Raw genomic sequence first — 127,591 nt, 5'->3', positions numbered from 1 at the left:
CTGGGATCAAGCAATCCGCCTGCCTGGACCTCCCAAAATGCTGGAATTACAGACATGAGCCACCCTGCCTGGCTTCTTTTCATGCCTGGAATGCCAATTCCGTGTCCTTGCACTGTGAAGTCCTTTCCAAGCTCTGCAATTCTAGTTCAGTATTAAAGAACAAGGGCTCTGGAGGAAGTACACTTGAGTTGGAATTCCAGCTCTGCCACTTACTATCTGTGTGACTGTGGGCAAATTACTTAACCTCTCTGAGCTTAGTTACTTTGTTGGTAAAACAGGGATAATAATATCAAATTCACTGGATAATTGGGGGAAATTACCAGAGATGATGACAATAAGAAGCTTGGTATATACAGGATGTTAGTGGGACAGTTGATGAAATCAGAATTAGACTTGTAGGTTAGATTAGTACCATGCATCAATGTTAATTTCCTTTTTGGGGGCAGTGGGGGGACAGAGTCTCACTCTGTCACCCAGGCTGGAGTGCAGTGGCACAATCTCGGCTCACTGCAACCTCCGCCTCCCAGGTTCAAGTGATTCTCCCACCTCAGCCTCCCGAGTAGCTGGGATTACAGGCACCCACCACTAGGCCTGACTAATTTTTGTATTTTTAGTAGAGCTGAGGTTTCACCATGTTAGCCAGGCTGGTCTGGAGCTCTTGACCTCAAGTGATTTGCCCACCTCGGCCCCCAAAGTGCTGGGATTACAGGCATGAGCCACTGTGCCTGGCCGCATCAATGTTAACTTTCTGATTTTGATAATGGTACATGGTCTAAATATTAAATAATAGTTTTGTATTAGTGTATTGATTTGGGTAACGGTAATGGTAATTTTGATAATGGTTATATAAAAGAACATCCTTGTTTTTTAGGAAACAAAAGGGCATCATCTTTGCAACTGATTCTCAAACAGTTCACAGAAAAATGGAGAGAGAGAGAGAGAAATGGTATTCCAGGCATGAAAAGAACGTGAGAAAGAAAAGCAAATGTGGTAAAATGTTAACATTTGGAAAATCAATGAAGGAATTCTTTTTACTCTTTTTTTCAACTTTTTGTTTCTAAGCCTGAAATTATTGCAGAATGAAGTTTAAAAACAAAACAAAACAAAAATCCTTAACACATGGCAGATTCAACTTCTTCTACCTTCTTTCCTACTCGGTACACTCAAGGTTATCATATGCAATAGGTGTTTTTAACTGAATTGAGGTAGAAAGGGTTTAGAGCAGGAGTTGGCAAACTAAGGGCAGAGGATCAAATCTGGCCTGCTGTCTGTTTTTCTTTTTCTTTTTTAAAATTCTTTTTACTAAGAATCGGCACAATTTGCTGCCAGTTTTTCTATGGCCTGCCACCTAAAAATGGTTTTTACATTTTTAAATGAATGAAAAAAAATCAAAAGAATAATATTTTATGACATTTGAAAATGTTGTAAGTTTTCTGTGTCAGTGTCCATAAATAAAGTTTTGTGGGGTTGGTTTTTGTTTTTGTTTTTTTGTTTTTTTAGACACAGTCTTGCTCTGTCACCCAGGCTGGAGTGCAGTGGTGCGATCATAGCTCACAGCAGCCTTGAACTCCTGGGCTGAAGCAGTCCTCCCATGTCGGCCTCCTGAGTAACTAAGTAGCTGGGACTACAGGCGAGTGCCACCATGCCTGAATAATTTTTTTTTCTAAAGACAAAATCTTGCCTTTTTGCCAGGGTTGGTCTTGAACTCCTGGCCTCAAGTAATCTGCCCACTTTGGCTCCCAAAGTGCCAAGATTACACATAAATAGTTTTCTTAGAACACAGCCACCTACAATCCTCTGCATATTGCATATGGCTGCCTTCACGCTACAATGGTGGAATGGAGTAGTTGCAACACAGATCTTAGGACCTACAAAACCGAATATATTTATGTTCTAGCCCTTTACAGTATAAGTTTGCCAAAGGAATATAGATTGTAGTTTGTTTCTGAGATTTTTAGTACTTGACTGTTTGTAGTTGAAATAGCAATAGTAGTAATAGCCATTGTTGTGCTGAATGCTTTACCAGTATGTGTCACTATTCCTCCCAATCCGAGCTGCATGCTATTATCCACATTTCACAGATGAGAAAGCTGAGACCCAGAGAAGTTAAATGACTTGCCAGTAGCCACAGAGCTGGGAAGCAGTAGAGTCTCTAAAGTTACACTGCCTGACGTTAGGGCCTGAGTTATTTTCACAAGGCTATGCTTCTGCTCATAGTGAACTGTTTGGTTCCCATTTAAATGCACAGACAGAGTGTGTTGCATGCAAAGCCCCCTGCATACTGGAGAATATGAAGGGACCATGAGAAGGCTGTCACCCTGCAGGCACTCATCTCTAAACATGGTACATGCTCTAATATAGACTAGTACTTCTCAACGTCTGATCCTCAGACCAGTGCTGTGCAATAAGTACAGAAATTTAGCCTAGGCACTTAGAAACTTGCAGCAATTTGAGAAAGTAAGTCTATCTGTTGAATCTAATAATGAACAAAATTATTATGCATCTATTTTTATTTCATTGTTCTAGTAATTTTTTATTTTTATTTTTTTAGACAGAGTTTCGCTTTTATTGCCCAGGCTGGAGTGCAATGGCACGATCTTGGCTCGTCGCAACCTCTGCCTCCTGGATTCAAGCGATTCTCCTGCCTCAGCCTCCTGAGTAGCTGGGATTACAGGCATGTGCCGCCATGCCCCTCTACTTTTATATTTTTAGTAGAGATGGGGTTTCTCCATGTTGGTCAGGCTGGTCTCAAACTCCCGACCTCAGGTGATCCGCCTGCCTCGGCTTCCCAAAGTGCTGGGATTACAGGCGTGAGCCCCCACGCCTGGCCTCTAGTAGTTTTTGTTTGTTTGTTTTTGAGACAGAGTTTCACTTTGTCGCCCAGACTGGAGCGCAGTGGCATGATCTTGGCTCACTGCAACCTCCACCTCCTGGGTTCTCGCAATTAAACCTCAGCCTCCTGAGTAGCTGGGACTACAGGCTCACACCACCATGCCAGGCTGATGTTTTCGTATTTTAGTAGAGATGGGGTTTCACCATGTTGCCCAGGCTGGTCTTGAGCTCCTGAGCTCAGGCAATCCAACCCCCTCAGCCTCCCAAAGTGCTAGGATAACAGGTGTGAGCCACCGCACCCGGCCTATTTTTCTAATAATTTATTTTTATTGAATTTTTATGAAAGGATCAATCCCTGAAAGGCAGGAAAGAACACTAATAATTTTTTAAAAAAAGAAAAAAAAGGCCGGGCGCGGTGGCTCACACCTGTAATCCCAGCACTTTGGGAGACCGAGGCGGGGCGATCATGAGGTCAGGAGATGGAGACCATCCTGGCTAACATGGTGAAACCCCATCTCTACTAAAAACACAAAAAATTAGCTGGGCGTGGTGGCGGGTGCCTGTAGTCCCAGCTACTCAGGAGGCTGAGGCAGGAGAATGGCGTGGAACCCGGGAGGCGGAGGTTGCACTGAGCCGAGATTGCGCCACTGCACTCCAGCCTGGGCGACAGAGCGAGACTCCGTCTCAAAAAAACAAAACAAAGCAAAACAAAACAAAACAAACAAACAAAAAAACAGAACTCATCCTTTACCAAAAATAGTTTGAGAAGCACAGAGGCCTCATCAGTAGCATAAGAACAATGAGAGGGAGAAAAACGTGTGGCCCCAAAACATAGGAAAGCTTTGTTTTTCTGTTCTAACAGGGCTCTACACACAAGTTAATAATCAAACTCAATTTCTTTGATCTATTTTCCCTTATGGAGTTTTCCTACTCAGCAAATTTTCATTGCCAGTGTCAATTCTGACCTGCATTTCAATAAAAAATTTTATGTAACCTACCTACCTACCTTCCTTCCTTCCCTCCTTCCCTCCTTCCCTCCTTCTTTCCTTCCTTTCTTTTCCTTTCTTTCTTTCTCTTTCTTTCTTTCTTTTCTTTCTTTCTTTTCTTTTTCTTTCTCTCTCTTCTCTCTCCCTTTCTTCTTTCTCTCTCTTTCTTTCTCTTTTCTCTCTCTCTCTGTTTCTCTCTTTTCTTTCTTCTCTCACTCTGTTGCCCAGGCTGGAGTGCAGTGGCATGATCATGGCTCACTGCAGCCTTGAACTCCAGGGCTCAGGTGATCCTCCCACCTCAGCCTCCTGAGTAGTTGAGACTACAGGCACAGGCCACCATGTCTGGCAAATTTTTCTCTTTTTTTTTTGTGGAGATGGGGTTGCCCCATGTCGTCCAGGCTGGTCTTGAACTCCTGGGCTTAAGCAATCCGCCCACTTCAGCCTCTCAAAGTGTTGAGATTACAGACGACAGCCACGGCACCTGGCCTAATTTTATATTTCTAATATTTTTTAAATGCCATTAAAGTGATTATAATTTGGAATAGGTTTTAAAAGAGTATTAAATTACACACATTAAAGGCAAGAAAAATAAACATGTTCTCCATTAGAAAGACATGGCAAATAAATGTGATACATTGTCCTAGATTGGACCTTAGACCGGGGGAAAAAAAATCGGTAAGAGCATTACTGGGAAAATTAACAAAAGTTGAATATAGACTATGGATGAGAAAATAATATTGTTTCAATATTAAATTTTCTATTTTCGATAAGTGATATTGTGGCCATGTTCTTTGGAAATACACCCAGAATTATGTAGGAGTAAAGGAGCATTATGTTGCCTGGTGTGGTGTTGCACGCCTGTACTCCCAGCTACTCGGGAGGCTGAGGCAGGAGGATTGCTTGAGTCCAGGAGTTCTGGGCTGTAGGGCGCTATGCCGATCGGGTGTCCACACTAAGTTTGGCATAAATATGGTGACCTCCCGGGAGCAGGGGACCACCAGTTTGCCTAAGGAGGGGTGAATTGGCCAAGGTTGGAAACCGAGAAGGTCAAAACTCCCATGCTGATCAGTAGTGGGACTGAGCCTGTGAATAGCTGCTGCACTTTAGCCTGGGCAACATAGCAAGACCCCATCTCAAAAAAAAAAGGAGCATAATGTCTACACCTTATTCTCATATAACTATAATAATATGTTTATACTTCCATACATATAATTATATATTACACATAATACACATGTACATTACATGAAAATGGTGGGAGACCAAGTGATAGAGCAAATAAAGCAAAATGTTAACAATTGATGAAGTAGGTAAACGGCATACAATAATTCTTAAGTCAAAATTAGAAGTTATTTAAAAAACTGAAAATAACAAGGTCTCTGGCCTACAAATGTGGGCAATTCTGCTGTGCAGCAATTCCTTAGCCTCCTCACATGTCTTTGAGCTTTCTGATGCAAAAAGTCCTGAAACCTAACTTGTCCTGGGGTTAAGTCGTGCAACCAATTTGATGGGTATGGTTATGAAACAATAAAAAAATAAAATTGTGAAATCATCAGCCAGCAGTTTCCCTACAGTTCCCAATAAAAGTTGATAGCTGTGATGAGGTACAGGACTATGCCTTATGGTAGTCACAGGTTTTGAGATGGCTTTGCCCCCATGCTTACCCTCTAGGAGTCTGAGATATCTGAAAACATAAAATGCCTCAAATGAGGCCTGCCTTAAGAAAAAAAAAGATGTTGCTTCAAACATTCTTCTCTCCTGTCTTCTTTCTGTCACCTTCCTATCTGTCATGGGCATCTGCTCCCCAGAGTATCTCAGATGCATCTTTGCAGGATTTTTTTTTTTCTTTTTCTTTTTCAAGATGGAGTCTCACTCTGTTGCCCAGGCTGGGGTACAGTGGTGTGATCTCAGCTCACTGCAACCTCTACCTCCCAGGTTCAAGCGATTCCCGTGCCTCAGCCTCCTGAGTAGCTGGGATTACAGGTGCACACCACCACGCCTGGCTAATTTTTGTATTTTTAGTAGAGACGGGGTTTTACCATGTTGGCCAGGCTGGTCTCGAACTCCTGACCTCAGGTGATCCACCCACCTCAGCCTCCCAAAGTGTTGGGATTACAGGCATGAGCCACTGCACCCAGCCTATTTCTTTATTCTGTTTCTTTTTTCCCCCTCTTGTCTAATCTACCACCAAAGCCTGTCATTTCTTCTTCACCTGGACCCCTGGAGCTAACCCACCCTCTTTGTTTTTGTAGCCACGCCTGCAGTTGTGGCTCCCTCCTTCTGTGAATGATCATAGTAGTTTTCTAGCTAGATTGAAGGTTAAAACTAGATGTGGCCAGAAAAGCTATTTGATTTGACACTGTCCATGTTGACCCACCAATGTGTTTGATTTTATTTAATTACAGTAGTTGTCAACATTTAATCGGGGGAATTTACATAATCTGGATTTCCAGTTTCTCTTCAAAGATCAGAAGGTCTGGCCACACCAGGCCCAAGATCCCATGAGGTAACGGTACTCCAGAGATACGAGTTGGGACATTCCTTAGGCAGAATATGTCTCTCCAGTTGGCGGCCCTCTCCATCTGATTCACTTCTTTTTTTTGGGGGGGGTGGGGACAGGGTCTCACTCTGTTGCCCGGGCTGAAGTGCAATCATAGCTCACTGCAGCCTTGAACTCCTGGGCACAAGAGATACTCCTGAGTAGCTAGGACTACAGATATGCACTTTTTAAATTTTTTTAATTTTTGTTTTATTTTTAGAGATAGGGTCTTGCTATGTTGCCCAGGCTGGTCTTGCGCTCCTGGCCTCAAGCAGTCCTCTCACCTTAGCCTCCCAAAACGCTGAGATTACAGGTGTGAGCCATCACACCTAGCTTTGGTTTGCCTTTTGTTTGACATGAACTGCAGTGGGCCCCAAGGTAGAATAAATTGATGTTTGCAACTTCTGGGTCAGAGAGTCTCAGTGGTAATTTGGTCGAACCTCCATGATTACTGTACACGACATACTCTATGATGCCTAGATTCTCTAGTCACCTTTCTCCTGAACTCTCAGCTGCCTCTCTACCATGGCTACTGCTGCAGCACATCTGCCACCCAAAGCCAACCATCTGGAGTCTCTGGCTCCTCCAGACACTTCTGGACTCACTGGAATGAGGCACCACGCTTCCTGAGTGGCTGCCAAAGACGCTAGCTAGGTGGTGGTACCCACAAGGACAGGTAAGTTAACTCCCACATGGAGAAGCCCAGTGCAATGGAAGACCAGAGATGAGACAATAAATAAATTTCCTCTTCTTTCCTCCCTCTGCTGAACTATTTCAAGGTGTGGTTTCTCTGACCAGAGACATTCCACATGGTATAGTGGGTGCACCTGCCAATAAACTGTCTCCATGTCTTTAAGGCTGGCACGAAGCACTAGCCTGCACAGTAACGCACTACCTGGCACCACTTCTCCTTTCCTGCCTCATTTCCCTTTCTTCTCATTGTCACTGTCGTGCACTATACCTCCCAAATACAGGATTAGCATTTAGTTCTTGCCACAGGCTCTGTTGTCTAGAGAGTTCAAGATGTGATAATCAGTTGCTCAACATGATGAACTATTTGAGCTTTCTCCAACCTATGCACTTCCTGAGCTTTCTCCAACCTAGGGTTTTGGGGAAGTCTGTTAAATTTTGTTTTAGGATTATGGGTTTACAGCTCATCCCCAATTCAAATCCCAGACCTAATGCCTTTTTTAAAATGAAGTAATCACTGATTGCACTAGCTAAAGGAGTTCTTTCCTTCCAGAAATTCTCATAGCGTTCTACATACATCTAACTTTTGACATTTATTTATTTATTTTATTTTTTTGAGATAGAATCTTACTCTGTCACCCTGGCTGCAGTGCAATGGAGTGATCTCAGCTCACTGCAACCTCAGCCTCCTGGGTTCAAGCAATTCTCCTGCCTCAGCCTTTCATACAGCTGGGATTTCAGGCGCCCACCACCACACCCGGCTAATTTTTGTATTTTCAGTAGAGACAGGGTTTCACCATGTTGGCCAGGCTGGTCTCGAACTCCTGACCTCAGGTGATCCACCTGCCTCGGCCTCCCAAAGTGCTGGGATTACAGGCATGAGCCACTGTGCTCGGCCTAACTTTTGACATTTATCTTTTTTCTCTATCTGTGTTATGGGTCTTTATATTCTGTGCTTCAATTCGGGCCCTCACATTTCTTGTGGGAATCACTTCAGGGGTCTCCCATACTGCTTTATGGCTCCCAGGCCCAACACTGTCTTCCCCATAAGCCTTTGCATATGTTGTGCCCTCTGCCAACAATCTTCTTCCTTTTCCATTTTTGTCTCCAGTCAACTTCTATTCTATCTTTTCATATCCTTTAAAGGAATTCAAGCATGGCCTCTTGGAGAAGCCATTCCAGACTCACCTTCAGACTAGGTTACCCAGCCCTCTTTGGGGCCCCCCCAAGTACTCTGTCCACATCTCTATTCCAACTCCATCAGTAGGGTGATTAAAGGTTTACTTATCTGTCATTTCCTAATTTTGAGTTCTCTGAGGCAAAAGTTGATATCATTTCTTTAATATAGCATCTGGAATACAATTCGCTATAGGTTTATGTAACAAATGAAACAATAAATAAATATTGCATCTCCTCTACTACACAGTCAAGGAAGTATGTCTGTTTCATCTTTGCATTTCAGCACCGAGTGCAGGACCTGGTAAAAGGTAGATGCTGAACAGTGTATTCAAAGAATGAATAAATTCACGATGTAAAAGAGAATTTGTCACTTAAGTCACCTGGGGGAACATTGCCTTCTTTGGTGAGGAGACACCCTTAGACAAAGCTCTAATGAGGCTAACCAACCACTCAAGCAGAAGGCAGCCACACTAGACATCTGGTTTCATTTCCTTTTACAAATTCTGTTGAATTGGCTAGGCATGGTGGCTCACACCTGTAATCCCAACACTTTGGGAAGCTGAGTTGGGTGGATCACCTGAAGTCAGGAGTTTGAGACCAGCCTGGCCAATATGGTGAAACCCCATTTTTACTAAAAATACAAAAATTAGCCAGGCATGGTGGTGTGCACCTGTAATCCCAGCTACTCAGGAGGCTGAGGCATGGGAATTGCTTGAACCTGGGAGGTGGAGGGTGCAGTGAGCTGAGATTGCACCACTGCACCCAGCCTGGCAACAGAGTGAGACTCCATTAAAAAAAATTCTATTGAATTATAATGGAAAGCAACTGTTCCCTCCACCTCCACCTGTCCACAGACAGCCTTGCTCCTCAAAGGCAATTCCACCTGACTTCTGCCGGCCCATACTCCCTTTCTTTATGCTTTATGCTCTCTCCACAGTGACCCTCTGTCAGTCTCGTAATCTTTATGTATCCTTCCACCCATCTTCTCTGGGAGCAATGCATTGGCTTGTGATATCTGGAGGTAGCCTGGGATCCAACAAGCTCCCTGAGATTCCCCAAACTCCATTGTCAAAGTTGAGTGGTCTGGATGTAGCATAGAGCTGATGGACCTGAGGGGCCTTGGCTAAAGGGGATGGGGAATGACTTATCAATGGTGACCAACCAGGACCCAACGATGTTTCAGCAGAGGCCAGAGTGCACATACGACAGTCTCTCCCCATCAAACTCACCAGGTTGACTCAAACTGACTTCAAGGACAAGAGAAGGAGCATCATAAGAAGAAAGAACAGTTATCCTTCTTGAACTTTTCGTCAGTGCATCTATTAGCTAGTGCTATGTAACAAACTACCCCCAAAACTTAGAGGCCAATAGCAATCTTTTTTTTTTTTTTTTTTTTTTTTTGAGACATGAGTTTTACTCGTTTCCCAGGCTGGAGTGCAATGGCGCGATCTCAGCTCACCACAACCTCCGCCTCCTGGGTTCAAGCGATTCTTCTGCCTCAGCCTCCCGAGTAGCTGGGATTACAGGCATGTGCCACCATGCCCAGCTAATTTTGTATTTTTAGTAGAGACAGGGTTTCTCCATGTTGGTCAGGCTGGTCTCGAACTCCCAACCTCAGGTGATCTGCCCGCCTCGGCCTCCCACAGTGATGGGATTACAGGCGGGAGACACTGCACCCAGCCAGCAATCGTTTATTTAGTTCATGATTCTGTAGGTCAGCTGAGCGATTCTTCTGGTTTTGGCTCTACTGGACTTCCCATGCCTCTGCAGACAGCTGGTGAATCTCCTGGTGTGGAATTATCCAGGATGGCCTCATGCATACAATTGAGAAGTGGCAGAAACAATGGAAAGACAATTGGGTCACATGTCTCTCATCCTTCAGCAGGCTAGCCTAGGTATAAGCACATGAAGGAAGGGCTCCAAGTACCATGAAAGAGGCGAGTCCCAGTGCACATTTGGAACCTTTTCTGCTGTCTCATTGACACATCCAATGTAAATCACACATCCAAACCCCATCCAAAGGGCGGAGAAACTGACTCTGCTTCTTGGTGGAGAAGCTCCTCTTGGTGGAGATTGCCAAGGGGCATGGATGTGGAGAAGGCAGGAATTTAAAACTTTTTTTTTTCGAGTCGGCATCTTACTCTGTCACCTAGGCTGGAGTGCAGTGGTGTGCACTCGGCTCACTGCAACCTCTACCTCCCAGGTTCAAGCGATTCTCTTGCCTCAGCCTCCCAAGTAGCTGGGACTACAGGCACATGGCACCATGCCCGGCTAACTTTTTGTATTTTTAATAGAGATGGGGTTTCACTGTGTTAGCCAGGATGGTCTTGATCTCCTGACCTTGTGATCTGCCTGCCTCGGCCTCCCAAAGTGATGGGATTAGAGGTGTGAGCCACCTCGCCCGGCCTCTTTTTTTTTTTTTTTTTTTTTGAGACAGAGTCTCACTCTGTCTCCCAGGCTGGAGTGCAGTGGCACAATCTCGGCTCACTGCAACCTCTGCCTCCTGGGTTCAAGCAATTCTCCTGCCTCAGCCTCCTAAGTAGCTGGGATTACAGGTGCCTGCCCGGCTAATTTTTTGTAGAGATGGGTTTTCACAGTGTTGGCCAGGCTGATCTCAAACTCCTGACCTCAGGTGATCCACCCACCTCGGCCTCCCAAATCTGAAATAACAGCCCTGGGCAAAGGCTCTTTGGCAGGAGTTGGTAAGGCAAGGGCAAGACAGAGGAAGAAGCTGTGGCCAGAGCTTAGTATCTTGTTCAATTGAGTGATTGTGTGAGATGATTCCAAATTGTATCTCTTTGCTATTGGGAATGATAGTCACTGGCGATTTCCAGGGTAAGATGTTCTAGGATCAGGTACACATTGTGCACCATCTCCCAGCACAGCTCTCTCCACAGGCGCCCTCCTCTTTCAGGTCTGTCCAAATGCCACCTCCTTAACCAATCTTCCCCCACCCCATCTCATTCAGCTTTTTAATTTTCTTCATATCACTACTGCAATCGTTTCTTTTTCCAAAAATTGTTTTTTAAAAAAAACAAAACCACGAAATATAAATATATAAAATAATATTTACAAAATATATGTATGGCATAAAAAGTAACGATGCAATAAACATTCTCACATTTACTCCCAATATGGCCCCAGAGGCCTCGGCCAGTTTATGTGCCCTCCTACACTGCAGCTTTTTTCCCAAGGAGCACGCACCACACCTCTATTAGGCTCTGGACTCAAAACAGTTTGGTAGGGAGTTGGTCCTAGTTCAGAAATAAAGACTAGACCAACCACAACTTTAAATCAGTTTATTGACACAGTAACACAACACACTTGCCTCCCTGACATCCCCGTCCCCCTCACCCAATCTAGATCTTTCCCCCTTCCTCTCCCCTTAGAAAAAGCTGTTTAGTGAAAACAGTTAAGGGCAGGCCATTTCTACACTCCCAGCGCTACCCTAGGCCCTGCAGAACAGGGTCTCAGACACTACTCAGAACCTGGTGGGGAAGTAGCCAGTACTATACTCAGCCAGCCAGAAGCATCCAGTCCCTAAGAACAGATTGCCCCACAATTCCCAGGCCCTGAGTTGCTATATATTCCTCTTCCTTACTGCTCTTTCTTTGTGACCCCAAGAAGGAGACCTTGGGGCCCGGGCCTGCAGCCAGGAGCAAGAACTCCTGGCAGTGATTTGAGAATTAGAGTTTGGCTAGTGTTTTTAAGGCCCAGGCATCCCCCAAAAAAGCCCTGGTGGTGGGAGTAAATTTCAATGCCCCTATTTAAAATGTACTGATGATAACATTAAACAGATTAAGCCAGCTTAACCAAATGCCAGAATAACACTAAGCTGTAAAGAGGGAGGGGTCGGACCTGCTTACTCCAGGCCAGACACAAATGCACACAGAGAAGCCCAGGTAAGAGTGTCAAAAAACAACTCCAGGACACTGCCCAGGGACTGAAAAGCCTATACTCAGGAGCCCCTGGGGTGACAGGAAGCAAAGAAAGAAAATACACAAGTCTTAATAACCAAAACAGAAAGCCAACAGCAGGGAAACCTGAGCCTGACAGTGCTGCCCACCAGCCCTCCAGGCCATGCCCCTGAACCCAGACAGTCCCTCCCCATCTAGGCAATGTCCTCCCCTAGGCTAGACAGAACACATCACACAGCGCAGTTTAGAAAGCTTCTAATGCCAGTTCATAAACATCTTCATTTACTATTGGTGATTACATGTGAATAATATGTTTATACTGTTCTTTATGGAAAAGAATTTCCCTCTGCCATTCCATGTTCTTCCTCCTACCTCACTGGAAACCACTATCCTAAGTTTCCATTTATCATTTCCCTCCCCTCCCCTCCCCTCCCCTCCCCTCTTTCTTTCTTTCCTTCCTTCTTTCTTTCTTCCCCTCTTTCTTTCTTTCCTTCCTTCTTTCTTTCTTTCTTTTTTTTTTGAGAGAGTCTTGCTGTGTCGCCCAGGCTGGAGTGCAGTGGCACAATCTCGACTCACTGCAACCTCTGTCTCCTGGGTTCAAGCTGTTCTCCTACCTCAGCCTTCCCAGTAGCTGGGATTACAGGCATGTGCCACCACACCCAGCTAATTTTTTGTATTTTTAGTAGAGACAGGGTTTCACCATGTTGGCTAGGCTGGTCTCCAACTCCTGACCTCAAGTGATCCACCCATCTTGGCCTCCCAAAGTGCTGGGATTACAGGTGTGAGCCACCACGCCCAGCCTATCATTCTCTTTTCAATATAGTTTTACCCTGTATAAGGTAGGACTATATTATTTGTACTCCTAAATAATACATTGTGTGCTTTTCCATATTTTAAAACTTTAGGGTCGGGCGCGGTGGCTCACACCTGTAATCCCAGTACTTTGGGAGGCCGAGGTGGATGGATCACAAGGTCAGGAGTTCAAGACCAGCCTAGCCAAGATGGTGAAACCCTGTCTCTACTAAAAACTACCAAAATTAGCCAGGTGCAGGCCGGGCGCAGTGGCTCACACATGTAATCCCAGCACTTTGGGAGGCTGAGATGGGTGGATCACTTGAGGTCAGGAGTTTGAGACCAGCCTGACCAACATGGTAAAACCCTGTTTCTACTAAAAATACAAAATATTAGCCAGGTGTGGTGGCGGGCGCCCATAATCCCAGCTACTCAGGAGGCTGAGGCAGGAGAATTGCTTGAAACTGGGAGGCAGAGGTTGCAGTGAGCCGAGATTGCGCCACTGTACTCCAGCCTGGGAGGCAGAGTGAGACTCAGTCTAAAAAAAAAAAAAAAATTAGCCGGGTGTGGTGGCAGGTGCCTGTAATCCCAGCTACTCGGGAAGCTGACGCAGGAGAATCGCTTGAACCTGGGCAGCAGAGGTTGCAGTGAACCAAGATGGCGCCACTGCACTCCAGCCTGGGTGGCAAAGCGAGACTCTGTCTAAAAAAAAAAAAAAAAAAAAAAAAAAAAAAAAACCTTTAGGCAAATGGAATCATTCTCTATGGTTCCCCCCCGCCCCCAGATTGAACTGTTATTTGTAGCTCTAATTCTTTCATTTTCCCTGCTGTAATATATTCTTCTATATGCATTTACTCTCATTTTTTTTTAAATCTACTCTTCTGTTTATGGACAGGTTATTCCTGCTTTCTGCCATTAAGAACAATGTTGCGTTACCTTATTGTAGACACTTGTTAATTACAAAAGAAAACAAATGAAGTAGGGAAAACAGACATCACCTTAATAAAGTGATCAAAATTAACACAGACAAGGGGTGGGCATTGTGTTATTTAGATTTTAAACCTGAGACAGATAGCACATTGCTTCTGTGGCATTCTAGCCAGAGCTTAATCTGAATTTAGTCATGAGCTTAATCTAAATTTAGTCATGAGCTTAATCTGAATTTAGTTATGAGGAAACATCAGGAAAACCTCAAATGAGGAAACTTTTATAAAGTTAACTGGCCTATGTTCTTTAAAAAAAAAAAAAAAAAAGGCCAGGCGCGGTGGCTCATGCCTGTAATCCCAGCACTTTAGGAGGCCGAGGCGGGCAGATCATGAGGTCAGGAGTTCGAGACCAGACTGACCAATACGGTGAAACCAGTCTCTACTAAAAATACAAAAATTAGCCTGGCATGGTGGCACGGGCCTGTAATCTCAGCTACTCAGGAGGCTGAGGCAGGAGAATCGCTTGAAGCCTGGAGGTGGAGATTGCAGTGAGCTGAGATCATGCCATTGCACTCCAGCCTCTGCGGCAGAGCGAGACTCCATCTCAAAACAAAACAAAAAACAAAAAAAAGACTTTATTTTTTAGAGTGGTTTTAGATTCATAGCGAAACTGAGCGGAAACTACAGAGTTCAAATATACTCCATGACCCTACAACATGCGCAAGCTCCCCCACTGTCAATGTCTTGCACTAGAATGGTACATTTGTTACAATCAATGAACCTACATCAACACATCGTTACCACCCAAAGTCCAGTTTACATTAGGGCTCACTCTTAGTGTTGTACATATTATGGATTTTAACAAATGTATAGCATATATCCACCATTATACTATCATATAGAATAGTTTCACTGCTCCAATAATCCTCTGTCCTCTACCCATTCATTCCTCCTTTTCCATAATTCTCAGCAACCACTGATCCTTTTACTGTCTCCATAGTTTTGCCTTTTCCAGAATGTCATTAGGCTGGAATCACACAGTATGTAGCCTTTTCAGATTGGCTTCTTTCAACCTAGTAATATGCATTTAAGACTTCTCCATGTCTTTTCATGGCTTGATAGCTCATTTCTTTTTGGCTTGGAATAAAATTCCATTGTGTGTACATACCACAGTTTATGTATCCACTTACCCACTGAAGGACATCTTGGTTGATTCCAAGTTATGGTAATTGTGAATAAAGTAGCTACAAACATCCATTCGCAGGTGTGTGCATAAGTTTTAACCCATTTGGGTAAATACCAAGAAGTGCAATTTCTGGATTGTATGAGTACAGTATGCCTAGTTTCGTAAGAAATGGCCAAACTGTCTTCTAAAGTGTATGTACCATTTTGCATTGCCACTATCAATGAATGAGAGTTCCTGTTGCTCCACATCCTTGTCAGCATGTGACGTTGTCAGTGTTTTGGATTTTGTACTGGTATCTCATTGCTGTTTTGGCCTATATTTTTCAAAAATGACAATGACATGACAAGAAAAGCCGAGGAACCAGTTTAGAGGATATGAAATAGACTAGATGTAACAGTGATCATGGATGGACTGCATCCTAAGAGAAAAAAGTGCCATGAAAGACATAATTGGAACAGCTGACAAAACTGGAAATGGAACATGATTAAAGTCTTCTATCAGTATTAAATTTCCTAAATTTGATTGTCTGGTAGTTTCATTCTTAGGACACACATACTGAAAGACTAAGGGGTTGGGCACGGTGGCTCACTCCTGTAATCCCAGCACTTTGGGAAGCAGAGGCGGGTAGATCACCTAAGGTCAGGAGTTCAAGAACAGCCTGGCCAACATCGCAAAACCTCATCTCTAGTAAAAATTGAAAAATTAGCTAGGTATGGTGGCGCGTGCCTGTGATCCCAGCTACTCGGGAGGCTGAGGCAGGGAGAATTGCTTGAACCCGGGAGGCGGACGTTGCAGTGAGCCGAGATCGCGCCACTGCACTCCAGCCTGCGTGACAGGGCGAGACTCCGTCTCAAAAAAAAAAAAAAAAAAAAAAGAAAGAAAGAAAACAAAGAAAAAAAAAGACTAAGGGACAGTGGGTCTGATATATGCAACCTATCTCAAATGAGTCAGAAAAAAATGTAAAGATAGAAATGTGGTATAACGTTAGCAACTTGTGAATCTTGATGAAGGGTATATAGGAGTTTTTGTACTGTTTTTGCAGCTTTCTTGTAAATTATTTCAAGATTTAAAAGCTTAAAGATTTTTTTAAAGTGCTGCCACTAACATTCCATCCGTATTTTTTGATGCACACGCGCAAGCTTCTCCAGCATATTCCACCGAATGGTGTTGCAGATTCATAAGGTGTGCACATCTTCAACCTGACTATACAGTTTACAAAGTGCTGACATCCTTATTAATTTTATTTTTGCACTGTCTTTTTCTCTCACTGAAATTTAAGGTTGGGCCTTAAATTTTAAACTATTAAAAGTGCCGCCCTTGGGCCCGCAGCATTAGCCTCATCGGGGTGCTGGTTAAACACACAAATCGTCAGACCTCCACCCCAGACTTTCTGAATCAGAAACTCTGGGGGCACAGGCCAGGAATCTTCGTTTTCACAAACCTCCAAGCGAATATAAAGATCGTAGATTATATAGACCGTAGTGCCGACGTATATAATCTATTAGGGCCGCGTCGGCCTTGCAGGCGGGTCTCCAAGTGAATGAGCGGCAGAACCCCATCACGCGCATCAGCCTGCGTGAACCAGTGCGCAGCGCGCCTTCCCCGGGCACCCTCTCGGCGCTGGCAGCTGGCGCCCAGATCCCCCGGCTGGGTGGGGAGGGGCGGCCGGACGGGGCGGGCCGGAGGCTGGCGTCCCCGCCCCGAAAGCATTGGGTCCGCCGCGTCGCACCGTCCTCTTTCCTTTCCTTCTCCCTCCCCTTTTCCCTTCCTTCGTCCCTTCCTTCCTTCCTTTCGCCGGGCGCGATGGAGCCGGGGCGCCGGGGGACCGCGGCGCTACTGGCGCTGCTGTGCGTGGCCTGTGCGCTGCGCGCCGGGCGCGCCCAGTACGAACGCTACAGCTTCCGCAGCTTCCCACGGGACGAGCTGATGCCGCTCGAGTCGGCCTACCGGCACGCGCTGGACAAGTACAGCGGCGAGCACTGGGCCGAGAGCGTGGGCTACCTGGAGATCAGCCTGCGGCTGCACCGCCTGCTGCGCGACAGCGAGGCCTTCTGCCACCGCAACTGCAGCGCCGCGCCGCAGCCCGAGCCCGCCGCCGGCCTCGCCAGCTATCCCGAGCTGCGCCTCTTCGGGGGCCTGCTGCGCCGCGCGCACTGCCTGAAGCGCTGCAAGCAGGGCCTGCCAGCCTTCCGCCAGTCCCAGCCCAGCCGCGAGGTGCTGGCGGACTTCCAGCGCCGCGAGCCCTACAAGTTCCTGCAGTTCGCCTACTTCAAGGCAAGTCCGCCTCGCCCAGTCCCAGGCCCCGGCCCCGCCCCTGACCCAGCCTCCAGGCCCTGGCCCCGCCCCTGCGCCCGGGGCCGCGATGCCCCTCCGGTTCTGGACCTGGCTCTCTCCCACCCAGCCCCGCCAAAGGTCTCCTCCAAATCCTGCCTCCTTCTTCATCTCAAGTAAAGATGAAAATGCCTTTCTTGAAGGGTAACTCTAAGGCAGAGAATACGTACACAGAACGCAGTACAGCGCCAGGCACCCAACAAAGTGCCTGATAAATGTTCTCTGTTATTTGAGGGCAGACGCCTCTTTTCTGTATATCCATTAAAGTCGCCTTTTTTCTCAAGTGAGCGGTGACTTGCGATAATAAAGCAGAAGACCTGAGGAGCCGACAAGTACCTTTTATTTTTATTTTTTGTTGAGACAGGGTCTCACAGTCGCCCAGGCTGGAGTGCAGAGGCGGTATCATGGCTCACTGCAGCCTTGACCTCCTCAGGCTCAGGTGATCCTCCACCTCAGCCTCCTGAGTAGCTGGGATTATAGGCGCGCGCCACCACACCTAGCTAATTTTTTGGTATTTTTTGTAGAGACAGAGTTTCGCCACGTTGCCCAGGCTGATCTCGAACTCCCGGACTCAAGTGATCCTGCCACCTCGCCTCCCAGAGTTCTGGGATTACAGTCGTGAGCCATTGCACCCAGCTGACTAGTTCCTTTTAAAGAAGATGAAATTGAGGCCAGGAAAGGGCAGGGACTCCTTGCAAGGACACATCCCTGCTTAAAGGGGAACTCGTGCACCGTGAGTCATCAGGACTGGCCCTCTCCGCTGTTTCTCTTTCATCTAGAATTTAACACAGTTCCCTGCCTCCTTTTAATGGCTGCTTAAGTTCTCTCTGTGATTACTGGCTAAAAATAGCCACAAATTGCAGTTCTCTATCCTATGGGTTCTTACTCCGAGGACCCACAAGTTTTAAGAATGGCTGAATTCCCTGTCACTAGATAAAGAGGCTCTAGCTTGGCTCTAGTCTTCACAGGGTTTGGCTAAAAGAGCCCTCTCAAAGCCCAGTTTCTATTTTCTCTGAGAAAGATTTTAAAAGGAATATATTGTGTTTTTAAAAATTACTACAAAAATAGATTCATGGCATATCCTAGACTCTTGAGGTAGAAGATTTTTGTTTTTAAACTTTGTTTTCAGTTTCTGGACTGCAAGATCTGTTTTTTCAGGTTTCCACCGAGACAGAGCCACGTGTATGTTGTATTTATATGAGCAATAAAATAACACAAAACCCCAAAGAGGAGAAAAGCTGGGTTACTTCTATACTTCTATGCTTAGTTACAGTTTTATTTAAAGTATCAATTTTGCGAATGTTTGTTCTGGCAATTAAAAAAAAAACAGTTTTAAAACAGAAGCAGGGAATGAGATTAATAAAATTCCAGAATGTTGAAAATGAGGGCTGGTTCATGCGAAGCATCATTTTTTAAGCTAAAAATGACTTATCTAAGTCTTTTTTTGTATAGCTTTTGGCAAATATGTTCTGAACCAAATTTAGGTCACATAATCAAGAGGAAATCATTTTATTTTTAAACCTAGAGAATACTAGAAGCTCTGATTTCTTTAATATACAGATGAATTTGAACAAGTGATACAGGGAAGAGGGGAAGAACATTTTACTCAATGTGACCATAAGGCATGGGTTTTCTCCTTCATCATGGTGGCCCCAAAAGGTTAGGATGGTCATAGCTTCTCTTCAAAACCCTTTACAGGGTTTGTAACAATCACTTAGTTGAAAGTCAGTAAAATACTATCTATCTATCTATCTGTTTTTTTTGAGACACAGTTTCACTTTGTCACCCAGACTGGAATGCAGTGGCTTGATCTCAGCTCACTGCAACCTCTGCCTCCGGGGTGCAAGCAATTCTTGTATCTCAGCCTCCTGAGTAGCTGGGATTACGGGCATGTGCCACCACACCCAGCTAATTTTTGTATTTTTAGTAGAGATGGGGTTTCACCATGTTGGCCAGGCTGGTCTCGAACTCTTAACCTCAAGTGATCCACCTACCTTGGCCTCCCAAAATGCTGAGACTACAGTCTGGGATTTGAACCACCGTGCCTGGCCACCATCTTAACATTTTGAGATCTCTTATAGGGCAGGAAAAAGCTAAGAATTTTATTAATAAACATGAATGTTACTTAATTGTTTCAATGGAAGATATAACTGAAAAAGTAATTTTTGGTGGAGATATTGTATGGTTTATTTTTTCCCAATGATGTTTATGGCCTGGCATGATGGCTCATGCCTATAATCCCAGCACTTTGGGAGGCCAAGGTGGGAGGATCTCTTGAGCCCAAGAGTTCAAGACCAGCCTGGGCAATATAATGAGATCTCATCTCTACAAAAACATTAAAAAAATTAGACGGGTGTGATGGCGTGCCCTTCTAGTTTCAGCTACTCAGGAGGCTGAGGCTGAAGGATCACTTGAGCCCAGAAAGTCAAGGCTGCAGTGAGCTGTGATCTTACCACTGCACTCCAGCCTGGGTGACAGAACAAGACTCTTGTGTCGGGAAAAAAAAAAAAAAAAAAGTGATGTTTACATCTTTAAATTCTGTTTATGGATAGAGAGGAAAAGATGGGTGGCAGGCACGTACATTCTACCTGGCACCTGAAGGCTGGAGGTCGATATGAAGGTAGATAGTGCGCTGTGGCAGGACATGGGTAAATGTTACTCTGCTGTTCTGAGTTGCAGTTCTCTGTTTCAGTGATTAAGGAGAAATGCCTCAATTGATCACTGGAATAGCAATGGTGGGTTCCGACTGCCAGAGGGAGGCGAGGAGGTTTGGATGTGTGCTCTTGTAGAAAAGGGCTGTGCTACTGGTGTGCAGCCTCAAGTGCATCATGGGTTTCTCGTCACCAGCCTACTCTAGGTCCATGTCATTAGCTTTCTTTGGGTTCTCTCCACAATTACCATCTTCCATGAAAAACTCATTTTTCTCATAGGCCAAGCAAAAAATAGGCCAGAGCACTTCATCAAATCCTTAATGACTGTTGAGCTCTGACCTGGACAGAGAACACTGACTCACAGGCACTCTTAACCCCAGGCCTTGCCTGGCTGTGGCCTCTATCTCCCCGGAACCACAGGGCCTGCCTCTGTGTCATGGCTGATTTAGGGTGGCTCATGCTGGTGGCTGTATCTCAGGAACCCAAGGCAAGGTGGTTCCCTCCATCCCTACCACCTTCTCCAAAATCTACCTGGGGTCTGTCAGAGGTTTAGTAGCCAAGATGTGTCTCCATGTTCCAGCTGCAGAGCCTGAGTTGAAGTAAATAAAATCACTCTTTTTCTCTTCAGGAAGAGATTCCGTTTTGTAAAACTCACATCCTAAGTTAGAAGCCTTAAAAATCCTACTCTGTGCCCCTCTTTCTTTTCTTTTCTTTTCTTTTCTTTCTTTCTTTCTTTTTTGAGACGGAATCTCGCTGTGTCACCCAGGCTGGAGTGCAGTGGTGCGATCCTAGCTCACTGCAACCTCCGCCCCCCGGGTTCAAGCGATTCTCCTGCCTCAGCCTCCCAAGTAGCTGGGATTACAAGCACCTGCCACTGTGCCTAGCTAATTTTTGTCTTTTTAGTAGAGATGGGGTTTCATCATCTTGGCCAGGCTGATCTTGAACTCCTGACCTCGTGATCCACCCACCTCGACCTCCTAAAGTGCTGGGATTACAGCATGAGCCACTGCTCCCGGCCTCTGTGCCCCTCTTTCTAAGTGCTCTTCTGAGAATTAGTGACTCTAATTTCATTGGCAAATGCTTTAAAAGGCAGCATTCATACCCTCTCCCTTCCTTCCAGCTGAAGACTAGCCTTTTTGTGGCCAGGAGTGTGAAGCTTTCTGTAGGGCTGTTTTAAAGGCAGCCCTGCCACAAGCCACTAATTGGCATTCCCAAAACATCAGCATTGACATCTGGGGGTCTGCCCTCATCACCACCCACCGCTTCTCTGATGTGGCCACTGCCATTGTCTCAAAATGACTTGGTTCCAATTCTTGGGCAATTTGGTACAGGTATATGCCATCCTATGACTCTTAGAAATCTAGGATATACCAAATATTCCTTTATTTTCTCTGTCTAAACCGAATTCCCTAATTCCTGCCTTGGAGTGTCCCTCTGGATTGGCTGAGTCTCTATGCACATGCACAGGTGCCTGCCCTTCTCCCTACCAGGTTGTGCCAAGAGTCCATCAGCGTGGGGGGCCCTCTGGTTGGTGGTCATGAGTCCCCACAGGGAGGCCTCTGCATCCTTATTTGCCTGCCCTCCTGAGGCCCCCCCATAACATACCTGTTCTTCCTGAGGACTTCTGCCCTCTTGGACACTGCTGATAAGTGCCAGCCCTGAAGCTCCAGGGCCCACAGGCCTGCTGCTCCCACAGATCCCAAGGGAAACTTTTTTCCTAGCCTGGGAGATTCCCTTTCTCCCTCTTCTTCTTCCAGGCCAGTCAGCTTCTTCCTGCAGCTCCTCTCCAATTTCTTTCTCCCCTCAAACCTGTCAGGCTCTTTTGTGAGCACAGGCTTTTTTCAAGTGAGTAATTCGCTGGTTCTGACCAGATATCTACCTCCCCTGAGGCAGTGAAACTCAGAATCATTGGCCCCTTCAGTGGAGAGAAGACAGAGGGGAAAAGAGAGGAAAATGTGAATTAATTTTATTATATTTTATGGTCATAATGTCATTATGTTCAAATCACAGATACTTATTGTGTCCTGCCTTGTCCTGAGGACTGTGTGAGGCACCAGGAATCCAGAAAATGAGTGACACACAGCTGGGTCCCCCGAGGATCATAGTCTGATGGGGGAGATAGACGTACCACTGAGATTGCAGGGTGGCGTAAAATGCGGGAAGACAGAACCCAGAACTAGCCCAACAGAGAGGCTCTTAATTGAGGCCACTAGGAGACAGGGAGAACTTAACAGAATATATGGTCCATGCAGGTGGGGATTTTTTTTTTTTTTTTCCCGTTTTGCTTATTGTTATAGACCCACAACCTAGAAATGGTGCTCTTGTAATATGACGTTTATTTGCTGCGTGAATGGATGAATAAGTGAGGAGGTGGTGGAGTCATTGAGAATGTTGGCAGAAGGTCTGTGGGGGATTTGGGAAAACAATATATTTGTCAAGGTTCCAGTGGAAAAGATTTGGTGCAGTCATATTGGGTAATTGGAGGAAAGTTTAAGAAGGTGGTTATTTACAAAGGTGTGTGCAGTGCATGGGGAATCCACAAGAGAGAGTGTTCTGCCGCAGGGGTGATAGCAGTGGGATATGACCAACCCTAGGGGCAGGGGAGAGAGCAATGATTGAAACCAGGAAGGAGGGAGACTCTATGGAGAGGGTCACCTTGAGAAGAGCTGTGACCTTCAATTAAGGGACATAGCAGCCCAAGATGACTGGTGCAGGGAGGGAACCAGGAAATGAAATAACACGACCTTACTCTCTTCCCTTCCTCAGTCACCTGCTGGGGCTCCTCATGGGTGAACCTCTTTGGAAGCCAGAGAGCGAGGGAGTCTGTTGTTACAGTCCACACAGGCCAGTCTCCTGGGGCACGTAGCCAGTGCAGAGTAGATTGGGAAAGGCAGACCGAGGCCATCCAGACAGTCGCTTTCAGGAAATCAGCACTCGTCTCACAGTGCCTGGACTTGGTCTTGAGGGGCCCCGGAAGTCACGGAACCTTTAGCTGGAAAAGTTATAGCAACACAACGTTTTTGAAGGACTAAGCAGATATTCTTGTTTTACAAAAATTACCACTCAGCATCCAAGGAGTAGCTTTTATGTTCTTTGTCCTTTTAGGCAAATAATCTCCCCAAAGCCATCGCAGCTGCTCACACCTTTCTACTGAAGCATCCTGATGACGAAATGATGAAGAGGAACATGGCGTATTATAAGAGCCTGCCTGGTGCTGAGGACTACATTAAAGACCTGGAAACCAAGTCATATGAGGTATATTTGGATTTTTATGTGGCAGTTAGTGGCAACCTGGACTGTTAAATAAATGTCTCTCCATAAGCAGCTGCTGATAGCTAAGGACCTCTAGTGATTTTTGGTGACATTTGCTGAATATTATGACAATAGAAATGATTGACTTGTAGCACAAAGTGATCCATTTAATAATGACATTTTGTATGCCGTGATGATTTTAAAAGCCATGTTTCCTTTAAATGCTACATTTTAGAAATATGGCCATTTAATCATTTAGTTTTAAGAGGGTAGATTAAAGACATATCTTGGAAATCATCTAAAAATGATCAGGAACACAAGAAATAGAAACACAAATCTCCAGTTTTGATGCAATGAGAAGGCATATATTTTTATACACACATGCACACAAACACACCCTAAATATGTTAAGGTAGAAAATAAAGACGAGTTAGGAAGGCTGATGTGACAGAGTAGAGGATACTTAAATCTGCGCATCTATGAAGAAGAGTTTTGATGAGAATTAGTCATAAGAACAACAATAAGAAAGAACGATCTCGCCCTTTTGAGCACTCACTATTGTCAAGGTCTTCTGGAACACAGGCACTGGGGGCCTGGGTAGCAAGCAAGGGCAGGGCATTGTTGAAAACGGGGCTTTGGCCGGCCGGGCACAGTGGCTCACGCCTGTAATCCCAGCACTTTGGGAGGCCGAGGCAGATGGATCACCTGAGGTCAGGAGTTTGAGACCAGCCTGGCCAATATGGTGAAACCCCGTCTCTACTAAAAATACAAAAATTAGCTGGGCGTGGTGATGCATGTCTGTAAACCCAGCTACTCAGGAGGCTGAGGCAGGAGAATCACTTCATCCCGGGAGATGGAGGTTGCAATGAGCTGAGATCGCGCCACTGCACTCCAGCCTGGGCGACAGAGCGAGACTCTGTCTCAAAAAAAAAAAAGAAGAAGAAAATGGGAATATGTGGAAAATACCCACTAGGAGCTGTAGTTCCCAAGGCCTGACCACAGGGTTTTCTGTGGAGTGATCAGACTGCAGGCTCACTTTTTGACTGCTAGGGAAAATGTATGTGTGGAAGTCTCTTTTTGGGGGTATCTATCAGTTTTCCAGGGAAGACTTCACCAGCCTTCTGCAGGGCTGGTGGGGTGCGCATACTCCTCTGCTGGTGTCTGAGAACCAGTGTGGGGAGAGGGACAGGGTCACCCAGGTGAGTAGGAAGACTTCACCTGCTTCCTGATTTTTAGCCTCATGCCTCCACTTGGCCTCTGCTATGTCTGGTCCCTGACTCCTCCGCGTTTACGGGTAAAGTCTCTAGAATAAACTGCCAGTCTCTGGTGAAGAGTGGCTTTGGGAGATGTGATCTCTTGGGTGGGTGGGTGGGTGCTGGGTGCGGACCCAGGGCCCCAACAGCCTGTTCAAACTTGCAGCCCTGCTTCTAGCTCCATGCCTTACTCCAGCCTCCTGTGGTCCCTCATGCCTGCGCAAGCCAATGGGACGTATAGCTTGCTTCCCCTCTGGCCCCTCCTTTGTGACTATTTTACTTCCTGCTTTTCCAAAAGTTGTTGAAATCTCATCTGCTGCTTGCTCCCTTCGCATTCTCCCATAAAAGCAATTTATGCCTTTCATAGTCTTCACTGTTGTTTTCATAGGGTTTGGGGAACGAAGCCGAGTGCGTGTGGTCAGTGCCCTGGGCTTATCTGGAATTCAGCTAGTCCTGTTGGCCCTCACTGGAGCCCTTTTGGGGTGGCTGTGCTGCCCTCCTGTGTGATCAGGGGCCTCCTCTTTCTGCTTGGTCCTTCTTGCTGCTGCTGCTGCCCCGCTGCTTCTGCAGAACCAGCTGTCTGGAGTTGGCTGCTTATTGACCCACTCTTCAGGAAAGGCTCCTTCAGTTCTCAGCCTGTCTTATTTCCAGGGCATGCTGCCTGCCCAGAAGGTTTAAGAAAATCCACCCTCGGCCAGGCGCGGTGGCTCATGCCTGTAATCCCAGCAGTTTGGGAGGCCAAGGTGGGTGGATCACGAGGTCAGGAGTTCAAGACCAGCTTGGGCAAGATGGTGAAACCCTGTCTCTACTAAAAATACAAAAAAATTAGCCAGGTATGGTGGCGGGCACCTGTAATCCTAGCTACTCGGGAGGCCGAGGCAGAGGGAATTGCCTGAACCCAGGAGGCGGAGGTTGCAGTGTGCTGAGATTGCACCACTGCATTCCAGCCTGGGTGACAGAGCAAGACTCTGTCTCAAAAAAAAAAAAAAAAAGAAGAAAATCCACTCTCTTTACCTGAGGCCTTAAGCTTGGTGAAAATTCTAGGTCTAAGGGGTGCCCTCAGATACCCCCATTCAGGAGCAGCTGAGAAGGAACTCCAAATGGAGGATCCCATGCTTATTCAGGGCCTGTCCTGGCCTCTGCAAGTTAGCAGATTTTGTGTGTATCCAGGATCTCTACTTATTTCTTGGAGACCAAGCCACTTCCTTGGTCCTAGTTTATTTCTCTCTCTCTTTTTTTTTTTTTTGAGACCAAGTCTCGCCCTGTTGCCCAGGCTGGAGTGCAATGGCACGATCTCGGCTTACTGCAGCCACCACCTCCTGGGTTCAAATGATGCTCCTGCCTCAGCCTCCCATTATTTCTCTTCTAATCCAGTCTAATCAACAATTAGCAGAAAGTCCTTGAAGCTTCCACTATCTGGCATGTGGTTGCCCTTCCTAGTAACTAGTGCTGATGCATGGTGGCACTTCTGTTTAACTGCATTGTTGGAGGAAGTGGGGTGACAGACACCTGCTGATATGGTTTGGGTCTGTGTCTCCACCTAAATCTCATGTCGAATTGTAATCCCCAGGGTTGGAGGTGGGGCCTGGTGGGAGGTGATTGGATCATGGGAGTGGATCCTTTATTAATGGTTTAGCACCATCCTCTCTGTGCCATTCTCATGATAGTGAGTGAGTGAGTTATCATGAGACCTGTTTGTTTAAAAGTGTGTAACACCTCCCCGCTCTCTTTCTTCCTTCTTCTCTGGCCGTGTGAAGTGCTGGCTCCCCGTTTGCCTTCTGCCATGATTGTAAGTTTCCTGAGGCCTCCCCAGAAGCAGAAGCTGCTATGCTTCCTGTATAGCCTGCAGAACCATGAACCAATTAAATCTCTTTTATTTATAAATTACCCAGTCTCGGTTTTTTGTTTTTTTTTGACAGAGTCTCACTCTGTCACCCAGGCTGGAGTACAGTGGCACGATCTCAGCTTTCTGCCACCTCCGCCTCCTAGGTCCAAGTGATTCTTGTGCCTCAGCCTCCTGAGTAGCTGGGACTACAGGCGTGTGACTACACCTGGTAATTTCTATATTTTTAGTAGAGATGGGGTTTCCCTATATTGGCCAGGCTAGAGGTATTTCTTTATAGCAATGTGAGAACAGACTAATATACCTGCTCTCAAACTTCTATTTTTCTTTTCGTTCCATTTTAAAAACCAGTTTTATTGAGGTACAATTTATATACAATATATTTATCAATTTAAAGTGTATAATGCAGTAAGTTTTGACAAATACATCCAGTCCTGTAACTGCCACTGTAGTCATGAGATAGAATATTTTCATCACCCCTGAACAATTTCCTCTTGTCCTTTTGTAGTCAAGTTTTTGATGTAACCCCTGACTTCCGGCAGCCGCTGATCTGATCTCTGTCATAGTTTTCCCATTTTCCTTGATTCAGATTATTATCAAGGGCCTGCTACTTTTTGAATTGAACTAAATAAGCAATGTACCCATCATAAGCAAAGCAGAAAAATCTAGATATAAAGTAACTCACTGATTGACTTCTTTAAGGGTCAGTGTGGCTTCTTCAGAGCTAATGAGAGCGAGCTTGGTGGTGGTCTTGGTTCCCTTTGAGATTTTGTGACTGTCTCCCTTCACGCCCAAGAGCGAGCTTCACTGGCTTCTCCATGCCTTTCAGAGCCTGTTCATCCGAGCAGTGCGGGCGTACAACGGTGAGAACTGGAGAACATCCATCACAGACATGGAGCTGGCCCTTCCTGACTTCTTCAAAGCCTTTTATGAGTGTCTCGCGGCCTGCGAGGGTTCCAGGGAGATCAAGGACTTCAAGGATTTCTACCTTTCCATAGCAGGTTGGTGGTAGGTCAATAGGCTCACTACTCCCATGGAATAGTCTTCCTTAGATGTCTGCTCTCTGCCTGCATGCCTTCTAGATGCCTGGAACAGCCTCTAAGGAATTTTTGAGCATACTTATTAATGGGTAACTGAGGGTAGTCACCACCTGCATAGATAAACCTTTGACTTGGCGCAGGGGCTTCTAGTGAAATCACTGAGAGAAGGTTCAAGCACAGGCCTGCCAAAGTAGAATTCTGTGTCTGCCCTACTTGCTTACAGATTTCCTACCGTCATTTTGAAAAATAAAAATGGGCCCAGGAGCACCTCAGTGACTCACATTACTGAGATAACTTTGATGATGGCAATTTTCCAACACATACAAAGGTAGAGTGAACCTTTAAGTGGCCATCACTAAGGTAGCTTTTTGAAATTTTCTTTTCTGATTGTAAAACAATGTGTGCTCATTATAGGAAGTTTGGAAAACACAGAAAGGAAAAATGAAGAAAGGAAGAAAACGTAAAACTCTACACATAGGTAGCCCAGATTTCTCTATAGTGCCTAGACATTTCCCAAGTGCCTTTACTGGGCAGCATCACTCCAGAAACTGGGAAATGGCTAAGGGAAGCTCTTTCCCAAAGTGGTTTGAGAACACTGATCCTAGAACTGTGTCTTTCTGAAAGCACTAGATAAGTAAAATCTGGACTGTACCGTGGATAAAGGTATCATGTCTATGTACTTGTTAAGTAAGTCTGGGAATGGGCTGAGTACTGCATCTCCCTCTTGAAGAATCATTGTGCACTTTAATGGTTAAAGGCCCTTAGAAATCCTGCAGTAGAGAAGCTCTTTTAAAGTTATTGAATCCAGGGTTTTTGGTTTTGTTTTTTTTTTCAGTCACTTTTTATTCATTAATCTCTTTCTACAAAGTAGGGTTTTTTTTTTTTGTTTTTTTTTTTTTTTTTGCCTTAAGAAAACTTTTTGTTATGGAAAATTTCAAACGTATACAAAAAACAGAGAGAAGAGTAAATAAACCACAATGTACACATGACCCAGCTTCACAACTGTCAACTCATGGCCACTTGAGCTTCATCTGATTCCCACCTGCTTTTCCTCTCATGTTATTTTGAAGCTAATTCCAGATGGCATATTATTTCATTTGTAATATTTCAGTATATACCTTTAGAAGGTAAGGACTCTTTGTTTTTTATACATAACACCAAACTATTACCCCTGTAAGAATTTTAGCAATCATTCTTTGATCTCATCATTAAATACCTAAAGTGTCCCAATCATTTCAGAAATGTCATAAATACGTGTGTGTGCCTTTAATTTACCGTTTGTTTGAATCAGGATCCAAATAAGGTCCATCCATTGCAATGGGTTATCTCTTGAAAATTTTTATTGTGGTAAAATATATGTAATATGAACTTTATTATTATTATTATTTTTTGTTGTTGTTTTTATTTATTTATTTATTTATTTATTTATTTATTTTTTTTCCAATTATATCATGTGTTTTTATTTTTATTTTTATGTTTTTCTTTTTTAAATCAGCTTTATTGAGATATAATTCATGTACCATAGAATTTACCTATTTGAATTTTACAATTCATTGGCTTTTGGTATATTCACAAAATTTTGCAGTCACCACTACAATTTTAGGACTTTTTTGTCACCTTAAAAAGAAATGTCATAGTCATTAACAGTTATTCCCCATTTTAGCCCAACTCCCAAATCCTAGGAAATGACTGCTTTCTGTCTCTATGGATCTGCCTAGTCTAAACATTTTATATAAATAGAATCATCCAATGCATGGTCTTTTGTGTTTGGCATCTTTCACTTAGCATAATGTTGTTTTTTTTTTTTTCCTTATAAAATATACTTTGTGCTTTATTGTCCTCTTTATCAGAACACATCAGCTTAATGTCACTGTTTCTTTTTTTTTTTTTTTTATACTTTAGGTTTTATGGTACATGTGTGCAATGTGCAGGTTAGTTACATATGTATACATGTGGCATGCTGGTGTGCTGCACCCACTAACTCGTCATCTAGCATTAGGTATATCTCCCAGTGCTATCCCTCCCCCCTCCCCCCACCCCACAACAGTCCCCGAAGTGTGATGTTCCCCTTCCTGTGTCCATGTGTTCTCATTGTTCAATTCCCACCTATGAGTGAGAATATGCGGTGTTTGGTTTTTTGTTCTTGCGATAGTTTACTGAGAATGATGATTTCCAATTTCATCCATGTCCCTACAAAGGACATGAACTCATCATTTTTTATGGCTGCATAGTATTCCATGGTGTATATGTGCCACATTTTCTTAATCCAGTCTATCATTGTTGGACATTTGAGTTGGTTCCAAGTCTTTGCTATTGTGAATAATGCCGTAATAAACATACGTGTGCATGTGTCTTTATAGCAGCATGATTTATAGTCCTTTGGGTATATACCCAGTAATGGGATGGCTGGGTCGAATGGAATTTCTAGTTCTAGATCCCTGAGGAATCGCCACACTGACTTCCACAATGGTTGAACTAGTTTACAGTCCCACCAACAGTGTAAAAGTGTTCCAAATAACAGACAAACAGAGAGCCAAATCATGAGTGAACTCCCATTCACAATTGCTTCAAAGAGAATAAAATACCTAGGAATCCAACTTACAAGTGATGTGAAGGACCTCTTCAAGGAGAACTACAAACCACTGCTCAATGAAATAAAAGAGGATACAAAGAAATGGAAGAACATGAACTTTATTATTTTAGCCATTGTTCAATATACACTCCAGTGGCATTGACTACATTCACATGATTGTGCAACCATCAGCACCATCCATCTCTAGAACTTTTTATGTTTCCCCAAATTGAAACTCTGTATGCAATAACTCCCCATATCCCCTTCCCACCAGCCACTGGCAATGACCTTTCTACTTTCTGTCTTTGTGAATTTGACTACTCTAGATACATCACATAAGTGGAGTCATACGGTATTTGCCTTTTTGTGACTGGCTCATTTCACTTGGCATAATGTCCTCAAGTTTCATCCATATTGTGGCAAGTTGGTTATCTTTTACGGCTCGTTTAATCCATAGGTTCTTCCGCCATATCTTTTCCCCTTTGCTATTGAAGAACCTGCACTTTTTGTCCCGTAGAGATTCCCACGGTCTGGGTTTTGCTGACTGTATCTGCATGTTCCTCTGTCTTCTGTATTTCTTGTAAATCGGTAATTGGATGTAGAGGCTTGAACAGGCTCGGTTTGATTTTGTTTTGGGGTTTTAAATTTTGGTGGGAGTCAACTGCTTCATAGTTGATGCTGAGTTCTTTCATCAGGAGGCACATAATGTCTGTGGTCTCTCTCCATCTGTCTTTGATATAGCTAAAGTATGTATGTATTATAAATCAAAGAGTATCTGAGACAAGTCTCAATCAATTTAGACAGTTTATTTTGCCAAGTTAAGGATGTACTTGTGACACAGCCTTAGGAGGTCCTAACAACATATGCCCAAGGTACTCAGGGCACAGTTTGGTTTTATACATTTTAGGGAGACATGAGACATCAATCAATATGTGTAAGGTGTACATTGCTTCAGTCCAGAAAGGCAGGACAACCCGAAGTGGGAGGGGGTTTCCAGGTCATAGGTAGGTGAGATACAAATGGTTGCATTCTTTTGAGTTTCTGATTAGCCTTTCACTGAATATGCAATTTACAGGAATAGTCACTTATGCTTTATTCTGGCTTAGTGAAACAACAGAGCAAAGGAAACAATCATGTATACATTTGTTCCATGTGAGCAGAGGGATGACTTTGAGTTCTGCCCGTCCTTTGTCCACAAAAACTTCCTTGTGGGCAAATTATAAGAGAGGTTTGTGGCTTTTTTTTTTTTTTTTAATTTTTGTAGCTATCTTATTTAGGAATAGGATGGGAAACAGGTTTGTCCTACGTGGTTCCCAGCTTGACTTTTCCCTTTGGCTTAGTGATTTTGGGGTCCTGAGATTTATTTTCCTCTCACAGTATAGATATATAGATATTGAGAGTTTCTTTAGTTATTATTTTTAAATAATTTCAAACTTGTAGAGAAGTCAGAAGAATCATACAAAGAACTCTCATGTACACCTTACCTAGATTCACCAATTTGTAACATTGATTGTGCCACATTTACTTTGTTGCTCTCTCCATATGTGCTGTGGGTATAATTATTATTGTTATTATTTTATTTATTTATTTATTTATTTATTTATTTATTGACATGGAGTTTCCCTCTTGTTGCCCAGGCTGGAGTGCAATGGCGCGATCTCGGCCCACTGCAACCTCTGCCCCGTAGGTTCAAGTGATTCTCCTGTCTCAGCCTCCCGAGTAGCTGGGATTACAGGCATGCACCAACACATCTGGCTAATTTTTATATTTTTAGTAGAGAAGGGGTTTCACCACGTTGCCCAGGCTGGTCTCGAACTCCTGACCTCAGGTGATCCACCCACCTCGGCCTCCCAAAGTGCTAGGAGTACAGGCGTGAGCCACCGCGCCTGGCCTATTATATTTTATTTTTGAGACTGAGTCTCGCTGTGTCGCCCAGGCTGGAGTGCAGTGGTGCGATCTTGGCTCACTGCAACCTCTGCCTGCTGGGTTGAAGAAATTCTCCTGCCTCAGCCTCCTGAGTAGCTGGGACTACTGGTAGGCGCTACCGCACCTGGCTAATTTTTTGTATTTTTAGTAGAGACAGGGTTTTGCTGTGTTGGCCAGACTGGTTTCAAACTCCTGACCCCAAGTGATCCGCCTGCCTTGCCCTCCCAAAGTGCTGGGATTATAGGCTTTAGCCACCGCACCCGGCACTGTATAATTATTTTTATTTCAGAACTATTTGGAAGTATGTTGCACATGCATTATTACTCTTTACCCCATAATACTTCAGTTTATTTCCTAAGAACAATAATATTATCTAAATATCCATAGTAATTAAATTCAGGAAACTTAATATACTAGATACAATGCTTGTATTCAATCTGTAGTTCATATTCTCTTTTCGTTAATTGTCACAATAATGTTCTTTCTAGCACCTTTTTTTTTCCTGGTACAGGTTCCAGTTCAGAATCATGCTTCCTATTTATTTGTCATCTTCTTTAGAATTCTTTAATCTGGAACAATCCTTTGGCCTTTCTTTGTCTTTTTATGCCAATGATATTTTTTAAGAATATAGGCTAATTACTTTGTAAACATTCCTTAATTTGGGTTTCTATGATGTGTCTTCACAGTTACATTCAGGTTGTGTATTTTTGGCTGGACCGCTATACAAATGTCCTCCTCAGGATATCACATCAAGATATGTATGATGTTTGTTTGCACCCTTATTGTTGATGTTAATTTTTTGTTGTTGGTCGTAGTAAGTATGTAAGGCTTTTTTGTTGGTGATGGTAGTAAGTATGGAGGCATGTTTTCAGAGTCAACCAAAGTGGAATTAATAGTTCAAAGAGTAAATGTTTCTGTAAATTAATTTTAGTGTTTTGAGGTATCATTTCGTACTTCCTACCAGTAATGTTTGAAAGTGCCTGTTCCTCCACAGTCTTACTTACAAAATGTGTGCAACCCTTCTGGAGTCTTTTGCTTCTAGCTGCATAAAGGGAGAAAAGGGAGGGAGCCAAGGATCATATGGGAGATTTTAGGGATTAGGCCTGGAAGTAGCATTCCATAATTGTTACTCTCAACATGTCATTGGCCACGACTAGTCATATGGCCCCAACCTAGCTGCATGGGAAATGTAGTCTTTGACTATATTTAGGTTCACCTTACTCTCTTTCAAAGGCTGTGTAGATTCTATTATTTTTATATACTGTAATTTATTAATCCTCATCCTATTGATTGGCATTTAGGTACTTACAAGTTTGTTTGTTTGTTGTTATAAACAGTGTTTATGTATGCCTATGTCTAAAGAAAATTTCCTAGAAGTAGACAGCTGGGTTGGAAAATATGTGTATTTTAACCTTTGATAAATTTTGCCAAATTGTTCTCCAAAAAGTTTGTTCCTGTTTTGCTTCCATCAACAGAATGTGAGAGTGTAAGTTTCACTGTTCTCTTCTTAATACTACATTATGAATTTGTAAAAATTTTGCAATTTAGTAGTTTAAATTATTTTGGGGGTAATTGTATTTCTTAATTACAAAAGAGGTATAACATCTCTCACAATGTTTTTTAGACATTTTAATAATTTCTGTTAATATCGTTTGGCCATTTATATAGTGGATGTTCATCTTTTTCATATTGATTTGAAACAACTTTGTATATTAAAGATTTTCAGCTCCTTGTAGGTGTCGCAAATATTTTTCCTTTTTTTTTTTTTTTTTTTGAGATGGACTCTTGCTCTGTCGCCCAGGCTGGAGTGCAGTGGCATGATCTCGGCTCACTGCAAGCTCTGCCTCCTGGGTTCACGCCATTCTCCTGCCTCAGCCTCCCGAGTAGCTGGGACTACAGGTGCTCACCACCACGCCCGGCTAATTTTTTGTATTTTTAGTGAGACAGGGTTTCACTGTGTTAGCCAGGATGGTCTCAATCTCCTGACCTCGTGATCCACCCGCCTTGGCCTCCCAAAGTGCTAGGATTACAGGTGTGAGCCACCGCGCCCAGCCTGTAAATATTTTTCTTTTAACTTTTTCATTTGGGCAGGAGGCAGTAGCATATTAAGAAAGTAATGGATGCACTGCTCTGAAAATTTGTGTGTTTTGTTTCAGATCATTATGTAGAAGTTCTGGAATGCAAAATACAGTGTGAAGAGAACCTCACCCCAGTTATAGGAGGCTATCCGGTTGAGAAATTTGTGGCTACCATGTATCATTACTTGCAGTTTGCCTATTATAAATGTAAGTAATCTTCTGTGACATCTTGGGTGAGGCACTTAGTCCTTCTAAGACTGTAAAATAGAGGTAATAACTCTTAGCTATGGTTGTTGAGAGTTCATCGAGGTCACACTGACAACCCTGGTGCTATGCTTAGCACAAAAAGGCAGCATGGCTTAGTGATTCAGGGCAGAGCCTGTAACCACACTGCCTGGGTTCGATTTCAGCCTTATCACTTACTAGCTTCTCTGTGCTTTAGTTTCCTCATTGTGAATAGAGATTGTAGTACTAACCTCATAGGATTGTCCTGAGGAGTAAATGAGTTAATAGATGTGAAATGTCTGGGGTATTCCCACACTGGCACATAGCAAACTGTGTGTTTGTTTTTGTTATCATTATTTCCCTTTCTCCTCATCACTAGCTTTACTTTTCAGACAGTTAGAGTTTATTTTCTTTTCTTTTTTTTTCTTTCTTTCTTTTTTTTTTTTTTTTTGAGACAGAGTCTTGCTCTGTTGCCCAGGCTGGAGTGCAGTGGTGTGATCTTGACTTACTGCAACCTCTGCCTCCCAGGTTCAAGTGATTCCCCTTCCTCAGCCTCCTGAGTAGCTGGGATTACAGGTGTGCACCACCACGCCCAGCTAATGTTTTGTATTTTTAGTAGAGATGTGGTTTCACTGTCTTGGCCAGGCTGGTCTTGAACTCCTGACCTCAAGTGATCCACCCACTTTAGCCTCCCAAAGTGCTGGGATTACAGGTGTGAGCCACTGCGCCCGTCCTGTTAGTTTCATTCTAGTTGGTCCTCCCTTGATCTGAAATGGGAGTTTCTCAATCAGAACGTTCTAGTGGACAATGGGAAGCAAACATGGGAGAGAAGGAAGTTCAGGGTTAGACTTCAGAGCCTGTGTGTTTCGGCTTTTCCTCCTCTCCCTGTACCTGACTTCCCTGTGCCACTTGTTCAAGCAGTGTGTCCCTTGGCAGTTCAGTTCCAAGCACAGAAGAATTATTAGGGACAGTGGCAGCAGGACTTCTTCGCCCTAATGAAATGCCAGGGTCTAGCGGTGGCAGGTTTCTGGCTAGGATAGATCCCCTGGGTCACCCCTTCACACTCGGGAATGGCTGGTCTCAGGGTGCCTTGGGAAGAGTGAGAGAGGTGATCTTGGCTTTAGCCCTCCTTTCCCACTGTGGTAATTGTGGTTTTTTTGGGGGGGTTTCCTCTTTATCTCACCTCCCATCCACTTCAGAACACAGTAAGCCTTGCACCCTGAAGGTCAGAAAAAGAAAAAGAGTATGTATTATATAAATATAAAAAGCCATAAGGTCTTCTAGCTCACTGAGCATGGCTTGGTTCTAAATGTATAAAGCTAGAACACTAGGAATTTAGAAGTGTTCTGGACACATCCGGGCTCTGGCAGCTCCCTGGGCCTCTGAAATCCTCACATGCCCTGAAAATCGCCCTGCATATCAGAAACTGGCAAAGACTTATCAACACTGGTGGACTGAGGCCTCTAGCTATGCTTGCTGCTTCCCAGGAAATCTTCTTTCGGGGATCAACAGTATGAATGAAGTGTACTTCCTGAAATGAGCTTCCTGAAAATCTTCCCCGTTTTGAATTTTTTCTAGACCACCTACCATACTACATTGCTTGAGGGCAGGTGGTGTTATTTATATTTGAAGAGTAAATGCCCCTAAGGGCTGGCTTTAAAGTAGTCATTACAGAAAACAGCCACTGGGTGGCACAATTTATTCATACCCAAGCTTTGGCTACTCCAGCCAACCACAGCTTTAGCAAAGGTACTGTTGTGTAAATTAGAGTGGAATGTGCCAGAATACATACCAGGGGCTTGTGTCTCATCACCTCTTCCTCATCCTGCACTTCCAAGACCAATCCTAAGCCCTGCAAAATCCCTATGCTGAAGGTACTGTCACAGGTGGGCAACACCAAGCTGAGAGGCTGGAGATGGGAGTTCCATCCTCAGGAGGTGGCAAAACTAGGCAACTTTCCAAATCCCCTCCAACCCAGAGGCTCCACCATCCTTTGGGTTTTCCAGGTCTGGTTTAGCTGTAGGGGAGCTAACCTAGATCTGGAGACTGTGGTCCCATCCAGATGGGATCCAGACACTCTAGGCCCCAGAGGAGAAACCTGTTTGCTGAGCACATCCTCCCTATCTCCCTCAGCCCCAGGACAATCCAGCTTTTTCTAGCTGCTTCCAGGGACCTGAGACCAGCTCAGGTCACCAGAGCTGGAGGTGGAACATAGGCATTTCTCCATAGGCATGTGCCTAACTAGAACTAAGTTTCAAGCCTGGCCTCCAGGCTGCCGTGGAGACCCCATCTGTGGCCTGCCCACCTAGGGCTGCCAGTCGGCCCCAGGCTCTCTGAAGAAGGACTGTGGAGAAGGGGCTTGTTCATATGACCTTTTTGTTTAGAAGCAGAGGAATTATAGGGCGTGGTTTGCTGATTTCTTCATTTGTCTTTTCTTCCCAACCCCAGTGAACGACCTGAAGAATGCAGCCCCCTGTGCAGTCAGCTACCTGCTCTTTGATCAGAATGACAAGGTCATGCAGCAGAACCTGGTGTATTACCAGTACCACAGGGACACTTGGGGCCTCTCAGATGAGCACTTCCAGCCCAGACCTGTAAGTCTGGTGCACCACACCTTCCCTTTTCTCTTCATTCTTGCCTTCCGGAGACTACCTCGTGCCTTAAGAGAAAGGGTTATTTTGGAAATAAAGGGGCCGGGCGCGGTGACTCATGCCTGTAATCCCAGTACTTTGGGAGGGCGAGGCATGCCGATCATGATGTCAGGAGTTTGAGACCAGCCTGGCCAACACGGTGAAACCCCATCTCTACTAAACATACAAAAATTAGCCAGGCGTGGTGGCACGTGGCTGTAGTCCAGCTACTTGGGAGGCTGAGGCAGAAGAATTGCTTGAACCCGGGAGGCAGAGGTTATGGTGAGCCGAGATTGCGCCAAAAAAAAAGGAAATAAAGGAAAAGTCATTTTTTTCTGTAGTTTTGTGCGTGTGTGTTTTAACATTTTACTGCTTCATTCTGATTTCTGAATCTGTAAAAACTCTACAAATTTCAAACATTACAGAAATATTTTACTTTGAAAACAAAATTCTCTCATAATCCTACACCTTCTTTCTCTCTCGGAAAACAAAATTCTCATAATCCTACACCTTCTCTCTCTCTCTGTCTTTTTTTTTTTTTTTTTTTTTGAGGCAGAGTCTTGCTCTGTCACCCAGGCTAGAGTTCAGTGGCGTGATCTTGGCTCAGTGCTTCCTCTGCCTCCTGGGTTCAAGCGATTCTCCTGCCTTAGCCTGCCGAGTAGCTGGGATTACAGGCATGCACCAACACATCAGGCTAATTTTTGTAGTTTTAGTAGAGACGGGGTTTCACTGGGCTAGTCTCGAACTCTTGGCCTCAGGTGATCTGCCCACCTCAGCCTTTCAAAGTGCTAGGATTACAGGCGTGAGCCACTGCGCCCAGCCTGTGCCATCTCTTTATCTCCTGCTTTAAAGGTATATATTTAGTCATACATATAGTAAATATTTGTGTATTTTTATAAAATCAAGGTCGTATTTACATAGTTTTACAACTTTTTGCAACTTTCTTTGTCTTTCTGACAATTTGTCGTGAATATTTCTCCATGTCACATCCATGTATCATCTTAATTATTATCCTTTAACAGCTCCCTGGTAGTCTCTTTTGTGGATGGACCATCATTTAATTCCCTTGATAGGCAAACTCACCGCTTAGCATGTGTTGTCAGTGAACCCCATTCATTATATATTACTTTCAAAAGATTTTTTCTAATTGATCTTTGCTCTTGTATTTTCATTGGGATTTCTATATGCCATCTTGATTTTCATAAATTTGTCTTCCACTGAGGGCTGGCCACTCTTTTAAAAATTGAGATATAATTTATATAGGATAGAATTCACCTTTTTAAAGTGTACAATTCAGTGGTTGTTAGTATATTCAGAGTTGTACAGCCATTGCCACTATCTAATTTTAAACATTTTCATCACCTTAGAAAAAACCCCATATCCTGTTCCTCCCTCCTCCCAGTTCTAAGATGAAAAGATTGGTCCTATAAACTGTTCTCTGTTGTGTCTGAACAGGAAGCAGTTCAGTTCTTTAATGTGACCACACTCCAGAAGGAGCTGTATGACTTTGCTAAGGAAAATATAATGGATGATGATGAGGTAAGTTTTCATGGTTAGCACATGTCTGGTGGCTAAGAGAAAATATTACTCACATCTTTGCTAAAATCACTGGAAGGCTGAGTCCTCCCTGAAGTAAGAAACAGAGGGGACCTTGAGAAAGACAGTTCCAGTGGGTGTTTCAATGACAGTCAGAATGCTGGCATGGGAAAGAGCGGCTTTCTAGGAAACCTAGGCAGGAGTGCCACATTTCCTGATAGTGAAACGGGTGTGGGGCAATGCTCCAGGAATTCACAGTGGTCATTCTTCATCTTTTCACTTTATATAAAAACGGTGAATTTTTAATTGCTCAGCACTCTGAAGAGACATGGATACTCCCACCCCAATTTTTCTGCTAGACTATTGCTATTATTATTTTTTCTAAATTGCATCTTTACTGTAAGCATTTTGTCATTCTCTAGAATTGCTTGAAATTCCTGATACCACCTTACACAGCTGACCCCTTTTCTGACCCTGACTCAACTGGTTATGGAGTGGTCATTTTGTGATGGGGCAGCCTGGTCACAGAAAAGCCATCATTAGCGGTAGTATTTAGAGTATTTGTTTGGAACAAACTGGAAAATGCTTACTGAGAAAGCTGGGGACTTGTCAGCTATTGGAGCTCGAAGAGAGCTGTGAGCTTGCTCTGGTCTGATCCTTCGCTTTATAGATGAGGAGCACGGGGCCAGCAAGTTTCGTGAGCCTCCAGGTCTGCTCTTCCTATACCCATTTTAGGTGAAGTACCTCTGAATAAGACATCTTCATGGAATTTGTTTTCTGTCTACAAATATGTATGGGATGAACTCATCATTGGCATTAAACGACTGAGTCTCAGTTCTTTATCTATAAAATGGGAATAATAATACTGCCCTCCCAGGGTTGTGAGAATAAAATACCGTGTTGCATGCGGAAATGCTTTCTAAACTGGAAAGTGATGCAATGCCTGTGTCTTGGATTGGGCATCCTTGAAGCAGAGCCTGAGACAGGATCCCAAGATGCCACAGGGGCCATTCCCCCATTCCCTAAAGGAAGGAACACCGGCCAGATACCAACAAGATTGGCCACTGTGGTTTGCAAAGTATAGCAGAGGCTGGGTGTAGTGGCTCACACCTGTGATCCCAGCATTTGGGAGGCCAAAGCAGGTGATTGCTTGAGACCAGGAGTTCAAGACCAGCCTGGGCAACATGGTAAAACCTCGTCTCTACAAAAAATACAAAAAAATTAGCTGGGTGTGGTGGAGTGCACCCATAGTCCTAGCTACTTGGAAGGCTGAAGGAGTCTGGGGAGTTTGAGGCTGATATTGCGCCATTGCACTCCAGACTCGGCAATTGGAGTAAGACCCTGCCTCAAAAAAAAAAAAGGAAAGTATAGAAAAATATATTTAGAAAAGGTAAGAGGAGTTGAGTTCCCAGTTATCTAGAGGCAAGCTAATATGGATATTTTGGTTTTTATCTTTCCATTTTTTTTTATTATTAAAGAAAAAAATTTTATAGTTTTAAATTTTTCTACATGTTTATTATAAACTCAGCTATAATTATGTCTCATGACTTTTTCACTTTATATTATTATATGAGCAGTTTCTCTTGTCATATTTTTCTAAAACAGCTTTATTTAGATATTATTCACAAAAAATGAAATTCTCCTTTTTAAAGTATACAATTCAGTGGTACTTGTTATATCCACAAAATTTTGCATCTATCACTGTTATTTAACTTTAGAACATTTTTATCGCCCCCAAAAGAAACTCCATAGCTAAGTCACTTCCCATTTCTCCTCTGGGCCAACATTCCCACTCCTGCCTCCACCTCCAGCCCCTGGAACACTCTAATCTAGTTTCTGTTTCTGTGGATTTGCCTGTTGTGGACATTTCATATAAATGGAAATATAGAGTATGTGGTCTTTTGTGACTGGCTTCTTTCACTGAGCATATGTTTTCGAAGTTCAGCCATGTTGAACATGTTGCCTGTAAAATTTCCTTTGTACTACCAAGTAATACTCTTCCGTTGGATGTACCACATTCTGTTCATCCATTCTTCAGTTGATGGATGTTTGGGTTGGTTCCACTTTTTGGCTATTTTGAACAATGATGCTACGACCATTTGTGTACAAATTTTTGTTTGAACATAAGCTTTCCAGTTTTTTATACCTAGGAGTATATACATAGGTATTGTGTTAGGCCATTTTTGCATCACTGTAAAGAAATACCTGGCTGGGTGCGGTGGTTCACGCCTGTAATCCCAGCACTTTGGGAGGCCAAGGAAGGAGGACTGCTTGAGCCCAAGACTAGCCTGAGTAACATAGTGAGACTCTGTCTCTACAGAAAGTTTAAAAGTTAGCTGGGCATGGTGGCACAGGAAGTGTGGCAACGGCATCTGCTTGGCTTCTGGTGAGGTCTCAGGAAGCTTATGGTCATGGCAAAGGGGGAGCTGGCGTATGTCACATGGCAAGAGCATGCCACACTCTTTTAAACAACTAGATCTCGTGTGAACTCAGAGTGAGAACTCATTTATTACCATGAGGACAGCACCAAGACATTTTTGAGGCATCCGCCCACCTGACCCAAATGCCTTCCACCAGGCCTCACTTCCAACACTGGAGATTACATTTCAACATGAGATTTGGAGGGGACAAATATCCAAACCATATCGGGTACATACCTAGGAATGGATTGCTGGGCCATATGGTAACGGTTTAACCTGTTGAGAAACTGCCAGACTGTTTTTCAAAGTGGCTGCACCATTTACATTCCCATTAGCAGTGTATGAGAGTTCCAACTTTGCAATGTCTTCAACAAAACTTAATATTGTCTTTTTTATTAATAGCCATGCTAGTGGATGCAAGTAGTATTTCATTGTGGTTCTGACTTGCACTTTCTTTTGTTTTTCTTTTCTTTTTGAGACAGAGTTTTGCTCTTGTTGCCCAGGCTGGAGTGCAATGATGAGATCTCAGCTCACTGCAACCTCCGCCTCCCAGATTCAAGTGATTCCCTGCCTCAGCCACCCTAGTAGCTGGGATTACAGGCGCGCACCACCACACCCAGCTAATTTTTTGTATTGTTAGCTGAGATGCGGTTTCACTATGTTGGCCAGGCTGGTCTCGAACTCCTGACCTCAGGCGATCCACCCGCCTCAGCCTCCCAAAATGCTGGGATTACAGGCGTGAGCTACTGCACCCAACTTGACTTGTACCTTCTTAGTGACTAATTATGTTGAGCATCCCTTCATGATTGGCCATTTATATATCTTTGAAGAAATGTCTGTTCAAATCTTTTGTCCACTTTAAAATTGTTATTTATCTTTTTATTATTGTGTTGTAGAAGTTCTTTAGATATTCTAGTTATAAGTTCCTTATCAGATATATGAATTGTAGATATTTTCTTACAATTTGTGGGTTGTCTTTTCAGTTTCTAAATGGTGTCTTGAAGCACAGGTTTTCAAATCTGATGAAATTCAATTTATCTGTTCTTTCTTTTGTTGCTTTTGAGTTGTGTGTCATATCTAAGAAACCATTGCCTAATCCAAGGTCACAAAGATTCACTCCTGATTTTTACTCCTATGATTTTTATAGTTTTAACTCCTGCATTTAAATTTACAACCCATTTGAGTTAATTTTATGTATGATATTAGGAAGAGGTCTAGTTTCATTCTCTTGAATGTGAATAGCCAGTTGTTACAGCATTATTTGTTGAAAAGACTTTTTCACCATTGAATTGTCTTGGTACCCTTTGAAAGAAATCAGTTGACCATAAATGTGAGAGTTGTTTTCCAGACTCTCAGTCTATACCTCTCATCTTGATTTCTATCCTTCAAGTTAGTACTACACTGTCTTCATTACTATAGCTTTTTTTTTTAATTACGTGGACTTTCAACCAAGATTAGATTACTGTAGCTTTATACTACATTTTGAAATTTGAAGTGTGAGTCCTCCAACATTGTTCTTCTTTTCCAAGATGATTTTGGCTATTTTGGGTCCTGTACATTTACATATGAATTATAGATTTAGCTTTTCAGTTTTTGCAAAAGGCAGCTGGGATTTTTTTTATGGGAATTCCACTGAACACATAAATCTCTTTAGGTAGTATTGGCTTCTTAATATTGTCTTCTAATCCATGAACATGAGAAGTCTTTCCACTTATTTGGAATTTTTAAAAATTTATTTCACAGTGTTTTCTTATTTTATTATTCCTAAACATTCTATTCTTTTTTAAAAAATTAAAATAAATTCTTTCCAACCCCCAGTATTCAAGCATTTTATTCTTTTTGATGCTATTATAAATGAAATTGTTTTCTTATTTTCATTTTTGGGCATATTCTAAAAGAATAGAAATACAATAGATTTTGTGTATTGATTCTGCACACTTGCTGAACTTATTAGTTTGTATGTGTATGTGTATTATTTTTCTTGCTTAATTGTTCTAGTTAAAACTTCTAGTATACTATGTTGAATAGAAGCAGAGAGAGTGGGCCTGGCACAGGGGCTCATTCCTCTAATCCCAGCACTTGGGAGGCTGAGGCAGGAGGATCACTTGAACCCAGGAGTTTGAGACCAGCCTGGGCAACATAGCAAGACCCCATCTCTACAAAAAATAAAAAAATTAGGCCAAGTGTGGTGGCTCATGCCTGTAATCCCAGCACTTTGGAAGGCTGAGGTGGGCAGATCACCCGAGGTCAGGAGTTTGAGACCAGCCTGGCCAATCGGTCAAAACCTTGCTTTACTAAAAATACAAAAAAATTAGCTGGGCGTGGTGGCACATGCCTGTAATCCCAGCTACTCAGGAGGCTGAGGCACGAGGATCGCTTGTACCCAGGAGGTAGAGGTTGCAGTGAGCCAAGATCACACCACTGTACTCTAGCCTGGGTGGCACAGTGAGATACTTTCTAAAAAAAAAATTAGCTAAGTATGATGGTACACATCTGTAATCCCAGCTACTCAGGAGGCTAAAGTGGGAGGATTGCTGGAGCTCAGGAGTGGGAGGGTACAGTGAGCCATAAGCATGCCACTGCACACTAGGCTGGGTGACAGAGCAAGACCCTGTCTCTCTGGGAAAAAAAAAGTGGAGAGAGTGAACATCCTTGTCTTATTCCCAATCTTAAAAGGAAAAAGCATACAGTCTTTCAGCATTAAATGTGAAAATATGTTATTAGCTGTGGGTTTTTTGTAGGTGCCCTTTATTAGGTTGAGGAAGTTCTGTTTCTAAGTCGTTGAATTTTGTTGTTGTTGTTGTTTTTTTGAGATGGAGTTTCACTCATGTTGCCTAGGCTGGAGTGCAGTGGTGTGATCTCTGCTCACTGCAACCTCCGCCTCCTGGGTTCAAGTGATTCTCCTGCCTTGCCCTCCCAAGTAGCTGGAATTACAGGCATGTGCCACCATACCCGGGTAATTTTTCTATATTTAGTAGAGACGGGGTTTCACCATGTTGGCCAGTCTGGTCTCGAACTCCTGACCTCAGGTGATCCACTTGCCTTGGCCTCCCAAAGTGCTGGGATTACAGGCGTGAGCCACCGTGCCCGGCCTGAATGTTTTTATCATGAATTTGTGTTGAATTTTGTCAAATGCTTTTTCTGCATCTATTGAGATGGTCACGTGATTTTTGTTTCCCTTGTTAATATTCATTATAAACATGACTTTTTTGTGACTAATATTACATGATATAGATAATTTTTAGAAATACAGCCTTTTTGTAGGCATTTAGTTTGCTTCCAACTTTTTGCTTTTACAAATAGCATAGCAGGGACTAAATTGTTTACTTCTTCTCTAATCATTTCCTTAGAAAAAATTCCCAGTGGTGAAATTCCTGGTCTAAGGCTGTGAACATTTTCAAGACTTCTGATGTACAAGAACAACATATATAGAAAGCAAATCATAGATATCAGAACACGAAGAGATTTTTCACATGATTCAGTAAAGCTCTCTCATGTCACAGATAAGGAAACAAACTCAGAAAGATAGAGTGGCTTGCTCATAGTCACACAGAGGGTTAGTAATCATCTAATGAACACGCCGAGCTTATTGCAGGCTTTAAAATTCCTAGGATTCTTGGATTTGGCACTTTCAAGATAAAAGGACTTTGTTGAAGGTTCTGGAGTAGTTTGCTTATTAATTGAGGCTTTAGAATTGTGAAAGAACTAATCCATCTCTAAAGAATGAACCATTTTCTTACTATATACCAAATTATGGCAAGTAATACTTAGAAATGAAAATATAACCAAAATCATCAAATTCTTAGTTAGTCCTTCCATTTTCCAAAGGACGTAATACTACTTTGAAACAAAGCATCAGTACACTTTAGCTCTCTAGGACAGGGGAAAAATGCCACCAGTCTCTTTGCATAGCAAAGAGGAGCTATGATATGTGTGGCATTCTTCCTTATTATCTTTCTGGCATTGAAATGTGTATAAGCACTCCTGAAAGTCTACACACTGGTTCAAAATTTTGCAGAGGTTTATTACAGTTTCAGAAACTTTTTAAAACAGGCTGAAACAGATGCTTCAGGTTTCAAGTTCTGATGGTTGTTTGCTTCAGGAAAGTCCAAAACAAATAGAATATAATTTGTTGGAAGGATTTATTGAGGGAGTGCTCTCAGGTAGGAACAGAATGAGGGTCAGAGGAAGGAGCTCAACAAATACGTGGTCTCAGCTGGAGTCAAGCTTTGCCTGCTCCCATGGGGGACTCTGGAGCATGAATTGCACCACGGAGTTGTTCCTGCATTTTGTAGTCCCCCTTATCAGTCTGTCATTCGTTCTTTGTTGCCAGGAAGGAGGGCTGGTGTGTAACCTCCCTGGCAAGACTGCTGTTTTTTTTGTTTTTGCTTTTTTTTTTTTTTTGGCCAAAGGCCATTGCCCAGACAAGGGGCAGCTGCTAGCCATTAGCAAGCAGCCCTCACAGGAGTTGGGGATGGGTGCACTGGGAAGGAGATCTGAGTGAGGCCCCAACAGTATTCACTACAACAGCCATGAAGGGGATGCATTTCTTTTGTCTGTGCTGCCTCGGGCACTTTTTACTAGTGAGCTAAAAGCAAACAATACCATCATCCCACAAGTCACAACAGACACACAGCAGGATATAGTAACTCCCTAAGCAGAAGTCATAGCTATACACGTAATCCCTCTATTATGCTATGTTTTCCTTTTGGGGTCTAGAAAGCAACTGAAAAACAATTTTTCCAAGCTGTAGTGTCTACAATTTGAGTTTCTAATCTCAGGCATGACATAGTAGAAGTATTTGATGATAATACTAAGACCCCCATTTGTATCTCATGTACTTGATAGGTTTTCCAGTTATTTCCAAATGCTGCAAGATTTTTATAAATTTCTCTGTGTTAAAACATCAGAAGGAGCCAACAGGCTCTTGGCCTGGGATAGTGAGCTCAGTGAAGGAGGTCGAGTTTTAGCAGGGGTGGTGGGGCCAGTCTGTGTTGACTCTTATGGAAGGGGCCTCAGCCTTGGTCATTCACTCATTCTCTGCAGAAAAGAGAATGGGTGTCATCAGCTGGTGGTCTAGGAGGGTTATAGGAGAGAAGTCAATGTGGAGAAAGAAATTGGGAAGGGTGCTGGGCTGCTTCAAGTTGAAGTGTAAGGCCGATTGCAGAAGGAGGGAGCAGGTGAGCTCCTGGTACCAACACTGGGCAAGTGGATCCCACTATCCCTGTGTGTCTCTCCTGTAAGAGGAGTGATTGCTTCAGTCACACCAGCAGTATGTATGCAAGCACTCAATCATTCATCCTTCAACACATTTACTGAGCACCTTCTGTGTGCTGGACTCTGGGGAAGAAAAATCAACCCAAGCCCCTGGTCCTTGAGAAGTTTGTGTTCTGGTGGTTAAGGCAGAAAGGGAACAGATAGAAAATGTTCCTGTGGGAGACCTGCACACATGAGAGGGGAGGAAGGGGAGCAGGCAGAGATGCCCACAGGAGGGGCACTTGGTAGAGCTGTTCACAGGCTGGGCTGTCCACCTCACACAGCATGTTGGCGGATCTCGCAGAGCACTTGATACCAAGTTCAAATGGAGTGGAAGCCGAGGTCCCCTCCACAGGGAGAAATCAGGTCCTGTGGGCCCCAGACCAGCAGAGAAAACCTGTTTCAGCCAAAGCAGACAGTGGTGATGGCCTCTTGGGATATTGTTTCTGCTCATCAGCACTTTTAAAAGTCCAATAGCCCATTTAATAAAGCTGTCCTGTTGTCTCTTACAGGGAGAAGTTGTGGAATACGTGGATGACCTCTTGGAACTGGAGGAGACCAGCTAGCCCACAGCAACCAAAGAGACTTCCTCTTGGCGTTCAGGAAACACAGATTCTTTGTCCTTTTCCCAACAGCCCAGGCTGTTGATACCTCAGAGCCTTCTCTTTACTCTCCAAAGTGAAAGGGAAGCCCCCGTCTCTCTCACTACGTGTCACCAGGGGTGAGCCTGCCTTTCCCATCTTCACACCTGCCACCTCATATTCACACCTATCTTTCTCACCTTTTTTTTGAGATGGAGTCTCGCTCTGTTGCCCAGGCTGGAGTGCAATGGCACGTTCTCAGCTCACTGCAATCTCCGCCTCCTGGGTTCAAGCAATTCTCCTGCCTCAGCCTCCCAAGTACCTGGGATTACAGGCATGTGCCACCATGCCCGGCTAATTTTGTATTTTTAGTAGAGACGGGGTTTTGCCATGTTGGCCAGTCTGGTCTCGAACTCTTGATTTCAGACGATCCACCTGCCTTCAGATGATCCACCTCCCACAGTGCCGGGATTACAGGCGTGAGCCACCATGCCCGGCCTCTTTCTCACCTTTACACCTGTCTTCTTATCCTCACATCTGTTTTCACACCTTCATCCCTGTCTTCCTCATGTTCACACTTGTCTTCCCCATGTTCATACCTGCCTTTCTTACCATTTTGGTTTGAAGGGCAGTCTTCTCTGGCTTGTTTTTTTGTTTTTTTGTTTTTCCCAGAAAATCAGCATTATTTTTTAAATAAGAAAAACATTCCTAAAAGATGATAATTGTGAAAACCTCCTTTGGCTTGTTTACTTTTCCAGATTTTAGTCTCCTTTCTTTTGGTGGAAGACAAAGGCTAAATTTCTCCAGCCTCACAGTGGTCTTCACTTGGTCTGACTTGTACCAATTCTAGCACCCACTGAAAAACAAGTTGAGTAGAGAGTGTACAGTACAGAAATGTGGCTTTTGCCCCACTTTGCATCTCCAAAAGTACAATGGTTGGCTGATCCCATTTGAGGACAATGCTTAGTTGTAAGTCTCCAAGTTGGAAAAGGAAGAAAGCCAGAGCTGTCTAGTTTCATTCCTTCTTTCAGTAAATATTTATTGAGTACCTACTGTGTGCTAGGCATTGACCTGGGAACTAGAGATACTTCACAGAATAACAGGGGAAAGTTCCCTGTGCTCATGGAGCTTACATTCTACAAGGAGAAAGAGATAGCCAATACATAGGAATAAATATATACAAGGTATCATATAGTGATAATTGCTGTGGAGAAAAATAAAGCAGGGGAGGGAGTAAGAAATCCTGGAGATGAGGCTGCAGTTTTAAATGGGGCCTCACTGGGAATGTGACATTGAGCAGAGACGTTAGGGAAGTGGATCCTGGACAAGGCATTCCAGGCAGAGGAACAGGATGTGCAGTGCCCCAAAGTGAGAACTTGCTCTGCATGGTCAGGAAAGAGCAGGGAGACCAAGCAGAGTCGTGGGCAGGGGGAGAATGGAAGGAGAGGCGGCTGGGGAGGACAGGTGGTGGAGGGCCTTGGCTTCTGCTGAGTGAGATGGGAACCACTGGAGGGTTTGAACAGAGGAGTGCCTTGATTGATTTATATTTTGCAAGGGTCATTCTAGCTGCCATAGTGTGAAAAACTTTAGTGGACAAGGGCAGAAGGAAGAGGGAAGACCTGTTAGGAAGCTACTGCAAGGTTCCAGGCTTGGGCCTGGGCCACAGCAACAGCAGTGGTCAAATATCTAGATTTATTTTGAAAAGAGCCAATAGGATTTGCCGAGAGTTTGAATGTGGAGTGTAAGAGAAGGAAGAGTTAATGATGACATTAAGGTTTTTGGCCTGAATAGCAGGAAAGATGGAGTTACCAGTTAATGAAATAGGGAAGGATGGGCTGGGTAAGTAAGGAATTTGGTGCAAAGCAGGCTGTCTGTGGTTGGAATGGGAGGTTCTGGCCGCAAATCAAAGTGGAGAGTTTTCTCAGGTCAGGTCTGCAGCAGAGCTCGAGACAGGGATCTGAATGCACTTGGTTTATTGTGGGGGGTGCTCTCAGAAGGAACCTGTGAAAGCCTTTATCAGTCATTTATTGGCTATGAGAAGTTCTCTGGGAGTGTGGGTACATTTGAAGGCAAGTGGCTTCAGCTGAGGGCAGGTCTCTGGAAAAGAGGCAGTAGGCATCTGGCAGCTACCATGCATGGTAGTGTGTTGGGGGTGGGGGTCCTGGGCACTGGCTGTATGAAGGGATCTGGCAGGGCACCACAGCGCCCCCTACTGAATCATCAGCATGTCAGTGGCATTTAAAGCCATGAAGCTGGAGGGGCCACTGAGATTGTCTCCGAGTATTACTGAGAAGCAACAGAAAAGAGCCATGGATGGAGCCCTTGGGCTCTCTGGGAAATGGGAAATCAGCCAAAGGACTGAGAAGGAGTTACCTTAAGGTCAGAGAAAACCAAGAGAGTGTGGTGTTCTGGAAGCTGAGCTTTCTTTATTCAACCTCATTCCCTTCTCCAAATAAGCCACTTGTGTAGTTGGGCCCCTCCAGGGTTGAAGGCAAGAGGAGAAAGGCACAGCGTTTGGGAAACAAGACTTTTCCTGCAATAGCCTGGGAAGGAATAAAAGGATAGGGTGTTTGGGTTTTTGTGTAATGGTGGTTAATTGGGGTGGAACACTCACACATTGTGCTTTTTCTGGGCTTCCCTTATCTCCCAGAACACTCTACCAACCTCGGGGAACTCGGGCACATCCTTCTGTTTCTCCTTCAGCTCTATCCTGCTTCCCTCATCCCTTCTGACACCACATCCTCACTCACCTGCACAAGAATCCCTGCATCAGGTTCTTCTTTGAGGGTACCCACCCAGGACAGTCCCCTACCACTTCGGTCTTGGGCTGAAGTTGCCCACGTCCACAGAGTACTCCCAGCGGGGGTGTTTGGCCCGAGGAGTCAGTGTTATTACTGGTGGATGCACCGTGTCCACAGCAGCCTCCCAATCCCAGCGATGCGTCACATCTTATGTGGCTTCCTGCTGGGGGAGATGGCCGTCACCCATGGGATGCCGGGTTCTCCTTTCTTTCCTCACCCCACCCTTTACTCCACCAGAGAAACTTCCTTTTGAACTCAGTGGGGAAGAGGGTGATGAGACAGGACTAAAAAGTAGTGGGGGACCCAGCAAGTGGACGCCCTGCTCCAGGATTCCTGAGTCTGTAAATAGTGTGCCCAGCAGCTGTGAACTCCCCTTATCGCCCCGGGCTGCAGTGTCCTTCCCAGCTGTGTGAGAAAATGAAAGCCGACGTCCACAGGGACCCAGACTGGGTTGGATGTTGTGACTCACTCCACCTCTGTGCCCTGCAGAGGTACTGTTGGGTCCTTGTCTTGTGAGCCTGGGGTGAGCTTTCTGTACATGATGTTGTTCCACATATGGGTTGAGTTGGCATGGTGGGGGGTCCTCTTTCACTCTCTGAAGATGGCCTCCTTTCACTGGGGATCGAAAAGCCCCTCCACCCCTAACCTAGTGATGTCCCCTGAGGACCTGGGTGATAGTACAGTCAATATTGTCAGTACTTTGCTTTGATTGAAGGCTGTAGAGCTGAGTTACCAAAATTTCTATTTCAAAGGAAACCAAACCTTAAAAAAAAAAAGAAAGTGGGCTGGGTCTTCCAAACCTACCATGAAACCCTGGTGTGCAGGCTGCACTCAATGACCTCAACCCAACACCTCCCTGAGTGTGTTTCTTGGAAGAGCCTAGAAGATTCCTGGATTGAGACCCCATTGGTTCAGCCTCAGTCTGGCCCATCTTGAGAAAAACAAACACATTTGTAAGCTTTGTGGGAGCTTCCAGGCCTGCTCTAAGATGCCTTGCTTGTCCTTTGACCCATCAGCATGGAGCTCAGTGGTTGCTGTTTGATTCTGCAGGCTGGTGGGGAGGCCGCCCATCGTGGTGGGGCATCTGTCCAGCCCCATTGCCACTCAGGGCATCAAGCAGGAGGCACCTGCTGGGAAGGGTCTAAAGATACTCCTTGTGGCCACTGCTACTGTTCACACTTGACTTGTGGAGAAGTGAAGGGCTGAGGGGAGGTTTGTGTATACCCATGTATTTAAAAGTGACTGACTGACTGAAATGAGCACATACCGACATATGCAACATACTAATACCTTCCTGATTTTCGAGACTTTCTAATTACTACAACTAACCTGTTGTGCTCACCTCTGGAATTCAGAAAGAGAGCCACTGCAAGCACTGACCACAAGGGCTGCCTTAGGAAGGAAATGTGTGCTTTCAGGAGTTCTTATTAGGGGAATTTTAAGAGCACAAAAATTTTATTGAACCCACCTTAGTGGCAAACAGAAAATGATTTGTTAGATTGTCAGTGGGAAGGGGTTTATTATGACTGCTGGTGGAATAAACAGTGACCAGTTTCTGCCAACATTTATGGAAATAACGTTTCTAAGTTTTAAATGTGAGCTGTAAACCGAAGCTACTTCAGTTAAAAAAAAAAATCAATACTTAAACTGTAGGGAAAAGGTGGATTGGTGCCAGAGAAAACATTATTTAATAGTGTCGGAACATGGAACTGCAACACAGTTTGTAGCAAGGCACTGAGAAAAACCCACAACTAATCCTTCATCGCAGCTGTCTGAACTCTTGATCATCTGCCATCCCCCAAACAGTGACTTCTTTTTTTCTGGTGACTCCAGGCCTGAATGACCTAGTGTGGAGAGTTTAAACTATGTACAAGGGAGGAAAGAGAAAAAGGAAAGGAATCTTAAGTAAGCCTCAGCCAAAGGTTTTATGCATGGGACTTCCTGTGCCTGCCCCCAGGGGCAAGACTGATCCCCATGCCTGTGCCCATGACATCTCCCTGAAAGAAAAGACACCATGACAGCCCAGCTTTGCCTTGACTGACCCACTGCTACCCCAGAAATAAGAATCAAGAGCAGCCATTGTTATCCTTAAGAGTGTTTTCCGTCTAGGGCCGGCTCGTGAACAGCCACATATCCTTGCACCTGACACTGTCCCCACACAAATAGCTGGCTTTTGTTGCTTGCTGAATGAATGAGTGAGTTGGCTCTATATCCCCTTGGAGCTGGCAGGTAAGATATTAGTGCCTCATTTTACAAGACGAGAATAGGAAGGAATTAAGCAATTTGGCCAACAGATACAAGATAGATTCCAGAGTTTCATCTCCCACTTTAGGGTGGCAGCCAGTAGGCCAAACTCCAAAGACCGTTGCTGATGTCTTTTTCTGCCTCCCCTCTTTGGGTTAGTGTGGTATGTACAAGCTCACTCTTGTTGAAAATTAGAAAACAGTTGAAAACAAAAGCTTTTTGTTTTTCTTTTTAAATCACATTAAATGTTTTACATTGCTTATTCTCTATTTTCTATTCTATCCACTGGACAGGGATGTCTTCACCACATTCTAGAAGCTATGTTGTAATGAGCTCTGTTTTCTCAGGTGTGTGAAATTTCTGACATTCATCTAACAAAGTAGAAACTTCAAGCCAGGGACTCCTGGATCTCATGTAGGAGGAATGGTCCTTGCTCGCCATGAGCCAAGAGCTGGCTGAGGTCCTGTCAGGCAGTAGAGCCTCATGCCTCTCCCCAGGAAGATTGTCTTTCAGAGGCGATCTGGAATCCCACTAGGAAAAACATTTGGAATCTGTTTCAAACAGGGACCCAAAGCATCTTCAGGCATGACTGTCAACAGCAACTGTGCTCCATGCATGCCACTAAAGGGCAGGCAGGAGAAAGAAGAGTAGAAGGAGGCAGGTGGAAAGAGTGAGGAACCAGCCAGCACAAAAAGAAGTCCACATTATGGAGAGTTGAAACAGCTGTCTGAAGAAGAGGTGGAGGACATGGAGGTCAGCCCAAGAATTCCAGAGGATATGGTGAAAAAATCTGGACTGAGGAGGAGAGGAGGTGTAGGGAATAAGAGTTGAGTGTTGATGGATGTCTTAGGTCAGGATCCTTTGAAGCAAGGGAAGTGATGGGGTGCTCTCAAGAGAAGGGGTATGAGAGAAGCAGGAAGGAGCTAGTAAGGATGTGTCTTCAGTTGGACACTGGCTTCAGCTTGATCTCATGGGAGCTCTGGAGCATGAATCATATTGGAGTTGGTCCCACCTTGAGGAAAGGAGGCCAGCCTTTTGCATTCCCGTGACAGCTGGTCATTGGTTATAGGCTGCCCTAGCAGAGTATAAGGTGGTCTAACTTCCTGGGTGAGGGAACTCTCAATAGGCCGAGGGCAATTCTCTGCGTTGGAAGGGTACACTTACGTGCTTACGAGCATTTTAACAGCCAACACTCAGGGCAGCTGGAAGATAGGTTCACCTACCTAGCAAAGGGGACCTGGGAGGGGGATCAACAATGTCCACAACATTGGAAGCCTTGGGAGGCATGGATCTGTGGTGGTCATGGATGTGAAAATGGAAGTAAGGCAGATGGGATTGGTGCTGATGGTGTCTGAGCTGGATTTGCTAGTTGCCCTTCCGTATCTCTTCCAACATGCCCCTCCAACATGCCCGGTGTCCCAGAAGCCTGATCTGTTTGGTTCCATTGCCTGGGCTTCTTCACCTTCTGATTTCCAGTTGCCACTGGGACATGCCAACAAGAGATGGCAGGGTGAGACAAGGTCTGGGTCCTTAAAATCTTTGCTTCCTCCAGGCCACAGTTGGACACTGGCTGCATTCTCTTTGAGGCCAGAGCCCTTGTCCTGCAGGGCCTTTCCTATTGCTGAGCTCTTGTTGGGTTCCGTAACAGGTCCCCACCATCCCTTGATGGTTCCCCTAACTCTCCCCACACCTTTGTGAACAGTCCCTTCAGCTAACCCTCTAATTACTCCTTTGAGTGTCCTGTGAGTTAGGAGAAAAGGGATAATCAGTTCTCTCTTAGGCCAGTGCTTCTCAAGCTTTACCATTCATGCCCACCACCTGGGCATCCTGTTAGATGCAGATCCTGATTCAGCAGTCCTAGGCGGGCCTGAGATTCTGTACTTCCAACAAGCTCACAGTGCCTGTGCTGCTGGGGCAGGAGCCACACTTTGAATAGCGAGGTCCTGGGTGTTTCGTTGCAGTGAAGTGAGTGGTCTCTGGTTGGGGCAAGGAAGAGGGAAGTAGGGAGGGAGGAGGGGCAAGAGTGCCACAAACTTCCCTAAAATCCTGCTGCAGGAGGTAACATAGCTGAGAGTTAGGTTTGGAAAGGACAGTCTTAGATCTTAGATATAGCAAGTATTAAGACATTATTTTCAAGATTACTGGAGATTTTTTTTTTGAATGGAGTCTTGCTCTGTCCCCCAGGCTGGAGTGCAGTGGCATGATCTCAGCTCACTGCAACCTCCGCCTCCCGGGTTCAAGCAGTTCTCCTGCCTGAGCCTCCTGGGTAGCTGGTACCACAAGCATGATATCACGCCCGGCTAATTTTTGTATTTTTAGTAGAGAAAAGGTTTCACCATGTTGGCCAGGCTGGTCTCGAACTCCTGACCTCAAGTGATCTGCCTACTTCAGCCTCCCAAAGTGCTGGGATTACCAGTGTGAGCCACTGTGCCCAGCGAGAATTTTTTTTTTTTTTTAAACCATGGTGCAGTAGCCTAGAAATAAAATACATTCAGCAACTGTTGGGGCAATAATTATTTATTTTAAATATCTCAGAAGCTTTGTGTTAACAGAACCCCCTCCCCCAATTTTCATGAGCATTAAACATTCACCATTCTCAAAACATGCATGACATACAATTTAGATTTACAGTGTTTTAATCATTCCCTTTCAACATGCATTTTTAGATTCTAAAACATTAATTTAGAGGATACCACACCAATAAGAACTTAAAAACTGATGTGTTGGGTTTATTTCACAGTCCATGTCTACAAATAAAACATTTATCTGTATTAATAATTTGTAATAAATTTATTAATACACTTGTATTAATATTGCCTATTTATTTGTTGGTATAAATCCAATGTTCTGGGTTATTCCACAATAATAGTTGCTAACACAGTCCCAATGCTGAGACAGAAGTTATTTTATATAGTTAAAAATAGAAAAGTTATCTTGCAGTAGATTAGGATCTAATTTATAAATATATACAGTCTCTGGCTTTTATTCTATTATGTTTTGCTTTGGCTACATGCAGAAAGCATTTTATTCCTATTGTTCTTGACGTCGTCTGATGCATAGGTATTCTAGTTGGTACCTTCAGGCTTTATTTTACCCAACTATGGGGACTAAGATCTTTGATTATGCTGCCTCTCTTTACAGCTACTTCGCCTATTACTTTTCCAAAGCTTGCTGAAAAGAGGTGGCAGGGTAGAAAACATGTTGCGAATTTTCTTTTTCCTTAGGTAAAACACCACCAACGATTTTTCAATCATAAAAAAGATCAGGATTTCCCTCTACCACACAAAAACACTTAGACTGCTATGGTGTCTCAAAATAAATGTGTTGCATTCATCACCTTTTACCACTGATAACTATTTCCAAGAAGGTGATTCATATTAGAAAAATATAACATGTTTCATTTCTGTGCCAACATACAGGAGACTATTGCAGGTGGCATTTAGGCAGCTTCAAATCCACCTCAGCTGCACACAGCCATGCCTGACTTCCACACAACACACACCACATACTCATCTTCTGTGCCTTTAGGGCTTCAGCTGGCCTCGAAGTTCACATTTGAGGTTATTATAAACCAACAGGCTCTCAAACTTGAGTGCACATCAAAATCACCTGGAGGGCTTGTTAAAAACAGAGAACTGGGCCCTACTCCCAGGGTTCCTGTTTCCTGAGTCCAGGGTGGGACTAGAGAATTTGCATCTCCAACAAATTCCCAGGTGACGCTGATGCTACTGGTCTGAGGACCACACTTTGAGAACCACTGCCATAAACCATCCTCACTGAGCCACCCCAAGATGATTTAGATGCTATGAAATGGGTTACCCAACAGACAGGATGGATTCTGTTTCCACAGAGCTCCCAGTTTCCACACTAGAGAACAGATCAGCACAGATCATTTCATATTCTTTCAGATTCTTCTGTTTCTCCATCAAGTATGTGCCCATACTTGATATCCTGGTGTTCGGCCCTCTGAAAACATTTCTTTTTTTTTCTCCTGTGTCATTCTCTCTTACTGGAGTTCAGAGAAATGGTTAATCCTGAGAGAGGAAACCAAGGACTGAGTTTTGTTAGTCCTGGCAAAAATTCCAAGACATTCCTAGGCACAGACTGGTCAAGGACAACTAGGCCACTGCTTCTGAGAGGAAATGGTACTTACTGGTACAAAGCTAACTTTGTTTTTAAAAAATAATGGCAAATCCTTAACCATGAAAGATTGAAAATAAAATAAATAAATGACAGGCTGTCCCACAGAATGGACGGAACAGAGGGGGACGTGTGTTTCTTCACTCCTCACTTCCCCCAACAAAATGTCAGTCTTAAATTCTCTCTAATTTCAAGACACAATGAAAAAAGAAACCTCAAAGCTTCTAGACTGTGTCCTGGCTCTTGGTTCATCTGCCCTCAGCAACATCACAACATTAAAAGGAAACAACCCATTATTCTTACATATTCCTCTCCCAATAATTCAATATCCATGTCCTAAATAATACTGCTCTCATACACTTGGTTTATCATGACTATTTATAAAATTTCAGGGCATGAAGCTGGTGATTTTCTTTCTTCAAAAAGGTAATATTGTGATGTGGCTCACACCTGGAATCCTAGCACTTTGGGAGGCTAAGGAGGGCAGATCACTTGAGGTCAGGAGTTCTTGACCAGCCTGGCCAACATGGTGAAACTCCACCTCTACTAAAAATATAAAAAAATTAGCTGGGCATGGTGGTGCATGCCTGTAATCCCACCTACTTGGGAGGCTGAGGCAGGAGAATTGCTTGAACTTGGGAGGCAGAGGTTGCAGTGAGCTCAGATCGCGACACTGCACTCCAGCCTGGGCAACAGCATGAGACTCTGGTCTCAAAAAAAAAAAAAAAAAAAAAAAGATAATACTGTGATGAAGGAAGAGGTGATTTTTGACCTCACACTGGAAACAGGGCCCAAGCACAGGTCTGGGATTAGCGTAGTCAATTCCAGAGCAGATGGTGGAGGAGACATTGATGTGAGTGATGATGCCACCAAAGCCTCCCTGCCCTCCCAGGTGCTTCAGAGACATTTCTTAGCCTATAAAACAAAGGGCTGAAGAAAAAATGATGAGCCCCAGTCCACCTGCATCATGCTCTAGTGAATTATCAGTGTGATGTGTCACAGTTATTTTCCTCCCAAGTGGCTTTGGAAGAACCCACTCCAAAGGTGCCTAGACCTTCTCCATCTCGATCTGCTGGTGGTAGTGCCGAGCCTGCCGCTGGCCAACATTCAGCTTGTACACAGAGCTCTTGTGCTGGCACTTGCGGTAGCCCCACACCATCCCCACACCTGCCAGGAGCAGCAGTAGGCACAGGACGGTGACAATGGTGGCAATCACAGGGCCTCTGCTGAGGCCAGGACATCCGTTCCCCACACATGACTCCAAGGTGGGATGAAGCTCCTCACTTGCACCCGGCCCGGGGCCTTCCTGTCCAAAGAAGTCTTCGGACAGCAGGTATGGGAAGCTATCCTGGATCTCAGGAACAGTGGTTTCTACTGGAGGCTGGGTGGTCGCCACGATCATTGAGGGGATGTGGTTAGGTGTCTGCTTGATAGTGGTCACTGTTAATATCTCCAGGGTGGAGCTGGTGAGCTCATAGGGCAGGGTGGCCATGGGAGACTCCTCTGTGGTGAATCTCCAGGGTAGAGTTGACTGGTACTTGGTCAAGTCACCATCCCCAATGCCCTCAGTCTCGGAAGCATTCACGGGTCTGAGTGGCAAAGCTTCCACGTCTAGCATTTGAGATGGAAGAACTGAACTATGGGTCATGCCCTCGCTTGGTGTGAGGGTGCTACTCTTGGGCTTCTTAACTTCCACAAGAATGGGCTGATCAGGAGTAACTAGGACGTTTTCATCCAGTCCTACTGACCCATCCCCTCTGTCCCCATCTTCTTCCTCTTCTGCCTCTGTCTTCCTCCAAGCCCCATCTGTCACAGGGTAGCCATCTAACCAGGACTCATCACTGCTGCTCACCACTGGATCTCCTGCCTTGCTGTCATTCTTGCCCACAGATGGCCCCGAGGGACCATCAGTGTTGCCGTAGATCACCTTGGTTTCAGGTTCACCTGGGACCAATTTTACACCACTGTGGTTGTCTCCAGCAGAAAACTGCTTTTTGGTGTCATCATCCACCTCCTTTTCCAACCTGGGCTTGTGGAAAGCCTCAGCAGGAAACCAGAACAAGTGCTTCTGGAGCAGCTGCGATCCTGGTGAATCTGCGGGGACACTGCTCCCAGCACCAGGCAAGCCTGTGGTTGGCACAAAGGCTTTATCCCAGGCTATGTTTTCTCTCCCCACAGAAATGGAGACCAGACGGTCCTGTTTTGGAGCCTCCTCAGAGGAGTCTCCCTGACCCCTGTCCTCGTTTGCCTCTGTCCGGGAATCCTCCATGAGCTCTCTGAATGAAACAGATCTGTCATCAGGGAAGTTATCTTCATAGTCAATGTGTGCCTCAGCCTCATCTGGAAGGAAAGAGGGAAAAACCTCATTAGCTCCAAAGGCACAGAGCCAGTATAGAACATAAGAAAAGGAAATTAAAAGCGTAAAGGCTGGGACAGAATAAATAATGCTATTATTCACAGATGATATGACTGTGTATCACAGATAAACCCAAATAATCTACATATGAATATTACAAGTAACTAAAATTAACATCTGAGCTTAGGCCGGGCATGGTGGCTCACACTTGTAATCCCAGCACTTTGGGAGGCCCAGGCAGGTGGATCACTTGAAGCCAGGAGTTCGAGACCAGCCTGGCCAACATGGCGAATGCCCATCTCTAATAAAATACAAAAAAATAGCCAGGCATGGTGGCATATGCCTGTAATCCCAGCTACTCAGGAGGATGAGACATGAGAATCGCTTGAACCCGGAAGGCGGAGACTGCAGTGAGCCAAGATCGTACCAATGCACTCCAGCCTGGGTGACAGAGTGAGACTCAAAAACAACAACAACAACAAAAACAACAACTCAAAAACAACAACAACAAAAAACATGTGAGTTTATTAGGGATACTAGGTCTACAGTAAATATAAACATCAATTGTATTTCTAAATATTGTCAATAAACAGAAAATTAAAATTTAAAAGGATACTATTTACAATAACATTAAAAAAACCAAACACATAGGAATAAATCTAACAAAAGATGTTCAAGACTTCTACATGGAATGATATAAGACATTGCTAAGCAAAATTAAAGAAGACTTAAATGAATGGAGGAAAAGACCATGATCATGTAGTAGAAGGCTCAAGATTGTTAAGTTGGCAATTCTGTCCAAATTGATCTATACAGATCTAATACAATTCCAGTAAAAATCTCAGACATTAACTGAATGTTAAAGTTTATGGAAATGCAATGGATGGAAGTTTATGGAAATCCAAGGATAGACAAGGCGATATTGAAAAAGAAAAAAGCTGGAAGACATATGCAAAACATTTCAAGATTTACTATAAAACTGAATCACCTTTTAAGGCTGTGGTATTGGCACAAGGACAAATCACTGGATTACATTAAAATTAAGATCTTCTGTTCATTAAAAGCTACCACAAAGAGAGTTAAAATGCAAGGCAGAGTTAGAGAAGATATCTGCAACACATATAACCTTCAAAGGGCTCGTATCCAGAATTTAAAAAGGACTCCCACAAATCTATACTAAGTAGATAGACAAACCATAGAAAAATTGGCAAGATACTTGACTTGGCACATCACCAGAAAGATATCAGATTAGTCATTAAACATGTGGAAAGATTCTCAACCTCACTAGTAAGAGAGAAATGTTAATTATAGTCATAATGAGATACCATTGCATAGCACCAGAATGGCTAAAATTAAACAGACTGACAATATCAAATGTTAACTAGGATATAGAGCACTGTTAGTGGGAGTGTGAACTGGAACAACCACGATGGAAAACTGGGCATCTCTACTAAAATTGAACATATGGATGCTCCATGACACAGCAATTCCATTCCTAAATATACACTTAACAGTAATGTGTGCATATGGGCACCGAAAGACACACCTAAGAATGTTCATAACAGTAAAAAACTGGAAGCAATTCAAATGTCCATTAACTGGTACATCAGTTATGGTATACTCAAACAATGCAAATCTGTACATCAATAAACATGAACCAACCACTGCTTCCCACAACAAAATAGATGAATTGCATGGCCACAATGTTGAGCCAGGCACAAAAGTACACACTCTGTGTTGATTCTATTTATATAAAGTTTAAAAACAGGCAGAATTAATTTATGGATGTTGGAACTCAGGATGGTGGTTACACTTGGGTAGGGGAGAAGAGGTGATGACTGGGTCTGGTACAAACAGGACTTTCAGGGTGCTGGCAATATTCGATTTCTTCACCTGTGTCAAGGCCTAAATATCTGTGTTTACTCTTGATAATTCATTGGTTTGTTGCCTTATGATTTGTATGTATTTTATAACTAAGTTCAAAAATCCATCTTTTTTTTTTTTTTTTTTTGAGACAGAGTCTCACTCTGTATCCTAGGCTGGGGTGCAATGGTGCAATCTAGGCTCACTGCAACCTCCGCCTCCTGGGTTCAAGCGATTCTCCTGCCTCAGCCTCCTGAGTAGCTGGGATTACAGGTGCACACCACCACGCCCAGCTAATTTTTGTATTTTCAGTAGAGACAGCGTTTCACCATGTTGGCCAGCCTGGTCTCAAATTCCTGACCTTGTGATCCGCCCATCTCGGCCTCCCAAAGTGCTGGGATTACAGGCATGAGTCACCACGCCCAGCCCCCAAATGCATCTTTTAAAACACTGATTTGCTCTTTGTAAAACTTCCAAGTCATGAGATGATGCTGTAAAGTATTCCGAATTCAACTGAATAAGAAGCAATAGAGCCCCACAACTAGGAGACCAGAACGTAAGGACAGCCCGACGAGAGAGGAATCAACCGGTCAGGAAAGCTCAAGAAGCTGGTGTCCTCAGAAGACAGCAGCAGCCCTTTGAGCTTCCCCTCTCTCAATGGTCTTTGAAAGCCAAGTCCTATTGGAGGATACACTTAAATTATTAAAACAGACTGCTTCTCCCACTTAACTTTCAACTTCAGAAGAACAAAATGCACAGAGCTCCAGAGCCAAGGTCTAGATGGAATGCTGAGGTGTCATGTGGTGCATTCCTGGGCTCTGAAACTAGATTAGTGGGTATCTGGCTTATTTTTAAAGGCTGTTAGAGAATAAGACTCTGTATCTTGCTTATTTAATGACAGAGTTATAAATAAAAGTTAACAATCTTTTCTGATCTGCTCCTGACATGTAAGCCCATTCACTTTACATGTGTCCTTAGCCAGAAAAGGGAAACAGTGGATGAAGAGCAAACATCACTGACAAATATCAAATGCATGTGTGTTTTATGCTTAGAAAAGGACAGCCCAATCACACCCCACTGTGTCCTGTTCACAAAACCTCACACAAAAAACACATCAGATGGCTGGACCATTCTTATGAGCCCTGTAGAATTCACATACAGGCTCCCAGGGCTCAGTCAGGCCCTTCACATTCCCTGTTATATCCTCATTTCAAATCCTGCACTGACCCACTCCTTCATTCAACAGACCTCACTGAGTGCTGACTATGTGCTAGAGCTTGGGATCACTGGTGAAAAGGATAAATACTCCCTCCCCCTTGAAGCATATGGGACAGAATCTCATGGTCTTGCATCCTACAGGGTTGAACTTCAAAGACTTTGTGTGCATAAATTTTCACCCAACATTCTGAATGAGCGTTAGGTTTTGCATTGAAGTACTGTCCTTCCTTCAAAAAACAACAAAATGAGATGAATGCCACTATGACAGAACTTTTCGCTACCATTTACCCAAAACATACAGACAAGTCACACTGAGATTTAAGAAGGTCATGACTTATATCTTTGACCTCAGGATAAGGTGGTTAGATTGCTTATGCACATGTGTGTACTTACTGGCTGTGAAAGACAGATTGCAATAATGGCCACAAATCTCCACTTTTCCCTGCATCAAGTCCTTTTGCAATGTGACTTTGCACCTCTTCCTATGAAAAGATGGGGCCCATTTTTCCATCTCTAGAATCTGGGCTGACCTTGTCCCTTGTTTTGACCTACTGAATGCAATGAAAGTGTTGCATGCATTTGCTCTCTGCCTTGGAGCCCTGCCAGCTGCCATGTGAACAAATCTGGATGCTGAAGGATAAAAGACCCCATGAAGGAGAGGTAAACGTCCCAACTGAGGCCACCCTAGATTAGCCAGCTATGGCTGACCACATTCACCTGAGTGAGCCCAGCCCAAACTGCTGACTCAAAGAACTGGAGCAGAATAAATTATTGTTGTTTCATGCCACTAAGCTTTTTGGGGATGGTCTATTATGCAGAAAAAGCTAACTAACACACTAGCAATGAGCTGCTTGGGGGGCAGGGCCCAAGGCATTGTGTCCCTAAAGTAGAACAGTGCTTATCTACTATAGGTATTCTTATAGGTATTCTTGAGTGAGTGAAAGAGTAAATGGTTCTGGAAGGAAAATGAGGAAAAGTCTGCAACAGCTCAGATCCCAAGCTTCTCTTCATCCTTACCTTAAAACTGTTCAGCACTGAGATCAGTTTCCAGGAGCACAGTCTCCCAAAACACAAGAGGACTATAGGCCCACTTCTAAATTACATGGAATGAATTACTTGTATCCATAGTCTCTCATAACACCCCGAAGACCCTCTGAAAAGACACCATTGTTGAAGGACCAATTGAATACAAACACACACAGGTGTGCACCACATACGTGCACACAACACACACCCTCACATACTGGTGAGCAAATTGCTGCCACAGCCTGGCTGGTGAGAGCATCTCTTCTCATCCCAGCCTCTCCTTGGTGCCCACATCCCTATCAATTTCAAAGGGTAGCCTAGTAGAACTCCCTCCCCACTGCTAGTCGATTTCAAGCAGAATGGTGACCCCGCTCCATCAAAGTTTGCTCCTAATGCAAAGAAACTTGGCATTCCTCATGTCTGACCGGTCATTTTTGCCCCAAATCTGCCCCAACCAATTTGTTTTTAATTAAAGAAAAGAATATATTCTGCGGTACTGCAGAAGAAATTATCTTTGTGAAACAATATACATTTGCCAGTTGTCTCCTAGAGGTTCTGCTGTTGAGGATGAATATCCCTGTTCTCAGCCAGAACCCGGCCCCCTTTCATGAGGCGGTAAGGTAGGAAGCAGTAACTCTCCAAGATCATTTTTCCTCAAGAAGCTTCCACCCACTCGAAAGCATAGGCCATCACTTCATGCACCAGCTGTAACTTAAGGCCTCTTTCCACATGTCATTTTACTAGGGAATATTTTTTGTTGCCTCATTGCAGCCCCAAGACATCGAACCGTGAAGAACCCCAGATTCTATTTTATTCCATGGTATTTTTGTCATTTCCGGTTCTCGCTTGCACGAATCCTGACAGTGCATTCATTTTCTTTCAGGTCATCAACTATAGCTCACTGACTGTTGGGAGTAAACAAGCTGTTTGTGCTGAACTCAGTCAGCATGATGAAAGGGACCAACATTTGCACAGAGCTTTGCCAAAGGCAGTCCTAGGTGATGGGAAAGCCGGCAGGCTGTCGGTGTCAAGGTGGGTGGTGAGTCTAAGTGCTTCCTCACTGTCCTCATGGACCGCCATCTTGTCACCTCTGCAGATGCCAAGACTGATACTGTCCATGGGAAAGCAGAATTCTACCCAAATAACCAACAGCTAAAAAGAAGTGTGACTGTAGGGATACTCAAAATCTTCCAGCACCTCAGAGTATCTGTGGCCCTGACAAGTCTCGCTGTAACCTCTGCTCCAGCTTCTTCCCTGTCTCTTCTGCCCACACCCTGTATTTCACTTCCATCTGCCCTAGTGCTCCCTGCCTTTTTGTTCTTGCTTCTGACTGCCCATCCCTCTGCTCTTCTTTCTCCTTCTTCTACCTCATCACTTATTCCAGACCACTTGAATATGTACTGGAGATACAGGCCAAAATTGCCTTATGAGCAGGGTGCATTACAGGCTATACTTGAAAATATATGTGTTCCAGTTGAAACTGTATCATATATTTTTCCCTCCCCTGTACCTACCAAAATGGGGAAACATCACCAAACACACACATACACACACACACACAAACACAAACATAAAACTAGGCTTACTGAATGTGAATTTCTAAAAATGAGGAAACTACACTAAACATCAGCAAAAACATTTTACCAATAGCAACCTCACAAAAAGGGAATAATATATTGCAACGAATTTCATAAACTAGTTACCAAGAGGAGAAACAGAGGGTTCTAAAGAAGATTGGACAAGTGTGACCTGGCTTAGCTCCTAACCCACCCTTACCCTTCAGAAATGGTCCTGGGAGTCAGCAAATCCTAGAGAGAAGCAAAGTGGATGGAGAGAACCAGACCAGTAACCAGGAGGGCTGCTTCTTCCTGACAGAATCCGAAATGCCAAGACTTCACCTTGTGCAAGGGAAGGAAACTTTGATATAGAACATTTAAAACATTTCTGAGGAAAAAGCAGAACCCAGATTTTAAAAAATTGCTTTATGTTTTGTAGAGACAGCATCTCACTATGTTGCCCAGGCTCGTCTTGAACTTCTGGTCTCAAGCAATCCTCCCACCTCAGTCTCCCACAGTGCTGAGATTACAGCAACTCAGTGCCCAGTCACCATGCCCGGTCACGCCCAGATATATTAAAAACAAACAAATAAACAAATGAGTAAAATATCTGAGGCAGGGGGATCATTTGAGGCCAGGAGTGAGACCAGCCTCAGCAACAAAGTGAGACTTCATCTCTTAAAAAAAAAATAACTGGGTGTGGTGGCATACACCTGTAGTCCTAGCTACTCGGCAGGCTGAGGCAGGAGGATCACTTGAGCCCAGGAGATTGAGGCTTCAGTGGGCCATGACGTGCCACTGCACTCCAGCCTGGGCAACATACTACTTCAGCTGACTTGTCCCCTTACAGCCACCATTCCCTCTTCTGGACTAAAGGACTGTTTCACAATACAAAACTTAATAAGAAAGTGAGTGCAATAAAACAAAGCTCAAAGGTAATGTGTAAAATAACAGAATGTTATGAAAAGGGTGGTTATGAACTTCAGGCATCAAATTCAGGACCAATGTAGCATCATGACAGAACTAAAAAATCAGTTAGAAACTTCAAAGAACAGAGCAGACTGAGAATTTTATAAAACAGAAAAAAAAGACAGAAGACACATATTCAAGAATCACTACAAACCTCAAGCAGAATAAATTCGCATAAATTGCCTATAGCCATACCAAATTAAAACTGCTAAAAACCAAAGACAGAAGAACGTAAAAGCAACCTGTGAAAGCAAATATATAATGTTTGATAAAGCAACAATAAGATTGAGAGGTGACTTTTCAAAAGAAACAATAAAAGCCGGAAGACAATGTGATAAAATATTCAAAATGTTAGAAGAAAAGAACTGCCAATATGGAATTTCTTACTCTATGAAAATGTCATAGACGGAAGCTCAGAGATGCAGGAAGGAAAGAACAATGAAATAGTAAATACGGAGGCAGAGCCAAGTGAATGTTGACTGCATAAAACAATATATACACACACACATAATATTCATTCAAAACATTTGACAATAGCATAGAAGCTGGGAGGAGGTAAATGGAGTCAAAGTGTTTGATGGCTTTAAATTAGCCAAGAAATGGTGTAACTATTAATTAATATTAAACTTCTATATGTCAAGGGTGCCTGTTATAATTTCTAGAGTAACCACTAAAAGGAGAGTAAAAGACTATTAGAAGGTAATAGAAGGGGTAAACATAATAAGTAAAAAATGCTTAATTGCCTCAAAAGAAGGCAGGAAAGCAGAGAAAAAGGAACAAAGGACAAATAGGAAAGAGAGAAAACAAAAACGACAGTAATTTTAAACCCAAATCTACTGACGGTTAAATGTAAAATGGATTAACGCTACTATTAAAAGACAAAAGTTGTCAGCTTGTATAAAGAAATAGAACCCATGTACCTGGTATTTATAAGAGACACACTTTAAATATAAGTACACGGATGAGTTGAAAGTAAAAGAATTTAAAAAAGTCATGAAGAGGCTAACCAGCAAAAAGACTTTAAGGCAAAAAATATTTAGTAGAGATAAAGAAGGCTCTTTCATAAAGATAAATGTTTCAATTCACCTGGAAGATATTAAATTATAAAATTGTATGTACTTAATAATATAGCCTCAAAATATAGGAATCTAACAGACATGAACTAAAAGAAGACACTGATAAATCCATGATCATAGTGAGATATTTTAAACATCTCTATCATTAATAATTATAACAAATAGAAAAAAGGTAAGAATATAGATTTGAACAACACATTTAATAAATATGACTTCTTTGAAATACGTAGAAATCCAACAACTATAGAATAAATGTTCTTTTCAAGTGCACAGAGAATAATTTTTACAAAATTGACCATAAAAGAAGTATCAACAAACTTTAAAGGACTGAATCATACATACATTTTCTGGTCATAGTGAGATTAACTTAGACAAAAAATTACTTAAAAATTCCCCTATGTATAGAAATTAAACAAAACATGTCTAAATAACTCATGGGTCAAGGGAGAAATTACAGTGGAAATCAGAAAACATTCTAACTGAATCAGAATGGAAGTATGACATATCAAAACTTGTGGGAAACAGCAAAAGCTGAGCTCGGGGGAAGTTATACCTTTAAATATCTATGTGAAAAAAGAAGAAAGGCTGAAAAATCACATTGATTTCCAGAAGCTGGGTAAAGAAAATTAAGTTAAACACAAAGAAATAGAAGAAGGAGATTTTTAAAGAGCAGAAATAAATAAAAAACAAACACACAATAGAGAAAATCAACATAGTCAGAAGTTAATTCTTTGAAAAGACTAGTAACATTGATAAACTCCTAGCAAGACTAATTAAGAAGAATTTAGAGAAGATGCAAATGAAAAAAATTAGGAATAAAAAAGGCATCATCACAGATGTTTCAGGTATTAGAAAAGACAACAGCAGGACTTCATGATAAAAATTTATATCCAGGAAGCTGGCCGGGCACGGTGGCTTGTGCCTGCAATCCCAGAACTTTGGGAGGCTGGGGCGGGTGGATCACCTGAGGTCAGGAGTTTGAGATCAGCCTGGCCAACATGGTGAAACCCTAACTCAACTAAAAATACAAAATTAGCAGGGCGTGGTGGTACATGCCTGTAATCTGAACCTGGGAGGCAGAGGCTGCGGTGAGCTGAGATGGTGCCATTGCACTCCAGCCTGGACAACGAGAGCAAAACTCCATCTCAAAAAAAAAAAAAAAAAAAAATTATGTCCAGGAAACTAAAAATTCTGATGAAATAGAAAAATTTCTAGAGAAATACAACTTACCAAAAGTGACACAAGAGGAAATAGAAAATTTTTATATACTATTAACAAAACTGAATCTCTCCAACACACACAAAACTCTAGGTGCAGGTGGCTTCACCAGTGAATTCCATCAAATGTTTAGGAGGATAATTCCAATCTTATACAAACTCTTCCAGACAACAGAGGAAGAGGAAATACTTCCCAATTTATTTTATATATACAGTGTCACCTTGGTACCAAAACCTGGCAAGGACATGATAAAAAGGAAATATTGCAGACCAATCTCACTGAACATAGATGCAGAAGTCCCATATAAAATGTTGGCAAACTGAATCCAGCAATAAGTTAATGTCGGTAAGCTGGGTTAAGCTTTAATATATTAAGTATATATTAAAAGTTAATATATTAAAAGAATAATACATTATACCTAGTTAGATTTATCCCAGGAATTCATCATTGGTTTAATATTTGAAAAAAAGGAGTTTTAGAAAAGCATCTGACAAAGTTGACAAGACAAAAACCCTTAGAAATTAGGAATATGAGGAAACTTCCTTAACCTGATTTTTAAAATACACCTTTTTGTTTCTTTTAAAAATATAGGCTGGGCCAGGCGCGGTGGCTCATGCTTATAATCCCAGCACTTTGGGAGGCCAAGGTGAGTGGATCATTTGAGGTCAGGAGTTCTAGAGCAGCCTGCCAACACAGTGAAACCGTGTCTCTACTAAAAAAATACAAAAAATGGCCGGGTGCGGTGGCTCACACCTGTAATCCCAGCACTTTGGGAGGCCGAAGTGGGTGGATCACGAGGTCAGGAGATCGAGACCATCCTGGCTAACACGGTGAAACCCCATCTGTACTAAACAAAATACAAAAAATTAGCCAGGCATGGTGGTGGGCACCTGTAGTCCCAGCTACTCGGGAGGCTGAGGCAGGAGAATGGCGTGAACCCGGGAGGCGGAGCTTGCAGTGAGCCGAGATCGCATCACTGCACTCCAGCTTGGGCGACAGAGCGAGGCTCCGTCTCAAAAAAAAAACTACAAGAAAAAAAACAAAAAATTACCCGGGTGTGGTTGCACCTGCCTGTAATCCCAGCTGCTCAGAAGGCTGAGACAGGAGAATCACTTGAACCCGGGAGGTGGAGGTTGCAGTGAGCCAAGATCTTGCCACAGCACTCCAGTCTGGGTGACAGAGCAAGATTCTGTCTCAAAGAAAAAAAAAGATATATAGATATAGATATATAGTTTCCTTTATATAAAGCCAGTCACAAAAATAAACCTAATACAGTGTGATTCCACTTACATGAGGCTTTGATAGTAGTCACATTTATAGAAACAGAAAGTAGAATGGTGGTTACCAAGGGCTGAGGGAAAGGAGAAAAAGAAGAGTTTTTATTTAATGAGTATAAAGTTTCAGATTTACAAGATGAAAAAGTTAGGGAGATGTGTTTCATAACAATGTGAATATGCTTAACACTACTGATATGCACACTTGAAGATGGTTAAGATGGTAAATTTTATGTTATGTGGTTTTTATCACAATTGTTTTAAAAAGGGAAGGATTAATAAGTTATACTACATTAAAATTCTATTTATGAAGGATACTATGAAGAACGTGAAAAGGCAACTTACCTAACAGAAGACATTTGCAACATAAATAACCTTGAAAGTTCTGGTATCCAGAATAATATAAAGGACTCCTACAGATAAATGTAAAATAGCCCAGTAGAAAAATGGGCAGGAGAATGGAATGGGCACTTCACAAAGGAGGTATTCTAATAGCCAGAAAACATATGAAAAGGTGCTTAACACCATTAATCAGGGAAACTCAAATTAAGTGATATCACAACATACCCATCAATATGGCTAAAAATTTACAAGACTGACAATACCAATTGTTGGTTGGGAGGTAAGGCTCCCAGAACTCTTATACATTGCTCTTCAGAGCGTAAATTGTCACAACCATTTGGGCATTATCTTGTTGGGTATTATCTAATAAAGTTGAACACACACACACACACACCCGTATGATCCAGCAATTCAACTCTAAATTATATAGACAAAATTCTAGAAAATGCAAAACTCTAGAGGAATACATGTAACATGGTCACCAGAAGACCTGTGCAAGAATGTCCTTATAATAGCCCCAAACATGGAACAATGAAAAATAATCCTAACAGTAGAATGGAATACTCCAAAGCAAAGAAACAGAATGAACAGCTCACAGAGCAACATGTATGTGTCTCACAGACATAATGTTGGGCAAAGGAAGCCATACACAAGAGTACATAATGTATGCTTCCACTTAAATAAAATTCAAGTGAGGGGGGCGAATGTAATTTATGGTTTAAGTAGTGTGGATAGTGGTTACTCTAAGGGAGACTGGGACTGAAAGGGAGCACCAGGAGTGTTTCTGGATGGCTGGTGATGGTCTACTTCTTGACCTGGGTGCCGATTACATGGGTGAGTTTATGGTATGATAATTCACTGAATTCTATAATCTTTGATTTTTGAAATGTTCTGTATTTATCTTACTCTTAAGTAAAAATATAAATAGACAATCAAAAGTGGACACCATGTACCAGGAAAAACTGGCACAGTATTTGGCTGCTGAATGCCAAGGATGAAGAAATAATTCAACTGATATTCAGGAAGAAAAGGCAAATCCCATGAAAGAACAAAATTAAATCAGGCTTGCCTAAAATTTCACCTCATCATGTTCAGTGGTAGAAGAAAAAAGAACAATGGCTATAATCTTTGAGGGAAAGAAAATGTAATTCAACAATATTGTACTTTGTTAAGATGTCATTCAATTTTATATCAACAGTAGGCATTCATTCATCTTAAGATGTCTGTGCTATCTCAAGAATAATACACTGTGTGCTCACGTGCAGTGGCTCATGCCTACAATCCTGGCACTTTGGGAGCCCGAGATAGGAGGATCACTTGAACCCAGGAGTTCAAGACTAGCCTGGACAACACAGTGAGACCCACTGCACTGCAGCCTGGGTGACAGAGTGAGACCCCCATCTCCAAAAAAAAAAAAAAAAAAAGGAAAGAAAGTAATATTACGCATGTGTTACTTATGTTAAGCTGTAACCCAGCTGCTGCTGGTATTCCAATTAAGAATTCACTCTGGGATGGACAGTTAGCATTCCCATTAGAAAAAATCATCCTCCAGATGTGGCTAATACAAGTACTTCTTTATTTGTAACTTGACCAAAAACATTGCTTTGCTAATTAGTACCCTGAATATCTGAAATGGCTTTCTATTGGTAAAATTAGTGACCTATTAACTACCAATGATAAATATTAGTAATGGGCTTTCACTGGTAAAATGAAAGGTATATATGATATAGGGATTGGGTAAAGATACCTTAGAAACACTTCATGCTCTTATATGGATAGGGTAAAATCAATTTAGATCTTGATGGTGCTTGACACTTGAACCCTAAAAGGTCTCAGTTTGGGACTAATGTGTTACTCACCAGAATGCTGGGAACAGCATCCATCCAGAACAGAGTTCACCGCTGTCACCATGCACTGACCACACCATCCTGCTCTCGCCGCACAGCCTGCCCAACTCCCTGCTAGCCCAGGAACTTCCTGAGAACAAGGGCATGTCCCCCCTGCCTTTGTATCCCCCCCACCCACAGCATGGTGTATGGCATATAGTAGGCACTCCATAAATGTTTGTTGAATAAATAAATAAATTAGTGAAGAGATGAATTAGTGGGTGTGAATTACAGTTTTTACAAAGCTTGATGTAGTCCGGAAGTCCATCAGCCAGGGCATCATTTGATTCATGAGAGAGGCAAAGAATGATAAATGACTTTTGAGTTCCAGTATTGGGGATAATCAATGTCTGCTAACTTCCGCCTCCTGTGTCACCCATCCCATGAGCTTAAATATTGGTGGCTCATGCCTGTAATCCCAGCACTTTGGGAGGCCGAGGCAGGTGGATCACCTGAGGTCAGGAGTTCGAGACCAGCCTGGCCAACACGGCGAAACCCTGTCTCTACTAAAAGTACAAAAATTAGCTGGGCATGGTGGCGTGTGCCTGTAATCCCAGGTACTCAGGACGCTGAGGCAGGAGAATAGCTTGAACCCGGGAGGTGGAGGGTGCAGTGAGCCAAGATCACACCACTGCACTCCAGCCTGGGCAACAAGAGTGAGACTCCATCTAAAAAAAAAAAGTATATATATATATGTGTATATATATATATATATATGTATATGACATAAAGTCAAAAGGCACCTGGAACACAGGCAGAAGATGAGTATGTTCTCCTCTCTCACTTTTTTTTTGTGCAGGAAACATTGGCTTAGTATTTAATATTAGAGCAAGGATCTGGGAAAGGTCGGCTTACCCTGGCTGTGGCCTTGACCTGGACACTTACAGTCTGAGCTACGTGTGTTTGTTTGTGCGCATGCATGTGTGTGCGTGTGTCTGTGTATGCGTGGATGTGCATGCGATTGTGTGTGTATGTGTGTGTGTCTCTGTAAGTGTGTCTAAGGTTCTGCCTCCAGAGCTCCCTGAGGCTACAGCAACCCTGGGCAGAAGCCCAGGGCCCCGAACTAAGCTCTTCCTGTCTCCCCAGGTTCGCAGGTCAAGGTCCTGACTTAAAAACAGGTTGTCAGTATATCACAGTTTCCCCAAAACCTCAAATGAAGACAAGAATGAGTGTTTACAATTAGCCTACTTATGAAGAAGTATCCAAAGCTTATTTTTCTCCGCATGGGGAACAGTAACATTTGTTATTTACCAGATTTCAACCAACAAGCACATTCTGCCCACAAGACGGAGAAGCCCAGCTCTCTGCCTGTGGAGGTACTGTATCTCTCACCTCCCCTCTGCCTTCCTGAGTCTGCACTCTGACTCAGATCATTCAGCCATCCTTCTAGCTCTGCCCTCACCCGACCCTCTCTGTGAAAACCTGTGCTAACACAACACGGGGCCTTCTGATTTAGACAAACAAGTCTAGGAAATGTAAGCTTTGTGGCTTCTCCTGGCAAAATGCAGGTCATTCACTGAGCATTTATATTTAACTGCTACTTTTGGAAAACAGAAGAGCACAGAAAGTCATACGTCAGGACTGAAAAGTGCAGGCTGGCTTGTGCACTGCTTTATATTTTATCAGAGTGGGATGTGGCTGGGGGCTGCAGGAGACAGGCCAGAGTCCAGTATCTGGGGTTCTCCCAGGGCTGCTACTTTCCATCTTTTTTCACTTTGCTGCCTTTCTGGAAGCCCCACACGTACCCTCTTTTTTTTCCCCTCTGTTCTTGGCTACACAGCCTTTAAAAATAGTAATTTTAAAAAAGACAACCAGACAAGCCAGAAATAACCACTGGTTCAATAAACCTCTGAACAAATATGGCAATTTTTGTTACTGACAAGGAAATTCTAAATTCAGTTTCAGTCTCATGCTTTCTTCTATGAAGGAAATTAAGTCTAAAAGATGGAGAAAAACAGAAATAGAAGTTAATTTAAGAAAACAAAATAATACCTGTAGAAATGAGAAAAGAGCAAAGGAACTCACTGAGGGGACAGCTAGTTTGCAAGTGAGCAGGTGTGCTGCCCCGAGGCCTCACTCTCCTCCCCATCTCAGGGCCCCTGGAGGCAGCACACAGCATGATGCAGATATCAGGACAGGATATGCCTGGTTTTATTTTTTTTTTTTTATGTTTTTGAGACAGAATCTCACTCTGTTGCCCAGGCTGGAGTGCAGTGGGGTGATCTTGGTTCACTGTAACCTCCGCCTCCTGGGTTCACGTGATTTTCGTGCCTTAGCCTCCCAAGAAGCTGGGACTACAGGCATGTGCCACCACACCTGGCTAATTTTCATATTTTTAGTAGAGACAGGGTTTTGCCATGTTGGCCAGGCTGGTCTCAAACTCCTGGCCTCAAGTAATCGGCTCGCTTTGGCCTCCCAAAGTGCTGGGATTACAGGCATGAGCCACTGCACCTGGCCAGACGTGCCTGGTTTTAAACCCCGGCTCTGCTTCTTTCTGGTGTCTGACACATGCAAGTCACTGAACTTTGCTGTACCTCAGTGTTCCCATCTATAAACTGGTACTTGCCATTTCTACGGAATTCCAGACTTGTGAAGATTAAATGAGATGAAGTGTGTAAAACTATGGTAGAAAGGGGCACAAGGAAACTTGGGAATGATGGAAGTGTTCTATATTTTAGTTATAATGGTGGTTTCATGAGTGTGTACACCTGTGACAGTTCAGATAAATTTATACTTTTTTTTTTGGAACGAAGTTTCGCTCTTGTTGCCCAGGCTGGAGCACAATGGCGCAATCTCAGCTCACTGCAACTTCTGCCTCCCGGGTTCAAGCGATTCTCCTGCCTCAGCCTCCTGAGTAGCTGGGATTACAGGCGCCCGCCAACATGCCTGGCTAATTTTTGTATATTTAGTAGAGACAGGGTTTCACCATGTTGACCAGGCTGGTCTTGAACTTCTGACCTCAGGCGATCCGCCCGCCTCGGCCTCCCAAAGTGCTGGGATTACAGGCATGAGCCACCACACCTGGCCAAATTTATACTTTAAATGAGTACAGTTTATGGTATGCAAATTAAACCCGATAGGGTTGTGAAAAAGCAGGCCCAAAAAACAACTCCCAGAAGAGAGACAGCATGGAGTGAGTGTTTGGTTTATAACAGCTTTGTTCTCAATGCCTAACTGGGGAATGTGTCTTGTTTCCGTGGCTGTGTCAGATCAGGGAAGGGAAAAAGAAAAGCCGTACATTTGCTATTGGACTCAGAGGTGGCGAGGCTGGTGGAGGGAGGTCCAGCTTGGGGTCAAGCACTTTCCTGATACTGCAGCCCAGAAAGCAACAAACAGAACCAATGGAACTGGGGGTAGGGGTGGGCCTTTCTGAGCCTGTCTTCACACTTGGCGGCAGATAGCCCTGTGACATCTTTTCTTTTCTTTCTTTCTTTTTTTTTTTTGAGACAGAGTCTCGCTCTGTCACCCAGGCTGGAGTGCAGTGGCACGATCTCAGCTCACTGCAACCTCCACCTCCTGGGTTCAAGCAATTCTCCTGCCTCAGCCTCCCGAGTAGCTGGGACTACAGGCGCAATGCCACCACGCCCAGCTAATTTTTGTATTTTTAGTAGAGATGGGGTTTTTCCATGTTGGCCAGGGTGGTCTTGAACTCCTGACCTCAAGTAATCCTCCCGCCTCGGCCTCCCAAATCGCTGGGATTACAGGCATGAGCCACCATGTCCGGCCCCAGTGGCATGTTTTCAAGGTGTAACAAGGGGCAGATTATAGAGAAAGTCTATGACTCTCACTTCCTGGGTTGTCTGTGTTAGGCTACTCTTGCCAGCAGCTGTTCTCTCCCACCTTAGTCACAGAAAGAGGATAAATGGCCTCATCTGGAACTAGGAGCAGAGGCCATAGAACCACTGAGTCCTGAAGTTAGGAGACAGCAGAGGTGTTGAAGGCAATGTGAGGCCAGACTGGGAAAGGGATCAGCATGCCCAGGGGACCACGAGGGCTTCTTAGGAAGGCCAACACTGGGAGCATGTGGCCAGGGATGGTAATCTGGAGTGCTGGGAGGTCACAGACTGTTGTTAGGATGCAATTGTCCAAGGAAAAAGCATGGCCTTGAAGATAGATATGGGGCTTGGCATAATAAGAAACAAGAAGCCCAAAGGAAAACACACCTAGCATGACAATCTGCTGCATGCATGCTTAAGGAGCAAACCATCAGGACTTTTCTTTTCTTTTATTTTTGAGATGGAGTTTCACTCTTGTTGCCCAGGTTGGAGTGCAGTGGGGCGATCTCGGCTCACCACAACCTCTGCCTCCCAGGTTCAAGCGATTTTCCTGCCTCAGCCTCCCAAGTAGCTGGGATTACAGCATGCACCACCACGCTCGGCTCATTTTGTATTTTTAGTACAGATGGGGTTTCTCCATGTTGGTCAGGCTGGTCTCAAACTACCAACCTCAGGTGATCCACCCGCCTCAGCCTCCCAAAGTGTTGGGATTACAGGCATGAGCCACCGCGCCCAGCTGCATCAGTACTTTTCTGTAATTAGGGCAACAACCAATTTTAGTTAGATTCTGAGTACATTAGAGAGGGCATGACAGACATTTCCTGCTGCCAAACTGGGAATGGAAACCAAGAAGAAGATGTGTGGATTCTGACAGGAGTATGGAAGACTAAATGGCCAGAACCAGACCTGAACTCTAGGGACCAGAGCTAGAGAAGTACCAACACACAGAGGGGAGAAATGGCAGTTAAATAAGTCCTCGCCCATTTCAGTGAATGGTCAAGACGAAAGTCCCTGTGCTTAAGTGAGAGACTGCATCCCCACCACTTAAGCCTGGAATGTTGCTTGTGAACACACAACCTGGGCAGCGTGTGGCTGAGGGACCCTCCTACACCATCCACTCCCTCACCTTTTGCTACCCACCAGGTACGCGTGCCACACACTAGGAAGCTACCAGCTGCGTGGGTCTCTATCAAGTCTGAAAGCCACACTGGCCACGCCCTTCTGGAAAGACCAGCTGCTGGTCTCCAGAATCTGGGAAGCCTGCTGGCAGAGATTAACTTCTCACGGTTGAAGTCACAGGCTGCCGTTAGTTATTCATGGTAACAGGGGCTAGAGTTAATAACACACAAGGAAGCAAGCAGCCAGTGTCATGCACAAATCCCTTTAGATACCTTAGGTGAAAGGGCCTGAATAGTCTCATTGATCAGCATATAGGTGAAAGAGAATGAACATTTACTGACCCCCATACTATATTATAGGTCCTGTTCTAAATGATATATTCATAGGAACCTCATCTCTAAGGTATCTCTGTGATAACTAGTACCTATTTCTTTAAATATGGGTACTAAGGGCCGGGTGCAGTGGCTCGCACCTGTAATCCCAGCACTTTGGGAGGCTGAGGTGGGTGGACTGCCTGAGCTCAGGAGTTCAAGACCAGCCTGGCTAACATGGCAAAACCCCATCTCTACTAAAAATACAAAATTAGCCAGGTATGGTGGCGCATGCCTGTAATCCCAGCTACTCAGGAGGCTGAGGCTGGAGAATTGCTTGAACCCGGGAGGCAGAGGTTGCAGTGAGCCGAGATCGTGCCACTGCACTCCAGCCTGGGCAATAGAGAGACTCTGTCTTAAAAAAAAAAAAAAAAAAAAAAAAAAAAAAAAAAGGTATTATGGGCAAATTAAGGCTCAGGAAAGTCAAGAAAACGGTTTTCTCTTCCTTTCATCCTTTCTGTCATTGTTTAAATAAGCTCAAATCTCTTGTTGTAGGAATTTTTTTAAAAAGTATCTTAAAAGAAATCACCTTAAAAATAACAGCAAGCAAGCAAACAAAACAAACCCCCACAACCTCTTTGGACCTCTGATCTTCTTCCAGCTCTATCCTTTGTATTCCCTATTCCTCTTCATGCAGCAGCAGAAATCTGAACCTGAGTTGTCGGTCCTTGGCCTTCTTCCTCCCTGCATCTTATTCCTGTATGCATTGCAGTGTGGCTATGGTACATCCCCCGCCCTTCACATATACACTGAAAACACAAGGCTGTCAGAACCTCCTTCACACAGTGAAGCCAATGCATACATGTTAGCTTTCATTTACTTGTTTTCTATAGCCTCTGGGTTTACTGAGCACTTCCTCCATCTGGAAACACACTTCCTGTAAAACGTCACCTTCTGTGACACCTCAATTTCCAGTCTTTATCTCATCATCTACTGCTTTTCTGTGTATTTGAGGAACCCAGTTTCCTAGAGTTTCCTTTAGGTTTGAGACAGTGTTTACTCAACTTGTATACACAGCACCTAGGATCCTGCCAAATGATGGGATGTGGAATGGATGAATGGATCCATGTCCAATCAGCCAGTACAACAAAGAGTGATTATCCAAACCCAGATGGATCCAATTCCAAAATCCTTGTTTGACCCACTCCCCCAAGTTGACTTTTCTCCAATTTGAAGCAATTCATCTGGCAAAGATACTCTTGTAAAACACACACACACACACACACACACACACACACTCTTCTTACAATGACACCGATAGCTTAAATGTTAAACCCACAGACACTGTAACAATCTGTATATCCAGCCCAAGGATATAAACCAGAATTCCTACCCAACAGCTTAAAGCTTTAACAACTGCATTGCAATGGGAACATAAAGATCATTTCAGACCCGCAAAACCTGCATTTAGTGCTCATTTGACTCGGGCTAGCAAAGAATCCATTTGGCTGTGGGTGTGGCTTATGAGATGGTGCAACTTCAGCACCTCATCGGAACATTAACAACTCTCAGGGTGGGTATGGGCCTGCTTCAAGGCGACATGTTGGACCAACAGGAAGCTTGGTGCTTATGCTTGATTTTCTTGGGCAGGTGAATGATCAGAATTGGCAAGTAGCTCCTGCCTGGCACAAAGCAACAGGAACAGAAGAAAGATGAGGAAAGTTCTAGAAGATTGCTCAAGTTGTGCTTTCAGCACTTGTCCCAGTCTGTAACTTGTTATTAGGTGTGCAACAAGGCAAGTAGAAACACCCAGAAAGTTGTTAGAAACTTTTGCAACAATTTGACAGGGGAATTTTATGTCTACTTAATTTACAAATTGTGTTCATATTTGGAATCTACTTTATTTTATATTAATTCATTTTTATTGCATTTTACTAAAGTATTAATCAGCTAATGACTACAAAAAATGTGTAAGAGTCCACAAAGAATTTGAAAAGTAGTGAAATAGAAAACAACAAAACCAACTCATTAAAAGACACTGCAAGTGTGAAAAGATAAGCCACAGAATGAGGGGAAATACTTGCAACACATTAATTATGAACATTTCATGTAAAAATTCTATAATATGTAAATAACCAAATTCAAATCAATTAGAAAAATGGGAAAAGTACCTGGACATTTTACACAAAGCAATTCTAATGCCCTATTAACATGTGATAAGTGCTTGACCTCACTATTATCAGAGAAATGAATATTACAACTACAAGTCACCACAGAGCCGTCACCAGACTGGCAGTCCTAAAGCTGATGAGGTGCTGAACGACAAGGACTCTCAGACACAGCTGATGGGAGAGCAGACTGCGCAAATACTTTAGAGAACACTTTGGCAGCATCAGCTGCAGCTGAACACACACATACTCCATGGGCAGCAATTCTACTGCTAGGAACCAACTGAAATGTGTTCACATGGGAACCAAAGGAGGCTGAGGACAATTATAGCAGCATAGTTTGTGACAGCCACAAAATGAAAATAAGCAAAATGTCCACCAACAGCTGATTGGATAAATAAATAGTGGTGTATTCACACTGTGGATAGTAAATAGCAGTGAAGACTATAGTAGCAGTGAAACCACAGCTTCAGGCAACAACATGAATGAATCTCACAGGCGTGACAGTGCCCTAGGTCTCATCTGAGTTCTCTCATGGGATCTGCAGGACATTCCAGGAACAAACTGTCCTAAAAGTTCAGTAACATCATGGTGCTGGAGTTTTTCCCTCTATAGAACCAGCTTGGTACCCAGATGTCATGGGAGGTCAGGGAGGGAGTTCTTGAAAAAGTCTTGGAGTGAGAGAACACTGTGAGATCAGGGAACAATTCAGGGTCTAGCATGAGGTCCGAGGTATAGGAGTCACAAGCCAGGTCAGCCATGGGGCTGCCCCAATTGCCTGCTGGCTGCTGTGTCCCTGTTGGGGTGGGGAGGCCAGGCCTGGCTGTGGCTGGACACAGCGATTTCTGCTGCTGGAGAAATTCCCAAGGGGCTGGGCAGCAGGGGTTAAGGAGGCTGCAGTAACCTGGGACTCCTAGAAATGTGATGTTGATGGAATGGGGACATCTGGGGAAATCAGATCAGGTTTGGGGAACTCAGTGTCCAGTAGGACTCTTTTTAGTTTCAACTAACTATTCAGACTCCACAGGTCACACCTGGCATTTAGAAGGTTCCAGGCCAGGGAGCAGAGCAAGGCCACCAGGAAGCAGCAAGCAAGTCTCATCCGTGGGAATAGCCCTTGCAGCAGTTCCATACAGCTGTCCTGGAGTTCGTCTCCTTGCTCCACCCCTCACCACCCCTGCTTTCCTCCCAAGATTGCTCAGGTGGATCAGAACTCATATGTGTGGTGTGGATCAATAGTGCTTGGAAGCCCCATGCCCCACAAGAGTCTGAATGTCTTGCAACAACCCACAGAATAGTTCTCAGGGTCCCCACAAAGGTCACACTCAAATACAAGAATCACCACCCTCAGGGCAGCCCAGAGCTGGGCTTTCTAACATGTATTCATTATAGTCTTCCCAGCCCAGTTTACCAATTGGGGGTCATTTTCACCAGAAGCAATGCTGCTTTGTACCACAGCTGATGTTCCGACTTGACCAGGTTTCCAGGGAAATAAACTAGAAAGTTAACTCAAGGTCAACTGTGTACTTAGAGAAGAAGTGGAGATTTTAACTTGTTAACCCTTTACTCCCAGCATGGAAGATGAAGAGCTCAGTTGCACATTTGAAATGCTACAGGAATCCCCAAGTGGAGATGTTGCTAGGTCCAGAGCTCAGGAGAAAGGTCTGAAAGCCTCTTTTCAAAGGCACCTTGGTGGAGAAGAGCCCACTGCATGCAGCCAGCAGCAGTGGAGCCCTCTGCCAGCACTGCGTGGGCACGCGAAGGTGGCCCATCCCTGGGCTGCTTACCTTTCCCGCAGGCCTGCACCAGGCCGTACCACTCCCCACAGCTGTTACATAGCAAGGTGAAGGCGGTCTCCCGGTGGCCCATGATGTGGCCTGGGGCGCACACGTACAGCAGTTCATCCCCCATCTCCAAGCCGGTGCGGCCCTGCAGGATGGTGTTTGGGAACGAAGGCGGGTCTCCACACGGCTTCTCTGAGGAGAAGGAATCACAGTCAGCTTTTCCAAACTGTGCGGAACTTTTTCAGCCTATGAGAAAACAGACTTAAAACACAATTCTCCCCTGCTGCCCACCGTACCCTCAACTGTGATCACAGGGGCTGTTTCTTGGTCACCCTGGCAACTCCAAGGCCTGGCAGAATGCCTGGAATAGAAGAGGCACTCAAAAATACTTGTTGCATGAATAAACGCGATATAAAGTGCTATAACTGCATTTTTAAGTTGCCAAACAATGTTACCTTCCAATGTCTCCTTGAAAGGAGGGTCTGGAGATACATACCTAGCAGCAAGCTCCTTTTTGCCATATTTTATAAGTGAATAGGAACTCTGACAAAGGCTAAATGTTACAGACTATGGAGTACAGCAGAGGGTACCTTTCCCCCCTCCCCCACCCACAACCTCAACACCAACAGCAACACCGTTATCAGTTTGGTATATACAAAAATTACACACACACACACTATATATATACACAAACACATATATACACACACATATATATATAAATACATACTTTTTTTAACATAAATGGGATTTATATCATATGTATTATTGAGTACTCTGCTTTAAAAAAAATTGATTATTTTTTAGGTTCACAACAAAGTTGAGCAGAAAGTACAGAGAGTTCCCCTATACCCCCGACCCTTCCACGCACACAGCTTCTCCCACTATTAGCATTCTGCACCAGAGTGGTCCGTTTGTGACAACTGATGAAACTCTACTGATACTTCATTATCACCCAAAGTCCATAATTTACCTCAAGGTTACCATAATTTACTGTTAGTGTTGTACATTCTATGGGCTTTGACAAATGCACAATGACACATATCCACCATTATTGTATCATACAGAATAGTTTCACTGCCCCAAAGTCCTCTGTGCTCTGCTTATTTATACCTTCCTTCTCCCTAAAGATTGCAACAGCTGATCCTTTTACTGTCTCCATAGTTTGCCTTTTCCAGAATTCACATAGTTGGAATCATAGTATGTAGCCTTTTCAGATTGGCTTCTTTCACTTAGTAACATGCAATTAAAGCTCCTCCATGTCTTCTTATGGCTTGAGAGCTCATTTCTTTTTAGCACTGAATACTATTCCATTGTCTGGATGTATCACAGTTTATTTATCTATTCACCCACTGAAGTACATCTTGGTTGCTTCTGAGTTTTGGCAACGACGAATAAAGCTGCTATACATATCCATTTACAGGTTTTTGTGTGAACATTAGTTTCTGGTTCATTTGGGTAAATACCAAAGAGTGTGACTGCTGGATTGTACGGGAAGAGTATGTTTAGTTTTGTAAGAACTGCCAAACTGTCTTCCAAAATGGCTGTACCATTTTGCATTCCCACCAGCAATGAATGAGTGTTCCTGTTGCTCCACATCCTTGCTAGCATTTGTTGGTTTGTGTTCTGGATTGCAAATATTTTCCCAAGTCTGTGACCCATCTTATTCTCTAGACATTGCCTTTTGCAGAAGTTTTAAATTTTAATGAATCCCAGCTTATCAATTATTTCTTTCATGCATCATGCCTTTAGTCTAAGAAGTCACTGCCATACCCAAGTCATTTAGGTTTTCTCCTATGATAACTTCCAGCAGTCTTACAGTTTTGGGTTTTACATTTAGGTCTATGGTCCATCTCCAGTTAATTTTTGTGAAGGGTGTAAGGTCTGCGTCTAGGTAATCGTTTTTGCATGTGGATGTCCAATTGTTCCAGCAGTTATGTAAAAGAGACTATCTTTGCTTCATCGTATTGCCTTTTCTCCTTAGTCAAAGATGAATCAACTATATTTATGTGGGTCAATTTCTGAGCTCTCTACTCTGATCCATTGATATTTGTCAGCTCTTTCACCAATATCACACTGCCTTGATTGCTGTAGCTTTATAGATGTCTTCAAGTCCAACAGGTTCAGCCCTTTGACTTTGTTTTTCTCCTTCAATATTTAGTTGGTTATTCTGGGTCTATCACGTCTCCATATAAACTACAGACTTTGTTTGTTAACCCATTTATGCCAGAGGTTGCAATTTTTTGTGTGTGAAAAATCAGACCTTGGCGATGACCTTGAGCAGTAGGATATAAATAACTCCCACCAGCTTAGCATTCCAACAATGGAACACGAGGCGTAAATGGGTTAATATCCATAAAGGTAACTTGCTGAATTTTTTATTGGGATGTGTTCAATCTATAGATCAAGTTGGGAAAAACTGACATCTTCACAATCCATGAACATAGACTATTTCTCCATTTATTTAGTTATTCTTTGATATATTTCATCAGAGTTTTATAGTATTCTTCATCTAGAGCTATAGATCTTGTACGTAATTTGTTAGATTTATACCTAAGAATTTCATTTTTTCTTGGGGTGCTAATATAAATGGTAACATGGTGTTTTTTGGCTTTTTTGTTTTTTTGAGATAGGGTCTCACTCTGTTGCCCAGGCTGGAGTGCAGTGGTGGGATCATGGCTCTCTGCAGCCTCGACCTCTTGGGTTTAAGTGATCCTCCCACCTTGGCCTCCCAAAGTCTTGGGATTATAGGCATGAGCCACTGCACCCAACTGGTAATGTGTTTTTAATTTAAAATTTCACTATTTAATTGCTGGTCCACAGGAAAGTGATTAACTTTTGTACGTTAACCTTGTAGCCTGCAATTCTGCTATAATTGTTTTTTTAAAAAAATTATACTTTAAGTTCATGTGCAGAACGTGCGGGTTTGTTACTATAACTGCTTATTAGTTCCAACTTTTTGTTGTTGTTGATTCTTTCAGATTTTGTATGTAGACAATCATGTTATCTGCAGACAAAGACAGTTTCAGTTGTTCCTTCGCAATCTATATTTTCTTTTCTTATTTTATTGTATTAGCTAGGCTTTCCAGTACAATGCTGAAAAGCAGTGGTGAAAAGAGACATCTTGCCTTGTTTCTGATCTTAGCAAGAAAGCCTCAAATTTCTACCCTTAATCATGATGTTAGCTGTAGGTTTTTTTGTTTTTTTGGTTTTGTTTTTAGATGTTCTCTATTGAGTTGAAGAAGTTCCCCTCTATTCCTGGTTTGTTAGGAGTTTTTATCATGAATGGGTGTTGGATTTTGTCAAATGCCTTTTCTGCATCTATCAATATAATTATGTGATTTTTCTTCCATAGCCTCTTGATGTGATGGACCATATTAATTTTGAAGACTAGCCTTGCACACCTGGGATAAATCCCACTTGGTTTTGGTGTACAAATCTTTGTACACATTGTTGAATTTTGTTTGCTAATATTTTGTTGAAGATATTTGCATCTATGTTCATGAGATACATTGTTCTGTAGTTTGTTTTTTTTTTTGAGACGGAGTCTCGCTGTCGCCCAGGTTGGAGTGCAGTGGCATGATTTCGGCTCACTGCAGGCTCCGCCTCCCGGGATCACGCCATTCTCCTTCCTCAGCCTCCCGAGTAGCTGGGACTACAGGCGCCCGCCACCACGCCCGGCTAATTTTTTGTATTTTTAGTAGAGACGGGGTTTCACCGTGTTAGCCAGGATGGTCTCAATCTCGTGACCTGCCTGCCTCAGCCTCCCAAAGTGTTGGGATTACAGGCGTGAGCCACCGCGCCCGGCCCGGTCTGTAGTTTTTTTTGTAATGTCTTTGTTTGGTTTTGGTGTTAGGGTAATACTAGCCTCATAGAATGGCTTAGAAAGTATTCCTTCTGCTAACTTCTGGAAAAGATTGCAGAAAATTGGCATAATTTCTGCCACTAGTGAACCCTCTGGGCTTGGTGCTTTCTTTGGAAGGTTGTAGAGAATTGGCATAATTTCTGCCTTAAATGTTTGGCAGAATCCACTAGTGAACCCTCTCGGCTTGGTGCTTTCTTTGGAAGGTAATTAGTTATTGATTCAATTTATTTATTTATTTAATAGCTATAGGCCTGTTCAGATTGTCCATTTCTTCTCTATAATGGGACAATTTAATGTAGGTTATCAAATTTGTGGGCATAGAGTTGTTCATAATATTCCTTTATTATCCTTTTAATGTCCATAGGATCTGTAGTGATGTCCCCTCTTTAATTTTTTTTAAAAGCATAACCAATTGTTTAATCAGTTTTATGTGACCTATGAGCCTTCAGAAATAAATACTTGAAGAACCAGGGAAAACTGTTGATTTTTATGTTTAGATTCAAAGAAGAATGGACAGCTGTGTAGAAATGTGATTGGACAAAAGGGGTATGATCTTATGGTAATATACTAAAGGAGGAAACCCAGCAAGGTTTGTTTGTTGACCTTCTTGTTGGCCTCTCTGTGTAGCATTCTTTTCTCCTAGATATAGGCAGAACCTCTCTGGAATATAGGTCTTATGACCTATTACCAAACAAGGTAGGTCAAGTTATTTCTTTCAGGCTGGGTGCTACACAGAAAGGTGGGAGAAGGTTAGAATAATATTTCTAGGTTTTACGGCTTGCTTTGGGGTTTCATTTTCAATATTAGTAATTTGCATCTTCTCTCATAGTCTGGCTAGAGGCTTATCCATTTTATTGTTCTTTTCAAAAAACCAACTTTTTTTCCATTGATTTTATTGATTTTATGTTTGTAATTTTACTGATTTCTACTCTAATTTTTATTACAGTCATGTGCCACATAACAACATTTTGGTCAAGGAGGAACTGAATATATGATGGTAGTCTCGTAAGATTATAATGGAGCTGAAAAATTTTTATCACCTAGTGATGTAACCATTGTAAAATCATAGAGCAATGTATTATTTATGTGTTTGTGGTGATGCTGGTGTAAACAAACCTGTTGCACTGCCAATTGTATAAAAGTATAGCACATACAATTATGTACAGTACAAAATACTCAATAATGATACTAAATGACTATGTTACTGGTTTATATATTTACTATACTATACTTTAATCATTATTTTAGAGTATACTACTACTTATTTTTAAAAAGTTAACTAAAACAGCCTCAGGCAAGTCCTTCAAGAGATATTCCAGAGAAGGCATTGTTATAATAGGAGATGACAGCTCCATGTGTGTTACTGCCCCTGAAGACTTTCTACTGGGACAAGATGTGAAGGTGTCAAACAGTGATATTGGTGATCCTAACCCTGTGTAAGCCTAGGCTAATGTGCATGTTTGTGTCTTAGTTTTTAACAATAAAGTTTAAAAAGTTAAAAAAAATTTTTTTGAGACATGGTCTTGCTCTGTCACTCAGGTTGGAGTGCAGCGGCATGATCATGGCTCACTGTAACCTTGAACTCCTGGGTTCAAGTGATCCTCTTGCCCCAGTTTCCTGAATAGCTGGGACTATAGGCACAAGCAACTGTGCCTAGCTAATTAAAAAAAATTTTTTTGGCCAGGTGCAGTGGCTCACGCCTGTAATCCCAACACTTTGGAAGGCTGAAGCAGATGGATCACTTGAGGTCAGGAGTCAAAGACCAGCCTGGCCAACATGGTGAAACCCTAAAATTACTTTTTATACTAAAAATACAAAAAAAATTATCCAGGCGTGGTGGTACACTCCTGTAATCTCAGTTACTCGGGAGGCTGAGGCAGAAGAATAGCTTGAACCCAAGAGGCAGAGGTTGCAATGAGCCGAGGTTGTGCCACTGCTCTCCAGCCTCACTGATGGAGCCAGACTTTGCCTCAAAAAAAAATTTTTTTTTTTGTAGACATGGGGTCTTACTATGTTGCCCAGGTTGTTCTTTAACTCCTGGCCTCAAGAGATCCTCCTGCCTCAGGCCTTCCAAAGTGCTGAGGTTGCAGGCATGAGCCAGTACACCCAGCAAATAATTAATAATAATAATAATAATAATAATAAATTTAAAAAATAAAAAAGTATAGAATAAGGATATAAGGAAAGAAAATGTTTGTACAGTTGTACAATGTGTTTTTGTTTTAAGCTCTATTATTACGAAAAAGTCAAGTTTTAAAAAATTAAAAATTTATAAAGTAAGTTACAGTAAACTAAAGCTAATTTATTACTGATGAAAAAATATTTTCATAAATTTAGTGTAGTCTAAGTGTACAGTGTTTATAAAGTCTGCAGTAGTATACAGTAATGTCCTAGGCCTTCACAGTCACTGACCATTCATTCACTGACTCACCCATGGCAACGTCCAGTGCTGCAAGCGCCATGCATGGTAAGTGCCCTATATAGATGTATCATTTTCATCTTTTTTTTTTTTTTGCGTTTGTTTGGTTTTTGTTTTGGGGGTGGGGAGATTTGAGATAAAATCTCACTCTGTTGCCCAGGCTGGAATGCAGTGACATGATCGTGGCTCACTGACCCCTTGGACTCTCAAGCAATCCTCCTGTGTAGCTTAGACCAAGAGCACGTGCCACCCTGCCTAGATATTTTTTTTCCCCCTTTGGAGAGACAGGGTTTCCTTATGTTGCCCAGGCTGGTCTCAAACTCTTGGGCTCAAATGATCCTCCCTTCTCAGCTTCCCAAAGTGCTGGGATCACAGGCATGAGTTACTGTGCCTGGTCCATTTTTTGTTTGTTTGTTTTACCTTTTATACTATATTTTTACTGTACCTTTTCTATGTTTAGATACACAAATACCTACTATTGTGTTACAATTGCCTACAGTATTCAGTACAGTAACACACTGTACAGGTTTGTAGCCAAGGAACAACAGGCGGTACCATTAGTCTAGATGCATAGTAGGCTATACCATCTAGGTTTGTGTAAGTACACTCTACGATGTTCACACAATGACAAAATCATCTACAATGCATATCTCAAAATGTATCCCTGCTGTTAGGCAATGAATACTGTGTTTCTTTTCTTCTGTTTAATTTAGATTTAACTTGCTCTTCTTTTTTTGAGTTTTCTAAAGTGGAGGCTAAGATTATTGATTTTAGATTTTTCTTTTTTTCTAATATATGTATTCACTGCTATAAGTTTGCCTCTACGCACTGCTTCTCACAACTTTTGAAAAGTATTTTCATTCTCATGTGGTTAAAAATATTTTTAAATTCTCTTGAGATATCTTCTTTGACCCACGCATTATTTAAAAGTATGTTGTTTAATCTCCAAGGACTTTGGGATTTTCCAGCCATCGTTCTGTTATTGTTTTCTACCTTAATTCCACTGTGGTCTGGGAGCAGACATCAAATTCCTATTCTTTAAAATTTGTTAATTTGTGTTTTACAGCCCAGATGTGGTTGATCCTAGCAAATGTTCCATGTGAGCCTGAGAAGAATGTGTAATTAGCTGTTGTTGGATAAAGTAGTCTAAATATGTCAATTATATCTAGTTAACTAAAGGGGCTGTCAAGTTCAACTATGTGCTTGCTGATCTGCCTGCCAGACCTGTCCATTTCTGACAGAGGGGTGTTTAAATCACCAACTACAACAGTGGATTCATCTATTTATCCTTGCAGTTCTATCAGTTTTTCCTCATGTATTTTGGCATCCTGTTGTTAGGCACATATACATTAACGATGGTTATGTCTTCTTAGAATATTGACCTCTTTACCATTATGTAATTCTTCTCTTTATCCCTGATAACTTTTCTTGATCTGAAGTCTGCTCTATCTAAAACTAGTATAGCTACTCCCACTTTATTTTGATTAGTATTAGCATGGTATATCTTTCTCCATCCCTTTCCTTTTTGTTTTTTGAGACGGAGTCTCGCTGTCGCCCAGGTTGGAGTGCAGTGGTGTGATCTCGGCTCACTGCAAGCTCTGCCTCCCGGGTTCATGCCATTTTCCTGCCTCAGCCTCCCGAGTAGCTGGGACTACAGGTGCCTGCCACTACGCTCGGCTAATTTTTTTGTATTTTTTTTTTTTAGTAGAGACACGGTTTCACCGGGTTAGCCAGGATGGTCTCGATCTCCTGACCTCGTGATCCGCCCACCTCGGCCTCCCAAAGTGCTGGGATTACAGGCGTGAGCCACCGCACCCGGCTCCCTCTACTTTTTATCTGTATGTGTCTTTATACTTACAGTGGGTTTCTTATAGACAACATATAGTTAGGTCTTGTTTTTTAACACACTCTGATAATACCTCTTTTAATTAGTGTATTTAGACCATTGATGTTTAAAGTGATCATTGATATAATTGGATAACCACTATAATTGTTATTGTTTTCTATTTGTTACCCTATTTTCTGTTTCTATTTTTGTCTTCCATGTTTTTTAAGTCTTTTATGGTTTTAACTGAGCATTTTATATAATTCCATTTTCTTTCTTTTCTTAGCGTTATCAATTATACTTGTTTTTTTATTTTTATTCTTTATCTTTTTTAGTTGTTGCCCTGGTGGTTGCAATACACATTTACAAGTCCAACTCCACTTTCAAATAACACTATACTATACTTCACAGGTAGTGCAAGTACCTTATAATAACAAAATATGCCTAATTCCTCCTGTCCCCTGTATCATTGGTGTTATTCAGTTCACTATTGAATTGCTGCTATTATTTTGTACAAACTATTATCTCTCTGATCACTAAGAATACAAAAAAATAAGTTTTTACTTTACCTTCACTTATTTATTCTCTGATGGTCTTCCTTTATTTACATAGGTCTGAGTTTCTGACCTATATAATTTCCCTGCTCCCTAAAGAACTTCTTTTAACATTTCTTGCAAGACAGGTCTACTGGCCACAAATTCTCTCATTTTTTGTTTGTCTGAGAAAGTCTTTATTTCTCTTTCACTTTTGAAGGACAATTTCTTAGGACATACAATTTTAGGTTAATGGGGTTTTTTTTCCTCTTAACACTTTAAATATTTTACTACCCTCTTTTTTTTTTTTTTTTTTTTTTTTTTTTTTGAGATGGAGTCTCGCTCTGTCTCCTTGGCTGGAGTGGAGTGGCATGATCTCAGTTCACTGCAACCTCCACCTCCCGGGTTTAAGCGATGCTCCTGTCTCAGCCTACTGAGTAGCTGGGACTACAGGCACACACCACCACACCCGGCTAATTTTTTTGTATTTTTAGTAGAGATGGGGTTTCACCATGTTGGCCAGGCTGGTCTCGGACTCCTGACCTCAGGTGATCTGCCCGCCTCAGCCTCCCAAAGTGCTGGGATTAAAGGTATAAGCCACCACACCCGGACTTACACTGTCTTCTTTCTTGCATGGTTTCAGAGGAGAAATTGCATATAATTCTTACTTTTGCTCCTCTATAGATAAGGTAGGGTTTTTTCCTCTAGATTCTTTCAAGATTTTAAATTTATCTTTAATTTTTTTGTAGTTTGTTAATGATATGCCAGGGTGTAGTTTTTTGGGTATTTATCCTACTTGGTGTGCTCTGAGCTCCCCAGATCTGTGGTTGGTTGTCCGACATTAATTCGATGAAATTCTTGGTCATTACGGTTTCAAATATTGCTTCTGTTCCTTTCTTCCTTCTCCTTCTGATACTTCCATTATGTGTATGTTATAATTTTTGTAGTATCCCATAGTTCTTGGATATTCTGTTCTCTTTTTTTGTCTTTTATTTCTCTTTGTTTTTCAGTTTTTGGAAGTTTCTATTGCCATATCTTCAACCGCAGAGATTTTCTCCTCAGCTGTGTCCAGTCTACTGATGAGCCTATTTCTGTTACAGTGCTCTTGATCTCTCACATTTCTTTTTGATTCTTTCTTAGAATTGCCACCTCTCTGTTTCTATTACCCATCTGTTCTTGTATGTCATCTAATTCTCCCATTAATGCCTGAGCATAGTTATCATAGCATTTTAAAATTCCTGGTCTGATAAATTCAACATCCCTGCCATATCTGAGTCTAGTTCTGACGCTTGTTTTCAGTCTCTTCAAACTGTATCTTTTGTCTTTTAGAATGCCTCATAATTTTTGTTGAAAAGTGGACATGATGTTCTGAGCAAAAGCCACTGTGGTAAACAGGCCTCTGGGAATGTGGTGGGAAGGTGTGGAGGGGAGAGGAAGTGTTCTAGAGTCCTATGACTAGGTCTCGGTCTTTTGTCAGCCTGTGCCCCTAGACTGTGAACTTCATCAGTGCTCCTCATTTTTTCCCCTCCCATCTAGGTGAGAGAGGATGGCTACAGGGAGCTGGATTTGGGAATTTCCCTCCCTCCAGTAGGTCAGGCTCTGAAAAAATATTTTGTTCCTGACCACAGGCCTTGTTAAGAAGAACAGAATATTCTGGGGTATTTCAAAATGGTTCCTTTTCCTCTCTCTTTGCTGGAAGCACAAGATTTTTCTCTGATATTTTCTCTAAGGACCTGATAGAGCTCCTGGAGGTAAAAATTCCAAAAGCATGGGGGCCCCTTGATGACTGGGTCCCCCTGGAGTTTTTAACTCACAAACTTGTCCACCCTGAGCTTCCAGCAATTCATCAATTTCAGTTACGTTTTCCTACCCTGGCACTGGTTTCTTCCAATTGTTCTGCTTAGGTAACTTGTGATTATCTGTTTTTACCTGTGTCTCCAATTCTAGGGACAGCAGTTTGCCCTGTGACCTCACTTTGCTGATGGATCTAAGAAGAGCTGTAGATGTGTCAGTTTGTTCAGCTTTTTACTTGTTATGATGGAGCAGTAGTAACTTCTAAGCTCCTGACATGCTGGGCCAGAAACCAGAAGTCTTTTTTTTTTTTAATATTACAGATCTTTCCACATTAATACTATAATCTACTTCAATCTTTGGTAGCACACATTATTTAATCATTAGACAGATATTAATGTTGGTTCCAATTTTTCACGATTATAAATAATGCTTCAATGAACAGTCTCAAATGCACATTTTTGTACCTATCTTATTTCTTTAGGATAAACCTCTAGAAGTGGAACTGCTGCATCAAAGTAACGTTACAATTAAAAAAAATTCAAATTCAAATTTCCTCTTCTAATTTTACAGGTTGTTTTCCTTTAGTCCTTATGCAGTCAAGTTACCTAAGAAGCATATTGCTTAAAAGAAGATAGACTTTGGGAGGCCAAGGCGGGCGGATCATGAGGTCAGGAGATTGAGACCACCCTGGCTAACACGGTGAAACCCTGTCTCTACTAAAATACAAAAAATTAGCTGGGTGTGGTGGCGGGCGCCTGTAGTCCCAGCTACTCGGGAGGCTGAGGCAGGAGAATGACGTGAACCCGGGAGGTGGAGCTTGCAGTGAGCCGAGACTGCACCACTGCACTCCAGCCTGGGTGACAGAGCGAGACTGTCTCAAAAGAAAAAAAAAAAAGGTAGACTGAGAAATGATGAAAATAGAAAATAAAAAATACGACTTGTGCTTTAAGCCACCCTGACTGGCCTCGCAGCTTGTAGTTTGGTAGCACTTTCTTTCTTTCTTTCTTTTTTTTTTTTTGAGACAGAGTCTCATTCTGTCGCCAGGCTGGATGGAGTGCAGTGGTGTGATCTTGGCTCACTGCAACCTCCGCCTCCCGGGTTCAAGCAATTCTCCTGCCTCAGCCTCCTGAGTAGCTGGGACTACAGGCGCGTGCCACCATGCCCAGCTAATTTTTGTATTTTTAGTAGAGACAGGGTTTCACCATGTTGGCCAGGATGGTCTCGATCTCTTGACCTCGTGACCTGCCCGCCTCGGCCTCCCAAAGTCCTGGGATTACAGGTGTGAGCCACCGCGCCCGGTCAGCACTTTCTTAAAGACACTCATTGCTATGCATATGCTTTTATATGAGAGAGATTTTGAATGAAGAAGTGTGGCTGTACTTCAGGAAGACAGCACAGAGTGACACATTTTGACCAAAACTACCTTGATTCTCTGAGTCAAGGAGCCTAGGAGATCAAGTGCTTATTTCACCTATATGGCAAATCGGGACAAGCAGTTATCTGAAACCCTTGCCACAAATTCAGGTGCACCCTCCGCAGGGTGAGTAGGGGAGAATCATGTAGGTGAAGAATGAACCAAAGTCATACACCTCAGTTATGTCATGCTGGACCAAATTCCAGCTGGTATCTCAAAGGCAAAAGGCCTGGACTTTCCACCTTCCTCAGCTGTCCATGACTCATGCTGGATGCCCCACTGTTTTCTTCCACCAGGATCTACTGGAAGGCTGTTCAGCAAACACTATGAAAGGACTGATTAATACTTTCAGTCTCACATAAATCTATCTAAGGAACACAGGGAAACTGTTTTGGAAGTAGAGAAGGAGGAACTTCAGGCTAAACTCAGATCCCACCAGACTCATGAGATCTTCTCCTTCAGAATTAATTTTCAAAACGATACGGGCTAGAATCTGGCTCAGGAAAACCACAATAATGCTGCTGAGAGTCTAGGTACATATACCATATGTTTCTGGATTTCCCGCAAACACTCAAGACAGGAAACACACTTCTGAGCTGGTGTGATTCAGAAGCTCCAGTACAACAGTGCTATGCGTTAACACAACCAAGTGCATGCCAAAAACACCACTCATATCCAGGTGCAACTTGAATTAGTTCCTTTCACTAATCTTCCCATCTTGAACCTCACAAGGGAGCTATGGAAAACAGCTGGCTATATACCTGGACCCTCTTCTCCTCTCTAGGGAAACTTACATTTGGTAAGTGTACTAACAGTCTTTTTTTTTTTTTTTAATTATACTTTAAGTTTTAGGGTACATTTGCACAACATGCAGGTTTGTTACATATGTATACATGTGCCATGTTGGTGTGCTGCACCCATTAACTCATCATTTAACATTAGGTATATCTCCTAATGGTATCCCTCCCTCCTCCCCCAACCCCACAACAGGCGCCGGTGTGTGATGTTCCCCTTCCTCTGTCCATGTGTTCTCATTGTTCAATTCCCACCTATGAGTGAGAACATGTGGTGTTTGGTTTTTTGTCCTTGATACTGCTTCTCGATTATTCTGTAGATAGAAATTGTGGTTTGTGAACACAGATTTAGGACCTGCCTTTCAACCATTTCAACATCAAGAGATATATCTATTATTTTTCCTTCCAAGAAAAGATTTTTTAAAAGATTTTGTCTATCAACCAAATGTTTATTCATAAGCACATTTATTTCACTCATTTTTCTATTTAAAAGGGCACATTTGCCTGCCAATCAGAGCTTCTGATAACCAGTGTTTCCACAAAGAGTTTAGATCTCATATGAAAGTTGATGCTTTTATTCTGAGAAATTGTTGACTTTCATCCTGACCTTTGAAATTTTAAAAAAGAGCCTGCAAAACTCAATTATTACTTTGCAAGCCAAAAATGTAAAAATTCTGAAACGAATGCTTGATCTTTCCTCCTTCCTTTTGGTGTTACCTAAGCTACGTGTCTTTAGGGCCCCCTGCTAGCTCCCTCCCACTCATTCCACAACACACAACCAGCATTGTCCTCCCCAAGAATAGTTAGTTCTTACATTCTTCTACATCAGTGGTTCTCAAAGATGAACATGCATCAGAATCACCTGGAAGGTTTGTACAAATACATCTGGCCCTCCTTTTGAGTTTCTGACTCTGTAGCTGAGGCCCCAAAATTTGTATTTCTTCAAAGTTCCTAGGTAATGTTGAGACTGCTGGCACAAGGACTACCCTTGGAGAACTGCTGTTGTAGATCAAAAACCTATCCTCAAAAACAGGCAAAACCTATGTATGGTGATAAGAATCAGAAGAGAGATGGGCCTCTGGCTCTGCTGGAGTAGGGAGGGGCAGAAGATTATTGGAAAAGGGCTCCAGGGAACTTTCTAGGGTGAAGGAAATGTTCTATATCATGACTGGGTGTTGATTACACAGGTGTATACTATTTGTCAAAACTTGTCAACTTTAGATCTGTGCATTTTGCTGATGTAAATTATATCTTAATGAACTAAGTTAATTTAAAAAATACCTCCCCTTAGAAAAATCTGTAATTTATTCAGCATGAGGTATAAGTGATTGAAAATTATTCACAACCTCTCCCAATGGATACTTCATGCCTTAAGATAGTGATTTCTAACTTGCAGGGATTCTACCAGGGAAGCAATATAGTATTTGCAAGATGTAGGCAAGTTCATATGCAAATAAACCCTGTGTCAATCAACCAATAACTCTAAATCAATTACCAATACACGGAAATCTACATGATACTACTCCTTGAGTTTCTCCTCCTAAAAAATTATTTTAAAAATCTTCCAGCCAGCTGGGCGCGGTGGCTCACACCTGTAATCCCAGCACTTTGGGAGGCCAAGGGGGGTGGATTATGAGGTCAGGAGTTCAAGACCAGCCTGACCAATATGGTGAAACCCCCTCTACTAAAAATACAAAAATTAGCCAGACGTGGCAGCACATGCCTGTAGTCCCAGCTACTCGCGGACTGAGGCAGGAGAATCGCTTGAACCCGGGAGGCAGAGGTTGCAGTGAGCCGAGATCACGCTACTGCACTCCAGCCTGGGTGACAGAGTGAGACTCCTTCTCAAAAAAAAAAAAAAAAAAATCTAGAATGAAATGATATAATGTCCTGGATTTGCTTTAAAATTTGTCAATGGGAGAAGAAAGTTTTAGGAAAAAAATCAAATTTTTCCTTTAGCCTCACCAATGACAACCATTGTTTTTGTTTTGAGAAGTGTTAAATGTTCTTTATTTGATATTACACATAAATCACACTAAAATGCCTTTCAATAAGTAAAAAGAACCATTTTAGATACAGGGAATTCTAATTAGATTGGCATAGTTAAGACCAAAAATATAAAGTACACATTGCTACCTTATCTTCAGCCTTTGCCTTTAAGATGCAGATGAATACAAAACACAAGTGAGTCTTGCTTGGTTCTGAGACAATGAAGGAATTTCCCCAGTATTTAAATATATTCACATAACCAATTATATAAATCTATATATAAAACCAATCTCCAATAGATTTTAAGATGACATTCACCATCTTTGTGAAAAGTTGACCATTACTAGTGAAGTCCAATCATATCTTTAAAAGGGGAATAGCGATCGCATTTACTGGATTGGAATTACTATTCAAATTCAAAAAACTGAACATACTCATTTAACCACAAGCCAGTCTTAGTTAAATCAGGACTGCCCAACAAAAATATTCGTCAGTCACTCATGATCTAAATTCTGGTATATGAGATCTATTAAATTACGGTACACATAAAAAAGTCGTAAGACATTTCTATTTTGTAATAAATAAGCAGTGGCCGGTCGGGCGCGGTGGCTCACACCTGTAATCCTAGCACTTTGGGAGGCCAAGGTGGGTGGATCACGAGGTCAGGAGATTGAGACCATCCTGGCTAACATGGTGAAACCCTGTCTCTACTAAAAATACAAAAAATTAGCCGGGCGTGGTGGTGGGCACCTTTAGTCCCAGCTACTCAGGAGGCTGAGGCAGGAGAATGGCGTGAACCCGGGAGGTGGAGCTTGCAGTGAGCTGAGATCGTGCCACTGCACTCCAGCCTGGGCGACAGAGCAAGACTCCGTCTCAAAAAAAAAAAAAAAAAAAAAAAGCAATGGCCAATTAGTACTCGTTAGTAGCTTTTTTGAGATAAGCTATCAAGTCTGCCCTTTCTGACTTCTTCTCAATGTTGGCGAAGATCATTTTTGTTCCAGGGATATACTTCTAACATGGTTTTCCCTCTTTCAGTTTTACACACATACACACAAATAAATATACACAGCACTACACTATAATACGATATAACCATTTTGGTTTGTAGCTTGTTAATTTAACACTATATTGTGAAATTTTCCCCTTATCAACGAATATTCGTATTTTAAAAATTTATTGTAAATGACTATATATTATTCCATTTGTATGGATTCACCATAATGGGCCCCCTATGGTGGGACACTAACTTTGTTTCCATTTCTTCCTTACTAAATAATGAACATTGTAACATACCTTTATACTGAGGGAGTTCAGGAAATGCCACCCAAAAATATGCAACTCTGTTTGGCATGCTGATTACTTCAAACTGAGGGCATTTGGGGGACAGAAGATGCAGCCAGAGGCTTTCTCTGGGCTTCCCTTGTCTGCCTAATGACAGATCCTCCAAAAGGAACTCAGTTGTCATGAATCCCCTTCCCAGGAATTTCACTAACCAGAGAAGATTTACTCCAATCACAGCAGAGGACCTAGACATACTTTGTTACACCTACTTTTCTGAGGGCTCATTCATCTTTCCCCAAAATCATTTAATCTCCCCTAAATTGTCTACATTCCCCCACCCCTGGCCCATCAAACTCCCCTGTGAATACCCAAAATCCAGTAAGATTTAGGAGCTTATATACCTTCTTCATAGAGCTTATAATGTGCCCTCTTCACCCTCTTCATAGAGTGTATATAAGCTCCTAAATCTTACTGGATTTTGGGTATTCACTTTTCTTTCCTGCGATGCCCTGTGCATATAATAAATTAGTATACTTTTTTTTTCCTGTTGATCTGTTTGTTGTTGATCTGTTTGTTTGTTGTCAATGTTCACAGACTCACTTTGAGCCCTCAGAGCATAGGAAAGTCTTCCTTCCCCTACAGTACTGGCCATGCTAATATCCTTAGAATAAAATACTCAAAGTGGAATTGATGGATGAAAGGGAATATGTAGTTTTTAAGCTTCTGATAGGTTCTGCCAAGTTGAATATGAGTGTTTAAGAATTTACACTCAGGCTTGCTGGGTGCAGTGGCTCACTCCTGTAATCCCAGCACTTTGGGAGGCTGAGGCAGCAGGATTGCTTCAGGCCAGGAATTTTGAGAGCAGCTTGGGCAATATAGCGAGATCCCATCTCAACTAAAAAATAAAAAATAGCCAGGCACAGTGGTGTGCGCCTATAGTCCTAGCTACTCAGGCAGCTGAGGTGGGAGGATGTATTGAGCCCAGGAGCTGTAGTGAGCTATGATCAAACCACTGTATTCTAGCCTAGGTGACAGTAAGAACCTGTCTCTAAAAAACCAAAAGAATTTATATGCCTACAAGTGGCATATAAATTTGCCTGTTTCCCTTAGGAACACTGAGTGCTATCATTCTTTGTAAACTTTGACAATTTTACAGGCTGACAAAGTGATTTCTTATATTAATGCGCATATGTTTTTTTGTTTGTTTTGTTTTTGTTTTGTTTTTTTGAGACAGATCCTTGCTCTGTCACCAGGGCTGGAATACAGTGGCGTGATCTCAGCTTACCGCAACCTCCACATGCTGGGTTTAAGCAATTCCCCTGCCTCAGCCTCCTGAGTACCTGGGACTACAGGCATGCGCCACCACGCCCAGCTAATTTTTTTTTTTTTTTTTTTTTTTTTTTAGTAGAGACGGGGGTTTTGCCATGTTGGTCAGGCTGATTTCGAACTCTTGACCTCAAATGATCTGCCTTGGCCTCCCAAAGTGCTGGGATTACAGGCATGAGCCACCCCACCCAGACTAATGCACATATCTTTAATTGGCAAGAGAGCTGAATATTTATTGACCAATTGTATTGCTTCAAAATACTTCTCTATTGTGGTCTTTATCTTTTCCTTTCAATCTATAAGATATCTACATATATCAATATAACAATCCAGGCTAGGTGCAGTGGCTTATGCCTGTAATCCCAGCACTTTGGGAGGCCAAGTCAGGTGGATCACCTGAGGTCAGGAGTTCAAGACCAGCCTGACCAACATGGCGAAATCCCGTCTCTACTAAAAATATAAAAAATTAGCCAGATGTGGTGGTGTGTGCCTGTAGTCCCAGCTACTTGGGAGGCTGAGCCACAAGAATCGCTTGAACCCAGAAGGTGGAGGTTGTGGTGAGCCAAAATTGCACCAATGCACTCCAGCCTGGGTGACAGAGTGAGACGCTGTCAAAAAAAAAATATATATATCTAATAATCCATTGCCTTATTTTCCCATATTCATAACCAATTAGCCTAGTACTATCAAATAATCCATCCATCCTTTTCCCACTAACTTGAAGTTTCACCATTCTTACTATACACTTATGTATGTTGGGTCTATTTTGGTGTTTCCAGTCTTTTGCATTGAAGTACATGTCTGTTTGTATCTCAGTGCCAAACAACCGTTTTTTGCTATCTGAGCCTCTTACATTATTGACATAATGGCAATAAGTTGATAAGACTGAAGCAAGCAATGGGGGAGTTGCAAGCGATGAAGCTGCAGGGAGGCAGGCATGAGTTCATGAAGGGCCTCATAAGCCAGGTAAAAAGTCTGGAGTTCGTCCAGAGGAGAACAAGGAACCATTAAGGAGTTTAACGCAGAAAACAACATGATCCCCTTGGCGGTATAGAAACAACACTATTTGCAGTGTAGACGATGCATTGAGGAAACATGCCTGGAGACTGGAGGACCAGTGAGGAGGCCATTTGAGCTGTCCAGGATAGCAGCACAGGAGCCAAATGAGGTGCAGAGGGCAGGAAGTAGGTGGATCTGGGAGATACTGAGAAGGGAAGTTTTTACAGAACATTTAACTAAAGGGTGTTGGAGTGAGATGAGGATCAGGGCATAGGAAGCTGAGGGATACGAGTATAAGTTTGGGACTTGTGGATTTTGATGGGCCACGAGCAATGTCCATAGGTAGCTGCATATATGGAATTCAGAGCTTTAGGGGTCTGGGGAGGAGATTAGGTTTGAGAAATGGTTTGAGATTAATGGGCATTTAGATGAAAACTGAAGCCTTTGAAGCATTGAGTGAGTGAGGGGAGATGCGGGTGAAACCACCTTTGCAAAAATTATGACAATGAGAAACATCTACCATAGGAAAATCATGACAGTGAAAGAAATCTGATCTAACCGACTCCATCTTGCTTCTAACCTAGAAACTGCCCTTGTTCATTCCTGGGTATAGGCCAAACTAACTGTGAAGAATTTATAGTGTAACATTGAAACAAAAACGATAATAGCCCCTTCCTGAAACAAACCCCCCCACCACTTGCCTGGGGACCAGACTGCCTTTGCAAAACTAACGAAGTGGCCACAAGATTAGAAATTATGGCCCAGGAGACATGCAGCCAGAGGCCTCAAGGTTCCTATCCTCCCCAATCGCTCCTATGAATAATATCAGTATTGTAAAACCTAAGACTGGTGTTTAAGATATTTCTCAGACTCTGTATTCTGATGGACCAGCTGGTGCCATCCAGACCACTAAACTGGCTCATCTGGTCTTGTGGCACCAACCCAGGAACTGACAGAGCAAGAGGACAGCTGCAACTCCCTATGATTCCATGCCTGACCAAATCAACCAGCACTTTTCATTCTCTTGCCCCTACCAGTCAAATTATCTTTTAAAAATCCTAAAGCCTCTGAATTTTCAGAGGCTGATTTGAGTAACAATAAAACTCTGGTCTCCAATTTAGCTGGTTCTACGGGTATTAAACTCTTTCTCTATTGCAATTCCTCTGTCTTAATAAGTGGGCTCTATCTGAGCAGCAGGCAAGAGGAGCCCACTGGTTGGTTGGTTACAAGGGGAGATGAGAGCCCAGGTCAGAGCCCAGAGGAAATGAGCAGAGAAAGAGGAGTTCACAAAGGACATCACTGTAGCCAGACATATACAAAGAAAACCTGGAGCAAGACAAGGCAGAACATGTTTCAACGAAGTGTGTGATCAAGTACTTAAAGCTTCAGAAACAACAAGCAAAGGGCAGGCTGGGAAATGGCCATGATATTCAGCCACAGAGAAACTACCAGTAGCCTTGGTGACAGTAGTTCCACTTAAGTGATAAGGCAGAAACCAGAAGGCAGTGGATGGAAGAATAAATGATGGAAGGTAAGATAATGGAGGCCATGAGTGCAGAGGATTTTGAGGGCTATGAAAGGGAGGAGAGAGATGGGATGGTAGCTAAAGGGATACGGGGTAACAGCTTGATGAAAATATGAATTATTAGTAAACAATCACTTTCTTTTTTTCTTTTTTCTTTGTTTAGCTCAGAGGCAAGAATAAATAACCACTTTCAGCTGTGCGCGGTGGTTCACACCTGTAATCCCAGCACTTTGGGTGGCCGAGGTGGGAGGATCACCTGAGGTCACGAGTTCAAGACTAGCCTGGCCAACATGGCAAAACCCCGCCTCTACTAAAAATACAAAAATTAGCTGGGCCTGGTGGTGCACACCTGTAGTCCCAGCTACTCGGGAGGCTGAGGCAGGAGAATCGCTTGAACCCAGGAGGCGGAGGTTGCAGTGACCCGAGACTGTGCCACTGCACTCCAGCCTGGGGGACAGAGTGAGACTCTGTCTCAAAACAAACAAACAAACAAACAATAAATAATCACATTCTAAACAGGTGCAAGTGGTTTTATTTGTTCTGAGTCCTTAAAATAATTCCCTCCTTTTTGAAATGCAAACTCTTTTCGCTTGTCCTATAATTCTTCTCTGCTTGCTTAGTTCCCAATTAATCAGTGATGTGCTGATAAATATTAAATATTAACAACCAGCTCTCGTGGGGAGGGGAGAAATTGCTGGGGGATGGAGGTGGGAATGGCTGTTGTGCAGGTAATTGACAAGGTCTGAGGCAGTGCACAATAGACAAGGTCTTAATGCAATTTCTGGCTCACAGTTCTAGATAAATTGAAACTAAAAAAAGAGCCTGAAGTAATTGAAGATAAGTAAAAAGATATATGCATGAAGATGTTCAATCATGGTATTTATTATAGTGAAATCCATGGAATTACCAAAACGTCTAATAACAGGAGAATGTTTAATTTATAGTACATTCATATAATGGATTATTATAGCCATTCTTTGAAGTATATTCAATGTCATGGGGAGATATAGCTCTATATCCATATAAATGAAAAAAAAACCAGAATGCAATCTTATATGTTGTTCATATAATCCTAATTTAGTAAACTAAATAAAACATGTAGGGAACACAAAAGACTGATGCTATAATACTTTATTAGGGAAGACTGATTACGAGAGACCTTAATTTTCTTTATACTTTCCACTAAAATGACCACATATTCATATTTATAATAGAAAATCTATTATAATTGTAAAAATGGAGCTAATGACATTTATCTCATAGGGTTGTTACTAGAATTAAATGAACATATGCCTTTCCCAGTGCCTACCACATGCCTGGAACTTAATAAGGTCCTGAACAAAAACAAGCTTCATTTCCCATATAAATAGTTGGAGACTGATGGTCTTTTGAATGGCCCTGAATGGATCTTCAAGTAATGATGGTAATCGAATACCCATTGTCCTTAAACCAAATAAAGCCAACCACACCATGGCTAACCTGGAATTGAATGCCACCTTGGGCCATGAAAAGAGGAAAAACAAAATGCTCATAAAAAGATAAAATCAGATATGAGCCTGTATTTGCCCCCTATTGACATAGCAATAATGGTCAGTGATGGAGGCTTGGTTCAAGGTGAGAAGAAGCCAGCAGAGTTGGGAACACAGAGGATTACTGATGGATTCTTGGGGTTGGGCTATGGTCCATGAATGCAGCAAAGAATCAGTTTAATTTGCAATGGTGATTTGCTGGAAGGTTCCCCTTTCCCTGACATACACAAAGGTTCCCCTTGCCCTAACACAGAAAACGGCTGAGTCTCTGGATCTGTCAGGAAATCTTTGTTTTAACAAAAAAGAACTTCTGTAGAGAGCAGGGGAAAGCACAGATCCACATGTAACTATGCTACCATTCTCACACTCTCTACTTTTGGTAAGCAGGGCTCTCTGGGAAAGTTTTCTTCTAAGTCAATAGGGTAGGCTGACTGTATAGTTTATCATCCATATAAGGACACTTTTGAAAATGAGTGGGATCCTGGTTAATAATTACCAGTACAAGAAAGAACTATCCTGAGCAAACTGGAAGGCAGGGCACCCTAACATGAGCATCGTACATTCCAACCCAAACAGCAGTGCCTGTGAAGGTAAGATATTCAAGAGTAAGAAGAAAGGAGTATCTCAGAAAACAAAAACCCTGTAGAGTCTGGGTTTGAGTCCTTGCTCCCCTACTTACTTTGGACAAATTACTTAACTTTGTTGTGCCTCAGTTACTCATCTGTAAAATTTGGATAATAGTAAATTCCTGCAGTGCTGTTGTGAGGATTAAATGAGTGAACATAGGGTACTATAGCAGGTGTTAGCTATTACTATTTTCCTCCTGAGGTTGAGAATCTGAAGCAAAGCCCGCAGTTAGAGCTACAACCTCAGGGTCAAAAAAAGTGGTGGAGATGTTTGCATCAGGTTTAACTGGATCTTGGGACTTGGTGCACAGGATTGGGAGGGGTGGGGACAAGAATAGGAAGGTGCATGGGTGAGAGGTCTCATCTGCACCTCCCAGGAGCTGTGTCACTTGAGACAAAGCACCAAACCTCTCTGTTCTTCAGTTTCCTCATCTGAATAGAGAGAATGATAACACCCTGCCTACAGTATTGCCTCGCTGATTAAATGAGATAACGTTTGTGGGAACACTCTGGAAAAACACAATTTTGGAGTTATAGAATATAACTGTAAAGCTGCTCAATATTTTTTTTCTTGTTCTTTTTTTGTGTTTTAAGGTATTATTTATATAAATAAAATTCATTAATTTTAAGTGTACAGCTTAGTCAATTTTGCTAAATGTATCCAATTTTATAACCACCACCACCACAACAATCAAGGTATAGAACAATTCTTAAAAGCCATATTCTACTTGCCTTTGGCCCTAAACACCCTCCCCTACTCCATACTACCCTAAGCAACTATTAAGCTACTTTCGCTCACTGGTAGTTTTACCTTTTCTAGAATTTCATTCAAATGGAATAATACAGTATGTATATTTAGTGTTTGACTTTCTTTCATTTAGCTTAATATTATAGAGATTCATCCATGCTTTTGCACATATTAATATTTCATTCTTTTTATTGCCAAATACTAATCCATGCTATGGATATACCACGTATTTTGATCCATTCATCAGTTGATGAACATTTGTGTCACTTCCAGTTTTGGGCTTTTATGATAAAATTGCTATGAACATTTGTGTACACATTTTTGTGTGGTCATACACTTCTCTTGGATCAGTACCCAGGCATGGAATTACTTGGTTGTATGCATATTAGCTGTATACATTATATATATATATATGTGCACATTAAACTTGGCAGAATTATTTTGAAATAAATTATGGGTTGATTTATTGAAAACAGTGTAACATCAAGGTGAAGAAACCATACTATTATTATCACTTTATGTTGTTAAGAGTTATGTGGCGCTAGATACTAATCATAGTCATAGCTCATACTTATTGAGGTGTTACTCTGTGCTATGCACTAGGCTAAGTGGCTCACTTGTATTATCCTACTCAGTCCTCTTGACAACTCTATGTCATGGGTTCTAATATTATTCCCAAGGCAAGTAAGTGGTAGAACCAAGATTCAAACCCAGGGATTCTGGGTACAGAGCCCATGGTTCTAACTATTGTGCATTATTATTGTGTTGCAGGTGTTATTTCCTTTGAGAACACCATGGTTTAGCTCTGATTCACTTTCTTGTCATAAACATGGGGCTTGGTGGACTTTGCAAAAAGGACAAGTTTGGGGGTTCCTGATCTACTGGACCGCACCACTAGCAGCCAGAACAATTATCAGAAAATGTTCGAAAAGTGCAATCTAGCTGAGAACCCTACAATGGTTTCCTGTTTCTCCTAAAAATTCAATCCAATATTCTCACCCCTGCATATCCAGCTCTTATTCCAACCTGTTCAGCCCTATCTTGGATCACTCTCTCTCACCTGAAACCATCTAGGCTCACTGTTTTCTCAAACACACCAAGCTCTTTCCTGTCCGCAGTCTGACATGGCTATGCAGCCTGGTCTCATCTCCCAAACCCATAACACCAGGGCCAGAGGACTGGAAAATCCACAAGAGATGTGGTGCACTGCAGAGGAAACCTTTTACTTGGGGGAAAGACAGTTAGGAAGAATCACCCATATTTCACCCACCCCTGGGACGATGAAGTCAGCGACATGGGCTACAGGAATGTGAACATGGTGCACCCAAAATATTGAAGAAGGCCCAGTTCTAAGCACAGACCTTGGCCTCAAGAATACCCATGTAAAAGATAAAAGACAGGCTGAGAACAGACATATAGAAGGGAGATATTTTAAAGCTACATAAGAAATGCAATAACGCATGAGCACTACTAAAAAAATCAAAATATACAAAATATAGAGCATGAACTATAAATACCTCCCTTCAGTCTCACTGCTACTCCCTTTCTAGGGTGTTTCTCCTTCAGATGTCTTTTTTCTAGGGGGGAATTTCACACACACACACACACACACACACACACACACACACGTTTACACATATACACAAAAATAAGCTTTTTTTTTTTTTTTTTTGAGATGGAGTCTCGCTCTGTTGCCCAGGCTGGAGTGCAGTGGCACAATCTCGGCTCATTGCAGGCTCCACCTCCCGGGTTCACGCCATTCTCCTGCCTCAGCCTCCTGAGTAGCTGGGACTACAGGCACCCGCCACCACGCCCGGCTAATTTTTTGTATTTTTAATAGAGACAGGATTTCACTGTGTTAGCAAGGATGGTCTCGATCTCCTGACCTCGTGATCCGCCCACCTTGGCCTCCCAAAGTGCTGGAATTACAGGCATGAGCCACCACGCCCCGCCAAAAATAAGCTTTTTAAAGAATAAATTGGATTATACTATACATATTCTGAGACCTGCATATTATGTCTTAGAAGATTTTTCATGTCATAGCTGTCACTCTGCCATAGACTGAATGTCTGTGTCCTCCCAAAATTCATACGTTGAAACCTAATCCCCAGTGTGATGCTATTTGGAAGTGGGACTTTTGGGAGGCGATTAGGCCATGCTATGGTTCAAATGTTTGACTCCTCCAAACTTCATGTTGAAATTTAATTGCCATTGTAACAGTATTAAGAGGTGGACCTTTAATAGGTGATTAGGCCAGGAGGGCTCCACTTTCATAGGTGGAACTGGTACCATTATAAAAGTGTAAGTTCGGTTCCTCTCACTTTCTGCCATGTAAAGAAGGCTCTTGCTAGATGCTGGCACCTTGATATTGGACTCATCAACCTCCAGAACTTTGAGCCAATAAGTTTCTGTTTATTATAAATCACCTAGTCTCAGGCATTCTGTTATAGCCATACAAGACAGACCAAGACAGATCATGAGGGTAGAAACTTCATGAATGGGACTAGTGCCCTTATGAAAGAGACCTCACAGAACTGCCTCACCCCTTCTACCATGTGAAGACTCCACAAGAAGAGAGTTATCTGTGAATTGGGAAGTGGGTCCTCACAGACACCAAACCTGCCAGTGCCTTATCTTGGACTTCCCAGCCTCCAGAACTGTGAGACATACATTTCTGTCATTTGTAGCTACCCCATTTATGTTATTTTTAAATAGCAGCCTAAGCAGAAATTGGTAACAAGAAGTGGGGGGTTTGCTGTAACAAATACATAAAAATGTGGATTCAGCTTTGGAACTAACAGGTAGAAGCTAGAAAAGTTTTGAGGTGCTAGAATGTTTTAGGTGCTTCCTCTGAAGTGCACCACATCTCTTGTGGATTTTCCAGTCCTCCAGCCTTAGTGTTTTGGGTCTAGGAGATGAGACCAGGCTGGGTAGTCACGTCAAGCATGCTAGAAAAAGACTACATTGCCATGAATGGACCATTGAGGGCAATTCTGGTAAGGGCCCAGAAGGAAAAGAGAGCTGTAGAAAAAGTGTTCATCTTCTTATACAATACCTGAATAACTCTGGACAGAATGTTGGTAGGAACATGGACAATAAAGGCCATTTTGATGAGGTCTCAGATGGAAATGAGGAACATGTTGATGAACGTCAGAAGAAAAGCAATGCTTGTCAAAAAATGGCAAAGAACTTGGCTGAATTGTGTTTGTGCCCTAGGGTCTCACGGAAGGTAGAACTTGCAAGCCATGAAACTTAATATTTGGTTGAGGAAATCTCTAAGCAAAGTTTTGAAGGACTGGCCTAGCTCCTTTATTGTTGCTTACAGTAAAATTTGAGAAGAAATAAATGACTTAAAGATGGAATTGTTAAGCAAAAAGGAACCAGAACTAAAAAATTTGGAAAATTCTCAGCTTATCATTATTGAAAACAATGAGAAACCCTGTTTTGGAAAGAACAGCATAAAGTCCCCTTCTAAAAAGGCAAATAACAGACTGCTACTAAGTGACTCTTGCAGGTCCAGAGGCTGCTGTGGAACAGCATGTAGGCAGATATCTGCAAGTCCATGCTCAGAGGTCATGTGGCCCTCACTGGATCAGCAGAGGCTTAAGAATAAAGTTGTCTCTGGGTGCACCCAGCCTTGGGCACACATGTATGTGTCTGCAAGGCAGGGCTTTGAACTCTTCCTCACATTTACCACATGCCAGAAAACCAAACCACAAGTCCCTGACCACACGGACAGGTCCAGAGTGCAGCCCCAGCTCTTCTGAGTAGCACAGAAGTGGAGAAGTCTGTCTGGGTTGTTGGTGCCCATGGCCCCAGGCCACAAGACATCCCAGAGATATCTGCCTCTGGGGCCAAAAGACCCATTGGCAACATTTCTCTGGCTGCCCAGACACTTGGCATTCGTGGAAGCTGGCTGCTGGTGTATCAGGACTGGTCTAGCCCACATTTTTGGAGCAGAAGACCTCAGGTCTGAGAAAACAAGACGTGATGCCCACCCAGGCCTGGGTGTGTGGGTGGCAGGAGAAGTGGCATCACTGCTTACTGTGATGGGGATTATTTGGGCTGCCTTCTGCAGCCACCTCAGGCCTGCCCAACAGCTACACAAGCCCCCAAGGATGTGCTGACCCAGCCCACTCTCCCAGAGCTCTAGTACAATGGCACAACCACAGCTATTCTCCCAAAGCCATTGGTGTCTTTAGATTCCTAGCCCTCGTTACCCCTGTTCTTCCTGTCCGCAATGTCCTATCCTCTCTTCCCTACCTATTATCCCCTCAACTTATCCATCTCAAATGCCACTGATTAGGAAGTCTCTCTAATAACCTTTCTCCTTTGTGTCATGGAAAAATATTCATCTCTTACCTATCCTGATACACTGTTAACTCCTTGAGAGAGGGGAGAAGTTATCTATCTATCTATCTATCTATCTATCAATCATCTATCTTATCTATCTATCTATCTATCTATCTATCTATCTATCTATCTATCTATCTATCATCTATCTGAAGCACCCACAAGTCTGAGCATTGGACTTTGCCTAACCCTGGACAAATAAATGAACACATAAATGACCAACAGCAGGTCCATTGTAATGAGCTCAGAGGCTTTCACACTTCCCTGGGAGACCCTGAACTAAGTGTTCTCTATCAGCTGTACCAACCAATGCAATTAATTGGTTCCAATCTGGTATCACAGCTGGAGAATTTCCCCAGAGTTATTCCTGAGACACCAGGCCTTCTCCAGGCAGCCCTGGAAATTAGCTACTCTCAAAAATTCCTGATCACTCACCAAGACAGGGGAGCATCCAGCTCTCTTTTTGATGACATGAAGGAAGGGAATAATTTCACTCCTGTTTTTAAGGGCAATAGAGGCAATCATAAAGTATGCAAGGGAGGAGGAATGCAGTACTAAGAAGGTGAAGTGGGCTGGGGAGAGGGAAGCAAGGCCAGACCTGTCTTAGATGGGGAGAAACAGAAGCACACACTGAGTGGAGCCTTTCAGGGCAACACAGGGTCAGAGGAAAATCAAAGCCTCCAGACCCCAAGCTGCAGACCCCACAGACAAGCTGCCAAGAGAAGCAAAGCCAGAAGACCCAAGTGGAGGCAGCTTATTTCATCAGAATCCAGTTGGTTAAAAATAACTTCACTTATTAGTTTAAGTGAGATCACCACAGGGCTGGAAATTCACTGTCAGTGAAACAAAAATACTGAAAGGAAAATGAGAAAAGTCTACATTCACGATGAACTTTATAAAGAAACACAGGAGGAAGCTGCCTGAACATTCCACAGGCTCTATTTTCCTTCTGGGCTCTTTATGAGGCACATGTCTGCCATTTTTGGAATTAGCACTCTTCATTCTTCCAGTCTTGCCAAAGAGAAGCAGCTTGGCGCCATTCAGCATCACTGGGAAAAAGGCAAGCTTTGGAGGAATACTGCACAAGGGCATCTGCTGAGCTGGACCTCACCTACACTCAAGCGGGAACCTCACAGCACAGCCTGTTCTCCTCTGCTTCCGCCAAGGCGCTGCACCTTCCTTAAGCAAACAGATTTCCCTTGTTGACTGTGCTGTCAACAAAGGCTCTACTGAGGAAAAGCAGCAACTCTGCTGAGAAGGGCGGAGGGCCTTGCAGGAGCCGTTTACATGCTCTTTCTAAAGGAGAAAAGGCAGAGGGACAGGGATAGAACTCTCTCTGAGTAACTGTGGGAATCCATCCTGCTTTTCTGTGAAGCCCCAGGAGAACAGTCCTGTAGCCCTCATGCCATCTCTGCATGCATTCCTTTGTCCTCTTCATGGCTCACCTGAAGCTTCCTCACCAATTAGGCCCTGCAGGGCCAAGGCTCCTGTCTTCCCTGTAGCCCTTGCCCTGTGCAGCTCTTGCCCAGGCTAGGCTGGGGCGAGCTGCTCTGGGACGCAGGGTCCTCGAGCACTGTAACAGTGATGAACCACACATAATGCCCGCTCTTTTCAAATGGCATCCAGTCTTCACACACATGCCAACAGGTGTCACGGGAGCCTCGGCACATGCCTCATCTAAGGCATGCCATTCTACTCAGCTCACGCATGGGCATGAGCTCAGGGAGCCCAAAAACTGAGACGACATAGATACTCCGCCTTTGGAACACATCCGGACAGTTTGCGGCTGAGCTTTCTGGCGGCATGCCCTCGTTGTGTCCGGGTCTCCACACCCTCCAATTCCAACTGGCTCCCTCCAACAGGCCCCCCATGACCCAGTGTTATTTTGTTTCTTAGGTTTATTTCTGTCTGCTGCTGTTGTTGTTTTTGCTGTTTTTGGAGAAGTATGTAGACCATTTGTTGTTGTTGTTGTTGTTTGAGAGAGACATAGGGACCCACTCTGTTGCTCAGGCTGGAGTGCAGTGGCATGATCATAGCTCACTGCAGCCTCAAACTCCTGAATTCTAGAGATTCTCTCACCTCAGCCTCCAGAGTAGCTGGGAATACAGGGTGCACCACCATGCCTGGCTAATTTTTTTATTTTTTGAAGAGATGGTTTTTAGGGACAAAGGGGAATCATATCTACAACTTACTCTCCATTGGTTCAAAAAAGAATTATAGATACACATATATACATATTTACATACGTATATATACGTATCTTGCTATGTTGCCCAGGCTGGTCTCAAACTTCTGGGCTCAAGTTATCCTCCAGTGTTGGGTCTACAGGACTAAGCCACCATGCCCGGACTGAGCTTTTTGTTTTGTTTTGTTTGTTTTTTTGTTTTTTTTTTTTTGAGACAGAGTCTTGTTCTGTCGCCCAGGCTGGAGTGCAGTGGTGCGATCTCGGCTCACTGCAAGCTCCGCCTCCCGGGTTCACACCATTATCCTGCCTCAGCCTCCCGAGCAGCTGGGACTACAGGTGCCCACCACCACACCCGGCTAATTTTTTGTATTTTTAGTAGAGACGGGGTTTCACTGTGTTAGCCAGGATGGTCTTGATCTCCTGACCTCGTGATACACCCACCTCAGCCTCCCAAAGTGCTGGGATTACAGGCTTTAGCCACCGCGCCTGGCCTGTTTTTTTTTGTTTTTTGTTTTTGTTGTTGTTGTTGTTGCTGTTTGTTTGTTTTTTTGAGACAGTCTTGCTCTGTCGCCCAGGATGGAGTGCAGTGATGTGATCTCGGCTCACCGCAACCTCCGTCTCGCAGGTTAAAGCGATTCTCATGCCTCAGCCTCCTGAGTGGCTGGGATTACAGGCATGCACCACTACATCTGGCTACAGCCTGAGCTTTTTGAGATTTAAAAATTTTATATAATTTCAAAGTTACATAAACATTATAAAAGCAAGGAACCCACCCTTTATGCAGGTTCACCAATGTATTTTCATTTTCCCCTTTTTGCTTTATCATTCTCTTCTCTCTCTTCCTCTCTCCACACCACACACACACACACACGTGTGTGTGTGTATACATATATATATGAATATGTATATATGTGTATCTATAATTCTTTTTTGAACCATTGGAAAGTAAGTTGTACATATGATGTCCCTTTGTCCCTAAAAACCTTGGTGTGCATTTCTAAAAGGGATATTCTCTTATATAACTGCAGTAGTTATCCAAATCAGAAAATTTAAACATTGATACAATACTATTATTTAATTCATAATCTGTATTCAAATTTCATCAATTATAGCTATTTTTTCCTAGTTCAGGATACAATCCAGGATCACGAATTGCATTTCATTGACAAGTCTTTTTGGTCTATCTTAATCTAGAACAGTTGCTTAGCCTTTTTTATTCTTGACATTTTTAAAAAAAGAGTAGGATGTTCTTCAATTTGAGTTTGGTTAATTTTTCCTTGTGATTAGATTCAGTTACACATTTTTGGAAGGAATGTGCATAAAAATGAATCACTGAATCAATGTGTTCCTCTGAGTGCAATGTATCATACATATTGAGTTGCCCATGACTCAAATCTGGAGTCACTATCATGACATTGACTTTGGTGTCCTATAGGACGTGAACGGATGTTCTCAACCTTTGGCTTCATGCACTACAGTTATGGGCAAAAGGGGCACACACTTGCATACACATAACTTGCTCGATGGTTTGTGAGGTAGAAAGCCCAGGCTGGCCTGTTGGGTGAGGAGAAACACATGGCTCAGTTGCCCTTGTCACCCAAGCCAATGGCCAGCCAACTCCTAGAAGCAAGGGTACCTAGCTAACAGCAGCTGACCACAGATTTATGAATAAGTCCCACCAAGACTGGCAGAAAAGCAACCAAATTGGTGGTTCGCAAAATTGTAAGCTAAATAAATAGTTGCTGTTTTAAGCCACTACATTTTGGGGTGATATGTTAGCTAGCAAAAGCTAACTGATATATCTTGTTTATTGGAGAAAGAAATAAGACTCAGGCTCTCCCTCTCCCTCTCCCTCTCCCTCTCCCTCTCCCTCTCCCTCTCCCTCTCCCTCTCCCTCTCCCTCTCCCTCTCCCTCTCCCTCTCCCTCTCCCTCTCCCTCTCCCTCTCCCTCTCCCTCTCCCTCTCCCTCTCCCTCTCCCCTTTCTTCGGTCTCCCTCTCCTTCTTTTTTTGGTCTCCCACTATTATCGAAGCTGGACTGTACTGCCATGATCTCGGCTTGCTGCAACCTCCCTGCCTCGGGCTCCTGTGACTCTCCTGCCTCGGCCTGCCGAGTGCCTGGGATTGCAGGCGCGCGCCGCCACGCCTGAATGGTTTTTGTATTTTTGGTGGAGACGGGGTTTCGCCGTGTTGACCGGGCTGGTCTCCAGCTCCTGGCCTCGAGTGATCTGCCTGCCTCGGCCTCCCGAGGTGCTGGGATTGCAGACGGAGTCTCGCTAACTCAGTGCTCAATGGTGCTCAGGCTGGAGTGCAGTGGTGTGATCTCGGCTCGCTGCAACCTCCACCTACCAGCCTCCTGCCTTGGCCTCTTAAAGTGCTAAGATTACAGCCTCTGCCCCGCCGCCACCCTGTCTAGGAAGTGAGGAGCATCTCTGCCTGGCCACCCATCGTCTGGGATGTGAGGAGCCCCTCTGCCCGGCCGCCCTATCTGGGAAGTGAGGAGCGCCTCTGCCCGGCCGCCCATCATCTGGGATGTGAGGAGCGCCTCTGCCCGGCTGCCACCCCGTCTGGGAGGAAGTGAGGAGCGCCTCTGCCCGGCTGCCCCGTCTGGGAGATGAGGAGCACCTCTGCCCGGCCGCCCCGTATGGGAGGTGAGGAGCGCCTCAGCCTGGCCTCCACCCCGTCTGGGAGGAAGTGAGGAGTGCCTCTGCCCGGTTGCCCCATCTGGGAAGTGAGGAGCGCCTCTGCCTGGCCGCCACCCCGTCTGAGAAGTGAGCGCCTCTGCCCGGCTGCCACCCCATATGGGAAGTGAGGAGCGCCTCTGCCCAGCCGCCCCTTCTGGGAGGTGAGGAGCGCCTCTGCCCAGCTGCCCCGTCTGGGAGGTGAGGAGTGCCTCTGCCCGGCTGCCACCCCGTCTGGGAGGAAGTGAGGAGTGCCTCTGCCCGGCTGCCCCGTCTGGGAGATGAGGAGCACCTCTGCCCGGCCGCCCCGTATGGGAGGTGAGGAGTGCCTCTGCCTGGCCGCCACCCCATCTGGGAGGAAGTGAGGAGTGCCTCTGCCCGGTTGCCCCATCTGGGAAGTGAGGAGCGCCTCTGCCTGGCCGCCACCCCGTCTGAGAAGTGAGGAGCGCCTCTGCCCGGCTGCCACCCCATATGGGAAGTGAGGAGCGCCTCTGCCCAGCCGCCCCTTCTGGGAGGTGAGGAGCGCCTCTGCCCAGCTGCCCCGTCTGGGAGGTGAGGAGTGCCTCTGCCCGGCCGCCCCGTCTGGGAGGTGAGGAGCGCCTCTGCCTGGCCGCCACCCCGTCTGGGAGGAAGTGAGGAGCACCTCTGCCCAGCTGCCCCATCTGGGAAGTGAGGAGCGCCTCTGCCCGGCTGCCACCCACTATGGGAAGTGAGGAGCGCCTCTGCCCAGCCGCCCACTCTGGGAAGTGAGGAGCGCCTCTGCCCGGCCGCCCACTCTGGGAGGGAGGAGCGCCTCTGCCCGGCCACCCCGTCTGGGAGGTGAGGAGCGCCTCTGCCCGGCCGCCACCCCATCTGGGAGGAAGTGAGGAGCGCCTCTGCCCGGCCGCCCCGTCTGGGAAGTGAGGAGCGCCTCTGCCTGGCCGCCGCCCCGTCTGGGAGGAAGTGAGGAGCACCTCTGCCCAGCTGCCCCATCTGGGAAGTGAGGAGCGCCTCTGCCCGGCTGCCACCCACTATGGGAAGTGAGGAGCGCCTCTGCCCAGCCGCCCACTCTGGGAAGTGAGGGGCGCCTCTGCCCGGCCGCCCACTCTGGGAAGTGAGGAGCGCCTCTGCCCGGCCGCCCACTCTGGGAGGTGAGGAGGGCCTCTGCCTGGCCACTCCGTCTGGGAAGGGAGGAGCGCCTCTGCCCGGCCGCCCCGTCTGGGAGGTGAGGAGCGCCTCTGCCCGGCCGCCACCCCATCTGGGAGGAAGTGAGGAGCACCTCTGCCCGGCCGCCCCGTCTGGGAGGTGAGGAGCACCTCTGCCTGGCCGCCACCCCGTCTGGGAGGAAGTGAGGAGCGCCTCTGCCTGGCTGCCCCATCTGGGAAGTGAGGAGCGTCTCTGCCCAGCCGCCACACCGTCTGGGAAGTAAGGAGCGCCTCTGCCTGGCCACCCCGTCTAGGACGTGAGGAGCGCCTCTGCCCGGCCGCCCAGTCTGGGAAGTGAGGAGCGCCTCTGCCCGGCCGCCCAGTCTGGGAAGTGAGGAGCGCCTCTGCCCGGCCGCCCTGTCTGGGAGGTGAGGAGCGCCTCTGCCTGGCCGCCACCCCGTCTGGGAGGAAGTGAGGAGCGTCTCTGCCCGGCCGCCCCGTCTGGGAAGTGAGGAGCGCCTCTGCCTGGGCGGCCCCATCTGGGAAGCGAGGAGCGCCTCTGCCCGGGCGGCTCCGTCGGGGAAGTGAGGAGCGCCTCTGCCCGGCCGCCCCGTCTGGGAGGAGAGGAGCGCCTCTGCCCGGCTGCCCTGTCTGGGAGGTGTACCCAACAGCTCCGAAGAGACAGCGACCATCGGGAGCGGGCCATGAGGATGATGGCGGTTTTGTTGAAGAGAAGGGGAGGAAGTGTGGGGAAAGGAAGGAGAGATCAGATTGTTGCTGTGTCTGTGTAGAAAGGGGTGGGCATAGGAGACTCCATTTTGTTCTGACTAGGAGAAGTTCTTCTGCCTTGGGATGCTGTTGATATCCGGCCTTTCCCCCAGCCCCGTGCTCTCTGAAACATGTGCTGTGTCAACTCAGGGTTAAATGGATTAAGGGCGGTGCAAGATGTGCTTTGTTAAACAGGTGCTTGAAGGCAGCATGCTCTTTAAGAGTCATCACCACTCCCTAATCTCAAGTACCCAGGGGCACAAACACTGCAGAAGGCCGCAGGGTCCTCTGCCTAGGAAAACCAGAGACCTTTGTTCATGTGTTTATCTCCTGACCTTCTCTCCACTATCATCCTATGACCCTCCCATATCCCCCTCTCCGAGAAACACCCAAGAATCATCAATAAATACTTCATAAATTAAAAAAAAAAAAAAAAAAAAAAAAAAAAACAAAACAAAAAAAAAAAGACTCAGAAGCCCTACATTATTTCTTTGACATTACTGAAGAAAAAAGGTTGTCCTGTTTTTCTTCTAGCTCTGTCCTGTCTCCCTCAGGGATATGACCCTCTGTTTATGTTTAGAATTTAAAAGATTATTTAAATTTACTACTATGGGCCAGGCGCAGTAATCCCAGCATGTTGGGAAGCCAAGGCAAGTGGATCACCTGAGGTTAGGAGTTCAAGACCAGCCTGGCCAATATGGTGAAACCCCATCTCTACTAAAAATACAAAAATTAGCCAGGCATGGTGGCGGGCGCCTGTAATCCTAGCTACTCAGGAGGCTGAGGCAGGAGAATTGCATGAACCCAGAAGGTGGAGGTTGCAGTGAGCCGAGATCACACCACTGCACTCCAGCCCGGGCGACAAGAGTAAGACTCCATCTCAAAATAAATAAATAAATAAAAATTAAAAATTTACTTGTGTGTGTGTGTGTGTGTGTGTGTGTGTGCATGTGTGTGTGTGTATGTGTTTTAAGAGAAAAAAAATAAACCACAGATACTGCTCTCCCTGGATTTTTTGAAAACCAAGTCACATCTCTCAGTTGCTTGACTGGATCAATGATGGCAGGAGACTCTCCCAACACCCTTCCATAGAAACCAGCAGATGCAGAGCCCTTCCTAGAGAGGGACCCCAGAGCAGAAGGGCCTTAGGGTTCACCATGACTCTTACTTTTACCAACTCCTCTGATCCCTTTCCTGGAGATAAGGATTTGGTGCCTCTGGGATGCAGCCAGACAGTTTGTATTTTCAACAAGTTCTTCTGGTATTGATGATGATTTCCCAATCATCATCAGGGGAGTTTGGGAAACACTGCATTACAGAAAGAGTTCTCAACCTGCGCTGTACATTAAAATCACAGGGGAGTTTTTAAAAATCCAGAACATTTAAATCAGAATCTTTAGCGCTGGCACTGAGGCATCAGTATTTTTTAATTACTCCCCCCACCCCTCCCCGATGAGTCCAGTGTGCAGTCAAGAAGAACCTGTGCTCGTTTCTATGACTGATTAGTAAGAAGTTTGCTTCCCCCTCCCCATTCACATGAATATTCCTTTTTCAACCGCATGTGTTTCTGATAACAGAGGTGTACTTATTTGGTGCATACAAAATGCTGCCCTTGAGGCTTCTTTATGATTTTCTCCTCACCACTCAGCTGATTTCCCAATACGAATTTGACTTTTCCTTACTGTGAGCAGTTCCCTAAATCTTATAAATTTCCTTTTTGGGAAAAAGATATTATTTTCTTTTTAGTGTACTGTCTAATATGAAGAGAGACTGGAGGGCAAGCTTTGAACATCAGCAGCTGTATCAGATGCTGCCAGGGCTCTGCCCACATTCTCTAGACATCTTTACCATTCCTATGCACAGGGACTCCTGGTAGGCACCTTTGCCTCTTTGTTGGAAGGTGGCACTCAGGCTGCCTGTGCACACAAAAAAACAGAAGAACCCGGGAATTTATATCTCCTGAAGCAACCCTTCACCCATGACTGACAGGTGTGGTATAACTACTCCAGCTCCCTCACCCCAATCAGAAAAACTGTGGTTACATACATACACTATCTCCAGGGATTTCCTGAGTGATTCAGCCAAAGTTACCTGGCACCTCACCACCACTGTGAATTTCACTTAATATTGCACTAATGCTTGACCTCCTTCCTTGTCTTGTCCACTTCCCCACCGCACTATTGGCTTTTCTTTGGAAGACTTCCTGATAAACCATGTCTAGTAAATCCTCACTTCAAGGTTTTCTTCTAGAGAAACCAACCTAATATAGCAATCCCCAAGAGCACACCCTCCAGCACCTTTAAGAAGACTCTGGCACTGACCTTCATCCTTAATACAAAGGGCACTGTATGTGCCACCAGGAACTGGGTTGCTCTCAATTCTCACATCGACAGCTCTCATGATTTGCTGTTCTCCACTTCCTTTGCTACACACAGTTGTTCTGAAATAGACAAAAAAGGCACTGAATGAGGAAAACTCTGGGTTGAAAATCATAAGGAATAATTCTCTTCTGCTGTCAGCCCTGAATCAGCAGAGATTTTTCTGATTCATGAGCTCTGTCTGAAAGCATAAATCTGGACACATTCTCTGCCAAAAAAAAGGACTAAATTCAGAAATACAGGTGATGCTTCAGTTGATGTTATAGGTATCAATTCGAGTTTCAAAGGCAATATATTGTTGATCTCTTCTAGATTATGTTGGTTTTTATTTCATAAAATTCTGCTCTTTTCTTTTTCTCTTATTTTGCTGTTCTTCAAATCTCTTTAGCTCTTTAGTTCATGAAACTTCAACTTTTTTCCTTTTCTAACACACATTTAATGTTTTAGATTTCCTTCTAGGTATAGTTTTGGCAGCACCCCATGAGTTTGGGTATGTATATTTTTAATTAGTTCTAAATATATGATAATTTCCATTATAATTTTTTCCCATAATTTGTTTAAGGATATCTTTTCTAAACAGCAAATACTTGAATTTTTAAAAGTTCATCTCACAATCTCGTTTTCTAATTGGAGCCTCTTGTCTACTTATACTTAATTTAATCATCAATCTAATTTAAATCTGCTTTTTATTAGTTCTGCCCATTCTCTCTTCCTTTCCTCTTCTTTCTTTTTTCCCACTTTGGATTATCTGAATTCTTCTTTTTTGGGGGAGTATTCTCTTTTTTCTCTGTATTGATTTGGAAGTTAAATATCCTTTCTCTATTTTCTTCAGTGGTACCCAGAAGTTACAACTTCTTTGACTTATTGAAATGTAATATTATTTTTATCATCTTCCCTAATAATACAACTTGAAATACTTAAAACACTACATATGAATACACTTAAAATACTTCCAACTTATATAAATCATTATTTAGTATCCAGTGTTACTATTACTGCTTCAGACAATTACATTATTTCAATCGGTCCACATATTTACTCCTTCCATTTATTCTTTTTTGCCTCTCCAGTCTTCTTCATGCAATATTTTCCTCCTGCCTGAAGAGCACTTGTTAATGTTTAAGCGCAGATTGGATGTAATGAATTATCTCACCTTTTGTCTGTCTAAAAATGTCTTTATTTCACCTTTATTATTGGGAGATATTTTTCACTGGGGATAAAATTCTAGGTTAGCAGTAATTTTCTTTCAGTACCTTCAAAATATCAAAAGTCTTTGGGCTTTCATTGTCAGTTTATTGTTGCTCCTTTAAAGACAATCTCGGCATTTTTAATTTTTAAAAATATTCTTTTCTTCATATACGATTCTTACCAGTCTTACCATCATGTGCCTAGCTGTGAATTTCTTTGTATTTGTCTTACTTGAGCTTTGCAGGGATTCTTGAATCTGTGTCTGGATGTTTTTCTTCAACTGTGGATAATTTTCATATTACTTTTATTCTATTTTCTTTTATCTTTCTCTTCTCCTTTTATAATTCAAATTATATTACATCTTCTTTGTCTTTTACCCTTTGTTGTATAATTTTTCATCCTTTTTCCCTCTGTTATTTATTCTGGATATCTTCCTCTGAAATATTTTCCAGTTCACTAATCCTCTCTTTGGCTCTTTTTTTTTTAAATCTTTCTTTCCTTTCTTTCCTTTCCTTTCCTTTCTTTCCTTCCTTCTTTCCTTCCTTTCTTCCTCTTTCTCTCTCCTTCCTTCCTTCTTTTCTTTCTCTCTCTTCTTTCTTTTCTTTTTTTTCTTTTCTTTTCTTTCTTTTTGGGACAAGGTCTCACTATATTGTCTAGACTGTATTTAAACTTTGAACTCCTTGGCTCAAGTGATCCTCCTGCCTCAGCTTCCCAAGTAGCTGGGACTACAGGCATGCACCACCATGCCCAGCCCTCTTTGGCTCTTTTTAATCAGCTATTAGGTCTATCCATTAAGTTCTTAATTTTAGTTACTGAATTTTTCATGTCTAGAGTTTCCATTTGGTTATTTTTACAGTTTCCACACTCTGCCAAAATTCTCCTTCTCATCTTTTATATCTTTGAACATGTCCAGGATAGTTATTTTAAAGTCTGCATCTACCAATCCTAATGTCTGGAGTTTCTATTACCTATTGTTTCTTCTGAATTTTATTCTACTTGCCTTGTCTCCTCATGCAACTAGTTATTTTATATTGTGTGACAAATCCTACACTGGCTAAATTGTTTGTTGAAATAAATTGAGGTCTAGGATACTATCTTCCTCAAAAGATAATTTTTATTTGATTCTCCTAGACATCTGGAGCACTGGAAATTCAGGGTCATCTCAATCCAAATTCATGGCTATAGAGTATTTGAAGATGTGCTGCTTCTCCTAGGAGGGCCTGCGTCCAGTTCACTGTACAGTGTACTGTGTCCAGCTTACCCTTAGGGCATAGCCCTGCAAGGTCCCAACCCAAAGCAAAACGGCTCACCAGGTCCCCTCCTACACAGAAGGTGAATTCAAATCTCCATTCTCCTAGTCCCATGTGGCTATTAAAATTGCTATTCAGCTTTTTAGCCACCCTTCATGGAATCTGCAAAAGTTTCCAGGAGACAAGTGGCCCAAAAGTCTGAATTCATCACTCTAGGCCTTTATCATTCTCTGGATTTATGTGTACACTCAACATAAATTCATAGAGATATAGGGCAGATGTGCTAGATGTCTACTATGCCATCAATTACAAGATGCACCACACATTTAATCATTGCTTTTCAGTGTGTGGTGAGGGAGTGGAGACCTGTGCAGGAAAGGCCCACAGTGAAATGTACATACTAATGGTTAGATGCTTGTTTCTAGAAAACTAAAATGAAAGGACCTTGAATAGGAATGGTGAAAAGAGAATAATATGTTTTTAAAAATAAATTAAAAAGGGATAGAAAAACTATTTTAATACATTGTGTAGTAAATATAACAAGTATATTTTCTTTATTTTCTTTCTTTCATTATTTATTTTGAGACAGAGTCTAGCTCTGTTGCTCAGGCTGGAGTGCAATGGTGCCATCTCGGCTCACTACAACGGTGCCATCTTGGCTCACTGCAACCTCTGTCTCCCTGGCTCAAGCGATTCTCCTGCCTCAGCCTCCCGAGTAGCTGGGACTACAGGCACACACCACCATGCCCAGCTAAGTTTTGTTATTTTTTTGTTTTTATTTTTATTTTTTTAGTAGAGACTGGGTTTCGCCATATTGGCCAGGCTGGTCTTGAACTCCTGACCACAACTAATCCACCCGCCATGGCCTCCCAAAATGCTAGGATTACAGGCATGAGCCACTGCACCCAGCTGTATGTTTTCTTTGTAAGGTAATATCATTTCAGCCTGCAGAGATCCACTAATATGTCTTAACACCTTATAGTAAACCCTTAACACCTTATAGTAAACCCACTTTCTAATCATCCAGTCCTGGCATACAATGCCTGAGAGACTTAAGCCTAGTTGCAAGCGGTCTCTTCAGAATCTGTGAATACTCTGGTTATCTGATGAAATTTTATAGTAAGAGGATTATGAAAAAATATTCCTACTTGACTACATTATGGAAATGCATGCACAGGGCAGATTTTGTCTATTTAAGACCATGGATATAAAACGTAAGGCAGAGAGGACCACAGTTCCAGATTCACCAAAAGGCTTTGGATGCAGCCTCAGTTGTCCCTTTATTCAGTTGCTGCTTCATACTTGGCACATTTGGAGACATGAGTCAGCATGGCTGTCTATGTTTTCTATGGCCACTCGCCAGCCAGACATCTTAGGATCATCATCTACCAAAGTAGTTCTTGGTGCCTTGTTTGCTTTCACATTTCCTGTGGCATGAAGGAAAAAGTGAAGTGGCTCCTGCCTTCTCTGAGCATGACTAAAGAAGGGTTTGTTTATTTCTGCTTTTGTTGCCTGTGTTTCTGAGATCTTATTAAAATATTTTCCCAGACCAATATCCTGAAGCATTCCTCCTATGTTTTCTTCTAGTAGTTTTATAGTTTTGGGTCTTACATTTAGGTCTATAATCTACTTTGAGTTGATTTTTATATGAGGTGAGAGGTGGGGGTCTAGTTTTATTCTTCTGCATACAGATATCCAGTTTTCCCAGCACCATTTATTGAAGATACTGTCCTTTTCCCAGTGCGTGTTCTAAGTTCTAGTGTTCTATACCACTGTAGGATGGCCATAGTTAACAATAACATATCATTTCAAACAGCTAGAAGGAGGATATTGAATGTTCCCAGCAAAAAAGAAATGATAAATATTTGAGATGACAGATATGCTAATTACCCTGATCTGATCACTCTCAATTATGTGTGTCAAAACATCACTACACACCCCATGAATATGTACAATTATTATTTGTCAATTTAAAAAATAAAATTAGGCCAGGCATGGTGGCTCACACCTGTAAACCCAGCACTTTGGGAGGTGGAAGCCAGAGGATTGCTTGAGTCCAGGAGTTTGAGACCAGCCTGAGCAATATGGCAAGACTTCATTTCTACAAAAAAACTAATAAATTAATAAAAATTTAAAACAAAGCAGGTTTCAGCACTATTGGAAAGATTTCTCCTAGCTGGCCATAACAATTACTTCTCTAAAGGATTCCACGGGTCAGGCACTCAGACAGCCACAGCAGGAATGGCCTGTCTTGCATATAATGTCTAGGGCCTGAGCTGGCAAGACTCATAGGCTGGCAATAACTCAATGGCTGGGGTCTAGAATCACCTAGAGGCATCTTCATTCACATTTTTGGCAGTTAATGCTAGCCACTGGCTAGGACATTGGTTAGGGCTGTTGGCAAGAGCCCCTAAAGGAGATACCTCCATGTGGTCTGGCCTTCCTCACAGCACACCCATCTCAGCACAGTCAGACTCCTCATGGCATCTCAAGGCTACAAAAGTGAGTGTCCCCAGAAATCTAGACAGATGCGGCATGGATTTTTCCAACCTAATTTCAGAAGTCACGTAATCTCACTTTTGCTGTATTCTATCAGTAGAGGCAAACACACCTGTTGATGGCAGTGGTGTGAAAAAATTTGTGGCCATATTTTAAAACCTCCATACCACGTTCCTATACATATATATGCAGATGAGTATCCACAGAAAAAAAGGGATAAAGAATGTATGCCAAACAATTAATAGTCATTATCTCTGAGGTGGAGAAGAAGAGAGAAACTTACTTTGTACTTTATATATATATGCATTATTTGAAAGTTTTACAATAAGCATGTATTATTTTTATTACTTAAAAAAAAATCAAGGCTAGGCAGGGTGGCTCACGCTCGTAATCCCAGCACTTTGGGAAGCCAAAGCAGGAGGACTGCTTGAGGCCAGAGTTCAAGACCAGCCTGGGCAACATAGCAAGCATTTTTTATCTCTATAAAAAAAAAATTAGCCAGGTGTGGTGGCACATGCCTGTAGTCTTAGCTACAGGAGGCTGAGGCAGGAGAAACATTAGAGCCCAGGATGTTGAGGCTGCAGTGAGCTATAATCGTGCCACAGCACTCCAGCCTGGTCGACAGAGTGAGTCCCTATGTCTAAAACAAAAAAAGAAAATTCAACATAACAAAGTAAGGGGATAAAAGAACTATGACAGAACTCCAGAAAAATGCTTTTGTAAGTAAACTCAAAACATGAACACACACCAGGTGTGGTGGCTTACACTTTGGGAGGCCGAGGCAGGTGGATCGCCTGAGGTAAGGAGTTTGAGATCAGCCTGGGCAATACGATGAAACCCCATCTCTACTAAAAATATAAAAATTAGCTGCGCATGGTGGCACATACCTGTAATCCCAGCTACTCAGGAGGCTGAGGCAGGAGAATTGCTTGAACCTGGGAGGTGGAGGTTGCAGTGAGCCTAGATTGCGCCACCGCACTCCAACCTGGGCAACAGAGCTGGGCTCCATCTCAAACAAAACAAAACATGAATACACTGGAACCTACTGCCCACTGTACTCTGCCTGTACTGGTACCTCAACAGAACAATTACTGAGCCTTATATAAGCCTTGGTGGTGCAACTGGGGTGAGTTGGAAAAGGAGTGCTCGCCTAACTTACCCAAGAGTACCATCTGCTAGCCAGCCAGTGGCGCACACTGCAAAGGAGCAATCCTGTACCACTCTCCGTAGCTCGTCTGCAGATGCCAGGTGAGCGCCCCTGCTCTTGCAGGAAAGCCGAGCAGCCTCCAGTTGTAGGCCCTGAGAGCCATTCTGAGACTCCAGCACAAAGAGCTTTCCTGTGTGGGAACAAGCACAAACACATGTGGATTTCAGGATCCATGGGAAGTTAGTCTCAGCAAACTCATCCTCTGGCAGACGCCAGTTAGAACTGTAGTCCTTGCCTGAAGGCCCAGGTGCAGCAATTACCACATTCACATTGCACACCATCCCTGGGACCAGGTGATGATAATTACACTAGCATTTTTGTCTTTTTTTTTTTCTCTTGTCTTCCTCTTTTTTTCCCCCCAAAATTAACCATCTGCTCTGGCATGTCGATCTGGAAAAGCCCTTCAAATCTTTCTTTTAAAATGATGTTTTACAAATATCATGTGTCAAGGCTCAGTGTCCTAGGCTTCCCTGAGTTAGGTCACTTGATGTCTAAGGCACTGATTTAGGCCTCAGCTCTGCTTTCTTCTGCCTCCCTCAGCCCTAGGATGACCCCCTATACAACAGGTTGCTTCCCTTCTCTCTCTCCCTTGCCTTAGGATATTACCAGGCCTCTTTCACAATAAATTCATTTGTGTCTGCTGCACTTCTGTCCTACTGGACAAGAAAACAGGGATGATGTCTGGTACACCTTGGCTTCCTATAGCACATTAATATATGGACATGTAGTGGGCCTCAAAGAATGTGTGATCAGTGGGGGGATGGGAACCTGAATTCAAGCAGAGGTGAAAGCCCAGGCTGAAAGCAAATGAGAATTTTAAGCAAGGAAACCATGGTACCGGAGGGAGTACTGAGGTCCCCAGGAGCCTCCTGGAGGAATGAAGCAATGCCTTGGGTGGCCCTATCACGTTAAGGTAAAGGCAGGGGAGAAAACACCTACTTAGAATGAGGCACTTTACTTCCATCTGTCACCAACTTTTTCATAATATATCAGTGATTAGACTAAGACACAACTAAGATACAAGTCACCTGCTTGCAAAAGACTAAGACACAAGTCATCTACTTGCAAAATTATTATAATAAATATAATAATTCCCCAGCTTTGGAACCAAAAGTTATAATAAAAATACAAAAAAAAAATTTAAATAAACACATCCATAGGTGACTGGCACTCCTACACTTAACTACAAAAAGGTAGTATTAACAAAACTACAAGGAAAAACAAAAAAATCCACAATCCTTGAGGAAATTTTAAACTACTATCCCTCTCAGTAATTGTTAAAACAGAAAACAAAATTAGCACTCTTGATGTAAGAACCTATGTGCAGTACTGCATATCAAACTACAGAACACACATTCATTTTAGGCACACACAGAACATTTGTAAAACTGATCAAATACTGAGCTATAAAGCAAATCTAAAAAAACCTCAAAAGACAAAAATCATACAAAGCATGTCTTTTAGACTACAACAAAGCTAAAATCACTTATTTTATATATGAAACACTTATATAGTGTTTACTATGGACTAGATGTTGTTCAAATTGCTTTACAAATACTCATTAAATTAATGCTTATGACAACTCTATGATATAGGTGGTATTATCATCCTCATTTTATAGTTAAGGTTTAGTATTAATGCTTGTCCAAGATCACACAGCAGAGATACAAAACCAGGCAGTATGGCTCCATTAGTGATTTTAATCACTTGGTTATACTGCCTCTCAATAACAAAGCAATAACTAGGAAAATCCCCTTGTGCATGGAAATTACAAAATATACTTCTAAATAAACTGTGTTCAAAGAAGAAATCCCAACTGAAATAAAACATGTCAACTCAAGGGCCAAAAACTCATGGAGAAACTAAAGTAGTTTAAGAGAAATTTATAGCCTCAGACCTCATATTATTAATACCAAAAAAGTATGGTTGAGAATCAATGATCTAAGTTTCTAGCTCAAAAAACTAACACAAAAGTCCCACAAAATCAAATCTTCTAACGTAGAAGGAGGAAATAATACAGATAGAGCAGAAATCAATAAAACAGAAAGCAGACATACAATCGAGAAAATAAAGCCAAAAGTTGCTTTTTTCAAAAGAATAATAAAATGGATAAACCCCTACTAAGACTGATCAAGACAAAAAAAAAAAGAGAGAAAACACAAATTACCAATATCAAGAATGAAAGGGAACATCACTACAGATCCCGTGGACCCTGAAATGATAATTAGAGATTATTACATTGTATATGCCACATTAGACAACCTAAATGAAGTGGGGAAAAAACTTTAAAAACAAAACTTAGCAATATTGACACAAAATTAATTTTAAAATCTGAATACTTCTTTATCTACCAAAGAAATTAAATTCATTATTTAAAATCTTCCTACAGGAAAACCTTCAGACACAGATGATCTCACACCAAAACAAACAAACAAAAGCCCTCACCCACAGAAACCCTTTCAGAGTTAAAGAAGGAGCAACTTTCCAATTTGGTTTAGGAACCATCATAAGTTTGATATCAACACTTGGCAAAGATATTATAAAAAATGAAAATTACAGGCTAATATGTTTCATGAACATAGATTCAATAATACCAAACCAGCTTCCCTCACTCCAGGCTCAGTTCTGGGTCTTCTCGCTGTAAAATTTTTCCTTAGGATTCTGCCCACGCACATGATTTCAAAGACCATCCTTATACAGATGACATGTTTTTAGAAATAGTTTCTCTGCAAATCTATCTCTTCAAATATCTGTAATTCATCATACTTAAGCTGAGCATTTCTTCTTCTTCCTCCCGTCACCATAGCACACAAATAACTAAATGTAGGAACTGGTGGCAGCTAAGAATTTAGCACCAAAAAGAATCCTTTGATAATATAGCTTATAACTCTTCCTGGTTCTAGTATAAAAGTTGGAGCTCAGAAAATTGAGTTTACTATAAGGAAGTATACCTGTAATTGTCCATTGAGGAAGTGGGGAAAGAAAAGGAGAATGAAGAAAAGGAATCATTTCTGGCAAGCAGTAACAAAGAATCATGTGCTCTGGTGTTGTCCTTACTTTCTCTTTGACCAGTGACATTTCTGCCTTTAATTTTCTATGACCCGTATCAAGCTAGACAGGCACAAAATATTGATCCTTATCCACATGGCATTCCACTTAAACAGTTATAGTGGGATGAAACTCTAAAACCTTATGGATTGCAAAAATATTTATTTAAAAGGAATTAAAATTGGCACAATATATCTTGTTCAAAGGTTAATATTAGCTCCAATTTATTCTACTTGCATTCTTTAAAATCAGCTTAATTTTCATGGCTCAATGTCAGTCAAAAAACACTACAGTGAAGAATTATCAGTAAACTGCTAATAGGTATGGGATTCTTTTGAGGAGTGATGGAAATGTTCTGGAATTAGACGCATGCAAACCATGGTTTTCACAACCTAATGAATATACTAACCCACTTAACTGTATATTTTAAAATGACAAATTTTATGTGAAATACATGTCAATTTAAAAAATTAGCAGTGGTTACTAACAGCCTTCAAAGTTAAAAATGTTTTGTTTCTAACACTCTCTCTGAGGATATAGAGAAATAAGACATTCATCCTTAATTAGGAACGAAGAGCTTTTCAAGCCTGCACTTAAAACAGAGAGCACTAAAACCTCTAAGACCTAGAGGGTTTTTTCCTTGGCTTTCCCCTTTCCCTGACAAGCATGCTTTTTTTTCCCCCCCATGTCTTCTAGTTTCACTCAATATCGTTGGCTAAACAAGAATCACATTTTAAAATACACAACGCATCCTAAATTGACGGAGGGCTTTTCTCTTTTATCAGTCTAATTCGTCCTTAGCTAGAACTCCCTCATGGGTGTGAGAACTGCTGGCTTTAAGCTTGCTTCCTTCAGATGCTCCTGTACCAAGTCAGCGGGATTTTGTTCCAATATGAAAACACAGCTGAATTAGCTTTTCAAAACGGAATGGATACAGAGCTCCAATCCTGCTCATTTTAGGGCAAGTATTACAAGCTAAATTCAGGCTGAAAAACCAAGAAAACAAAAAGTGGATCAATTCTCAGAGAACCTGCCATAATCTGGCCCTTGCCCATTTCTCTACCTCATGTCTCAAGACGTCCCCTCGCCTCCAGGTACTTTGCTTTATCATTTGTCCCGTTTTTCCTGTCACTCAGAGATAGCCTTTGCACGTGCTATTCCCTCTGCCCAGGCCATTCTCTCTCTCTTAGCCTCGCTGATTCCCACTCATCTTTCACGTCTTCCCGGACCAAGCCAAAATATCCAAGGGAGTTTTCTAACCATCGGCGGTGTCCTCAGGGGCACATTAATAGACGTTGAGAAACTGAGGGACGGCGGAAAGTCACCCTTTAGCAGAGGAGGTTCTAGGGCACCTTAGAGGTGTTTTCATTTGAGCTTTCTTGGAGACCTTAGGAAAGCTAGCGGCGGGACTGCGGGACCTGCGCGCTTGGCGCTAAGGAAGGGTCCAGGCATCAGGCGGGCGTTTGGGCGCACGGGCACGCGGACACTTGGTGGGCCAGGAGAGGGATGCTGGGTCGCAGGACCGCCGCTCGCTCGTTCCTCTCAGGCTTGCGCTTGCCGCTTGCCGGGCCGGTCAGAGGGAGCAGCCCCGGCGAGCTACGCCCTCCCTGCCCCGACCCCACGCTCCACCCCCCGCCCCGCCGCCTCCCGCACACTCACCATCCGCCCGCACCGAAAGGCGCGGCAGACCGAGCAGGAGAAGCGCCGCTGCCCAGAGCCCGGGCAGGCGTCTGTGCCAACGGGCAGGCGGGCTGGGTCCCTCGGCAGTCATGGTCCGGGAGTGCGCGGGCCAGCGGGCTCGGGTGAGGGCTCTGGCTGCGCTTGGGGTTGCCCAGGCCACTGCCCAGCGTGCGCCACTCGGCTCTGCGCTCTGCGCTTGGCTCACGAATCGCAGGCTTCGCGCCGGGCGCGCCGAGAGGGAGGAGCGCGGAGAGCCGGAGGAGGCTCGGGACTCAGAGCCGGAGCGCCTGGGCCGCCGAACTCCCGGGGGGGGGGTCTTCTCTGTGGCGCCGAGGAGGCGGCTGTAACCCGGCTCCGCCTTCGCGCTGGGCACCTGGAAACCTCGGTGCCAAAAGGGGCTGCGCCGGGCCGCGCGCTCCGCGGGCACAGCGGGGCGGAGGGCGAGGGCGCAGGGAGGCGGGGAGAGTAGCGAGGCGGCCCCAAGGAGCCCCCGCCCGTCTGGGGGACCCTTGGCGAGAGGGTGACGCAGTCTGACAGGCCGAGCCCCTCCGGCAGGACCGTTAGAAAACGGGTGTCTAACTCTGTCCTCGGCATCTGCTTTTCAGCTGGCCTCCTCCCCCTCCCCCCCACCACTTTTTTTTTTTTTTTTTTTTTTTTAATGAAGCGAGGAAAATCTAACTTACCTACCACCCTCACTCTAAGGTGTGAAAGGCGTGGAATAGCGAAATTTCTCTTTCCTAAAAGCGTAGTTTGAGAGTCACTGAGGAAAGGATATCTTCAGGAATGCTTCTTTCACC

At 43.3% G+C, this 127,591-nt stretch overlaps 2 protein-coding genes across 4 annotated transcripts; one reads left to right on the top strand and one right to left on the bottom strand.

Annotated features, from left to right (window-relative positions):
* The first annotated feature begins 16,647 nt into the window (after positions 1–16,647).
* On the top strand, positions 16,648–47,357 carry CRTAP (cartilage associated protein). Of its 2 annotated transcripts, XM_054483788.2 has the most exons (7): positions 16,648–17,321; positions 23,135–23,284; positions 27,207–27,378; positions 34,072–34,200; positions 36,667–36,812; positions 38,304–38,387; positions 46,573–47,357. In XM_054483788.2, exons 1-7 carry the CDS (start codon positions 16,851–16,853, stop codon positions 46,624–46,626), a joined length of 1,206 nt encoding a protein of 401 aa, XP_054339763.1. In that variant the 5' UTR covers positions 16,648–16,850; the 3' UTR covers positions 46,627–47,357. The 2 variants fall into 2 exon arrangements, with proteins under 2 accessions (XP_054339763.1, XP_063518154.1); XM_063662084.1 differs by lacking the exons at positions 38,304–38,387; positions 46,573–47,357 and having other exon boundaries at positions 36,667–37,188.
* Positions 47,358–54,185: 6,828 nt separating this feature from the next.
* On the bottom strand, positions 54,186–127,338 carry SUSD5 (sushi domain containing 5). 2 transcript variants are annotated; one of them, XM_054483785.2, is made up of 5 exons: positions 126,774–127,338; positions 122,019–122,196; positions 115,866–115,984; positions 79,772–79,960; positions 54,186–58,166 (listed from the first exon to the last, which is right to left on the bottom strand). In XM_054483785.2, the coding sequence occupies exons 1-5, from the start codon at positions 126,883–126,885 to the stop codon at positions 56,875–56,877; spliced, it is 1,890 nt and encodes a 629-aa protein (XP_054339760.1). In that variant the 5' UTR covers positions 126,886–127,338; the 3' UTR covers positions 54,186–56,874. The 2 variants fall into 2 exon arrangements, with proteins under 2 accessions (XP_054339760.1, XP_054339761.1); XM_054483786.2 differs by lacking the exon at positions 79,772–79,960 and having other exon boundaries at positions 126,774–126,993.
* Positions 127,339–127,591: the final 253 nt, after the last annotated feature.

The sequence above is a fragment of the Pongo pygmaeus genome, chromosome 2 (assembly GCF_028885625.2).
Source record: "Pongo pygmaeus isolate AG05252 chromosome 2, NHGRI_mPonPyg2-v2.0_pri, whole genome shotgun sequence".
In the NCBI taxonomy this organism is placed as follows: Eukaryota; Metazoa; Chordata; class Mammalia; order Primates; family Hominidae; genus Pongo; species Pongo pygmaeus.
The sequence above is the reverse complement of the archived record's forward strand: the minus strand, read 5'-3'. Positions and strand labels throughout refer to the sequence as shown.

What these genes read in the sequence shown, in the direction of transcription:
- CRTAP (XM_063662084.1), top strand. Translation starts at nt 16,851, where the DNA reads ATGGAGCCGGGGCGCCGGGGGACCGCGGCGCTACTGGCGCTGCTGTGC. An exon ending in TGCAGTTCGCCTACTTCAAG is followed by an intron (nt 17,322 to 23,134) that starts GCAAGTCCGCCT and finishes TTGTCCTTTTAG; the next exon opens with GCAAATAATCTCCCCAAAGC. An exon ending in TTTCTACCTTTCCATAGCAG is followed by an intron (nt 27,379 to 34,071) that starts GTTGGTGGTAGG and finishes GTTTTGTTTCAG; the next exon opens with ATCATTATGTAGAAGTTCTG.
- SUSD5 (XM_054483785.2), bottom strand. Translation starts at nt 126,885, where the DNA reads ATGACTGCCGAGGGACCCAGCCCGCCTGCCCGTTGGCACAGACGCCTG. An exon ending in CCTTTGTATTAAGGATGAAG is followed by an intron (nt 79,961 to 115,865) that starts GTCAGTGCCAGA and finishes CCTTCTCCTCAG; the next exon opens with AGAAGCCGTGTGGAGACCCG. An exon ending in GGTGCAGGCCTGCGGGAAAG is followed by an intron (nt 58,167 to 79,771) that starts GTAAGCAGCCCA and finishes CTTTCCTTCCAG; the next exon opens with ATGAGGCTGAGGCACACATT.